The sequence below is a fragment of the Lactuca serriola genome, chromosome 6, assembly GCF_051521515.1.
Source record: "Lactuca serriola cultivar US96UC23 chromosome 6, Lser_US96UC23_V15, whole genome shotgun sequence".
NCBI classification, from domain to species: Eukaryota; Viridiplantae; Streptophyta; class Magnoliopsida; order Asterales; family Asteraceae; genus Lactuca; species Lactuca serriola.
In genome coordinates, this window is record NC_136413.1 from 71520114 (window position 1) to 71664292 (window position 144179).

General features: G+C 35.7%; 4 protein-coding genes, 3 long non-coding RNA genes and 1 pseudogene across 7 annotated transcripts; 6 read left to right on the forward strand and 2 right to left on the reverse strand.

Annotated features, from left to right (window-relative positions):
- Positions 1–4188: 4188 nt before the first annotated feature.
- Positions 4189–4866, reverse strand: LOC145059876 (uncharacterized). Its single transcript, XM_079007644.1, has one exon. The coding sequence runs from the start codon at positions 4864–4866 to the stop codon at positions 4189–4191; it is 678 nt and encodes a 225-aa protein (XP_078863770.1).
- A 3118-nt stretch (positions 4867–7984) lies between these two features.
- LOC145058605 (uncharacterized) lies at positions 7985–8660 on the forward strand. Its single transcript, XR_013686438.1, has 2 exons — positions 7985–8305; positions 8488–8660. It is a non-coding gene; the product is annotated as an uncharacterized LOC145058605 (long non-coding RNA).
- Positions 8661–16648: 7988 nt separating this feature from the next.
- On the forward strand, positions 16649–17093 carry LOC145057227 (uncharacterized). The gene is made up of 3 exons (XR_013686023.1): positions 16649–16763; positions 16846–16917; positions 17009–17093. It is a non-coding gene; the product is annotated as an uncharacterized LOC145057227 (long non-coding RNA).
- A 31267-nt stretch (positions 17094–48360) lies between these two features.
- Positions 48361–59703, forward strand: LOC145059018 (uncharacterized). Its single transcript, XM_079006887.1, has 8 exons — positions 48361–48628; positions 50047–50090; positions 50217–50420; positions 52530–53174; positions 53252–53614; positions 53686–53864; positions 53943–56858; positions 56949–59703. Exons 3-8 carry the CDS (start codon positions 50219–50221, stop codon positions 59511–59513), a joined length of 6870 nt encoding a protein of 2289 aa, XP_078863013.1. The 5' UTR covers positions 48361–48628; positions 50047–50090; positions 50217–50218; the 3' UTR covers positions 59514–59703.
- Positions 59704–60697: 994 nt separating this feature from the next.
- Positions 60698–64405, forward strand: LOC145059877 (receptor-like protein EIX2). The gene is made up of 3 exons (XM_079007645.1): positions 60698–63189; positions 63309–63363; positions 64232–64405. Exons 1-3 carry the CDS (start codon positions 60698–60700, stop codon positions 64403–64405), a joined length of 2721 nt encoding a protein of 906 aa, XP_078863771.1.
- A 14006-nt stretch (positions 64406–78411) lies between these two features.
- On the forward strand, positions 78412–80922 carry LOC145059878 (receptor-like protein EIX2). Its single transcript, XM_079007646.1, has one exon. The coding sequence runs from the start codon at positions 78412–78414 to the stop codon at positions 80920–80922; it is 2511 nt and encodes an 836-aa protein (XP_078863772.1).
- Positions 80923–108495: 27573 nt separating this feature from the next.
- On the reverse strand, positions 108496–109806 carry LOC145058869 (uncharacterized). Its single transcript, XR_013686547.1, has 4 exons — positions 109517–109806; positions 109243–109316; positions 108673–108766; positions 108496–108604 (listed from the first exon to the last, which is right to left on the reverse strand). It is a non-coding gene; the product is annotated as an uncharacterized LOC145058869 (long non-coding RNA).
- Positions 109807–110190: 384 nt separating this feature from the next.
- On the forward strand, positions 110191–113584 carry LOC145059879 (uncharacterized; annotated as a pseudogene).
- The last annotated feature ends 30595 nt before the right edge of the window (positions 113585–144179 follow it).

The following is a 144179-nucleotide window of genomic DNA, read 5'->3' on the forward strand; positions in this document are numbered from 1 at the left end:
AACAAATATTTATAGGTATTAGTTATGACAGTTGGAAACTGTCAAAACCGAAAATAACTGTCAAAACCTGTCATTCAGTAATTACGAATTTAATAAAAAATAAAGAATAAAAATTAATTTCGTAATTAAAAATTATTTAATTAATCAGGAAGACCCCAAGAGCCCCAAGGCCCATCTTTTGACCATTAAATATTCTCTTGATATTAGCCTATTTTGAGTCCAATTAGGCTAATCCAACACCACAACCCAAGCCCAATATGCTTAACCCATTACTTGACCCATTTAATTAAATGAGTGAGACTAGACATATAAGGTGGGAGAGGGTTTTCTCTTCCACCAATGTGGGATAAGTCCCACATTGTAATTTTGTAGTCAAAGTTCCAACAATACCCCACATTTTCTATTCAAACTCCAAGAATACCCCACATTTGAATAGAAAATAAGTGAACTTTGATATTCAAATAAGGGAAGTAAGATATGACATGCATCTGAATAGGTGTTGTAAAACTTGAACCTTTCATAGTGAGTACTACTTGGATTTACTTTGTGGGTAGTGAACTAGAGTCTTGAACTAACCACTTTTTATAGTAGAATAAAAAAACAAGAAGTATCACACATATCATATCTAAGCATAGATCATTTCTTTCCGTTGTGTTCATTTCGATCATGAACGATCCTTTCTTCATGAGACTTTTAGAGAGCTTAGCCATATCAGCTCCCAAAGATGCGACCTCACGTCTATCTCACATAGGTAATGCTAATCTGGAACAATCTGTACTTATTCCACTATAAAAGCTATCAGCATTATTAATAATAAAGAATTCATCCCTATATCATCAACGAAAAAACACAAAATAAATATCATAGGAGTGAGCATACCTTTGTGTTAGTGCTTCTTTGAGTCTTCCCCAACTATTTGTCCTATTGAACCTAGACCATGGGATCTCCAATGTTGCTAGGTTAGGTTTCCGCCAGGTGGTGACTCATTGTGTTGGCTTTAAGCCCATTCCCCTCGATGTGAAGAGAACTTGCTCTCTACTAAGGCCTTTTGTCAAGGGATCAGCTATATTTTCCCTTGACTTTATGTAACTAATGGAAATGATTCCATTCTTCAGCAAGTCTCTTATTGTAATATGTCTGCACCTAATGTGTCTCGACTTGCCATTGTATATCTGACTTTGCGCTCTAGTGAGAGCAGCCATACTATCACAATGTATGCCAATGGCAGTAACAGGTTGAGGCCACAATGGAATACCTTCTAGGAAGCTTTTAAGCCATTCAACTTCTTCAGCAGCTTTGTCTAAAGCAACAAACTCTGCTTCCATTGTAGAACGAGTATTCACAGTTTGCTTAGATGATTTCCAAGAGATAGCAGCTCCACCAAGAGTGAACACATATCCACTTGTGGATTTTGCCTCTGAGGTATTGGAAATCCAATTTGCATCACAATACCCTTCAAGAACAGGAGCATATCTCGTGTAATGCAATCCATAATTCATTGTATGCTTTAAATATCTAAGCACTCTCACTAATTCATACCAATGATCTTTACCAGGATTGTGGGAGTAGCGGCTCAATCTACTTAAACTATAAGCCAAGTCCGATCGAGTACAATTCATAATATACATTAAGCTACCAAGAACTTGAGTATATTCTAACTGAGCTACACTATCAACATTATTCTTCTTAAGATGACTTGAAGGATCAAAAGGGGTGACTACCGGCTTGTCATCATAGTGTCCAAACTTCTTAAGTACACTTTCAATATAATGGGACTGAGTAAGAGTATAACCATCTGATCTTCTTTGAACTCTTACACCAAGGATCACATCTACTACTCCCAAGTCCTTCATGGAAAAAGTGGAGTGTAGCATTTTCTTGGTTTGATTAATCACATCCAAATTAGTACCCATTATAAGCATATCATCCACATACAAGCATATGATGACACAAGCATTCTTGTATTGTTTGACATAAACACATTTATCACATTCATTAATTCTAAATCCATTAGAGAGTAATGTGTTGTCAAACTTCTCATGTCATTGCTTTGGAGCCTGTATTAGTCCATAAAGTGATCTAACTAACTTACAGACTTTGTTTTCTTGACCTTTAACCACAAACCCTTCAGGTTGATTCATATATATCTCTTCATCTAGTTCACCATATAAGAAGACAGTTTTCACATCCATTTGGTGTATTTCCAAATTGTGAATGGATGCAATTGCTACTAATGTGCGAATTGATGTAATTCTTGTAACAGGTGAATAGGTGTCAAAGAAGTCTTGACCCTCTTTTTGACGATACCCTTTAGCTACTAAACGAGCTTTGTACTTCTCAATGGTACCATCAAGTCTAAACTTCTTCTTGAATATCCATTTGTGCCCAATTGGTTTTTGCCCAGGTGGCAAATCTACCAATTTCCAAGTGTTATTTTGCACAATGGAGTCAATCTCACTTTTGATTGCCTCTTTCCAATAAGGAGCTTCAGAGGAGTCCATAGCTTCCTTATAAGTTTGTGGTTCTTTATTCACAACATAGGTCATGTAATCAGGTCCAAAATCTTTGGCTATTTTGCCCCGTTTGCTTCTTCTAGGTTCTAAGTTCTCTTCTTGAACCTTTGAAGAATTCTCTTCATTTGATTGTAAACTTTTGTCTGGAATGGTATCATTCAGTCCATCGTCTAGAGGTCTTTTCCTAGAGCAGGTAACCTCTTTCCCTTTATCCTTAAACGTAAAAATATTTTCAAAGAATTCAGTCTCTGCTAATTCCATGATGGTTTGGTTATGGATCTCATCAACATGTGATTTATACACAAGAAACCTATAGGCTGCACTATTCATGGCAGGGCCAAGATAGATGCAATCTATGGTTTTTGGTCCAAGTTTAGTCCTCTTTGGAAGAGGTACTTGTACCTTAGCCAGGCAACCCCACACTTTCATCCTTTTGTAAGAGGGTAATCTCCCTTTTCCACATATGATAGGGTGATTTGTCACTCTTTTTATGAGGAATTCTATTAAGTATTGAGTTTGCTGCAAGACATGCTTCTCCCCACAAATTATGGGGTGCTCCAGAAGTTATTAACATTGAATTTATCATGTTTTTCAATGTTCTATTCTTTCTTTCTGCCACTCCATTTTGTTGAGGAGTATATGGAGCAGTTGTTTGATGTATAATACCATTTAAAGAACAAAATTCAGCAAAGTCTTTGGATTCATATTCTCCACCTCGATCAGACCTTAGAATTTTGATCTTTTTGTCAAGTTGATTTTCAACTTCAGCCTTGTAATTCTTAAAATAATTCAAGGCTTCATCTTTGGTATTTAACAAATAAATATAACAATACTTGCTGCAATCATCAATAAAAGATATATAATAATTCTTTCCTCCTCTTGTAGGTGTTGCTCTAAAATCACATAAATTAGAGTGGATTAAGCCAATTATTTCATTAGATTTTCCAACTGATTTATAAGGATGTTGCGAAAATTTTGATTCTACACAAACCTCACATTTTATGTTTTTATCTAATGAGCATTTTGGTAACATGCCAAGTTTTGCCATTCTTTGAATAGAGCGAAAATTGACATGTCCCAAACGAGAATGCCACAAAATTGAAGGATCATGAATATACATAGAAGAGGGGCTAGTAGTGCCCATTATTGCATTAGCATTAATATTGGTTACATCATTGTTTGGTGTTTCAACACCATAGTACAAAGGTAAGACACTGACTTTGAAGAGACCCTTACTAAGGTATCCCTTTCCAACATACACCCCACCCTTGGTGAGAACAAACTTATCAGACTCAAATACAAGTTTGAATCCCTTGTTACTAAGAATAGGACCAGAAATCAAATTCCTAGTAATTTCAGGAACATGCAAGACATCACATAAAACAAGTTCTTTTTCAGAAGTCAGTTGTAGTTTCACTTTTCCCTTTCCTTTAACTTTTGCAGTAGAGTCATTCCCAATAAACATTGGTTCAGAATCCGAGACTTTCTAGTATGTAGAAAACATGGTTCGGGAGTTGCAAATGTGCCTTGTGGCTCCAGTATCAATCCACCAATCCACACAATTGCTAACCATGTTGGTTTGAATCACAGCAACAAATTGATTTGGTGATTCAACCATGTTGGCTTGACCAGAATTTCCTCCACCAGAATTGCCACCATTGTTTCCATTGTTCCCTCAATTGTTTCCTCCATTATTTCCTCCTTGACCCCTCCTGAATCTGCAATCTTTGGCCTTGTGTCCAATTTTGCCACAAATATAGCATGGACCAGAATTCTTCTTGAAATTCTTTTTGTTTGGGCCATGGTTTTTGCCATCTTTGGAAGAGTTTTTGGAGCCTTGCTTCCCTTTCTTGTTGTTGTGCTTTGTCCTTGAACTACTTGCTTCTCCAACAAAGTTTGCACTTGGTTCCAAGGAATTTGCATCTGCCTTCTCATTCAATCTGTTATCTTCTTCCACACGAATTCTCAACACAAGTTGCTCAAAACTCATGTCATCAGTTAAGTGTTTAAGATATAGTTTGAAATTCTTCGAAGAAGGAGGAAGTTTTTCAATGATTGAACCAACAAGAAAGTTAGAGTTTATACCCATACCTTCAACTTCAAGATCATGTGCAATGACTTGAATTTCCTCCACTTGTTTGAGGACAGATTTGGTATCCACCATCTTGAAATTCATGAATTTTCCAATCACGAATTTCTTGGAACATGCCACTTCTATTTTGTATTTCTTTTCCAGTGATTCCCATATCTCTCTTGCAGTAGTGATGGTAGAGTAGATATCATAGAGGGAATCATCCAGGGCATTTAGAATATAATTTCTGCAATTATATTCATTTGTGTTCCAAGTTTCCATAGCCCTTTGATGTTCTGCCAATTGGTTGCAGTGGGTGGTGTTGTTCCTTCTGCAGTGGTTACACCAGTAGGAGGAGAGGGAGAATCATCAGTGAGAATATTGGAAACATGAAGAGTTGTTAGATAAAACAACATCTTCTGTTGCCTTCTCCGGAAATCTGAGCCTTTGAATTTCTCAGGCTTTTCCACATGTGTTTTGATGATGGAATTTTGATCCATTCTTCACTCTTTGTTTTCTGTCTTAGATTGTTATGACAGAAGTATACAATCAACAATTCTAATTAAAATAAAACAAACCAAATTCAAATATATCTAAAATATAAGAATCAATATACAGAAAACATACTTGTATTAAGATTACACTAGAGATATCATCAGGAAATTGCACAGATTGAGGCCTGCTTTGCAGTGTCCTAAGACGGAAATTTCCCTGGTAGAGATCTATCAAGAGGATACAACAATCAATCCAAGAAGTGATCTTGAATCTGACGAAATTTTCAATGTTCCCTTCATCTTTTGGAAGAACGAATTTGAAAGATAATTTTTTGGTGTGAAAATGATTTCTGTAACCCCTCACAGATGAATGAAACAGGTATTTATAGGTATTAGTTATGACAGTTAGAAACTGTCAAAACCGAAAATAATTAGTTCTGACGAAATTTCTATGTTCGCTTCATCTTTTGGAAGAACGAATTTGAAAGAGAATTTTGTGGTGTGAAAATGATTTCTGTAACCCGTCACAGATGAATGAAACAAATATTTATAGGTATTAGTTATGACAGTTGGAAACTGTCAAAACCGAAAATAACTGTCAAAACCTGTCATTCAGTAATTACGAATTTAATAAAAAATAAAGAATAAAAATTAATTTCGTAATTAAAAATTATTTAATTAATCAGGAAGACCCCAAGAGCCCCAAGGCCCATCTTTTGACCATTAAATATTCTCTTGATATTAGCCTATTTTGAGTCCAATTAGGCTAATCCAACACCACAACCCAAGCCTAATATGCTTAACCCATTACTTGACTCATTTAATTAAATGAGTGAGACTAGACATATAAGGTGGGAGAAGGTTTTCTCTTCCACCAATGTGGGATAAGTCTCACATTGTAATTTTGTGGTCAAAGTTCCAACAAATACCTTACATTATAAATTAAATCCTTGAATAGGTCGATCTTCAAATATTTTTCAAAGAACGAGTTCTAGGATGTCGGGATCCCAACACTCCCCAAGTCGAAAACCTTTGAAAGTCAACAACAAAAAGGACAATAACTTGGTACTACAAAAGAGTTCAATCCACAATAAATTTCCGTTGACTGCGGATGATTCCCAACATCTATCTCCTCCAAAATAATCAAATGCATCATTATAAGCAACTTGAGCCATAAGAAACGAACCGCTCGTAATCCGTTCGGAAGGAAGTTCGTTTATATGATAAAAGAACTAACATGAACAAGATTGTTTGTTCTTTTACTTAAACGAACGAAGATGAACATTGATCGTTTATCTTCATTTATGTATGATTTGCGATAATACATGTATTCATGTATCATTCTTTGTTTAATGGTCGTTTATCTTTATTTATCTTAATTTATGTTCATTTAGGGTTTTTTTAATGTTCGTTCTTTTATGTTCAATTATATTCATTTACATCCATTTATTTACGTTTGATATGTTCGTTCATTATGTTTATTTAATATCTTAATTAACGAGCATAGCCAGACATGAACAAAGTAATTGTAAACGAACAAACACGAACAAGAAAATTCATTTTTTTTATGCATTTGTGTTCATTTGTACATTTGTTCATTATGTTTGTTCATTTGTTCGGTTAAACTTAAACGAACGAATATAAACAAGGTTAATTTATGTTCGTTCGGTTTCTTTACAACCCTAGTTGTTAATAAGGCCAAGGGAAAATCAATATGCATATAAGGTATATGGCTTTAGGAAAATTATGAAGACGGGAAAATCAATTTATAAGCGTTGTAATAGATTGATTTATGACGGGAAAATCAATTTATAAGCATTGTAATAGATTGATTTATGAGGGTTAAAAAAACGTTGATAAAAAATCGATTAAATGAGTTGGTAAAAAAAAAAACTTACCAAAAAGGATTATAGAGCTGATAAACAACCGTAAGAAAATTGATTTAACGTGGATTGAAAAAAACAAAATCAAGATGTAACGGTGAAGACTGATTAAAGTGGATGATAAGAAAATCAATTTATACTGAAATATCGATGTATATACATATTAATTTTATGTTCCTTTGGGAACAGTTCTTGTATTTGATTGGTTAGATTTTTTTTCATTAAATATTTTGAGTTAGCCACGTGTTATGTACAGGTTTTATATGTCTGATACTACCGACTCCTTCCTATGACACCGATTGTTTAAGCCAATTAGGATTGGATTGCTGTCTGCCGCTTCCTCTTCTCTCTTCCGACTAACACCGCCTCCCATTCTATCATCCACCATCTACATTCTTCTCACTTCCCGATCCTTCCACCGCCTATTTCATCTTCCATCTATTTTCATTTGGATCAACAATAGCCTTATAAATCCGTTTCTGCTTTACCAACAAATCGAAGACGAAAGCAACCTCAATAGCCAAGGTTAGTTTAATCCTTCTACCGCCTCAGATCCCTCACCGCCCAACGTTAATTCAGAAGATCTCGAACCTTTTCCCATGTCCGCCCGATCTGAGTCACCGCCATGACGAGAATTCAAGGCCATTTTTGTTGATTTCTTTCAAGTCGGCCTCCACGAACTCTATCATCGAACAATCCTCAGGTTTTCCAGGCAAGGTTGCTGTATACAGTAATTGATTATCTTCATGTGATTTGTACGACTAAAATGAAGATGTTCATCGTTTTACTGTTGTTGTCCAATTACGGGAGCTAAGGCAAAGGTTTAGGATTCGAATGGGGTTATGAATGGTAGGCACGGAAACACTCAGGAAAATGAAACCATGATTTTTTCTATGTTGCACACCAAGTGTTTGATTTAAATCGTCAAGGAAATCAACCCTTCTTAGATCAACAAAACGGCTGATAACCTTATTTATATTTGGTTTTGTTTTTGTAACATAAGGTTTGCAGTTTGCTCTTCATCTTCTACAAGGTAAAATCAATCAAATTGTATATTTATCATGCTTAGATTGCTCAGTTTCATTTTTTTTTGGGTTTCTCAGGTACGCATTGTTTCGTAAAGGTTGAGTTAAAGAGAATTAAAAATAATTTTAGGTGAAGTCCCCTATTTTCATAAATAAGTTGAGGTTTATTGAAGGCTTTGTTGATTTGGACACAGATGCTACCTTCCTTTATCAATCTAACTCTTTAGGTTCATGCTTCTCTGATATGGATTGAATAAGGTGGACACAATCTATGTTAATCTCTAGAAACCACAAAGCCACCAAATCTGTTTAAGTGATGGTAAGTACATAGCTTTATTTTTTTTCATAATTTCCAACCAAATGCTCATGTATTATGATGGGAAAATATCATAAAATGTAATCATTGGACGGAGCTTTAACATTTAGTATTGAAAAGCTTTTTAAAACAAAAAAAATCAGCTCACATACTTATATATTTGATTTGATTTGTCAATGTTGCAGGATGAGAAGATACTAAGAACCTTTATAAGTGATGGTCCTGTATGTGAAAGGAAATTTGCGCAATGTTTTTGTAGAAGAGGTGCTCCAAGGTCTGTGGTACTTTCTTTTTTAAAGTAAAGAAAAAGTTACATTTTTTGTCCTTAAGTTTAACTGATTTTCTCGGTTTTCCTCCCTATGATCTTTCAAAAGTTATGTCTTCAGTCTAGATGTTACATTTTTTGCATGGTTGGTCCGTAAAGCGTAGTTCCATTACACCTTAGCTCCAAAGTAAAATGACTATTTTGACCCCATTTTATTCTTCTTCAATTCAAACTCTAAAAAAGGTGTAAACTACTTTCATCTTATTTTTTAAAAATGTATGAAGGACATATTCTTGCAAATGAGTTGATTAGTGGGGGACTACAAACAACAGTAATCACCACATAACACAGATAAGAAGGTAAGAACATCTGTCTAAGTTTGTAAATTTGTAGTTATTTGACGACGTACACCAAGTGTTCGATAAATTGCTCAAACGAAACATACATCACAAAAAATGAACCGATGGTTTCTTTCCTTCACCTTTCTCAAGTATATGTATTTATGTTAATTTTTTTTACCACTTCATCATAGGAAATGGAGACCTTACGTTCAGAAAGTAGTCATCGGTAGAACCACATGTACAAACGACTGGTAAATATAAAAGTATTGGTGATCATCCAACTAATTTGGAAGAATATATCCATCCGGTGCTTATAATATTGCTACATAACGTCTATGTATGTGTTCCTAAGAAAAGGAATTTGTACATTTTTCGGGATCTAAAAGGAGCATGGAAACACATAAAAACTCTTGAATGGAAATGGAAAAGAGATGGAACCATTTGTTTTGACAAAATTTTATACGTATTTACAACAATGAAACAACAAACACGGCCACCCTAAACAACAATATGTGAACTAGGGCAGCACCAAAGGCATTTTGGTCAAAGTGTGTTCTTATTTACTAATGCAAAACATAGAATGTCATTCGTTTAGAATCAACCAAATGGTTCCAACCCCAGCAAAGCAGGGGAACCTTCACTAGTTAATGTTATAGTTAAAAAAACCGATTTATAATATGTTCAAGAAAATTGATTTTCTAAGCTAAAAAAACCGATTTTAAAAAAACAATATTGGTTGTTATTATGGGCTCAAGTATGGTTGGGATAATCAACTAATTTTGTGGTCTAAGAAGATCGATCTTGATGTTGATTGAATGGATTAACAGGTGATTGTGTAAAATGTAATCAATTCTTCTAGAAGAACCCCAAGAACACATGAGTATTTGGCAAACCAGTTCACAAATAGACCAACAGGTTCAAAATTGTAAGGATTTATGCAATTACAAAATCTAAATTACACATGGATTCAATCAATTAGGTAATTTTTAAAAGATAAAACCATTTAAATTTTACATAAGGGAAATTCTCATCAAAAAACAACAGAAAGTCAAAACACTATATGTAAATTTCATCTAAACTTAACTCTGAAATTACATCAATGCTGCAACAATGGTCATCATCCTTGAGTTATCAAAAATCCAAATAACTTCAACCTCAAATCGGAAATTAAAGATGGTTACTATAATTTCAATCAAAATTAGAAATCACGAGATAACTACTAATCATAATCATAAATTGGAAACTCAAGAAATTGAAAAGGTTAACATCATCAATTTCAGAAAAATTTCAGCACAGCTTCGAAGTCCTATAGGCTATAGTTCTACTCTTGTAGCCCTTACTACTTACCGGACTAAATTATTGGGCTAAATTATCTGGGTTAAACTTATATATTCATTATACATTATTTAAGTTCTGAAATTTCCAGTCTAGATCATAAGTTTCAGATATTGCTCCTCCTTACTAAAAATATATGCACAACACAATGGAGGATTACGATATCCTTTTGACTAAGACACAACCTTAAAGGTAAAAAAAGAACCTTTTATCTTGTTTTAGTGCATTCTCCTATGTTATAATGTAAATGTAATTGTCTTCTCACACTTTGTTAAAAAATGTTGCTTAGATAGTTTTTGTGATGATATTGTTTGCACTTTGCATCTCTGAAGAGTAGTGCATAACATAATAATTTTGTGGTCTACCCCATTGATTGCAACAAATACCTTATATAGGAACAAACTCACGTATTGAACTTCTTTATTCCATGTGCCTGAATTTTTTATTTTCGAAATTTTGGTTCTTATTTGGGGTTTTGCAAAAGCTTTTTTTGGAATAGAGTTTTTCTAACACTTTTGGTCCCTACTTGAAGTAAAATGATTATATTATGTATCCCTCATCACCCCATGGCATGTCCCTTTGCTTTTTTGTTTAGTTTATAATATAACTAGGTTATAACCCGTGGAAACCACGGTTGGTATATTAATTTTTTTTAAATAAATAAAAAAATAATAAATGTTAAAAAAAACCAAAGATATTGTCGATTGTAAGTAATTATTAGACCTGGCAATTTCAGACACGAAAACACGAATCTGTGAGAGACACGACACGACACGAATACACGACACAAATACATCTTAAAAATTGAGATAAAGCTTATTTCTCATTGTGTAATCGTATCGTGTCAAATTCGTGGCTGACACGTTTTCATAACACGAATACACGAATTGCCAGGTCTAGTAATTATGAATTGATTTGTTAAGCAAAATAAACATAATAATGTTATTAGGATATGATTTTGTATTTTCAAAATTTGAATTGAATTTGATTTGTTACAAAAAAAAAATAATAATAATAATAAAAATCATAGAAAAATGTCATGTGTCAAAGAAACATTCTAATAAACTGACACGTGTCATTTTTAGGTTTCATTTATTAGAAGATCATAATTTTAATTTAAAATAAATAACAAATATTCAAACATTTCTTTTAAAGATTTCTCACTACCCAATTTCTTGAAGCAATCATGGATTTGGCTGGATCAATCGTGGATGATGGTGAACAAATTACTCACCTAATTTGGTCATAAAAATGTATGAAGAATTATACTTTGTCATTTGTCATTGGACGTTCATTTCGGATTCTTACAATATTGTACCTTCTATTCCTTCTATCAAGACATTATACATAGAATTTTAGGGTCATATCATTTATGTTGGATCCACATCGGATTTTAAACGGTTACCATTGTACTTGGGTTTTAAGTGATTCATTTTCATAAACATGTTCCTACCACATCCAATGATGTTTCGCTTATCTTTGTTATGTTGAATGTAGTTGTTACATACATAAGAGGTTTGCATATTTTGTAAAGTGCACTGCAATGATCTGTATGGGTCGTGCATTTGTAGAATCTCCAAAAGAAACCTTTGTGGGTCGTACGTAGCATAACATTTAAAGTTACCGTGTGTGTATATATATATATATATATATATATATATATATATATATATATATATATATATATATATATATATATATATATATATATATATATATGGCTAGGTTATTGTATTTTAACTATATCTATTATGTGGATGAATGATTAATTGTGGACAAATCATTTTAGTTATTTTAAGAAAGTGATTAATAAATATTATTGAACTACAAATAATTGATATATATAATCTAATTTCACTATAAAAGTATTTTTGTCAATTGAGATAAATTTAAAAAAGGAAAATTCCCGATTTTTGAGATAATTATATCTCTTAATTTAAAATTTTTGATTTTTTTAATTAGTTCAATTTTAATTGTAATGTAATTTTTAATTGTACCCGATTTTATTCTGTCAGAATGATATTCTATAAGAATGTCAGGATACCTATTTATGATAGAATAAATATTTTGATTAAATGAACTTCTTGAAGAAAGACAAGATTCTTGAACCATTAGTTGAAAAATAACAAGATCATTGTATATTCATGGACATTTGAACGTCGATTCATACATATTATTCCAAAATAATAGTCTCATATATTTTAATACAGTTATACATATTCTAACAGAATCTCATAAAATTAAAACAAATTCTTAAAAAACATAACATTCTTAAATATGCAAATTTTAAATAAATGCACTTGATCTTCTTCAATGGTTCAAAGTCGACTTGATTCCAACCATTCTAACGAGGAAGACATTCTGTGAGAATATCTGCCATGAAATTGAATTTTGTAAGAATAACATTCTGTGAGAATGATTTTATATTACAAACAATATTACAACTTTATTAATTCTGACAAAATATAGTTTACATGTCTTGAGAAAATGAAAAACATCAACCAACTATATGAGCTCATAATCTAAGGAAAATCTAACCTCAAGCAAAGAGGCTTTTATGGAAGATTTTATATACTTAGCTTCCGTAGAGTCATAATTCACTAACATCGTGGACATAAGTCAATTGTATCAATCACTGGATATACAATTCTAAAATAACCCTAACATAATCATTCTTGAGAATACAAAAGTCGATTGTATCTCTTATATGAGAATCACAAAGTAATAATACCATTTAGGTATAGATACCAATAACATTAAAAATTAAGGGACACAATGACCTAGAAGAAATATATATATATATATATATATATATATATATATATATATATATATATATATATATATATATATATATATATATATATATATATATATATATATATATATATATATATATTCAATTTCAAGTAAGGAAAATTCTTCACTTAACCTATCAGGTGTTTATAAGAGCATGCAAAAATGGTTTTTTTTTAGCAAAAGTAATAGCCTTAGCTCCTAATTAAAACATGTTAGTTTTTAACAATTTAAATTGCATTGGTCGCCTTTTATAGATAACTAATTATACTCACTTTTTTATGATTGGAAAGCTAATTGATAGCACACGAACACTAACAACTTAAAAAAATAATTACAGTTTGAAGAGGAAATAATGCAATTACCAGTTACATAACTTGAATAAAAATTATATCCTAACCACATTTTCATATGAACTCTATATTAGAATTTTTTTTGAATAGGTCCAATTTCTAAAACCAAAATTCAGTTAGAATAAAATCTTCAAGTTAATTATCTCTAACATAAAAGAAAAGAAGAACGTTGGTTCCTGTGGAATTTGTCCCACACAAATAAACCAAAGAAAAAGGAGAAGTTTGAAAAGCATATTTTTTTTTTGGAAGGTGTTGTTCATCATTAGTTTAACAGAAAAAAATCCAGTTTAAGACAAAAAAATCGGAGAGAAGCAGACCTAATTACTCAGGTAAGGGCTAGTCCAGTAATGAGAAATTTTTCTAACGATTATAGCACGTAGTAAGGATGAAGACTCATACAATAGGTTTTTGAGATGTGTACTTGATTTTTGGGAAACCTGAATTCCATCCATTGTGGGGCTGACCTTCATGAAATTCCGTCCACGATGTGGTTGTGGAAGGAGACAAGGGCTTTCACGTAATAAGGATGAGGAGGTGTAGGGGGAAGAGATTTTTGTGGGCAACAATATCGTCGCCGAAATTGGCCCTCCTCTTTTTTTCGATCGCCGGAGGGTTAGGGATTTTGAATGGGATAAAGTACGATGCCGTTGACTGTTTTAAAGAGACGGGAGGAAGGCCCTATGGTTATCGGAGATTAATTATGGAATTTATTTTCTTGAAATTTACAAAAATAGCCATTTACACTAATGACATTACAAAAATAGCTAAAAAAAATCGAAATTACAAAAATAGCCAATGATTTTGCAGACGGAGATGCCCCATCTGCGAAATGAGCTTCTCATCTGCGAAATGGAGCCTCATCTGCGAAATACCCTTGTTTTTTACTATATAAACGTTTTTTTTCCCTCCATTTTTCACCCTTCTCTACACAAAAACTCTCTCCATCTTTGGGCTTCTCTCGGAATTTTGGCTAGTTTTTGAAGAAAATGGAGGATTATGTCAACAATCCAGCAAATATGGTTAGATTTTAACTCTTTTAATGTTTAAATTTATTTTTCATTTTATCATTTGTTGTATTATTTAGTGTTAAAAAAAGGTAATTTTGTTGTGTTTGATAGTTTTAATATTTCTTTAGTATACTTGAAGTTTAAATGTTATTTTGTTAGTGTTTGTTTGAATGTACAAGTAGAGACTGCGTAGATAATGTTTACAATTTGTTATTTTTGTTGTTTGTTTAGTTGTTGTATAACCTGAAAACTTGTATATTCTTATCGTATAATTGTTTATATAAAGTGAAAAATAGTTAAATTATAGTATGTGCAAAATAGTCGTTTGTATATATATTTGTCGTATAAGTATAACATTTGTATAAGTTGAAAATTTGTCGTATATATATTGTTAGAAATTGTTTGTGTTTGTCGTATAAGTTGAAAATTTGTATAAAGTTGTCGTATAACTTGCGAAATTGTTAATTTGGTTGTCGTTTTATTTGAAAAATTGTTTGTTTATATGGTTATAAAATGTTAGTTTTAATTAGAAAGATAAAAATTATTTATATATTTGTCGTTTAAGTTGAAAATTTATTTAATAAAATGTTTTTATAATTATGTATGATATTGTTTTTTATCGTAAATATATTTGTTGTATAACTTGGAAAATTGTTTATATATGTGTATGTTATTGTTTTTTATCGGAAATATATATATATATATATATATATATATATATATATATATATATTAGTAATTAAGAAATTGTATTTGCATTACTAATTGTTTATGTACTTATCGTAGTTCGTAATCATATATTTTAAAAACAAAATATTTTTTAGTTCTCTAATTTGTTTTTGTGTTTTTTTTTGCAGCATGATTTAAGTTTTATCAATACGAAAGCCTTTGCGAACTTAAAAGGCTCGGGCGGTAACATATGGGAAGTATTTGAAGTTTTAGATGATGTCAGACGTGCTATTTTCAGAGATACTGTCTTTGGTTATTTTATTGATGTCCCTCGTTTACAAGGGGACGCATTATTGTTTCATAAAATGTTCCTTCATCAGATCCGGCTGGACCCTGTTTTATCTCCAGATGGAATAAAACGATTATATTTTCGAGTAGGCAATACGAAAATCGTTGATGGTCCGGAAGAGTTTTGTTTGATTACCGGCTTCAATTTTGGGGAGTATCCAAAAAACATTTGGAGAAAAGGGTCGGAAAAATTATTAAGCAGTAAAAAAAGATGTTTATTGCGTGAACGGCTATTTCCGGACCATACTAATAGTTCGGTGAAAATCGGCGACCTGAAACGTTTAATTTTAAATCGAACATTCCTAGCACTTGACGACGTTGATGCAGTTAGAGTATGTTTGATATACATTTTGTGTGAAGGTTTTTTGGGTAAAGAAGTTAATGATCGGGTGCCACAAGATTGGTTTTTTTTGGCTGAAAATTTGGATCTCTGGAACAGGTATATTTTGTTTACGTTAAAAGTTCTATTTTATTAAAGTTATAATTTATATGATAATCATTTTTGTTTTTTGTTTTGTTAGCTTCGCTTAGGGTAGCTATCTCTGGGATTTTACTTATGTTGACCGTGAGGATACATGGAACAAAATACATAATTATTTATCACTTTCTGAGCGTGGTCAAACTTTAAAGTACCCCGTCTCAGGATTTACGGCTCCAATAAGGGTATAAAAATTTTCTTATATTTAAATTGTTTTATTGTTATGTTTTTTATTTTAATTTTAAATTTTATTACTGTAATTGTAAAAAATTGTAGATATGGATATATGAGATGATTCCGGCTGTTCGTGCATGTGGATTTGCATCGAGAAAAAATAAAGACTTGCCTCGGATGAAACGATGGAGTGGAACAAAAAAATAGAAATGGGTTGACGTGAACAAGATTTGGTCAAAGATGCAGGTTTAAAAATATTTCGTTTATTATTAATAAACTTGATTATTATACTTTTATATGCATTTTTAATATGTTTAATTTTTTAGGAGGGGCAACCACCAAGACAAAACATGTTACCAGGTGATGGTGAGATGACATCTTGTTATTATATGTCATTTCAAGAGTATGTATATGGTGAAGGGAAAGCAGTTCCATCCCCAGTACGGGACCATTTTAAGAGACAAGACGAATCTTCGTCTAGTATGTCGTCCAGTGGTCGCTCTCATGGTAGAGGTCGGGGCAGTGGGAAACACAACCTAGACGAGGTGTTGAAATGGCTACATGCACTGGAGCAGCATATGTTTATGAACCGACAACCTACAGAGGTTTTTGTTGAAGAAGTGAATACTGAACAATTTTGGAACGACATTAGTTTTGATGATCCGATAGTGTCACAAAGAAATTATGATGAACAGGTTAGTTACACGCTACATTATTTTTGAAATTTTATTAACATATATGAATACCTGTGTTCATATTTTATATTTGAAAATATAGGTTGTGCAAGATGAAGTGATGAATAAAAACAATACAACTGAAAATGTTTTTGGTGATATTCAAGACGACAAGGTTGTTATAGATATTACCTTTACGATTTTAATAATTACTTTTTAATAAAGTGTCTTTCGTTATTAAGTAAAAAGTTGTATTTTTAATGTAGGTGTTGGAGGAGAGGAATGAGTATGCGGGGAACAAATTTGATGATGATGTGTTTGATGTAAATGATTATAGTGAAGTTAAAGAGGTTCTTATAGTTACATTAATATAAATATTTTGTTTAATTAGATATTATTGCTTATTAAATTATGTGTATTTCGTTATTAAGTATAAAGTTTTATTTTTAATGTAGGAGTGGGAGGAGAGAAATGACAATGCGGGGAACAAATTTGATGATGATGTGTCGGACGAAGACGAACTAATAATAACGGAAATTGTAGATTATTTTGATGATGATGATGGCAAAGAAGCTACTCCCGATAAACCGAGGAATCGAAAACCATCACAATATTTGTGCCCTCCTTACACCGATGTATTCGTTTTATTTATAAACTGATGATTTTATGTTTATGTGAATTATCTGAAAGATATAGATTTAAACAATTGAATATTGTTTTAGTTGCACACGACACCGAAGCAAAAAAGAAGAACAAAAAAGAAGGTTGATATCAAATCAACAAGCCCCGTTCCTCCTCCAGTTTTTGGTGTTGCTCATGACTTCTCCATGTTGCGCCTGCAACCTTACGTAGCAGGCGGTGAGGTTGTCATCCAAAATTATATATTTCATTCATATGATGTCCAGCATCGTTTGTTTAATTTCGTGTTAGATAGAGATTTTTGGAGCTCATTGTTTGGGCATACACACGACGGATGGTTGGAGTCAGCGGTAAATTAATTGTTAATTAATTATTTTAAAAGTTAATTGTTTTTTAGTCAATAACAAAACTATCATGTGTGCAGCATATAACCATTTGGTACCGATTATTGATGGAGAGACGGTTTGAGAGCGACCGACATACAATAATGCCTCCAATTTTTTTTGTTTCTCATGCTTTGGAAGAAGCACAGGACTGGAGGGCGTTTATGGCTGATATTGCTACGTACCCCAACTTCATGGTTGCTTGGTGGGATGTTGATACGGTAAACTTAATTGTTTATATTGAAAATAATATCGTTTTTTTGTTATGTTTTTGTATTGTGATGTAAATAAACATAATTTTATTTTCTGATCCTTATACAAGTCTTATTGCCGATTCATTCATCCCCTAATCATTGGCTATTTGGGGAACTACGATTAGCGTCAATGGAAGTGCATATTTATGACAGTCTTGGTAGAGGGGCTTATGAAAAATTCAAATCCGAAGGAATCTTTTCCAAATTTGAACGTCGGGTGGCAAATTATTTGGACAAGATTAAGTATTGGGCCCGGAGGAACATCCCAAGGATTCCATTGAATATGCAATTCATTTATGAAGAAAATGTTCCCCAACAAAGTAGTCATTTGGGAGATTGTGGTGTTTTCGTTTGTATGTTTATGGAGCAATTGGTTTCAGGTCAACCAATACGTGTTCTTATTGACCCAAAGAACGCATCTTTAGAGTTCCGTCTACGGATGGCAAAAATTATTTGGGGGTCTAGTCTTGGTCCTATGTAGTTGGATTATATAATTGTATATATAAATTAATGTTGGATTTGATTATTAGTTTATTTTTACAGTTTACTCAACGGATGGCAAAAAATATAACGTTACGACAATTACAACAAATTAATGACCTACTAATTACTTATCAATACATACAACATAAGAACGACTACAACATTTGTTTTAACGTTACAAATACAACAACTTATTGACCTAACAACTTCAAAACCATAAAAACAATATTGAAAAGCTTACAACTTGTAAACAAGAACTGCCAAGAACAACACCCAACTACAAACCAACGCTATCTTTAACTTCTTATTTTTCTGATTGAAAGAGCTTATTAGAGTTAGCTACTTTAGCTATTACCATAGATGATTGGTCCTTCTCTTCATCAACCCAACTGATAAACCCGCATTTTGGTCCCTGTTAAATTTAGTATTGACAGTAAGAAAATAAACTTTTGTAATGTAAACACGAGGGTTTAAATTTGAATGTCGTTAACAACATGATACCAAATATGGGCAAGCGTAAAACAATCTTCCTGGGTTTTTAGCTGTACTCGAAATCCTAACGATACGTTCTCCTCCGCAATTGCAGTATGCCATTAGCCTTCTTTTTCTTTTAAATCGGAGTTACTTTCTCAGTTAAATTTTTCATATTGAGTGACACCCATTTATAGAAGAAATCATATTACAGACAATTCTTTTTGACTATGAAATGAACTGGTTTGACTATGAATTCAAAAAGTTGAACTACGAAATGCAGATAAGTACATTCTGTAGTATTGTCATGTCGGTCAGTGAAATTTGACTATGAAATGAACTGGTTTGACTATGAATTCAAAAGGTTGAACTACGAAATACAGACAAGTACATTCTATAGTATTGTCATATTGGTCAGTGAAATTTGACTATGAAATGAACTGGTTTGACTATGAATTCAAAAAGTTGAACTACGAAATGCAGACAAGTACATTATGTAGTATTGTTATGTCGGTCAGTGAAATTTGACTATGAAATGAACTGGTTTGACTATGAATTTAAAAGGTTAAACTATGAATTTTGATCAGTAGAGATACAATATTTTCTATTTATAATTGCATTTGTTTCATATTGCATTTGTGTGATGATTGTAGAGCACTATCATCGGTATTGAAAATGAGTAGTTATAGCGAAAGAACCTTTTCTCAACTACCAATTTTCTTGCATAACCTTCAAAGAACAAATCCTAATACCTTCACAGCCATTAAGAAAACCGATACCAACCGCTTTCAATTCTGTTTTGTGGCTTTAGGTTGCGTGGTATAACATTCTTCTTTTATTGAGTTATATAATATTTCATGGTAATGTATCTCGATTAGTTTTTACGTATCACTAATATGTGTTCGTTTTTATGTAGATTCGTACCTTCCTTAGGTGCATGATACCGCTGATATATGTGGGTTATTTACCCCTTCTTGGGAGCTTTCTGACAACAATGTACTTCGCAGTGGCGTTAGATGGAAATCATGAACCACTACTCTTAGCAATTGGTTTGGGAACCTTACAGTGTGAAGAATCATGGAGATGGTTCATGATGAGGTTAAAAGATTGTTTAGGTGAGGACATAGAGGTTGGTTTCATAAGCAACCTGTGTGATAACATAGACTTTGGTGTTCAGAGTGCCTACCCGGATTCCTATCATGGATATTGTCCTAAAGATATAGTTCGAAAGATACGTGAGTCTGTCGGACATAACAATACGGAAGTCGAATCGTTGTTTTGGAAGTCATGCAATGCATATAGCGTTGATGATTTTTACTTGTGTTTGGAAAGGTTGCAAAGTACATGTAGGAAACCACCTTTCTGCACCTTGCTTATGAGTCCAATTTACTGGCTTGACGATATACCGATTTCAAAATGGACAAGAGCATTTTTCCCAAAAATACGTTACAATGTTAAATCGATTGACGTCCCTGAAATTTTGAAAATTATATCCTCACGTGAGTTTCCTATAACAACGATAATTGAGTTAACCACCACGTCGATACAATCAAAGTATGCTGAACGGGGGAGATTGTTATATTTAGTTTTTTTTATTGTGCTACTATTTTTATTAAAATATCAAATTTTACAGGGAGGTTGTCTGGTGGGTTGACCCCTTACGTTGAGAGTAAGGTTCAAAAATGTCTCAACAAGTCTTATAATTGTAATGCAAGACGTTTGTATGGGGATACATTTGAAGTCGATGATAGTTTTGCCACCAACAACGTACAACTTGAACGAAGGGTATGTAGTTGTGGTAAATGGCAAAAAAGCGGTATACCATGTGGCCACGCTATAACATGTCTAAGAACCCGTACATCTGAGTCCATTCACAAAATGGTTGATTACAAGTTCACTAATTATGTGTATCGACTTGCATATGGATCTGAGTTGGTGAATACTATACCATCACATGTGCATTGGGAAATACCAAATGAAACGGTGGTCCTGTTACCTCCCTCAATGCAGTAGTTATTCATGTAGCACCTTTATGTTTTATGTAGTATTATGTATTAGTTTTTTATGTACCCCGTTTTTATTTTAGTGTTGTGTTATGTATTAGTTATCCATGTACCCAGTTTATATTTTATGTCGTAATATGTATTAGTTAATTATGTACCCCATTTATATTTTATGGCGTTCTATGTATTGGCTATTGAGGAAACAACATACATTAAAAGAAATGGACGTTTATTTAATAGTAACGACTACACACATACAACAGCAAGCAACTTAAATAACGAAAAACAATTAACTTAACCAACATGCATATTAAAAATAAGGGACATTCTTTAAAAGATTCCATGCATCTAAGTGGGTAAACTCGCTACCATCATATTCAAAACGGTATAGTTCGAAAGCCACCTGCCGTAGAATGTCTTCATCCGTATTTGCATGTTCGTTATCTAACTCGTTATAAATACGTTGAAATTGTTTCACCTTTATTTTCATATCCATAAACTTCGCTTTGACATCTCTTCTTCTTCGATATTGAGTACGGCTCATTAAATGGTGAAACAAATGACAGACACGAGACCAAAATGATCCAACACGAACTTGTGGGGGACCCGGTGGAAAATCCTCCTCTACAGTTATAATCCAAGCTTGAACCAAAGCGACCTCCTCTGCGTTCCTCCATATATATGGTGAGTTCATAATTGCAAGGAGGGAAGTAATACAATACAATTACAACGGATATTGAAATCTATTTATAACGACTCCTTACTTTCCTGGTGCAATGGCTTGTCAATTTAAGCAGCAATGTATTGTTTTGTCATTCGACCGGGGATGAATTGTCAACTCGAACAGTGATCTGTTGTGTTATAAGTATAGTACACTGCATTCGTTAGTTAATTTTGACTATGAATTGCAGACATATTAGAAGATTGGACTACGATTTTGTGTAGAAACTACTATAAATTGACCTTAAGTTACATGCAATACTCTATTAAATAAACCAATATAGCTGTTCAAATATTGTTTTTTAGATTCTACTCTCTTTGTTTCAATCAAAATAAGTTCTATATCATGGAGCAATGAAGAGTTCTTGGTTCTTACACATGCTTATATTCATGTGTACGAGACAAGCAAGTTGAACGATCCAATGTTTTGGAGCCGTTTAACCAATATTTTCAATGCTGAAAACCGAATGGCTACAAGAAACGATCGTGACGAACTAGACATCTTAGCAAGATGGTATGAAATGAAAACCGAAGTTCTATTATTCAACGATCTTTATACCAAAATTGACGACACCCGTTTAAATGCTACTGAGGAGGTCATCTTGGAAGCTGCTAAGGAGGAATACAAGTCATTAAGTAACGGGTTGGAATTCCAGTTTGAAGCCCCTTGGAATATTTTGAAATATATCCCGTTTGTTTAAAATCTATTTTAGTTTATTATGTGAGTACTAGGTTATTTTCATGTACTAGGTTATTTTCATGTATTTCTTATGTATTTCGTATGTATTTCATTTGTTTAAAATATATTTTAGTTTATTATGTGAGAAACTCGAATGATTAACTTGAGTTAATAAATGACCATTGCATTAGTTTTCACAATAAATTAGAATACATTAGTAACAAGGATTCCATGAACCATTAAAAACATTACAACAATTACATGAAAAACAACGACATAATGCGAACCAAGCATTAACATAAAACACAAGTCCATGGGTTATTCTTAACAGAAATTAGAGCGGTCTACATGAAATACTGTTTATCTTTAACAACCTTCCAAACTTCCTCATATTCGAAGTCTCTGCCGTCATGCTCACAGATGTAAAACTCTGTAACAACTTCCAAGAACTCTTCTTCGTCACGATAACGAACATTGTTACGTTTCGCATAATTAAATGCTCGATTGAACCATGTCACTTCTTCCTTTACATCCATCCACTTAGTAACAACATCTGATTTTTCTCTTTTTTGTCCTTCTCCCATCTCATGGTTAAACAAAGATGTTATGCGACTCCATTCATCACCAATTAGGCAATGCGGGGGAGCAAGTAACGATACACCATCCTTAACACTTAGCCAACATCGTGTTAGAACTAACACCTCGTTTGTCGTCCATGGCCTTTCAGAATTGGAACCAGGTACTTCATTCGAAGAACTTGCTGCATTCGACAACATTTCTAATAATGGGAGTTCGTTTCGTTTAGGTGATTTGGGTGTTTGGTTTTTAGATCTTAAACATCTATTTATATAAATAAATAGACTATGAATTAATACTTTGACTACGAAATGGTTATCTTTGGACTACGTTTTTCAGCTTTATGCAATGTTTTGTCATGTCAAACTGTCATTTATCTCTTGTCACTTAAGGGTCCCACTGCGATGTGCAAGTTACTACAGTGACTTGTCATTACTGTCTAGTCATTTCAAAGTTGGACTTCTCATTACTGTCTAGTATGTATAAATACCACTTATAGCTCCAGTTTAATACAATATCGACTTTATTATGAGTTCCTCACACCAATTCGAAATTTGCTCATGCAACGAAGTTGATTGTTACTACTGTGATTCGGTAGACCCTTTTTTTACACCCTCTTCAGCCGGGCCATATATGTCACATGAAAATTTTGAAGAATTAAAGAAGGCTGAAGCACAACAAGAAGAGGACAAAGAGTCATCCCGACTTCTCACTCAACTTACTAATGATATTGAATCGGAATGCAAACAAGCTCAAGAATGGATTGACCTCAATAAAAACAAAATCAAAGAGCATAAAGATTGGATAAAAAAGAGTAAGAAGGCAATCAAAACGATTGAAAAACGGCTTGCTGAGAAGGATGAGCAGTTGATACACATTATGGTAAAAAAGGATCGTTTCGAAGACAAAATGAGAATTAGGGATGACTATATAACAATGGAGAAAGAGAAGTACCCGTTGTAGTTCCCTGAGTTTAAAAATTAGTTACAAAGTTGTTGTAATATTATCATGAAACAGATTAGGTTGCAAAAGGATCGTTTGTTGTTTTTTTTAAATAACATGTTGTAACTGTTAAAAAAAATCTGCAAACTATATTTTATAATATAAAGGCTTCATTCATTGTTATAATCAAGAAACTTAACTAAAATATGAAAGCATAGCAATGTCTTGTAAGAGTTAATAAAAATATTACAATACATAATAAGTTAACAACTCATCATTACTCTTAATTTCAAGGTTGTTTTATATCAAAATCAGTGTTATAGGTTTGTGAGCAACCCGCTGAACCACCAATATTATATGCCATTTCTGCAGTAGAAATTATGTGACCTGCTCTGCTACCGGACGCCCTTCCAGTACAATTATTTCTCGTGTGTCCTAGTTGACCACATGTAGAACACTCTTTTATAATTGGACCCTCGCCTTGGGATGGAATGCGGTCTGTGTTTCTTGGCCTGCCTGGCTGACGTTTATCCATTATAGGTGGCTTAACAATCATCAAATCATCGGGGATCTCCCATTCGGATGGCTTCGGCAGAGGGTTTATTGATTCCTCATATGTTTTCCTCAGTGTTTTGGTAAGGTAAGCATTTAATGCAAACCTCGAGCAGTCTTGGTAATTGTTCACTGTTAAACATCTTATGACATGACCACAAGGTATCCCATCAAGTTGCCAATGCCTACATATACATGTCATATGTTGAAAATCAACAATCACATTTTGTGCCCCCTTTTTGACCTCGCATTTCGTATTTGAGATCATGCGAACATCCCATTTGGTAAAAGTTTTCTTGTTTTCTTTTACAACTTCATCCACCCAAGGGGTAAGTGTTGTTGTTGCTTCCGCTAAAAAAACAGCCAAAATGAAGAAGTTAAGATCAATAACATCAAAACTAATAAAACATTAATATTACAAATTTACTTAATACCTGCAAAGTTACGTCTTTGAAACCACCATTGTTGCATTGTAGCACGAAAAAAATCGATCAACATAAGTATTGGCACCTTACGTGCGTGTCTAGATAATGCATTTATAGACTCCGCACTGTTGGACGACATAAGATTGTATCGGTTCCCTTTAAAATGTGCCCTTGACCAGGTTTCTGGATTTATACTTTTTAAGTACTCCCATACTGGTTCTTTTGTCTTTTTCCTAACATCCATGGCAGCATCAAAAGCATCAACTGTGTACGCCCTACACGCCTCCCAAAAAATTCCTTTAACCGTCTTACTCTTGCCGAATCTAGATACTATGTTGAAATACAAATGGACACCACATATTCCATGATGAGCGTGAGGAAAAATGTTGGCAACGGATGTTGCTATAGATGGAGACCTATCAGATATAATTGTAAGCTCCTGCATATTTCCTATGCAATCATGTAGTTTTTGAAAAAACCATGTCCAAGAATCGGTACACTTATTTTTGCATATACCATATGCAACCGGTAATATTTGGTTTTGTCCGTCCTTAGTAACTGCAAGTAACATGGTACCTTTGAACTCGCCCTTTAGGTGAGCTCCATCTACTACTAAGGTCGGCTTACAAAAATTGACAAAAGCGCGTATCTACAATACATTGTATATCTATTCAAATACACCAAAATAAATATTAAAAAATTAAATTAGGATATGAAAATACTAACCGAGCAACCGAGTGCGACGTACAAAAACTCAAAGCGATCATCAGCATCTGTTTTAATATGTGTGACAGTACCCGGATTATGTTTGGCCAAGTTGTGACAATACGCCGGAAGTTTGGTAAAAGAATCCTCTTTCGTACCCCTTAACGACAACAATGCATATTGCTTCGCACGCCATGCCTGATGGTATGAGATATTGATATTCATTTGAGCATTCATATCATTAACAATTTCTTTTCCCCGATAAACTCTACTATAGTCTTCAGCCAAAACATCAGCAACATATTCACCCAAAACATATTTGTTTGCTTGTCAATGATTAGGTTGCAACAATGTTGAAGAACATGTGTGTACATCAACAAATTTATTCACTTGGAAAAGTCCATCAGAATTTTTAATTGCCTTTGCTCTTAGTAACCAAGAACAATTTTTCGAAACACACACAACTTCATACCTTGATTTGGTGGATCTACTTGTCCTCGTCTGGAAACCTTCTCAAAGACATTTTTTTACCAATACACCGCTTTAAAAGTTCTTTGTTCTTAAATATACTCTCACATTGAATCTTTTGAAGATTCATGTCTACCATCTGTGTTGGGATATCTTCATTAATATCAACTGGCCATGCTGGTACAGGGGGCATACCGTGAAAAAAGGTTATCGGGAAACTTAGCTTTAACTTCATCACCCAACTCATCTATATCAGAATTGCTTTGTAGCTCGGTTATATCTAAACATACATCACCAACATCAACATAATGCCCGTAAACATGATTTTTTTCATTTTTTTGACTTGAATTTTTTTTCTTTTTAGTTTTATCTACCACACGCCTATTCATAAGTTTAACTTCTTGTTCAGCAACATCATCACAACGACCACCCACATGATTAAGATATGTACCAACATCATCATCACCAACAGACTTGTAATTCTCAGGATCCACATAGTGAATAGGTGAATAACTAACATTAACATTTTCAGCAACACTGTGAAACTGAGGTACACTAGGAGTATTGAAAGTACCTATCGGATCGTTGCTCCCTTTATAACTGCATAAATTACCAACAAGCTGGTTTCCAATTTCACCACCCCCATTAACCTCCTCAACTTCATCAACCACCACAAACACTTTCACAGCCCTTCCTCCACTACATTTGATTACGTTTATCAACATTCTAACATCCATGTCTTCAACTATAGCTATATAATAATTTAATTTAGGATGGTGGAAACGAAGACTAATTCTATATTTGTCTAACAAACCAATTTTGCTTCTTACCAAAGATACAAAATCACTATAACTAATATACTCAGAAAATATCAAAGCAAGTTCAGAAATACCTCCCTGTAGACATATGTATTCCATATTAGTTCCATTAACTTGCCATCTCCCACCGGTTACAAGACAAACCAAATATTCAATCATTTTTTTTAGCAAATTATAGAGAGAGTTCCTAAACAAATAACAACCAAAATGATATTTTTTCTACAAAACTTTTTATATAGCAACATGATTTCGTAGTCAAACCAATTCATTTCATAGTCAAACTAAAAAAAATAAAAAAAAAATAAAATAAAAATAAAACAATAAAAAAACCACAATTTCGCAGATAGAATGAGAGTAATTCGCAGATGGACCTACTCCATCTGCGAAATTACCCCTATATATACAGAAAAAAATTAAAAAAAAAAATTAAAAGCACCTGCGAAGGTACAAGCACCTAAAGCACAACTGTGCTTTAAGTGCTTGTACATTCGCAGATGAGATGCTCATTTTGCAGATGGGGCATCTCCATCTGCGAAATCGTAGGCTAATTTTGTAATTTCGATTTTTTTTGGCTATTTTTGTAATACAATTAGTGTAAATGGCCATTTTTTTCATTTTCTCTTTATTTTACCTTTAATTCAAATGACTAAATTATCTTATCCATGGTTTTAAATTGATTGTTCCACAATTATTTCTACATCCACATAATAGATAGTTAGAATACATGAACCTACCTATATATATATATATATAAATATATATATATAAAATCTCAAACATAAAATTTTGGGTTGTCGTGGATGGAGCTTGAGCACTTTAGAAAAAGAATAATTCCACAAAAGACTCTCCAGATAAATTTAAGACACACTAGAAGTTAATAGAAGATTATAGACTATCATGGAAGTCCATATACGATAATGCAACATCTTGGAATACCATACAACACCCTAGACTCATTTAAATAGAGTGTCTTAGATACGTATACAATATTCATGTGTTGGAAGATTATATATAGATTTAGAGCGTCTTAGATACCTTTACAATATTCATGTATTTACCAAAATGATAGGTAGCTGTATAAAATTTCTATAAGGATGTGGAAGAATCCTATAAACGGGGAGGAACTTATTTGCTACAACCCATCAAAGACTTTCTCAAATTGATCTTATAAAGTCCTAATAGTAATATACATTATCTCATTATTTGATGTAATCTCATTTGTTTAAAATCCTTACTATTCTTGAAGTAGGTAGTATCCTCACTCAGTTAGAAGTGAGCCATGTGGCATATTGCTCTTACTAGTTGAAGAATTCATCTCGTGTCAACTTCCGGAACACCATATCACTCCAATCAACTTAGGGAATTAATATATAAAGTTTGGGAACTTTTATATAAGATAGAGGTTATTATATGTAATATGATTTTACTCTACAAGGATAAAAATAAATAACGCACAAAATGTGACGACCATATATGTATCGGTCACGTTTGAAGGTTGTGGTAAGACAATATACGAACTGTCATTTGGATAATAATGAGTGTTAAACTCATGAATGAATTCATGACAAAGTAAAACTAAACAATACAATATATAAATAATTCTGTTTAAGCTTGGATTGATCAGGAAAGTAGTTTGGCTACAATAAGTGGATCCAATAATGCTTTGTTATGAGCATATGAAAGAACTGTTGGATTAAGTGTCTAAGCCCATAACTATAATTTGTATATACTTGAATTGATATTAGCCCAGTCCTTTTGGGTTGCCCTCATAACTAGCAACTAGACAAGATGACTTTTGGAGAGTGGTTGAATTTATTATTTGAGTAATAAATTGAAAAAAAATGATTTATTAATGTATTATGAAAATAATATATTAATTAGAAATAATATTATTTAATTAATATTTAATCATAAATTAATTGGAATTAATTTTGGGATTAATTGTATCAATTAAAAGTGTAGGGACTGTTTGACAATTTATTGATAGTTGAGGAATTGGGCTCTAGAACCTTCCTAGACGGGTTGGACGAACACTTCTAGGAAGGCCCTAGAATTTTCGTCCAAGGCCTCTTGGATGGGAGTTCTTAGACTGCCTAGTCCTTACGCTAAGGAAATCAGGGTTTCCTCCTAAAACCCTAGTTTTGGCTCTAAGCTACCTCACTATATAAAGACCCTTTATCCCTCTTAGTTTCGGCCACTTGAAACCCTCAGAAGAGAAGCCGGAATTCTCAAGCTCCCTCCTCCTCTCTCCTCTCTCATCCTCTTGCTTGGTTTAGGTGTGATTCATTAGAGGTGTGACACTTGCTCTCAAGCTTCAACAAGTGAAGGTTTTGGATTGTTATTGCAACATAACAATCAAAGGTATATGTTTACTATCGTATATGTGATTTTCAAAATAACATAGGGTTCCTAGGGTTTCCCAATAGTTGGTCAAATATTGTATGTTCAATTAGAGAAAACATAGATCGGGAAAGTTAGGGTTGCATGCACACATATGATTTGTATGTTACGCTCGAATCTCATCAGTGATATCACTATATCAGAGACTAGGCTTTGTTTTCTAATTGAATTGATTTCAAATTGGTAATTTGATTAAGAATTTTTTTTCGAAAATCAGCTGCTCACGATGTAAACCGTGTGGCTCACGACGTGAGCTCGGTACTATTCCGAAAATCTAGATTTTATCTGCCTAATTTTGTTACAAGTGATAATTACTTGCCATGTTTATCTTCCAAATCTGATTTTGATAAATATTTGGTGACAAATTGAATGCCTAGAAATTAGGAGATAAATATTTGACTAAATTAATTATTTTTTGATTAATATAATTATTTTTTAAATGTTTAAAATTATTAATCTGAATATTAATTGTACTTAATAATTAATGTCAAATATTTTTTACGGTTTAAATTTTAAGTTAAATTAAATTGTTTAATTTGAAATTTTATAAAATTAAAGAACCCTAGTATTTTGAAAAGTTTAAAATACACCTTATACTATATGTAAAATTAAATGTTTAATATTTACTATACATATAAGACAAATCAGTCGAACCGCTAGTACGCCTCATTCACGAAGCCAATCTATAGGGGGTATACTATATGTAAAATTAAATGTTTAATATTTACTATACATATAAAACAAATCAGTTGAACCGCTAGTACGCCTCATTCATGAAGCCAATCTATAGGGGGTATAAGGAAATTGCCTATAAAATGGTAGTTGAATATGTGTCCACTCTCACTCACCGCTTCCTTGATTAGTGGAGGGTCGTTAGCCGAACTGGTTTGATAGGACAAATAATTCTCATTAATAGGTATAATGAATCATAAATTAAATAAATGTTTTTTTTTTCATTAAATTCCCAATCTTAGTTACTTAGGAAAAATGTGATTTTGATGCTAACTCATGAAATTGCACATTACATTATTAGTCATTAGTGAAGGGTGTGTGGTTAACCGGCACACTAATATGGACTAATAAAGGGTGACAATGGGTATCTCGTAAATTATCGTTGATTAATTAAGTGTGTGTGGCTAACCAACACATTAAGAGAAGATGATAAATGACAATGAGAGTATCAAGCTAATTTGCATGGTTATTCACACCTTGTTTGTGATCCTCGATATCCCAGTCACAAATGGAAGGGCATAATCGAGATTAAACTTGTCATTGAATAGTTCAATGAATTTCAAAATATCAAGGAATTTCATTATAAAAACCTAATTCGTTAAAATTTCATTTTTCGTTGTGAAATTGGTAAATCGCTATATATTTCACAATTAGATTACGACACCCCTTTTCTAAGTTGTGAACTATCTAGTTGGATCCCAACCTTAATATTTCATTTGGGTTTTATATAAAGGATTACTCTTATCTGACCAAAACTTGTCCTTCTTTTGTAGATGTCTAATCCTATTGATGCTTCTAGTTCCTCCTCTAATAACAACAACTCCTCCTCCAAAAACAACTTCTCACTTTTGAACATTTTCTCAAGGGTTACTTTTGATGGCACCGATTAAAATGATTAGATGCGAAGCACTAAAATGGCTCTTCATTTCGAGGACAAAGAGTATGTGCTTGAAAAGGAACTTTTCAAGATTGATGAAACAACAGCTACTCCTGAAGAACTAGTTAAGTATAGGCAACACTACAATGACGCGACATAGGTTGCTTGCATCATGGTGGCGACTATGACTCCTGAGCAACAAAGGTTCTACGAGGATTACTGGCCGTATGAGATGAACAAGGACTTGGTGGAAAAGTACCACCAACGAGCTCGTCAAGAGAAATACGAGGTAGTAAAGTCCCTCATCACTAGCAAAATAAAAGACGGGGAGTCCGTCAGCAGCCACGTGCAACGAATGAAACAATATGTGGAACGCTTGCTCAAGCTCAATATGAACTTTGATGAGTAATTGGCTATTGATATAGTCTTGCACTCATTGCCCAATTGTGATGATCAGTTTATCATGACTTATCATATGAAAAACAAAAAGACCACATTAGCTCAAACTCAGAACCTGCTGCGAATGACTGAAATTAGGCTAAAGGGAAAAAGTATTACCCTCACTCTTACTATTGCTTCTCCTGTCTTGGGCATTGGGCAAGGAAAGGGAAGAAGAGGAAAGGTCTTCCCAAACAGAATTGGAAGGGAAAGTCCCAAGCCGATTCATCTAGTAATGGACCCAAAGGAAAAGCTAGTTCTGACGCTCCTCCTGCCTCTGATCCTAAAGAGGCTACTTGCTTTTACTACCATGAGAAAGGGCATTGGAAACGAAGTTGCCCTAAGTAATTGCAAGCCATAAAGGGTGGCAAGGTGAAGCCAAACTCGACAGGTATTTACACTATCTTATCTAAAAACTCATCATATTCTCATTCTTGGGTCCTTGATACAAGATGTGGTTTTCACATTTGTTTTGATTTGTAGGGACAAAGAAGAAGTGAGGATGTGGAGCATGGGAGAATGAGCTTAATCACTGGCAATATGAGATAGTCACATGTTACCAAGATTGGAGTTTACAACTCAGTGCTTAGTAGTGGGTTGTGTTTAGATTTGAATATTTGTTGGTACTTGTCAGAGATGAAAAGAAACATCATTTCATTTCATGGTTTATATAGACAAGGTTTTAGATATTCTTCTAATAATGAGAATGGATGTATTTCTACTTTCAAAAATGGTGTATTTTATTTTGAAGCTTTACCTTGTGATGACATGTATGAAACTGTGATGGCTGTAGACAATTTAGGTAATAGTGTTTTACAGATTGATTCGTCTAATGGTTTAGACAATGCATGCTTGTGGCATTGTCGTCTTAGACATGTCAACAAGAAATGCGTCGCCCAACTCCAAAAGGATGGAGTGTTGGAATCGTTTGACTTAATGTCAGATGATACATGAAAGTCTTGTTTACTTGGAAAGATGACTAAATCACCTTTCACTAGTTCTTGTGAAAGAGGTTAAGGATTGTTGGATCTAATACACACAGATGTGTGTGGGACCTTCATATCCACCACAAGGGATGCAAATATGGCTACATCTACTTAATCAAGCATAAGTCATAAACCTTTAATAAATTCAAAGAGTTCAAACAAGAAGTCAAGAATCAATTGGGCACGAAGATCAAGATGCTCAGACCCGATAGAGGTGGTGAGTATCTTAGTATCGAATTCCACGACTACCTCAAGGAATGTGGAATAGTTTCACAACTGACACCTCCTAGGACACCACAACTAAATGGTGTGGCTGAGAGGTATAATCGAACCTTGTTATAAATGGTTCATTCCATGATGAGTCGAGCTTCACTTCTAATCTCATTCTAGGGGTATGCCTTAGAGACTGCTACCTACATTCTTAATTTTGTCCCAACAAAGAATGTTGCCAAAACACCTTACGAGATGTGGATAAGGAAGGTTCCTTCATTATCACATATCAAGGTTTAGGGTTGTGAAGCTTTCTTTAGACGAGAGACTTACGACAATCTTGAACCTTGAAGTAAGAGATGTATTTTCATCGGCTATCCACAAAGGTCCTTTGAATAATTGTTCTACGGACCTAGTGACAACGTGGTCTTTGTAGCGCGAAGAGGAGTCTTTCGTGAGAAAGAGCTTATATACAAAGAGGATAGTGGGAATACAATTGATATTGATGAAATTCAAGAGTCAAACGATGAAGGAACCTCTAAAAATGTTATGGCTCAACCTGAGGAAGAAAATCCTGTTGAACCAATTGACGAATCATTACCTCTTTTAGATGTTCTAGTAGAGTTAGAATGCCACATGATTTTTATGGTTTCCATATTACTACAGATGGCGATACATGTTGGATTTTGGTGTCTAAGCTCATAACTATAATTGGGATGTACTTGACCTGATTGTAGCATGGTCCTTTTTGGGTTGCTTTCACCAATGTAACTTGATAGGATGAATTTTGAGAATAAGGTTGTATATGGTTTATTAATATATTACAAGTATAATATATTAATATAAAACCATATTATTATTTAATTAGTATTGATCAATAATTAGTTTGGAATTAATTTTGTGATCAAAAGAGACTAATTAAATATAAGGGGATTGATTATGTAAATCAATCATTCTTGTAGTGTGGGCCAATGATCCATGATCATGTAGGTGGGATAAACTAATCCATGGATAGTCCATGGAGGTTAAACCCTTAGAGCATGAGAATGTGGAACGTCATGAGTTATTAGGGTTTGCAAAGTGTAACCTTAGCATGAGAAACACTATAAATAGAGACCCTATAGAGCCAAAATCGGCTACACCATATCTTGGAGATAACTAACTTATTCTCTTAAGCCTTCTTTTACATTTTGGTGCTTGTGAACCAATAGAGGCATCACACTTGAAGTGCTAAAGCTCTCAAAGGTCAAGAACTCTACCCTACTCAAGAGGTAAGCATCCAAACCAAAGGTCAAGAACTCTACCCTACTCAAGAGGTAAGTGATAGGGAGAATGATTTCGAAAAACAAAATGCATGTATAATTAGAGAAAACATAGATCCAAAGCATTTAGGGTTGCATGTGCACCATAGGAGTGTTATAGTGCTCAAAACCCAACAGTAGTATCAGAGCCTAGGATTGATTTCTATTATATTTTATGATTACTAGTTGTTCAAAGATGGAAAAAGTCGAAAATTTTCCTCTGACTGGTTAACTTGCCGAGTACATGAAACAAACTCAACGAGTCCACTTAGTAAACAGGGCAACTCAGCGAGTCAGTTCATGCACTCGACGAGTTGAAGGCCTTGTTTGCAGAATTTCAAATTTCTTGGCCTGGTTCGGATTAGGAACACTACCACAAACTGATGATGATCAACTCAATCCAAGAAAAATAAAGACTTCCTTCTCATGGGGAGAAAATGATGCTGAAGTTGGAAGTTCCTCAGCTTTTGTTAGTTCTTCACTCCTTCCTCTTTCCATGAAAAGCAAACTAACGATTGATTTTGGACGAATTGGTTGAGAACTGGCAAATGACCATTGAGGAGGTCAAAGAAAACATGTTGGAGCATAACGATTCGGTTCAAAAAAAGAAGAGATGAACATCCATCCATCAAAATTTTTTAGATCCTTTCCTCAGCCGATGAAAGGATTAATGTCCAAAAGACAAATATTCAACATTTCAATATAAATGTTGCCAAACAAAATAGGGTCTCTGAGCTGAATGATAGAATTAAAAGGAATAAATTTGGAGATGTTTTAGCTAGAAGATATAAACTTGATCCCATCATCAAGGTCATGTGCTCCAAACCCAATGATGAATTGATCAAAATTCATCTAGTTAGGAAAAAGGCAGAGAATGAATATATTGAAGTAGTTTTTACCCGTGATTTAGTTAAATACGGCTACAACGAGTGGATCCAAATTCTAGAGATAATTTCAAAACATAAAGGTGTTCATGATCAGGAGGTAAAATTGGCAATTCAACATTTGGTTAACAAAGTCAGCAAGCTGAACTTAGTGCCATCAACCGGTCCATCTCAACCATCCACTGCATATAGAACAAGCAAGCCCAAAATGTCAAAGTATACTAGTTCCTACTTCCATATGTCACTGTCTACATAAACAACATGTTGCTAGTGGGTGTTGATCCAGTTCAACACATGTTCATTTGGGAACCAAAACGTGATATCTTCTATCTTGACAGTCAAAATCAAATATGCTTTCAATGTACTGACGATCTTCCTGCTGCTCCCACTAAGCATTTGTTCAATATTTGTTTGGAGGGCATACATCATAAAGAACTAGAACGAGGCTATCATGAGCTGATTTCTCTTAAACAAAGTAAACGCTTGAATGATCTTCATCTTTCTGACTTTAAGTGGTTGAAACCTGAGATTTTGACAGAATCTGAAAAGTTCTCCAATGATGATTTTTATGACTCTTTTGAAGATTAGTATTGAGATAGGTGGATATTTTAGGGTCACACCTTATGATTTGATGATTCAAACGCATAACATGTTGTCCACCAGAACCAGCGCCATCAACAACCTCATCAGCGACAACGTGATCCTCATGATCTTAGTAATCGTTTGTATATTAGGTAGATATACTCTATAATTATAGAATATATATTTGATCCGTAATCTTAGTGATTAAGATAAGACCCTACATATATTAGAATATATCCCCAAAATAGTGGGATCTTCGTTTCTGTAATCGTATATATAGTATACTATTAGGGTTAAACCCTAATAGAGCTTTGTGCCTCGTTTTGTGTGATTGTTATCTTTATGATAACATTTTCTTAGTGAAAACATATTTATGATCATCCTTGTTCTTATGTTTTTATTTACTCTTTGTTTTGTTTGTTTGTTCTTCATTATTCATGCTTGAGTGTATCCGATCAATACAAACATTCACAACACATAAGTATCAACAACACATATGATGGAGCACTATGAGCCATAATGGAGCATCATGATGCACATGTGGAACATCATGAACACTAGTGGCCCAACATCTATCATGGTGTATTCCTTGAGAATCACATACTTCTGAGCATTGTAGAGGACTTCATAGCACATGTGGGTCATCAGGGAACCAAAATGGCGTACCCTGCACCAAGAGGGTGCATCTTGCATGATTATGGCCCATCTCATGCAAGGATTGCACAACTCCCTCCTAAGTGGCGCAACATGCTTCCAATATGGCACAACTTCTTCTATGTCGGTGCAACATCTATCATGAGTGGCACAACTTCTTCATGAATGGCACAACACCTTCCATTTGGAGCAACATCTTTATGAATGGCACAACATATTACTCAATCCATTCCACTCAAAATGCTCCAAGTTGCTCTAAATGCTCCAAGTTGCTCCAAATGTTCAAGTAACATTTAATAGTTTCTATTTATATATTTTTCAGCTACATAATCTTTATGAGTGTGAGAGAAAACTATTGGAGTTAGAATTGTATATAGATATGTGTAAGGTTTCCATTTGTAAAAGTAGTCCGAAGATTCTTTTGAAATAAATAAAGTTTCTTCTTCTTATTTGCATCTTTTGATATATCAAAATGAAGATTATGTTGTGTTTGAATATAGTATTATAGTAAGAATGTGTTAAGGTTTTAGAATGTTTTAACAATAAAGATTAGGTGATTGTGTTTGAATATTCAACAATCTACATTTTATTGTTTTATATGTTACTTGAATGGTATTTTATTTTAAGGTTTTAGAATGTCAGTGTCTAATTTGGAAATTTGGATTTATTTGAATTTGTAAAAAAATCTGCAAAATAAATAAATTTGTACTTGTTATGTGGATGGTACAAGTCGCCCGTCTTCTTCAATTTTTGTGATGAATTATACCGGGGACAAGCCTTCGGGGTTGCCAAAATTGGCGACTAGAAGATAAGTTCTTTCGACATGTATTTATTAACTTTTTTTTTGAATAAGAAAATAATGACGCATATGACTTTATGATGACAAGATGTCACTCGGATAAGAGCCATGTAGTGGTGACAACTAATCACCTAGAAAAAAAAATATGTATGTTAAGGATCTAGTGCATGCAAAATTTATCCAGACGACATACCCTCCAAAGACTATCCGAACATCAAACAAGCGCAATCAAGCTTTTCTAGATGTCATATATATCGCGTACCCAAATTTCGTTTCTTGTAATAGCGTAAGGGTTCAATAAGAGATGGTGAAAGTCAATTGGAGATGACGAGAGTGATGGAGTGAGTCGTACTTTGGAGCATATGGTTCTAATGCCATGAGAATAGTTGAGAGTAAAGTATTGTTTATTCAATTTACCAAAAGCATAAAGAAAAAGGGACATACACATAGAATAAATAACCTAGACAAATATACAAGAGTGACATAGTGAGTCCTTCAACTCTCTCTCTCTCTCTCTCTCTCTCTATATATATATATATATATATATATATATATATATATATATATTACTTTGCTTACTGTTTTTCATAGGACTATATGCTTAACTAATGTTGAGAAAACGCTTGACTTATAGTGTAAGTTTATAGTGTGAGTTTATGCGACCCGGTTATGTGTTATTTTAGGTGTTCATAAAGAGGTCTTGTTGGATAAAGGGGTACTGATACCAGACAGTTCGGACACAAGGAATGGCGAATCTAGAACAAAAAATCATGTGGTTCCTAAATTAAGTGAAGCCAATAAAAAAGTCAACAACACTTTTGAGGGTTAGGTCGGGTCGTGCCATGTACCTTTAAAGAACTGAACCAGTTCAATTGGTTAAAAACGATCAAGCGCCACCGATTAAAATTTTTAAAAATTGATTGAAATATAACTGAAAACTCGTAGGATTTAACGAAAAACCAGTTGATTATTAGTCCATTAATAAAGCGGCGAACAGAGAGTGAAAATCTTTTACATGTGAGCTTCTTTTTATTAGAGCAACTTATTTATTTTTTAATATATTGAGAGTCTCGATTAAGAATGGTTAACTTGTTGTTATCAATCAAATAATTTAAAATAACAAACTGTCCCTAATAATTTATATTTTTCTCTTTTTAAAATGGTTTTTTAAGAAATTTTTTTACAAAACAAACTCAAGATATGTCATTTATTTTTTCTAAAGTAGTTCCTAGTTTTTTTACTATATACATTGTAAATGAATTTAGACAATTTTTAGTTCATTGTGATTTTTTTTTTTTTTTTTTTTTTTTTTTTTTTTTTTTTTTTTTTTTTTTGAAAGAGATTGTAATTTTTGTGTTTAATGTAAGTCACACGAAATTGTGAATATCAGTTAACCATGTTCTATTTTAACAAATGTATTTCACTATTTTTCAAGTTTGTTTCGATTTTCTTTGTTAAATTTGGTTGAACTATGAAACACAGTCCAAATACATGACTAGTTTGCAATCTTAGAGATCCTTCTTCACTATTACAATTTTCTCCAAAGACTATATGGCCATACACTTGTGCTAATTGCGTTTTGTGCCTGTTTGCAAATGAAAAGCCATGAAACCATTAGAAGATGGTAGAGATACGTAAATACTAACGTTGATACGATTTGTCCCTCTATGTTTATCTCTCGTTTTCCCTAAATCAGGAAACAACACAAAAGAACCACATGACGTTTTGAATAATCTTGAATTTTACTCTGACACAAAATAAAAGGACATGTGAAACAATCGTTTAGATCCAAATCATTTCATCCCAAAACCATAAAAACAAACCGAAAAACCTAAACAACACAATTAAATACCTTATTTGATTCCTCCAGTTACCTAAATTTCCATAATATTTACAAATTAAACCCTCCAAATTTGTAATAAATTCCTTTTGGGAAACAAATCGAAGAGTCTTTAATACCCAAACCAACAGTTGAATCCAAAAAGACTGAAAAGATCAACATCAAGAAATCAAACCCTAATGGGTGTACTTACATGTGTGTCTTTCTTGATGTCTCACTATGTGTGCGTCTCTTGTGGCAACCATTAAATTTTGATGGGCCTGCACCATTACGCTCCCCAGATCTTCTGCATCTTTTTTTGAACTATAAGTATTTATTGAAGCTCATCAAGAATCAAATGAAGTATTTAATTCACCAAACACCTTTCAAACCTACATAGTACGTCCATTGCAGCGTAAGGTACAAGGGTTATGCATGCATGCATGGATATTCTTTTGTGTCTACGTCTTCATGAGTTATATTTGCCACGTGCCTCTTCATCTTCTTCCTCTATAAATTTGCTGTTTCTCAGTGTGTCATTGCTGATTCCAACTAACCAATATGCTTTGCTCAGATGATGCTTCTTGTCTCTGAATGATCAAGGTAAGTTCACGGTTGCTTTTTCTATTTTATTATGATCAAAATAACTCTTTTGAATGCATGAAACCATATTAGTTTTAGTGTTTTGGATGTAATATTCTTCATAATTCCTACGGCGACGTATATATAATTCATAAAGATTCAAATACAAATTAAAGCTTAGATACTAGCTAATTAATTAAGTGAACGTTTTAAATAATTTAGCGATTCATTAAAAATTAATAAATTTCTAGAATATCTTAAAAAATATTAACAGGTAGAATAAGTTCAATTATGATAATAGTTATAATTAATCAAGGTAAATTTTATATTTTTTAGTCTAATATGTATAAAATGAAAGTATACATAAATTTTATATTCTTTTGTGCTACCCCCCCCCCCCCCCCTCTTTAATAAAGCTCCGCCCATGTAATTAATTATACTTCTATTTTGATTTAAGATATTTAAACTTAAGACATTTTCACTACTAGAAAATTGGGTAATTACCTACGGCACTATTCGTAGGAAATTAATAGGAGCGAGATGTTACCTTCAGAATTTGCGTGAGTAATTTTTTCCTACAAATTACCTACAAACTTTCCTACGGAATATTCTTTTAGAAATTTACCTACGGAATACCTACGAAATAATTTTACTTGCGGAGGACCTACAAGTTTATTTGCCCACGGAACACCTGCAAAGTATCTACATATTATTTTCCTACAGAATAACTGTTTTTCCAACATAATACTTACAGACTTTATTGGATTTTATTTCCTTTAGAATACCTACAAAATATTTATTTCCTACAAATTTTCTATGATTTTTTTTTCTAGTTTTATTGAATACAATTTTGTCAAAAATATATTGCTATATCAAATTTATAATTATAACAATATTTAAATTTTCTATGCAAAAAAACCACAAAAATAATTATAATAATAGTCAAATATCATTATATTCATTAACGTTAAAATAGTCAATAACATAACATGCATACATTCAAATACTAAAAATACTATTACGATACTATGAAAAAACTAAGAATTAGTTAATAACATAACATTCATTAAGTGTTTTAAAACAAAAATTAAGAACTACTTGATGGATTACCGGTAGGATTGATTTGTCTCATAAAGGCCGCCAATTGTTGTTGCACATGTAATTCTATTTCATTTCATATTTGTTGCATTTGCAAATCTATTTGACTTTGCCCTAGATCCATGGTTTGTTACATGTTTGACACTTGTTGTCGCGACTCATTTACTTAAAAATGGCAAGACAAACATGTTGAAGGTCATCACTAGCCCCAATAGAATCATGTTATTGTCTAGAAGAAGTTAGCATGTTCTAGAATGATCTGGAAGATTCTAGAACATTATGGAATACTATGGAGAAGTCTAGAAGATGCCAGAAGATTCTAGAATACTCTAGAACGAGATGGAAGACCCTGGAAGGCTATGGAACATTCTAGAACACTATGGAAGGCACAAGAATGTCTATACTTATCTAGGACATTATAGAACATTCTAGAAACATATAAAAGCTTGTAATTGATATAGAATATGGTAGATAGTTCTAGAATAGTCATGAATTTATGTAGATCTAGAAACTTCCTATAAGGAGGTGGAAACACCTATAAATAGGTGTGGAGCTCATTTGCTCCAAATCAATCCCAACATCCAAACCATCCAAGAAAGCCTCAAAGAAAGCAAAGTGTATTGTAGTCTCACAAAGTGTAAGATCTTCTTAAGCGTCTTAATAAAAGTCTTGTTGCTTCCCATATAAAAGAGTCGTGTTCAACAATCTGGTATCAGAGCAAGGTTTCTTGATAGTGAGAACGAGTGATTCTCGTTGTATCGTGAGTAGTTTGTGACTCTGCAAGTTTAGTATCGAAACTAGCTTGTTTGGTATTACCGAGGTACTGCCAACACGATGGGTGATCTCCAAGTCGTCGGAGGAATCAAGAAACTCAACAACAACAACTACAAAACGTGGGAAACATGTATGAAGTCCTATTTACAAGGACAAGATCTATGGGAGGTCGTTGGTGGAAGCGAAACTACGCCACCAGAGGAAGACGTTAATGGTGCTTTACGTAAATGGAAAATCAAAGCAGGCAAAGCAATGTTTGCCTTGAAGACCACAATCGAAGAAGAGATGTTGGAGCATATTCGGGATGAGAACACCCCGAAAGAAGCTTGGGATACGTTTGTGACGCTTTTCTCAAAGAAGAATGATACGAGACTACAACTTTTGGAGAACGAGCTATTATCAATCTCACAACGTGACATGACGATTGCTCAATATTTCCACAAGGTCAAGTCGATATGTCGGGAGATCACTGAACTAGATCCGCAATCTGTCATTGCAGAAGCTCGAATGAAGAGGATCATTATCCATGGACTGAGGCCGGAATATAGAAGCTTTGTTACTGCTGTACAAGGATGGCCCGCTCAACCATCACTTGTAGAGTTTGAGAATTTGCTGGCTAGCCAAGAAGCTATGGCTAAGCAAATGGGAGGCATCACGCTGAAGAGTGAAGAAGAAGCACTCTACACAAGTAAAAGTCGGAGGAATTTTAAGCCACCTCCTAAAGAAGGATACAAAAATGCTGACAAAGGGAAGAGTCAACCAGGAACCTCACAACCATGGAGATCTCAAAAGACCGACAATAAGAGTTCTCGGGGGAGGAGGTTCGAAGGCAACTGCAACAACTGTGGAAAGTGGGGCCACATGTCCAAGGATTGTTGGTCAAAGAAAAAGTCTGTGGAAAGCAATGTAGTAACTTCCAAAAAGGAAGTAGAGGATGAATGGGATGCTGAGGCACTATGTGCTATAGAAGAGAATAAGAATAAAAGAGGAAGGCTGATGTTCGTGGATGCTAGGGTAAATGGAGGATACACCAAGGCTTTGGTAGATACAGGTGCATCCCATAATTTCCTTGCTAAAGATGAAGCTAAGAAGTTGGGCATCAAATACACAAAAAATCCAGACCGGTTGAAAGTCGTCAACTCTTTATCCAAGCCTATCATTGGTGTTGCATATGGAGTACCTCTTAAGATAGCAGAATGGGAAGGCACCATAGACTTGACAGTGGTGCATATGGATGACTATCGTATGGTATTAGGAATGGATTTCCTAGACAACGTACGACCCTGGTCATTTGAGAGAGATGATACCATGCGTATCACTAAGGGTTCAATAATTCACATTGTACCCTTGAAGAGAAATATGATTGGATCCCGAATGCTATCAACTATGAAACTCAACAAAGGTCTCAAGAAGAGCGAGACAAAGTTTATGACAACCTTGGAGGAGGAAGACGTTCATTGGAAGATGGATGTTCCGAAGGAGAATAATAACATGACATCACTAGAGTTGCATAAAAAGTCTCATCTTAGACGAAAAATGGAACATGTGATGGAGAAACTGGATAAGGCGAAAAAGAAGAAAAACACATTAATTCGTAAGAGCAAAGTAGAATTTCTCAACAGAGCAACATCTAAACGAGATGAGCGGATCAATAAGGGATCACGCCATAACATGTTAATATTGTGGGAATTTTCCAAGGCTTGTAAAAGGGACAACTCACATGCTTACAAGTTTCTCAAAGGGAGGCATAAGAAACTACACAAGATAGTTCAACAAAGTCAGGAACAATATTATGCTGCAAGAAAATGCAACCACGAATGTCATTGTCAACTACGAAAACAATATATGAAGCAACAACTAGAACAACTAAGAAAAAACCAAGCATGTGGAAGAGAAAAAGTTCTCAAGGAAGAAGTCAAAATGCGACAGATCAAGAATGATAAACAAATAGCGGAATTATTCACCAAAGGGCTGAGTAAAGGAAAAAATGAAGGTTTTAGATGTCAGCTCAACATGATACGGAGAATGGGGGCTAGTGCTGAGGGGGAGTGTTGAAGGTCATCACTAGCCCCAATAGAATCATGTTATTGTCTAGAAGAAGTTAGCATGTTCTAGAATGATCTGGAAGATTCTAGAACATTATGGAATACTATGGAGAAGTCTAGAAGATGCCAGAAGATTCTAGAATACTCTAGAACGAGATGGAAGACCCTGGAAGGCTATGGAACATTCTAGAACACTATGGAAGGCACAAGAATGTCTATACTTATCTAGGACATTATAGAACATTCTAGAAACATATAAAAGCTTGTAATTGATATAGAATATGGTAGATAGTTCTAGAATAGTCATGAATTTATGTAGATCTAGAAACTTCCTATAAGGAGGTGGAAACACCTATAAATAGGTGTGGAGCTCATTTGCTCCAAATCAATCCCAACATCCAAACCATCCAAGAAAGCCTCAAAGAAAGCAAAGTGTATTGTAGTCTCACAAAGTGTAAGATCTTCTTAAGCGTCTTAATAAAAGTCTTGTTGCTTCCCATATAAAAGAGTCGTGTTCAACAAAACACATGTAGTTAGTAAATGTAATTCAACTTTAAACCATGATAGCAATGTACTTTACTTTTAATTCATTATAAGAGCACACTACACATAATAACAATGTACTTTGTTTTAATATCCATAATAGCAACATACTTTAATTTTCATCCATAATAGCAACATATTATATTAACAATGTAGCTTACTTTTAATATTCATAATAATAACATAATATAATTTTATCCATTATAGCATTATACTTTAAAATTCTTTAGGTATTTTCTATAGCAACTTACCCAGTTTTCTAGTAATGTTTGGTTAGTTAATTACCATATAAATTTTGTGGTACTTACGACATAAAAAGTATAGTTGAATTGCACCTATAATTAGTACTAATTTTTGCAAGGTGTATGTTTTTAAAATTGTAATAAACAGTCGTATAAGTGTTGGTACAAACTATTATAGATATGCGATAATATAAACTAACAGAACAAATATCGATATCCATGTCCTAAGAATAAAATATATATAATAAAAACAAAAATAGAAATAAAAGGAACATATGTAACGAAAAGCAAAACTGTAAAAAAGGACAGCTGCAAAGCATAAAAGTGGGAAGTGATTGATTTAGAACATATAACAAGTGACACATATAATAGCCCGAGATGAACTAGAAATGAACATGTTTGGGTAAAAAATTTGAACTTGATAAAACAAATATGTTCACATGAAAATTAAAGATATTTAGGGTGAAGTTTTTTCAACCCATTTAATGTTTCAATTGATACGACACGTTTATTACAAGGTTTAAACCCTAAATTAAATTATTAATCTGACACGGACTCGATACAAATAAAAAGGTTCGGGTAACCAATTTCAACCATTTAAATAAATGGATTTACATAACAAAGTTGGAGCATATACAATTAAGCAAAGAAGCTTTTATTATAAAGTCCTTTTTTTGATAAACTAAGCTTGGTAACGGTAAAAAAAGTCTATCGTGAGTTTTATTGTATTTTAAAAGTTTTTTTCAACTTATTTGTAAATTTACAAGGTTATGAATAGAGCTTTTTCATAATTTTATATTATTGTATTGCTTATTTTTATCAACTATAAATAAAAGGCTATTGATATGGTCCATAAATAAGTTTTGACTTTTGATGCTAAATGGATTGCCGTAGAAAGGAATACGAAAGACGGACCAATCTTCGTCGATCTTGGCATCGTTAGGGTGGAGGGTATATCTTTATTTTAACTTTCATTTTTCTTTCAATGTCATCTTATTTTCTTTTTAATCTCCCTCATTTTTTATAACTCTGGAAAATATCGCACTTCACTTCCTTTATTTATTTATTTTTTTCTCTAAAGTTAAATTAAAATATATAACTTATTAAATAAATGAACTTAGCAAAGAAAGTCTTAATAAGCACAAGTTAAAATTTATGTTATATGTATTTATGGTTACGATGTTATGGTAGATTTTGAATATAAAAAGAAAGATAAGGAGCTAATGTTAAAATTGGTTTAAAATCTGAATATATATAAAAACTAGTTATGATAGCCATATATTATACGAGTTGATTAAAACAAAATATTAAATACAAATAATTAAACGGTAAGTTTATTTGAATTTGAAATTTAAAATAAGTCAAAATTATGAAAAATAAACATGAAAAAATTAAATTAAAATTATATGTTTAATTGTCTGACCCATGTATTAAATATGCTAATTATAATAAAATGTTAAATATGAAGTTTTCAACTGTAAATTTATCTTAAATTGAAATTGAAATTTGAAATTTAAAATTTGAAACTAATATAGTTATTATGTTATGTTTAATTTATAGAAACTAAATCCTCTCTAATAAATGAATGTTTTTTGTCACTTGCTACATTCTCATTCAATTTGTCAAATGTCATTTTGTAGTTATTTTGAATTAATTTTTTTTCTACATGTCATTTTATGAGTTTTTCTATTTTATTAAATTCCACATAATATTTTAATATAATTATTGCAATAAATATAGTAATAAATGAATATAAATTTCATTTATGAACCTAACTTTTAATTTCAAAATTCCCAAAACTAAAGCTCATTAATATATTTTATTTATTTAAATTATTTGTTTAAATTTAAAAAGAAAAAAAATATTTCCATTATAATAATTAATTATTTTTCTTATTTTCTTATAAATTCAAAGTTCTCAAAATCAAAAATAGATTCTTGAACAATGAATAGGAATTTAAATTTAAAAAGGTAATGACTTTTCTGAGCATTGGAAGATAATACTTTGAGTTTTTTGTTTTTTTTTTAATATAAATAATTGGATATATAGTCATTTTATTTGGAACAATAACCAAAATCATTAGGAAACTACGTATTAATGACCAAAATTGCAAGATTAAATTGTTTGGAACAAAAATTGCAAAGATAAGATAAAGTTAATATATATATATATAACCTAATAGATGGGTCTTACAACTAGTTAATGATATATTCAAAAATGAAAAATGAAGTAAATGACAAGTGGAAAATAAATATCTCAAAATTATGACAAAATAACATGTGACACATGTGACAAAATTATTTTCATTTATTAGGTATGATATGAAAGGTTAATATTGTAAATTGGTTTCGCAAATTGAATGAATAGGCTTTATTTTATGTCACTCCACACTCATCGCCACGATGCCACCCACAGAGTGGTGTATCCGTTTTCTTTCACCATCATGCCACTCTACCGTATGATGCGGTGGAAATGAATCTACCAGCCTTATGTAGGGGCGGTTCCACTATGGCTGCACTATGATACCGACAACCCTTGTTTTTTGAGACGCAATGTAAATTTTTTTTGAATTTTTTATTTTTTCTACTATTGTGCAACTACGTAAAAAAAATATGTCATCAGCAACACCTACTATGAAATCTTGTGTCCGCCATTGACTAGAAAAACTATCACGACCACCATCTACAACCCCTTATTTTGATTGAGGCTCGCCATCACCTGATATCATACATTCTCTTCATCCCAACCACCGCCCCATCATTCATATCCAACCACAATCAGTCCTTGATACGACATAAAGCCAGAGATAGCCTCACCGTCTTCTCCTAAGAACAACCCATCAACATCACAATTATCTCACGCTCCACACCATTCCCACGCAGCCTCCACCATCCTAGTTCAACACAACTTTCATCACAATTCACATACATCAACAATCATCACAGTTCCACTTTAGGCCATTATCATCATCCTCCCCACTCATGTTCCCTCTTCATTGACATCACCCTACACTAACACCATCAAACCAACAACCAAATCATTATTTACGACCCTCCTGTTCTGATTATGTTTATTTCATTGAAATTAATATGAACAAAATCACATCTTATATATAACAATTAATATAGCGATTATATAATCTGGTTGTATACATGCATTTAAGCCGCTGGTGATAATAGCAAGGCCAACAGTAGAATTGCCGGTGATTTCACCGGTGTTATTCCAAATTTGAAAGCATTCAATTTTATTGATTTAAAAGGCTACAAGATATTGTAGTCAAGATTTGGGTATGACTATTTCATATTCAGTCCATTCACGCCAAGCAAAGTAGAGATCAACACAGATACCTACATACATAGCTTGAGCCTCGATTGGGTGGGTCTCAGTTTTTATTAAGGTCTATCTTGGGATAGATTAAGAAATAGGATTGGTTCAGAAGGACGACCGTAGGGTAGGTTTTATTATGGTGCCCATAGTGGCACCAGCAATGCCTGATATTTCCGTACGTAGTGCAAAAAGTTTCTATTTTTTTCTACTATCATGCCACTACTTAAAATTTCCGTGGCACCTCTACTATGAAATCCTACTTCTACCCCTGGACGACCGACGAACAACAAAGAAGCAGCAGCGTCCACAAACGATGAAGGAGCAACGTTGATTCTTGAGTGGCGATTAGAAATTTCGTTTGGGGAGAAGAAATAGCGTCATGGAAGAAACAAAGGATTGGGCTCTCTCTCACACACACACATGTTTTGTGTATATTAAAAAGAAGGGCAAAAATGTCAAAAATTCTAATTTCAAGTGGATGAATAAAATAATTTAGTGGAGATATTAGCTCCCATATAGAATATTTTGAGTTAATGGTATAATATATTCAAACTATATATTGAGTTTTTTTTTTCCAGATTAAATTTTAATTTTTTCTTAAGGAAAACATGTTTATTATTATTTTTTTGGATCCTTTTTCGATTTTAGACCATATTTTTCTAAAAGACCCTGGAAAAAATTAAAAAATCATTATATTTGATTTTTTTATATTGAGCCAATTTCTTCGTCATATCTTATAATTCTCATGTTTTTTTTTGTTGTTGTTTATGATGCTCTCATAGTTTTTAACATTAAAATCTTAAGAATACATTTGATGTTTTTAAAAACAAAAAAAAAAATATGCCATGTCGAATTGTTGTTAACAAAATGCATATCAAAATTTATTTGCAGAATGATCATAGATTGTAATAGGTAAAAACAATTGTCTAATCTTACTTGACAATGTTTCTAAACGGCTAAATCGGAAAAAAAACGCAATATAATTATGAGAAAAAGATAATAAGTTGAGTTTTAATTAGAAAAAAAAGAAAAAACCAATATACAAGGTTTCATAAGCAAAAGTCTATTATGCATAATTTATATATTATATACATATATTAAAAAGCCTCGTGTTTATAAACAGTAAAAATTGACCAAGTTCATACTTTCACACAAGAATTCGTACATATTGAAATTTCACACAATACTTCCTACACATTCCAAATTTCGTCCTCTTATCCTCCCTCCCTAATCCAAAATTCCCACCATTATCGGCTTCATATGTTTCACATTCTTCGGACTCCTCCCTTTCTTCCTCTCCAACTATGTGAGTTTGACGTCTTCTTCGTCTTCTCGGTCAAGATTTAGGATTTCGATTCTGGGTTTGACATTTCAGATACAATCTTGATCAAAACTAAGGATTTCCACTTCGCCTCCATCAAACGTCTGTGCTTCGTGGCCGCCTCCAACCGTCTCAATTGCAATTTGAAATTTGGGTATGTTCTTTGTCGTTTGTATATGCTATTGATTTCCTATCTTCAGTTTCGAATTTCTTCCTTTCCGACGTTGAGGGTTTGACGTTTGAATTCTAGATATGAAGTTTCTTACACCATGTCAATCAAGAACTTTAATTCTGGGTATGCCGATCAAGAACTTCGAATTATCTACCAAAAACTTAGGATATCGACTTCCGTATTGCTTTTCTGTTCCACTTTGAATTTTGGTATCGGTATATCGATCAAGAACTTCGAAGTCTCGACCAAAAACTTACGATATTGACTTCCTTATTGCTTTTCTTTTCCACTTTGAATTTCGATTTTCAGTTCCACTTTCAAACATTTTTGTTGGACTCCATCATGCACAATAATCACGCCAAAAATTAAATTGATTACCCCATTATAGTCTTGATCCTCTTGCAAGTAATTGTAGTCGTTCGTGGCTGGTCTGTTGCGGTTTGTGGAAACCGGAAAAAGAAATCACTTATTCGTTTTGCCTTTACTCTAATTTCTGGAATGTGATATTCTGCAATTCGGATGGAGATTGAAGAACAAAATATAAGTTTTAAGTTTGCATGCATGTCACAAATTTCCTGGATTACTGCCTTTATAAGAACATCAAAGCCATCTTTGATTATGACCAAATTTATTAGTAATATATATGTTGTAATAACATAATATATAGCATTTCGATTCGAGAATCGCGACCAATTCAATTATGCATGGGTATTTTCTCTCTTGTGATAAAGTCCATATGTTTAATGTCGACTAATCAAAATGCTAAACTTTTGAAATAAATTACGAGTTTTGACTGTTAAAGTCTTAATTTATGTAACGATTAATTAAAAAACTAGAGCAAAACTGGAAAACACTATATGGTACCAAGTAGATGCTTTGTCATCACAAAAGCTCCATAGTAACCCAGGGCAAAAATCGTCCAAAAAATACCCCAAGGAATTGTCACATAATTTCAACTTTCAACAAGGTATCCGTCAAACGATGCTAAAAATCTCTCAAACTAGCCATTTTTGAAACATGGGTAAAATCGTCAATATTTTGCATAAGAGCAAAACCGACCAAATTGATCATGTGTTCCTAACTTTAATTATCATGATTTAAGTACATGATCACATAATTAAGTCAAAATTGTTAGAGATTAGGGTTAGGAAAATACCCGTTAGGGTTTAACTAACTTGTTATTGAAATTAAAGAATTAAACAACATCTTGACTTGGAGACTCGGATAACCAATATTAGTGTATATATAAAACAACATTGGGAGATGAAATTAGCTTTATTATATGATAAATTGATAATAAATAAAACCAATCCATGCATTTGCACAAGGTCTTTACCCCTGCTGGTTAGATTCATAAACTAGATGGATTAATAGAAGCTTAATTACTACTGGTTTTGCAGATAAATTCGATGTTATTTTCTACATTTTCGCTTGCTTCTTGAAGGTATGGTTTAGCTTGCTTCTTATTTTATTTCGTTTCACCTATTTCACTTTATGATCCAAATAATGGGACCCACTGAGACACAAGAGCCCAGTACCCACAAGTAGCCCAATAATTATTTGTATGTAGATATGGATACTGGAGCAACAATAGAAGATCAATTCTCGAAGCTACATCCTTGTTTTCAAACGAACATAAGGATTGGGATTATTGGGGCGGGTGCTAGTGGGTTATCAGCTGCGTATGCACTATGCAAACTTGGTTACTCTAATGTGACTGTTATAGAGAAACATGAGTTTGTAGGTGGTATGTGTGAATCCGTGGATATTGAAGGTAGGCATTTTATTATGACTTAAATACATCAATTCAAAAGTGCTTAACTTGGAATGAAATCGACTTAAAAACTATGAAAATAATATAAAACTACTAAGAACTTTATGGTGGTTGGAATTGATTTGGCCTTGTGTATATTCGTTAAAGTGTTTTCATCTACAACGGGCATTATTTGCGAGCTTCTTCAAGAATTTTAGTTTCAAGTTAGTAGCACTAGTTTGATTTTACCCCTTTGGTTTCAATAAAACCTTTCTAATAACATGTTTTCTAATTTTCTAGAATGGAAAATGAAAACGCAATAAGTTTTAACTAGACAAGTTTTCTAAAATTTTTACTGAAAACTGAAAATTAAAAAGTTTTCCAATAAAACCAAAACATTTTTTCACCACCAAACTGGCTGTTAGCTTTTTGATCATTCTCTACTTCAGTAAATGTGTGTTTGACAGCCAGCTTTAGAGAGTATTTATCTTTTACAAAAAAACTCGAATTAAAGAGAAAACTTCGTTCGGCAGTACGAGCTTTTAACTTTTATTTTAAACAAAATATTCCCGATACAAAAGCTATTTCAAGTAATTTTTGGAGCTTTTCCTTAGAGTTTTTTACTATTGTTTTTATGCAATTTTACATCATTAAAAACCAATTACTTTTGCCGAAAATTGCTACAAAATAGGTAGTTTCTAGCTTTTGGTTTTTTGAAACTAACTAGTTTTACCAAACACTCCTAACATCTTGTTCTTGAGTTTTTTTTAGAGTAAATTACTGAAATCGTCCCTGTGGTTTGGTCAAAATTGCATGTTTGGTCCCTAACTTTTTTTTTGCACTCAGATCATCCATGTGGTTTCATTTTGTTGCGTTTTTCGTCCATGTGGTTTGATTTTGTTGCATTTTTCGTCCCTTACATACATAAAGTTAGGACCAAACATGCAACTTTTACCAAACCATAGGGACGAAAAACGCAACAAAATCAAACCATAGGGACGGTTCGAGTGCAAAAAAAAGTTAGGGAGCAAACGTGCAATTTTGACCAAAACAAAGGGATGATTTCAGTAATTTACTCTTTTTTTTAATGAAAAAAAAAAGAGTGGAAATGATAGGAAATGAGAGGGTTGATAGAAAAAAGGGAGGAAATGATTGCCAAGACGAAAAAAAGACAGTCTTTTTCCTCATAATTGGACGGAGTGGGAATGGAAAAAAAAGCACTCTTACACTTGCTTCATTCTCTATTACACCTTAAAACTATACCTTAACCATGTGCAAAAATGACATTTAATAGTAAAACTTCTTCCTTTCCAGTTTCCACTACAAATGGAGCTTTTACTCCTTCAATATACTTCCCTTTCTTTCCCTATCCCTCCCCCTCCTTAATTTTTACACTTGTTAGAACAAAGTGTAAGTATGGTTATATAGACCTAACATCATGTTTCAAAGTTTTAGCAAAAAAAAAAAAAAAAAAAAGAAGAAGAAGAAAATAAGAAAACAGGAAAAAAAAATAAAAGAAAAGAAGAAAAGGAAAACAAAATTGCATTTTGGTGTTCCAATTTGGGATGGAAGCAAAGTAAACATTTTGTTTTTCTCTTTCGAAATCCTTCCGAATGAATGAAATGTTATCCTTTCCAATTTTTTCCATTTATTTTCATTAAAAACTCATAAACATCACTTTTATTTATTTATTTATTAGGTGTAAGACTCATGTATTACATGGGTTTAATTAAAAAAAATATAAAATTTTAATAATTTGAAAAGTTTGAATTTATAAGAAAAATGAGAAAAATTTGAATTATTAAAATTAGCGAGACTTTAATGTATTGAATACATTACATATATAAACTTTTTCTAATAAATACTTTACATATATATTACCTTAGACATTAAATGTGGAATTTTAATTTAATAAAATAAAAAATACAATAAAATGACAAGTAGAAAATAAAAATTTTAAAAATTCTAGAAAATGCCATGTATCCAAATGAATGAGAAGAAAACATATGGCAAAAAACCATTCATTTATTATAATAGTAGATTTATTTTTATAAGTTTCTTCTAATATTCATCGATTCCCAATCATTTTTTTTGGGCCGGCTTAACATTTTTCTTAAACCATTTGGACAGGGAGGATATACGATTTGGGAGGTCAAGTTCTAGCTGCGAATAGTGCTCCAACCATCTTCCACCTCGCCAAAGAAATTGAAGCTGAAACAGAGGAATTAGACACTCATAAGTTCGCCATCATCGATGCCACCGGAAAATACGTCGACACAAAAGTCGTAGACGATTACATCTCCATCATATCCCTAACCTTAAAACTCCAGGATGAAGCCAACGCCAATGGCCGAATCGGAGTGCATGCAGTCAGCGATATTGCTTCCGAACCAACTCCTTCGTTTCTCAAATCTAACGGACTCGAATCAGTTCCTGAATCTGTTGCCTATGGATTCACGGCTTCAGGTTACGGATTTGTGCAGGATATGCCCTATGCTTATGTTCATGAGTTCACAAGGACTTCAATGGCGGGAAAGATTAGGCGATTTAAAGGCGGGTATATGAGCGTTTGGGATAAGATAAGTAAACAACTTCCAGTAAAAATTCATTGCAATACGCAAGTATTATCAGTCAATCGTAATGGAAACACCATTAAAATCAAAGCCAAAATTGTCAATGGTGAAGCGCAACATATGGAATTCGATAAACTCATTATCTCTGGTTCGTTTCATTTACACAGTGGAAAGACCTACAGATCACCTTCAAAAACAAAAGGTTTGTTAAGTTGCCAGTGTGTACCGGTTCTAACTAACTAGAGTTTCTTTGATTAATCGTTTTGGTCTTTTTTGCAGACGAAACTGTGAACGAGGTTATGGATCTAAGTGATTTTGAGATGGAATTATTTGATAAAGTGGAGACTATCGATTACTACACTACTGTGTTGAAGATACATGGATTGGAGCATATTCCAGTTGGGTTTTATTACTTTGGGGAATTCATAGGTGATCCTAACACAATAGGCAATCCTGTTGCGATGCAAAGATTCTACCCAGACAAGAACATATTCCTGATTTGGTCATATGGTAATTCAACCGATATTGTAGGCCATAAAGTTACTCGGCTTGCAGTTGATGCAGCCACAAGTATTGGAGGCAAGGTTGAGAAGGTAATCTTACAAAGGAGATTCAAGTACTTCCCTCATGTCAACAGTCAAGGTATGCTAAAAAAACAGATTCCATTGTACATTTCCAAGAAAATCTTACTAAACATGTTGAATATAATCTAGAAATGAAGGATGGGTTTTATGAGAAACTGGAAAACCAACTCCAAGGTCAGAAGAACACTTTCTATGTTGGAGGGCTAATGGCATTTGAGCTAACAGAAAGGAATTCATCCTACGCCTTTTCTCTTGTTATGAAGCATTTCGCAAGTGACAATCCGATACCCAGATTCCCATACATCAAGGTACAAAACTCAAGACATTGATCACAAACTAAACTCCTTAAATCAAAACTTTTAGCTAATGAATCTAACTTCTTGCAGAGATTATTCACTATGAAATCAGACTATCATTCTTGGATTGCCAAACAACTAGATGAAGAACCAGGTGTAAAGTTTCCAGATATCTCATCTATCGGTGGCTATTTAAGACACTGGGGAAACCATGAACACATTGCAAATAAAACACTCTACATTTGGATCAACGATAAAGGCGAAACAATATCCCGAAGAACATACAAAGAGGTAAATGCTAATGCTTCCCATATTGCCCACAAGCTTTTAACAAACACTAAGCCAAATATCAACCCTGGAGATAGAGTTCTTCTAGTCTACATACCTGGCTTAGAATTCCTTGATGCCTTTTTCGGTTGCCTGAGAGCAAGAGTCATACCAGTACCTGCTATTCCCCCTGATCCATCACAAACAGGAGGTCAATCACTTCTTCATATTGAAAACATTGCTAAAAGAACAAAAGCAGTTGCAATACTTTCAACTTTCAACTACAATGTGTTGGTCAAAGCAAATTCTGCAAAAAACAAGATTATGTTAACAAGGAAAACAAAAAACTTACCTTCCTGGCCTAACCTCCCATGGATACATACAGATTCTTGGATCAAGAACTTCAAAGGTGGTGATGACATCAGCTATGATGATATATTAGTGCAAGAAAGTAAGATTCTTCCAAAAGATTTATGCTTTTTGCAATTCACATCTGGGTCAACTGGTGATGCCAAAGGGGTCATGATTACACATGGAGGTCTTGTTCATAATGTGAAGTTGATGCGTAAGGTATACAAGAGTACTTCAAAGATTATTGGTGTAAGTTGGTTACCTCAATATCATGACATGGGTCTTATTGGTGGGATTCTAACATGTACACTGAGTGGTGGATCATGTATACTCTTTTCTCCTATAACTTTTATAAAAAACCCGTTGTTGTGGCTGCAAACCATGAGCAAGTTTCGGGCTACTCACAGTGCTGGCCCTAATTTTGCTTTTGAGCTTTTGGTAAGAAGATTGGTGTCCAAGAAGGAAAAGATCATGAAACTCGATCTTTCTTCCATGGTTTTTCTCATGGTGGCTGCTGAACCTATAAGATCCAAAACCCTAAAACGGTTTATTGAGTTGACTCAGGGGTTTGGGCTCTCTCAAGAAGTGATGGCTCCGGGTTATGGCATGGCTGAGAACTCGGTTTACATTAGTTGTGCATTTGGAGATGGAGAACCGATCTTTCAAGATTGGCAAGGAAGGATTTGTTGTGGATATGTGAAAATGAATGATGCTGACATGGACATTAGAATAGTTGATCCTGAGACAGGTGAAGAACACAAAGAAAATGGGAAAGAAGGGGAGATTTGGGTGAGTAGTTTAAGTGCAGGTGTTGGGTATTGGGCAATGGAGGAGCTGAGCCACAAGACTTTCAGCAACCAACTTCAAGGGCATTTTGGGAAAATGTACATTCGGAGTGGCGATTTAGGAAGGATTATTGATGGGAAGTTGTTCATCACAGGGAGGATAAAGGATCTGATTATTGTTTCTGGAAGGAATATATACTCTTCAGATATTGAAAAGACGGTTGAGTCCTCGTCTGAGTTTATACGCCCTGGTTGTTGCGCAGTTGTAGGTGTTCCTGAAGAGATATTATTAGCTAAAGGGGTAATGACACCTGAAAATTCAGACATGGGTTTAGTTGTGATTTCAGAGGTTAAAGGGAATATAGTTCCAAATGAAGAGGTAATGGAACACATTCATTCATGTGTGGTAGAAGAACATGGGATTACAATTTCTTCGATTGTTTTTATAAAAGAAAAAAGCATTTGTAAGACAACATCAGGAAAGATCAAGAGGTTTGAATGTCTAAAACAGTTTACTGAGGGGAAGTTGCAAGTAATCAAAGTATACACACAGAAACAATCTTTGATTCAGTCTATTACCCCGAAAGTGATTAAAGAAGATGTCTCTGTTATATCTAAGAAAGAAATCATTAACTTTTTGAAGAAACTTCTTTCAGATCAAACAGGAATTCAAACCGGAAACATCTCTGTAACAGAAAGTCTTGTAAGCTATGGGATTGATTCGATTGGAGTTGTTAGGGCAGCTCAAAAGCTTTCGTCTTTTCTCGGGATTCCAGTAGGGGCGATTGATATCTTCACAGCCACCTGCATTGATGATCTAGCAGATTTTGCAGAAAGTCTTGTTAGAAAATCTTGTGCTGAGTCATCAAGTCCTTCATCCAATCTTGACAAGAAGACATATTCTGTCAAAACATCAATCGAACCGACTTTTATTTGTAAGTTTGTTATTTGGGTATTGCATCTTTTTGGCCTTGTATACCTTTTGTTATTGTTAACTATTCCTATCTACCTTTCGGTTTCTTCTTTCACCTTTTTAATCTACAAAACCCCTTTTTCCAGTTACTTACTATCCTTAACTTTTGCCCCTCTTGCTTGGATGTTCTACATTCTTTCCTCTTGTTTGACTATCGCGTTATTCGGGAACTCATTTCTTCAACCTAACTATGGTCAAACCCCTGATACATCCATTTGGTCAATCAACTTTGTGAAATGGTGGACATTGTACAAAGCCCAAGATATTGTGTCTAGAAATCTGGCTGTGTATTTGAAAGGTACGGTGTTTTGCAACCTCTGGTTTAAGATTCTTGGAGCAAAGATTGGATCATCTGTGTTGCTCGACACCATTGATATCACGGACTCGTATTTAGTCACCATTGAAGATGGAGCAGTGATTGCAGAAGGAACTTTGATACAAAGCCATGAAGTCAAAAATGGTGTGTTGAGTTTACAGCCAATTAGAATTGGGGAAAACTCATGTGTTGGTCCTTATGCTGTAATTCAAAAAGGCAGCATTATAGAAGATGGGATTGAGATTCCTACTTTGGAAACAGTTAAAGGTAGTCAACGTGAATTTAAGGTTTCCAAGATTCCTAAACTTGAAAAGGTATGTTTTAGTAATGTACTAATCTTGTTTCTTGATTTGTTTAAAAAAAAAAGATTAGTAATAACTTTTATTTCTGAACCTCAATTGCAGGGTATTAATTTACAAGAGGTTAAAGTTAAACATGAGCCTTTTTACCACATTCTTGGGATTTATACGATTGGTTTTGTAAGCTCTCTATCTGCAGCCATTTGTTACATAATCTACCTTTGGGTATCTCAAAAGCCTCAATCATTACAACACTTCAGCTTTCTTTGCTTATGTGCATCTGTTCACTGGCTTCCTTTCAATGTTCTTGCATATGCCATCATTTTCAAAGACATTCCCACAAACCCATTATCTTTTTCTTTCACCATTGCAATAGCATACCTCTCTCATGGCATCATCCATACTTCCCTTACTTCCATTTTTCTTCATATCCTTTCGAAAGCAAAACATAAAAATCATTTCATCATATGGTTTTGCAATCGTTTATCCACTTCCTGCCATTTAAAATTCGCAAGATTCCTTTCTGGGACAGAAGCATACTGTGTTTACCTTCGTCTTTTAGGAGCAAATATTGGACACCATTGCTCTATAAGAGCAATCAACCCGATTCCAGTTCCGGAGTTCGTGTCAATCGGTGATGGCGTCCATTTAGGCGATTTTAGTCGAATTGTCGCGGGGGTTTACACCTCAAAAGGGTATGTATATGGAACTGTGAAGATACAAGAGAACTCAATAATCGGATCCCAAAGTGTTGTCCTACCTGGCGCTGTTATCGAGCCCAATGTCATTCTTGGCGCCCTTTCAATTGCTCCCATGAATTCCGTCCTCAAAACAGGTGGTGTTTTTGTCGGATCTCAAACTCCAATCATGGTTAAAAACATGACTCATGTTTTAGATGACAGAATTGAAGAAATGGACAAAAAGTACAAAAAAGTCATTGGAAATCTTGCTGCAAACTTAGCTGCTGCCACCCTTAAAGTGAAAGCAAGATACTTTCATCGAATTGGTGCAGCTGGGAAAGGAACTCTAAAGCTCTATGAAAACATTCCTGGATTCCCAGACCACAAAATTTTCTCCCCTGGAATCCGCTATTCCGTTGTTCTTCGGCATAGCAATTGCTTAAGTTCAGATGACGATGCCAGGCTTGATCCACGTGGTGCAGCAATAAGAATACTTTCAAATACCGAAAACTCTCCACTTCTTGATTTGACATTAAAGACAGGTAAAGCGTTTCATGCACGTACAATTGGTGACTTTGCTACATGGCTGGTGTGTGGGATCCGGGCACGTGAAGAACATGTGAAACATGCTCCTCATATACGTGATGCAATGTGGGATTCCCTTCGGAAAGCTGATTCCTATGTCGGCCTCCATTACTATTCAAACATTTGCAGGTTGTTTAGGTTCAAAGATGGAAAGGAGATGTACGTGAAGTTTAAGTTAAGACCTTTTGATAAAACAATAAATGAAGATTCCGGAAAAGTGGACCCCACAGGCATACTTCCTCCTGAAACTGGTGCAATCCCGAGGGACGAAAATGACAAACGCCCCCTTCTTTTTCTAGAATATGATTTCATTCATCGAGTGAATTCTGAAAAAGTCCGGTATGTTCTTCAGTTTCAATTCCGTGAAGTGCCAAATGACGAAAATGGACGTGAGGTTGCGCTTGATTGTACAAAGCCATGGGATGAAAAAGAATATCCTCACATGGAAATCGGAGAGATAGTTATCGATGAAATGCTCACTAAAGAAGAATCTGAAAAATTGGAGTTTAACCCGTTTCTAAGATGTCATGAAGTTGATGTCATCCGTGCCACGTCATGCTCCCAGAGTGCTTCCATGGATCATGGAAGATCGGTTGTTTACTCAATCTGCCAACATTTACGCAACAACAAACCGCTTCCGGAAGCTTGGAGAAGCTTCTTGGATCAATCCGATGTAAAAGTTGATCTCACTGGTTGTCCAATGGGAAACATGATACATAAAAAAGGCGTTAGAAAAGTGACACTAAGAAGACCATGGCACAAGAACTTATGGATGTTGACTGGTCAACCCATACTTCAAGTTTTCATCCCCTACTTTCTAATGGGGTTGATCATTTTCACTCCGCTTAATATAACTTTTTTCTTGAAAGGGAAAAACGGTCAACAATTACATTGGATGCTACCGTTTTTGTGGGTGATTTCCGGGGTTTTATCTGGATTAATGTGTGTTGTAATGAAGTGGTTTCTTGTGGGGAAGAAGAAAGAAGGGGAAAGTGTAATGATTTGGAGTAAAGGAGTGTATATGGACACAGTATGGCAGGCGATAAGGACATTGGTTGGGGAGTATTTCATGGAAATGACTGGTGGTTCGTTTATGTTTGGGATATGGATGAAGTTGATGGGGTCTGACGTGGCTTGGGATGAAGGGGTTTATGTGGATGGGATGGGTGCTGTGTTGAACCCTGAGATGGTGAGTATCCAAAGGTATGGATCTGTGGGAAGAGAAAGTTTGTTGTTTGGACATATATATGAAGGTGAAGGGGGTAAAGTGAAATTTGGGAAGATTAAGGTTAAAGAAGGTGGTTTTGTGGGGAGTCGAAGTGTGGTTATGCCTGGGGTGATTGTGGAAAAAGAAGGAAATCTTGCTGCTCTTTCGGTTGCTATGAAAGGAGAGATTGTCAAGTAAAAGTGGTATGGTATGTTTGTTGTTTGTAATCTATTCTATGTATATTGTGCTGTAAGGTGAGTTCATTGTTGTTGTGTTGTGTTGTGTTTTATTTGTTACATATTACTATTATCTTTTAAGAGGTGGAAGTATGTTATTATCATGGGTTACATGTTATATAAAAAAAAAATATGTACGTGTTGCTGATTAACTACTATACTCCATGACTTTCAGTATAAAAGAAGATGTAATTTAGTCGTTTGTTGATTTGTTTATAGTTTTGTTTTGTGATGATTACTACTTTACTTGATAACAGCAGTGCAAATTATACGAGTAATTCAACTATTAGACCGGCTTATATGTTTTCTACTATTAGAACTTATTTGTAGTTGTCGCCCTTCTATATCATTGCTAATATATTGGGGTTAGGGCTTAATGTTAAATAACTTGATTTTCTTGATGCTTATTCACTGTAGATATAGTGAGAAGAGACAGTACTTAATTTAGCACTTAACGAAAAAAAAACCCGTAATGATAAGATCATAGATTAAAAGAATTCTACCCTTTTTAAAAAAAGTACTAATTAGTTCGTTTTTTTTCTTTTATTTATTTATTTATTTATTTATTTAGCGCACTACTTGAAACATAGGAATATCAGACACGGAGCGTTCTGTAGAAACCGTCGATGATTGCAAAATATTAATGCGGAATGGACCAACTGGGCTTCATTCAAACAAATTCACAGTTTAATTAATCTAATTGAGAATTAAGATAAAACATTTCACAGTGATTAGATTCTTAAAACCAAATAATATCAGAACACTATTTTCATGGGCGTATCTAATTCAATTAGTTTGTTTTTTGGGATTTACATGACACAATGGGAAAACGTATATATAATAGATACAAAGTACCAAGACTTGTGAGTCTTTGAACGTCTGGTTTGGGCCATTTGATTTCTATTCTCCATCATTAGTTTGTCTTACAGCTTGACAATTTATTTCAACTTTTCATCATGAGTTTGTCTTATAATAGCTTGCTTCAAAATTTGAAATTCCATGGAAGGGAAATATCCTATGCTCTACACAAATGGGCCACCAAGTTATGCCATCTACCTTCACAGTCGAGGCTATATATACAGTCGTAGGGGCAGTTCATATATGCATCAATACAAACCAAAATTCACCTAGATTTTCATTTACATTATGGGTCCTTGTGTTTTTATAATTTTCTCATTTCTCTTGCTATTTCTAGAGACTACAACTACCAACCAATCGGAAGCACCGGGAGGAGGAGGTGGTGGTAAGGTTGTTATCAGAAAGTGTTACAATAAGGAGAGACAAGCTCTCCTTCATTTCAAATCTCACCTTCAAGACTCCTATGACTCTGATCATCTCACTACATGGAGAGCTGATGAACATGACTGTTGTAAATGGAGAGGTGTCAAATGCAACAACCAAACAGGTCGTGTGATAAAGCTTGAAATCAGAAACTACAATCTTGAAGGTGAGATCATTAGCCGTTCATTGCCTAACTTATGCTTCTTGAATCATCTTGATCTTTCTGTTAACTTTCTTTATGGAAACATTCCCACGTTCATTGGTTCCATGACTCGGTTAAGGTACCTTGATCTTAGCCTGAATGTTTTTAATGGAACCGTTCCCAGGTCCATTGGTTTGTTGACCGAATTAAGGTACCTTGACCTTTCCATTAACTCTCTTTATGGAACCATTCCTCTAGAGTTTGGAAACCTCACCAACTTGCAAGTGCTTTACCTTTCAAATGTTGGAAGTTGCAGAGTTGAAAACCTCGAGTGGTTGTCTCGTCTCTCTCAGTTGGAGGCACTTGCTTTGGATGGGATTTCCCTAGCCAAACAAAATCACTGGGTAGATGTAATTATGAGTCTCTGGAAACTATCACTTGTAGGTTTATCTGGATGTGAGCTCTCACAGGTCATATATCCATATTCTTCTTCATTTCTCAACTCTTCTTCTTCATCTATTGTTTACCTTTATCTCCAAAACAACAATCTCACCTCATCCATGAATCATTGGTTGTTCCTGTTAACCAACAATAACCTTTCCACTCTTGATCTCTCTGGCAACATGTTAGATGGGATTCCCAAATATATAGGTAGCCTCTGTAATTTGACCTATTTATATCTGAATAACATCTCTGCAATAATCGAATTTCCCGTTTTTCTGAACAACTTGTCTAGATGCACATCGCTTCCACTACAATGGTTGGATGCTTCTCATAGCCAATTTGCAGGGCCACCATCCTACAAGATCCAAACACTGACAAATCTTACACATCTTGAAATGAGCTCTTGCAATCTAGGCCCTAGCTTCCCCAAATGGATTCAAACACTGAAAAATCTTGTGTATCTTGATATTTCCAATAATGGCATTTCATACACCATTCCTATGGAAATTTGGGACATGTGGCCTTCTCAATTAATATGCATGAATCTTTCTTCCAACAACATCTCCGGGAAAGCACCAGATTTATCATTGAATTTTTACAACAATTCAGTGATAGATTTGAGTTCCAACGGATTTTATGGTCAAATATCGAATGTTTCTTCCGCTGTGGCATCATTAAATCTTTCCAGAAACAAATTCTATGGAGGAATCTCATTTTTATGCCAAATTGTCCATGGGCTTTTAGAGTTTCTTGACCTCTCCTACAACTTTCTAAGTGGACAAATTCCAGACTGTTTGTGGCATTTCAAAGAACTAAAAGTTCTTAATCTTGGACACAACAATCTATCTGGAAGGCTTCCTCCCTCCATTGGATCTTTGATACAACTCGAGGTGTTGGATTTACACAAGAACGGCTTATTCGGAGAATTGCCTTTGTCCATAAAGAATTGTACGAATTTGACCACATTAATTTTGGGGGCCAACAAGTTTTCTAGTAATGTGCCTGTCTGGATTGGGGAAAAGTTGTCATGGTTGTATGTTCTTATCCTAAGATCAAACATCTTCTTTGGAACCATCCCTTTGCAATTATGTCAATTACAAAAGCTCCAAATTCTAGACTTGTCGATGAACCATCTCCATGGAACCATCCCCTCGTGTTTGGATAATCTTATGAGCATGGTTCAAAAAGGATTGTTACCAACACAAAATGTGCATTCCTATTCAATTGAGTGGTATTATTCAGGAGGTGGTCTTTATGATTTTCAAGATGATGAGTATGTTGACCATGCAATGATCGAGTGGCAAGGAGATGAACATGAATTCTTCAGAAATATGGGACTGTTGAAGAGCATTGACCTGTCAAGCAACAATTTAACGGGTCAAATCCCATATGAGATTACCAATCTTTATCAACTGATTTCACTAAACTTATCAAATAACGCTCTACTTGGAGAGATTCCACTGACAATTGGCCAGATGAAACAACTTGAAACTTTGGATTTATCTAGAAACAACTTGTCAGGAGAGATGCCATTAAGCATGTCTGGTATGAGTTTTTTAAATCATCTAGATGTTTCGTATAATAACTTGTCAGGGAGAATCCCATCTAGCACTCAACTCCAATCCTTTCCACCTTCAACATACGATGGAAACACAAGACTATGTGGACCTCCCCTTACCAAAAAATGTACAGGAGATGAAGAATCGGAACCAACATCAGTCAATGGTAAAAGTGGGGGTGATGGGGAAGACATAGATGAAGTTTGGGGATGGTTTTATATTGGTGGGGGAACTGGTTTTGCTACTGGATTTTGGATAGCAATTGGGGCTTTACTTCTCAATCGTCGAGGGAGACATGCTTTTTTTTTTTTTTTTTTTACTTTTATGATAGCTTCAAAGATTGGGTTTATGTGACGATTATGGTGTTCATTGCAAATTTGCAAAGGGTTAGACATACATAGTTTTTCATCTAATTTTTCTTTGTAACTTATTTTCTAGCATGTAGCTTAATTATCTTGAACAGACCTATTAATGGGTCTTATTTTGGGCTAGATGTTTGGTAATGTAATCTGAAAGGGGGGGGGGGGGGGGGGGGGGGGTTTAAGTCCCCTTGATATCAATAAAATTGCCACCAACACCATGGGTGGCCATTTCTCGCGTTGTGTGAAATAACACATTCTAAAAGTTCATACTTTGTAGCATGTAAAAATAAGATGAAAATGTAGCTATTGTTGTAAATTTGATGGACTATTTTTATAGGACAATTCTCAATGTAGATTATTTGTAGAGTAGTACTTAAGAGATGATACATCCATATATACTCTATACCACCAATTCCTTGGGTTTTACGTGAGGGAAAGAAAAGTGAGGGAAATGAGGGTATGGCCCACAAAAAGTGAGGGAAGCTTCCCTCCCACTCCTTCCTGTCTTAGGAATAGTGAACTCAAGCTATTTTTGACAAGAATGGTCCTTTGTTTATACTCGTATGTGATGTTTTGGGTTGGTATAATTCTGGGGTCATATTTTGATATTTTCTATATTCTGTGTACACATGTTGTTCTTTTATCTCCTCCACCGCCTCCCTAACTCGGTAAGCCAATGACATTATGATTGGTGGCATCCCTTCTTCCAAGAATCACTGCTTACAACCTATTTTTTCATCTGATTTTTCTTCTTGCCTCCACCTCCAGTGACTCGCTTTAATCCAATTCACCGCCTAAAGATCTCAGTAGTTTGTAGGGTTTTTGTTCCTTTTCTGCCTTCGGTTGTCTTTTGGGGATATTGCATCTTCCTTTCCATTATTCTCATAAACAGAAGGCGGTGACGGAAGGAGTTCACTCCAATATTCCGATGACGGAAGGAGTCTCCACAGGTGGAGAAGCAGCCCGAGAAAACACTGACAGAGGCCAACGCCACCGCCATCGTATTTTTTTACCTCGATCGCCACCACCATCAGCCGCCTCATCTGGACCTACGATTAGGGCTTGATGAAGACGACCGCTCCCGACGGACTTACTATAAGTAAGCAAACAATTTCGAACTTGAGACCCTTGCTTTTATAAACAACCATTTTTACCACCAGGTCAAGCTCCAATTTGTCTTTGTAATCCAAGAAATATGTATATATACATATATAATTAACATAATAAGCTTTAAAATTGGAGGCCCTTTAGAATTGGGGGCCCTAAGCCCTTGCTAAGTTTTGCAAAGGGTAGAGCCGACCCTGTTCTCACCTTGTGTGAAGTAACACATTCTGAAAAGTTCATACTTTTGTAGCATGTAAACATAAGATGAAAATGTAGTTATTGTTGTAAATTTGATGGACTACAATTCTAGGACAATTCTCAATGTAGATGATTTGTAAAAAATAGTACTTAAGAGTTGATACGTCCATATATTCTCTTTACTATATATAATGCTTATATTTGAAATTTCAACTCACCTGGAACTAAGTTAAATGATTCAACGTCCTTTCAAATAACAATAGAAGATCCATTGTGTTCAACGTCCTTGCATTAGTTATCAAAGTGGAACTCATCGACATTTTGTGTTTTTGAAGTCTTGTACAATTTCCTCTAAACTAATCTTTTCGGAAAATCTATTTCGAAGCACAAAACTAATGAGTCGTTCAAAAACTCGGTAATAGGAACACTAGACGTAGAGATGTAAGCGAGTGAAAGTACTCAATGTCGAGTTGTTAATATGATGACTTGCGATCAAACACTTGGGGACATAAAATGACTTGTGTAGTAAAAAGAAAAAGATTCGGTCATATGATGACTTGCAATCAAACACTCAGAAAATTTATTTTGAATTCTGGATTTTCTTTCCATAAGAAAAAGACTACAGACTCTTAACATATATTGAAATGAAATGTATCTAGCCAATATAGTCTATTAGTTGATCAATCTTATATAAGTCTATAATAATCTAGTTCATGCAATTTAGTATCATATTCAAGTACTTTGATTTTTTTAATATTCGATTTTTATCATTCATCTCATATCCCAACAGATGTAGCCCATGTCGGGTAAACAAAACAAGGCAAGTCTTTTCATTCAAGTATTTTACTTGATTATATACATTTAAGTATGATTCTTGATGACACATTAATCCAAGAAAGAACAAGAGAAAAGGTAAAGAATTGTGACCATATTACAAACAATTCAAAACTTACTTTGGTACCTTGGTTTTTATTTTATGATATTCCAAGAGCATACACTTGTAGTTGAATGTTGTCCCTACCCTCTGCAAATACACCAGATCCCAAATCATCCGCCACCAAACATGACACTGTATCTCCTGATTCCACAAGCATATAAAAATTATTTATAGCTTTATAAATATTGGAGTTATTAGGCAAAAAGTAAAATAAGAAACATATGTTCCTATGCAATGGTTAAGATAACCAAACTTAGCACCTCAAGACAATTCCCATATGTACAGAGAGCCATCACATGTAGAAATTACCCCATACCATGCTAATGCACCAGCTATACGGTGGTACTGCACAACACACACCTATATCACACCATTTCATTTCATTGTTGTTAAACAAAACAACTTCTTAGATACATAGGCTTATGTAAAATGTACCTTGGATCTAAATCATTTAGCAGAATCAGCTTGTTTATGGCCAACAATGCTAAACTCTAGCATCTAGAATATTTTAATATTTTTTCACCATTAAGATCATGATTTAAGACAGGCGAAACAAGAAAAACAAGGGACATATATTCATAAATCAAATAACCTAATAACAGATGAGAATGTGAGACCTTAAGTTGGTAGTTGTTCCAAAGAACCTCGTGTTAGATGAAAAAAGACCTTACTTGGTATCAATTGTCCATAACCATGTATTAACAAGCTATGCGATTACCAAAGGGCCTAATCATCAACTAACATCATAGGTTGCAAAAGTCAAAACATTAATATATTAGACCGAAATGCCCATAAGGGTTGAAATTCAAATCATTAATATATTGGACCAAATTGCCCTTTAACACCTCATATATATGTGGAAGTGGAAGGTAAGAAAGGATGCACAACTAAAGGTTCATTTCAAGAGTTCATGAAATGTCAAACAGTTCATCAAGGTAGGTAAGTAAATCATTAAAGTTGCCTCCACTAAACAAAGAGAATACTAAACATTTCTCCCTTAGTTTTTCTTTCTTTAGAACACAATTTGATTCCTATCTCATGCATCTTCTAATGATTGGGCCCCAATAGAGCTGTAGTAGTCCTAGTGTGTGTGTGTGTGAGAGAGAGAAACACGACACTTTAAATCATACATTGTCTGTTATCCATAGCTTAGTTTGATCTGCTTGGACCAAGTTATAGTAATTAAGAACTATATTAATCCGTAGAATCAAAACTCCTTCTACACTTGAAAAACCTATTGAACAACGAAAAAAAAACCTTCACTTTGTGGTTATATTTTACTGCTAATTGCTTGATTCAAAAAATTGATATCATTATTTTAATAATAAATTTGTAATAATATGTAGTATGTTTATTATTTATGAAATTAAAGAAATGGTGGTGGTCAACCCAACTGTTGGAAGTGCAATCACATTGTTGAGTGAAACTGATTAACAACATAAGAGCCACAATGTCAACACATCTTTTTGAGATGACAAAATTGCCCCTTCACTAGATAATTTAGCCCTAAAGGACCATCATTGTTGAGGTCAGTTAACAGAGCAGGTCGAATGAAACACCTGCAAATCACATATAGGATATAATTAATTCACATTAAATACTTAAAAGAGCAAAGATTAATTGTTGTGTGTTGATGTATGGGGCTTATATAAATCTTAATAGTACTAGGGTATAAAGAAGGAGAAAGCAGTGTAATTCGATATGACAATAGTTTAACAATCCAAATTCCAAAACATCTTGTGTTCAAAGTAATAGCAAGCATATTGATGTAAAGTGGAAAGACTATTATTCTGATCCATTTATCACATTCATCATTTTAAAAATGGTAATTTTGTTTTATCAAAAGTGGAAATCTCATCAAAATTCAAACACAATAAAATAAAATAAAAATCTCAGATCGCATGAGAGCTACCTATATTATGTTCATTAGACACTTTTCACCCACTAAAGATTCAATATGTCCAGACTCCATCCCACCTAAAGTTACTAAAATACTGTGCCAAAACTCAAAATCAGTTATAAACTAACCTTATGGAACTTCAAGGCCCATGATCTTCAAGTATTTAGTCTAATCAGCAAAAAGACTTTAGAGTAGCTAAATTACCAACCAGTAAAATGGTATGGGGAGGATTCCAAGGAGTTACATGAGCATCCTGACGAAAGAGTATACCAATACGCTGTTCTTGAAGTCCTTTGACAATATTATCCCCACAAAACCACTTGTTATGATGACATGGATGCCAGCCTGTGGAGCATAAACAATAGCTTTGATAAATGTAAGTATGTATCATGAATACAACTGAATTGGTTAATGTAGTGGTGCCTTGATTTGAGCTATGGACATGTTATGTAGACCATGTTTTTTACTATATGTCTGTCTGACTAAGAGTGATTTACTGATTATATATGTTCATCTAATTGTTGGCTTGATTATTAAATACATCATAGAATGCATTCAATTACTGGATTATTCTCATAGAAAAGGGGAAATCTTTTTATTTAGTTAGTTGTGGTTTGATAGGATGATTGAAAATGTCAAGTGATATTTAATTAATATCTAATTTATTTGGTAAATAGTTGTAAAAGTTTCCTTCTTGTTGATTTACATCTACAATTAATCAAGACATTACAGATAAAATTTTGGAATACATCATCAATGTATATTAGGGGCATGCACAAATACGTGTTTGTAATTTTTTTTGCTGGACGCTAATTTTAGGGCATGCACAAATATGTGTCCTCTATCCTTCAAATGTTGGAAAGCTGACATTGTTTTTAGAACACACAAAAAAATATGTATCGTAAATCAGTATGTCATTGTTCATGTGTCATTAAAGGGATGTTTTCTAGCAATGTCATATATATATATATATATATATATATATATATATATATATATATATATATATAGAGAGAGAGAGAGAGAGAGAGAGAGAGAGAGGTGGGTTCAACATAGAACCACTTTTATTCATAGAACCATGAATTTGACCATTAGATCAAATTAGGAAGAATAGAGATGATATGGTAACATATAATATATTAATTAATTAACATGGGGATTCATTAAATCAAATTAACTAGTATCCAAAAATATAAAAAATCTTAGCCAGTTAATACAAACATAATCAGAGAACAATAAGAGATTCGTAAAATACATATATGCTTATTCTGAACATAGATATGTCATGTTCATACCTGTTTCATGTATAAAAAATCATCAGTTTCATACATGTTCATACTTGAACATTTATACGAAACCCAATAAATATGCCATGTTCATACATGAACATGTATGAATGTTAAGATCAGAGATGAATATCAAATATATACATCTTCTCATGTTCACTTATGAAATTCGTGAAAATAAAGAATTTAGGTATATAAATGTTACAAAATATAAGTATATGCAGAAATGAACATATATGTATGTTTAGTTCTACAGTTTAACAAAACAAAAAAAATCAATATATGCATCTTCTTGTATTCACTTGTGAACATATATAATGTTACGAACATATAAGTATATGCAGAAATGAATATACATTTATGTTCAATTCTAAAGCCTAATCATGTTCACTTGTGAACCTATATAATGTTACGAACATATAAGTATATGCAGAAATGAATATACATTTATGTTCAATTCTAAAGCCTAACAAACACAATAAATATGAGAAGTTGATATTAATAACCAAAATCATGTTTTCACATAAAAATTGCATTAACACTACAAAATATGAAACTAAATTCAACAAGTGAATGAACCTAACAAGGTTTCTATTCCATGGTGCATTAACTTATTCACAAATTCCCTTTCGAAAAAAAAAACTTATTCACAAATGAATGAGCCTATAAAATGCCAATTGCTAAAACTCCTGGATTGCAATTAACCACCCAGTCCACCAAAAGAAATGGAAATCTGCAACAACCAAGCGAAACCCGAATCAGAAATTAAACAATGCATCAAAATATCTACAAAAATTTAAAGCATGATTCAGTTTTGCACAAGAAAACATACGAAACCCATATAAGAAATCAAACAATTGAATGAAATAAGTCATGTAAAATTATAAACCGGTGTTTAATGACACGGAAATTTTTTAAAAGAGGGGAAATGAGGAGGGTACAAACCAGTTGGGGTTTTAGGTGTTGGCTGATAAAATCAGTGAAATAGAAGGATATATCTATGAAATTCAGTAAGATTCTGGTGATGTTGATTGTTCAGGTGGTGGTGACGATGGTGGAGAGAAAGGGTGAGGCGATAAAAGTCCTTTTCTAGGGTTTATAAAAAGTCGATACACTGAATGGAGTGATTAACGATGGTAAAATCGATGGAGATGATGGTCTGTAATAGCTATCGACGATGTGGGGGTGGAGTTGTGATGATGAAGGCGGTAGCTAGTGTTCTGGTAGCTTTAAAACAAGCAATAGATAGTGGTCATTATCTGGTTTCGGTTTGATTATTTGATGTGTTTGTGACATCCCCAAATTCACGGTTATTTTAGAAAAAAATTATTTATGCTTATTTGAAAATCAGAATATTCATTTTAAAGAGTAATATTGCATAATTTGTTCCCTGAAAACATGATAAATATATTATCAAAGCATTTTCGAATAAATGTATTTTGTTTTTGTATTAAAACTTTAGGATGTCATCATCAATACAAAAACATAAGCATAAACAGACCTTACATTCTTTTACACTAGTGATTTACATCTCCTTTAATCTCTCAGTGTAATAATGTAGCTTTGTATCGACACCTGTGATACAAATAAACTGAGTGGGTCAGGTTGGGAAACCTAGTAAGTACATAGGGTTTTCAAACCACAATAATAAAGTTATTATGATTCATCATCAAACAATTAACCCAATTATCAATCCCCATTATCTTATTTATTTCTTAATGATCTACCCTAAGAATCATCTATTATTCACTCATTCATTCCTAATGATTGTCCTAAGGAATAGGCACGAAGTCCATCACTGCCAGGGTTTATAAAACAGATACTAAGTCCATAGCCATCGATGTTATTTGTTAGGCACTAAGTCCATAGCTGCCGAGGGTATTTGTTAGGCACTAAGTCCATAATTGTCAGGGTTTATAAAACATGCACTAAGTCCATAGCTACCGAGGTTATTTGTTAGGCACTAAGTCCATAACTGCCGAGGTTATTTGTTAGGAACTAAGTCCATAGCTGCCATGGTTTCTCTCTTTTATTGACAATATTATTTTAGGGATTCCACCCACAATACATGTCAATGGGTTTTTAGAGTACATTCGATGAACATATTGTTCACAACACCTACATGTTGCGAGCCTGCTAGTGTTCCACTAGACTATCTAGAATAGTTTGTGGTTGTCATCTATACTCTGCTAGATGATTGGGCCATCGCTTGGGTCAAGAATTCTCATCATTAAGGTCAAGGCTTCTCATTATCTTTCACCTCACATCATCTATATCATCTTTCACCTCTCATCATTTATATCATATTTCATTTACCCATCTTTACCCATCATAATTATAGGTATAAAATACATATACAGTTTAAATCAATTAAAACATGTATATTTTGGACATCCAATACAAATATCAAGAACACAGATGATATGCACACATAGCATGTAATTTATATTAAATACGTCATATCTATGTGTAAGTTGAAAGTAGCTATGCACTCAAATGTTAAAGTGATGATTCCAAACTCGGGCAGCGCTTCGCTTCTAACAATTCTATTTTCCTTCGGCCAAACCTAGTATCATTACCACTAGATTTTAGTCTAATACTTATAGAGACTATTTACGAGCGACATTGTTTTTAAGTGTTAAACAATACTTTTCAACCACTATGTGTAACATCTAGAAAATCGAGACCAAAATTTTTTGTTTTAATTTATACTACTTGTAAAATTGTTTAAGGAAAAACAGTATTAATATCACATCAAACCATAAAACCATAGTTGCATGTCTCAAAAACCATAATGTCAAATATTATAATGTCAGAGTACAATCCCAGGGTTCTCAAATGCAGAATCATATGTGTGCGATGCGCTGCTACCCTGCCGACTCCTTCCCCTTAGATGGAGAGGTACCTGAAACCAAAACTGAAAACCGTAAGCACAAATCTTAGTGAGTTCCACCAACATACCACATACCATATGATCATACATACTGCCAGGTAATTCTGGGTTGCCCGACCTACCCATGTCAAGCCATTCTGGGGTGCTGACCTACCCGTGTCAGACCGTTCTGGGGTGCCTGCCTACTCTCCGGTCTATCTCACTCGGTCATGGGGACTATTTCACCCCTACCACTATCACATAATAACATATCATAATCATGCTGTCAGACATATCTGGGGTGTCCGACCTACCCTTTGGTCCTAACGACCGAATCATGGGACTATTCCCCTCTTACTACCACTAAAATTAATAGCATATCATACTGGAATATAGAACACATCAGGTAGTAGCAAACCAGATAATTATCACAAAGACAATCACCTCAACTATAATCAACTACTAGTGGGTCGGCCTTGGTGCCTTAGACCTACTTCTACTGGAAGGTAACTCACATGGATGTCGTGTAGTGTCTGCATCGTTCTCGGTATGGAAACCAACTCTCCTCGACTCCTCAATCCCTACACGATAACTTTTATAAGTTATCAATTCATACTCATAACCCTTACAAGGGTCACTCAAGTCCAAGTCAAAGTCAGTGTCAAAACCCTGGTCAAAGTCAACTTCTGGTCGACTCGACCCGCCGAGTTGGTCCACCAACTCGTCGAGTCCCCACTTCCACGAAATGCTTCAACCTCGTCCCTACTCGTCATGTCTAGCAAGAGCTCGACGAGTTCTCCTTCAACAAAACATCGGGACCCTATTCAACTGACTCGCTAAGTTCTTCCTTGAACTCGTCGAGTGCATCTTCATCCGTATGAAGGTGTTCAGTCTATGACTCGCCGAGTTCATCCTTGAACTCGTCGAGTTCGTCTTCATGTGGTTGGGACATTGCCTTGAACTCGTCGAGTCCTTCGATCTTCAAGTCCATAACAAACCCCTAAGAGGCTGAGTGTTCCTTCCATTCAACCAAAGTCCATTTCCAGAAGACATTTGGGGAAAATGCAACCCGACTCGCCGAGTCACCCAAGAGACTCGCCGAGTCTCTCTTTGTCCAAAACTATTCAGTAGATTATAATGGGTCTTAATGCATCAAAACCATAGACCTGACCTCCTAAGGTCCATTTTATACGTAAATTTCCAATCTTGACATCCATGCATGGGGCTTTTGGCTCAAAAAGCCATAAAAAGAGGTGTATAAGAAGCATGGGTCTCCCATGGCCATAAAGTTGGCACCTTTATGCCATGGGAACCCTCAATGGTTCCAGATCTGAAGTGTAACTCCAAACACACTCACAAAATCCGATTATAACTTCACAAACTCATAAAAAGGGTCGAAAATAGCCCCAAAACAAGATCTAAGAGATAGACGGTCAAGGTTCAAGCTTTTTACCTTGAATGAACTGAGAATGAAGCAAAACCTCTGGATCTACTACCTCTCTGATATAGATGTTGGCCAAATTTTCGACCGAAATGCTCTCCTGAATCGGAATAAAATAGGCGCTCTTGGTCAACCGATCCACGATGAACCAAATCGAATCCACTCCCCACACGGTCTTGGGAAGCTTCGTGATGAAATCCATAATGATATCTTCCCATTTCAACAGTGGAATATCCAACGACTAGGTCTTGTCGTGAGGCCTCTGGTGCTCGGCCTTGACCTTCCTGCAGGTCAAGCATCTTTCAACAAACCAAGCCTCATCCCTCTTCATGCAAGGCCACTAATAATCAAGACAAAGATCCCTGTACATCTTTGTCGCCCACAGATGGATAGAAAACCTGGATTTGTGAGCCTCCTTCATCAATACCTGGCGCACACCTCCATAATATGGGACCCACACCCTACGGTGTAGAGTCAACAATCCGCGACTGTCATAATCGAAGGAGGAAACCTGACCCACAATACGCTCACTCTTACGATGTTCCTCCTTCATGGCCTCCTACTGGGCCTCTCGAATCCACTCCAACAGCGGAGTCACTACGGTCATCCTTATGCAAATATCCCTGATCGGCACTGCTTTGCGGCTAAACCCATCGGCCATGACATTGGCCTTCCCCGGGTGGTAGAGGATCTCATAATCGTAATCCTTTACCACATCAACCCATCAATGCTATCTCATGTTCAGATTTGGCTGATCCATAAGGTAACTCAAACTCTTATGGTCCGTGTAAATGGTACAACGGACTCCATAAAGGTAATGACGCCAAATCTTAAGGGCGAAAACAATTGCCCCTAAATCCAAATCACGCGTCAGATAGTTCACCTCATGAGGCTTCAGCTGCCTCGACGCATAGGCGATAACATGCCCCTGTGCATCAATACTGCGCCCAATCTTGATATGGACGCATCGCAATACACTAGAAAATCCTCCACGCCCTTTGGCAGGGCTAAGATTGGTGTCTCACACAATCTCTGTCTCAATGCCTCAAATGCGGCCTGATGCTCAGGCCCCCAACAAAAGACCACGACTTTCCTTGTATGAATCTCTGATAATAACTTGCCTATCCCAGGAAGCTCTGAATCTCAGATGGAGACCTCGAAACCTCCCACCTCATCACAGCCTCCATTTTGGTCGGGTCGAATGAAATACCGTTTTGGTTGACAAGGTGCCTAAGAAACTGCACCTCGCGCAACCAGAACTCACACTTGGAGAACTTGGCGTACAAGCTCTCCCTCCTAAGAGTATCCAATACCTCCGGCAAGTGCTCCTTATGCTGCTCCCCTGTCTTGGAATAGACCAAGATGTCATCAATGATCCAACATCGGTCTACACATGCGGTTAATGAGATCCATGAACGTGGCAGGAGCATTGGTGAGCCCAAAAGGCATCACCATGAACTCATAGTGACCATATCACGTCCGAAAAGTAGTCTTCTGCTAATTTTGATTTATTTTTAAAGTTATATTTTAACACTTTGACAGTTAAAATCCGTTAAAAATTCATAACTTTTTCATCCGACGTCCATTTTTTACTGTCTTTATATCGTTGAGCTCCTATTAACGAGAACTTCAATTCTCCTTTAGATTGTGCCAGCTAAAAGTTGATCGATCTAAAATTCAAATTTTGGGTTGTGTTATGCTAAATCTTAGAAAAATCATAACTCCTTCAAACGAAATCAAATTTTGACGTTCTTTTTATACGCGTTCTCGGTTTAACGTATACTATGACTTTTGTTTTGATCGCTAAGGCTAAAAAGTATTTTATCGCAAACTCACTTTTTACGATTCTTGGTGTCGTGCCGATTTTGCCGTAAAACTTCGACGGGTCTTAACTTATTCGTTATAACTTGGATTTCAGCGTTCTTTATATGTACAGAACCCTTATGAGATATACTATATCTTAGTTAAGATTATCTATTCTAAATAATCTTCCATCGAAAAATCATTTTTGACGTTTATTGTGTCTTAATTGACTAGCCCGAATCTGCAGGTGTTACAGTGTTGATTGTGGGTGTTGTTGAATTTCCGGTGAGGGATAAGGAGGGAGATGAGAAATGACATTGGAGGAGATAGAGGGGATCGATGGTATAATGGCTGGGATTTTTTTGTAGTTGTAAATTCTTGGTTTTAGGAGTAATTTTAGGAAAAAAAAAATAAGAGGTAAAAATAGAAACCAGTTATGTTACTATTTTTAAATTAAATGTATTTAATAATGGACATATATATTTATATTATACATCTTTTGTGTATTTAGTTATTAGTATGGATCAAGGTTTTAAATACGTAAGGCGTGACTTGGCGTTAATGTCAAGCTTCAATTTTTTCCGAGCCTTGGCGAGTCACGGCGTTTGTAAGGCGTGACTTAAGGCGGCAATTTTTTATATAATTAATATTTTCATATGTATTTTCAACTATTATTCATTTTTATACACATATATAAGTTAAGGCGGCGTTTTGACAAAACTTGGCGGCAGGTGCAAAGCCTTGGAGTCGTGGCACGCCATGGCGGAGCCACGACGAGCTTTTTAGAACCTTGATATATATATATATATATATATATATATATATATATATATATATATATATATATATATTATCGTCATCTCAGTTAACAGGTAGTGAGGTTAGTCCAGTGCCGGTCCAGATGGTGGGCAATCCGGGCGGTCGCCCCAGGGCCCATGTATCCGGGGGCCCAAAAGTTTTGGGATATATAGTGTGTATATATAAAACAATTATTACCTGAATGATTTTTTGGCCTAAAGTTGGTTCAAACTGAAACGACCTCAAAAGATAAGCAATTTGATTTGCTTGTTATTGCTAATTGAACGTGTTTATAGTAAAAAATAAATGATATTTTTTTTGAATTTTTATTATATTTGTTTTTATGGGGCCATTTTTTTTCTTTACGCCCCGGGCCCCATATAAGTTTGGACCGACCGTGGGTTAGTCACGATAATACATATCTGGACCAATTAGTATTTTAACCGCCTCCTTAAATGCTTTCTGTAGTAGTATCAGCAAAACTAAGTAAAACTAACTGAAAGTTGTAACTTTTATTTGTATATGAGTGTACGACATGGAAGCTTTTAAAACATGTAAAATTATATAAAATGATATCTTTGTAAAATATAAAATAAAGACATAAGAGCATTGCAGTAATTTTGTGATAATAAGTAGAAGCTTTTTGTTAAATGTTAGCAGAAATAGTTTTTGAATTTAGAGTTTAAGCTCCCGTTGCCGAACTATATATATATATATATATATATATATATATATATATATATATATATATATATATATATAGGGTTGCAAATCTCGGCCTACTCGGCCGAGTACTCGGAATCGGCCCTCCATCGAGGCGAGTATGTCAACTCGGCCAAAAAACTCGGATTTAGTTAAAATCGGCCAAAAATCGGTCAAACTCAGTCAAAAATCGAACAAACTCGGTCAAACTCGGGCCTACTCGGTCAAACTCGGCCAACTCGGTCAAACTCGGTCAAAGGGTCAAAATTGTCATAAAAAAAGAAAAAAATCAAGAATTTCAAGATTAATATGTATACTTAATGATTTATTATTTAACACAAACATGTGATTATTACTACATATATATTTTAAATTTTCAGTAATTATCCACATAGTGAGACAATTATGTGTATTTCAGTTTTTATGTAGTCACATGTATCTAATTTTGGTTATATATTTCAATCAAATTATGATTTTAATTTATGATTTTGACATATATAATTTTCCAAAATACATTTCTACATGAATTACCGAATTCGAGTACTCCTGAGTACTTGCTACTCCCCAGTCAGCCGAGCTGGTACCGAGTAGCGAGTTCTACAACCTTGCATATATATATATATATATATATATATATATATATATATATATATATATATATATATATAGGTTTTTTTAAAACTAAAAACTACATGACGAACACACCTTAAAATTTAACAAAATAGTCCTATTGACCTGGTCAAAATTTGATCTTCTTCTTGTTCCATTCATGCCAAATGCCATCTTAAAAAGTTTTGTTCCGTTCTGTTTTGGCCACTCCCAGGTACAAAACATTGGCTTACGGTCAGATTTTTTTTTATGTGAAAATGGTGTGATAAAGGTTTTGCGAAGATGATATTTCATCAGAGTTTCTTGTCTTTTGGAGCCGAGTGAAGTTTTTCTAAAGATAATACTTGAAGTTAAAACAACTATACGAATGTTCTTCTATAACTTCTTTGACAAATTATGCCCATTATTTCACAACTCTTTCAAAGACAACATATATTTATGGTAGTTTTTGTAACCAATATCTAGTCGCATAATAGTGGATTGTAGTTAATTTTATAGTAGTTATCAAATAAACAAGCATATTTTATTTGACATAACGTTTAGATAGAAGGGTAAAATGGTTGTTTATTTTCATCCATACATCATTAATTCGGTTAAATAAGAAACAATTTTAGTCCAAATCCCTGTTGGTTTTATTTGTTGCACGTTTAGTCCTTTTGAGTAACATCGTCCCTGCAAAAACAAATCGATGGGAACTTTGTAGAGGGCAGTTAAAGGAAACTCCTGGTAAAATTTCTGATTTAACTATCGCTTTCTATAATTAAGATAGTTTTGGTGAATTGGTGCTCATTCAGCAGTTAAAGGAAAAAAATAAAAAGAAACAAATCTTTGCTATTATAGATCATAGATTAAACGAATTCTGCCCTTTCCAAAAAAGTTGAATTTACTTTGTACATTTCTTATCCCTTTTATTTATCTAGTCGTAACTAGTGTAGCGTTTTTAATTAAAATATTTATTTGTGACAACTATGTAATTAAATAGTGACCATGGACTAAACCGTAATGGACCCAAATAATATCATATCACTATTTTCATGGACGGACAGTGTATTTGATTCCATTAGTTTGCTTTTTGGGATTTAATTATGTCACATAACTTCAGAACCAAAAAATATCACACAATGGGAACACACACACACACACATATATATTTGGGGCAATTTATTTCAATTATTCATCATTAATCTGACTTACAGCTTGGTAGGGGCAATTTATTTCAATCCGTCATCATGAGATTGTCTTATAACATGGTTCAAATTTCATGGAAGCGAAGCATCCTATGCTCTACGGGAATGGCCCACCAATTTGAGGTAATTCACTTGAATCCTTCATCTTCACAGTGAAGGCTATATAAACCGTCATGGGGGCAACTCATACATGCATCCATACAATTTAAAAATCACCAATATTTGCACTTACATTATGAATCCTTGCGTTTTCATTATTTTCTCACTTCTCTATCTACATCTGGAGCTTTCATTTGCCAACCAATTGGTTATCAACAAGTGCTCCAACGAGAGAGATGCTCTCCTTCATTTCAAATCTCACCTTCAAGACTCCAATGACTCCGATCATCTCCCTACTTGGAGAGCTGACAAACATGACTGTTGTACATGGGAAGGAGTCACGTGCAACAACCAAACAGGCCGTGTCACAAAGCTTAATCTTAGCGGCTATAATCTTGAAGGTGAGATTAGCCATTCATTGGCTAACTTAAGCTACTTGAATAATCTTTATCTTTCAGGCAATTCTTTTAATGGAACCATTCCCACTTTCATTGGTTCCATGACTCAGTTAAGGTACCTTGATCTTAGCGATAATGATTTTGAAGGAATAATTCCGAGATCAGTTAGTTCCTTGACCAAATTAAGAGCTCTTCGCCTCAACCTCAATAATCTTAATGGAACCATTCCCAGGTCCATTGGTTTGTTGACCGAATTAAGGTACCTTGACCTTTCCTACAACTCTCTTTATGGAACCATTCCTCCAGAGTTTGGAAACCTCACCAACTTGGAAATACTTGTAGTTTCATATGCTGGAAGGTGTAGAGTTGAAAACTTAGATTGGTTGTCTCATCTCTTTCATATGGAGATACTTTATATGGATGGGATTTCCTTAGCCAGTCAAAATCATTGGGTAAATGTAGTTCTGAGTATCCCAAAACTATTTACCTTGAGTTTAAAGGAATGCGAGCTGTCAAAGGTCATGTATCCATATTCTTCATTTCTCAATTCTTCTTCATCTTTGATAAGCCTCGTTCTTGGAAACAATAATCTCACCTCATCCATGTATCATTGGATGTTTCCATTAACCAGCAATAAGCTCCAGTATCTTTGTCTCTCTGACAATATGTTAGATGGGATACCCAAATATCTTGGTAACCTCTCTAGTTTGGAAAATTTGATATTAGATAACAACTCTGCAATGATCGAATTTCCTGTTTTTCTGAACAACTTGTCTGATGAGATCAGAACACTGAAAAATCTTTTCTATCTTGATATTTCCAACAATGGAATTTTAGACACCGTTCATCAGGATTTTTGGGACATGTGGCCTTCTCAATTAAGATATCTAAATCTCTCTTCTAACAGCATCAGTGGGAAAGCACCAGATTTATCATCAGCTTTTGACAACAATTCAGTAATAGATTTGAGTTCCAATAACTTTTATGGTCCAATATCAAATGTTTCTTCCACTGTAGCATCGTTAAATCTTTCCAGAAACAAATTCTATGGAGGAATTTCATTTTTATGCCAAATTGTACATGGGAACTTATCATTTCTTGACCTTTCCCATAACTTTCTAAGCGGACAACTTCCAGACTGCTTCTGGCATTTCAAAGAACTAAAAGTTCTTAATCTAGGGCACAACAATCTTTCTGGAAGGCTTCCTCCCTCTATTGGATCTTTGATACAACTCGAAGCATTGTACTTATACGAGAACAACTTCTCTGGAGAATTACCTTTTTCCATAAAGAATTGCACGAGTTTGACCTCATTAATTTTGTGGGACAACAAGTTTTCTGGCAATGTGCCTGTTTGGATTGGTGAAAACTTGTCGGGGTTGTATGTTCTTATCCTAAGATCAAACAACTTCTTCGGAACCATCCCTTTGCAATTATGTCGATTAGCAGATCTTCAAATTCTAGACTTGTCCATAAACAATCTCCATGGATCCATCCCCTCATGTTTGAATAATCTTACAAGTATGGTACAAGAAAGATTCTTACCGACACAAAATGTACATCCCTATATATTTATGTGGTTTTATTCAGATGGTATACGTATTTCATTTAAAGATAAGTATGTTGACAATGCAATAATTGAGTGGCAAGGAGATGAACGTGAATTCTCTAGTAATCTAAGGTTGTTGAAGATGATTGACCTGTCAAGCAACAATTTAACAGGTCAAATCCCATACGAGATTACCAATCTTTATGAACTGGTTTCACTAAACTTATCAAATAACGCTCTACTTGGAGAGATTCCATGGAATATTGATCAGATGAAAAAGCTTTTAACTTTGGATTTATCTAGAAATAATTTTTCAGGAGGAATACCATCAAGCATGTCTGGTATGACCTTTTTAAATCATCTAGATGTTTCATATAATAGCTTGTCAGGGAGAATCCCATCTAGCACTCAACTTCAATCGTTTCCTCCTTCAAGATACGATGGGAACGCAGAACTATGTGGACCTCCCCTTACCAAAAAATGTCTTGGAGATGAAGAATCACAAGCAACATCAGTCAATGATAAAAGCGAGGGTGATGGGGAAGACATAGATGAATTTTGGGGATGGTTCTATATTGGTGGGGTAACCGGATTTGTTACTGGATTTTGGATAGCATGTAGCGCTTTACTTCTCAATCGTCGAGGGAGACATTTTTTTTTTTTCACTTTTATGATAGCTTCAAAGATTGGGTTTATGTGAAGATTATGGTGTTCATTGCAAATTTGCAAAGGGTTAGACATACATAGTTTCTCATCTAATTTTTCTTTGTAACTTATTTTCTAGCATGTATCTTAATTATCTTCAACAGACCTATTAATGGTCTTATTTTGGGCTAGATGTTTGGTAATGTAATCTGAAAGGGGTTTTAAGTCCTCGATATCAATAAAATTGTCACCAACACCATGGGTGGCCATTTCTCGCATTGTGTGAAATAAAACATTCTGAAAAGTTCATACTTTGTAGCATGTAAAAAAAAGATGAAAATGTAGCTATTGTTGTAAATTTGATGGACTATTTTTATAGGATAATTCTCAATGTAGATTATTTTTAGAGTAGTACTTAATTAAGAGATGATACATCCATATATACTCTGTACTACAATGATAATATTTGTAACTTCAACTCACTTGGAACGAACCTAGATTATCCAACGTCCTTTCAAGTGCCCATTAAAGATCCATTGTGTTATCTACATAAGATTGGCCTTTTTTCGATCAACTTAATTCAGTAATTGATTAATACCAGCTTCCGAATTATAGCATATAGTGAGCATACATATCACCACAACAATATAATTAATTTAATCATCTATATCTCATCAATTTGGAGACTTTCCCAAGTTTGACCAATTTAGGTCAAAATGCGTGATTTTGGTTCCAGACTCGATACATACAGTAAGACTTAACAAATAAACTCCGTTCATGGATTTAACTCAAACGATCTTTTTTGAGGCCTGGGGCTGTCATACGAACGTTGATTGTGCAGCCGTTGAGTAACCACCACATATAACTCATAGACAATTTAGCAGCTCCTTTTGCGAGTTCATGATTTTCATCCATGATTTGATACAACAATATTCAAGCAAAGATATCACATAATGACTAGCCTTCTAGACTAAAAAAAATTACAAGAGTTCCACTCTTGTAATTATTTATTTATTTATTTTGTAACAATATTGAATCGGAAGTTTCTTAAAATCCACAACTGAGTGAAGCATTTACATACTATTATGAATCTCATAAAAGATAGTCAAGCTGGCGGCACAACTTGTTGTCCGTTTGCCTTCAATCAATATGTATTTGAACTATTTTGGTCGAATTCAATATAAAATATATAAAATGCGAGCATCCATTTGGAACATTGCCAAAGAAAGATGTAGTATTTCAGAAAAGAACATACTTAGCTAGCATAAAATAAAAGTATCCAAATAAGGTATTGGTTCATCAATTTGTGAGTCATCTCCTTCTGGTCTTAGGGTTTGTTGTTGTCGGAAAAACCTTCCATCACATCTCAGATAGGTGTGTGTGCATAGAAAAGATCTACCTCTTCTTCTTATTTATACTTCCAAACGCCTCCAATCACAACTAAATTCGAAAATCGAACGGATCCAGGTGATTGCATATCAAGTAGCTATGGATTCACCACAAGAAGAACAACATGTATAGACGACACCTATCTAGACGGCATATGTCATCGGAAAAAGCTACGCTATACCGACGACATGTCGTCAGTATAACATTTTCCAACTTTGACCATGTCTTTGACCAGAAAAGCTATCCCGACGACAAGTCGTCTGCATAGACTCGACGGGAAGGGGCAAAACATTGGTGGTATGTAGAAAACCTATGCCGACGACATCTCATCGGTATAGGATATTAAAATAATACTTTCGCTTTATTTATATTCCTTGTCGCAAAAAATCAAGACGTCGTCGTTTTCGTCAATCTATGTAGACGACATGTCGTCTGTATAGGGTATTAAAAAATAATTTAGGTTTATTTTTAATCAGTGTCACAGAAAATCAATACGATGTTGTTTCGTAATCCTATACCGACGACATGTCATCTGGACAAAGTGGGGTCGATACATGTGAAAACCATTTTTTATTAATTTTTTTAATGACGTAAAGCGCAACGACATAGTTTTGATTTACCTATACCGACGATTTGTCGTCGGTATAGGGTTTCCCTGTAACTAATAACAAAGAAGAAAATATTAAATTAATTATAAAATTAAATTAAGTTAATTTAAAATCATATTAAATTAATTATAAAATCAAATCAAATTAATTATTAAATCAAATCAAATTAATTATAAAATCAAATCAAATTAATCTTAATATTAAAAAAAATAAAACTAATTATAAAATCAAATTAAATTAATTTAAAAAATTAAACTAATAACAAAAAAGAAAATATTAAATTAATTATAAAATCAAATTAAGTTAATTTTAAAATCAAATTAAATTAATTATAAAATCAAATTAAACGGTATATTTTTAAAACTAAAATATTATGTAATATAATATTAAAAGTATGATGCTATAACAAAAAATAAATAAAAGTATGATGATATAATTAACAAAATTAAGATACTTTTGTTAACTATAACATTATACATTTGTTTATTTTCTATCATAACATCGTACTTTTAAAATTATTGTTTAAATAACGTACCGTATAATATGATTTTCTTATTAAAACACGTTGAATCATTGATTTTTAGTTTAAGTTTCTTCTTCATAACCATTGTGAATACTCTATCAATTCCGTTTGATTTTTACTTCTCGAGTATATATATTTTTTATATAGCCCAAATACAATCTAACTTTCTATAACTATATATATATATATATATATATATATATATATATATATATATATATATATATATATATATATATATATATATATATAATTTTTAATAATGAAACAGCAATGACAATCGATAAGAGTTGGATTGGAGAGAACCGAATGTCTTCAAAATACTTGGAAGGTCTTAAAAACTTTATGAAGATTGTTGAGAAACATGTCAACTCTAAAGGCAAAGTGTGTTGTCTGTGCAAAATGTGTGTGAATTCGTATCGACATGTTTTGCCTACGATTTATGCCCACTTACATGACATTGGGTTTCTAGAAACATATACTATGTGGATTCATCACAGTGAGAAACATGTTGGTTCTTCAAATTTAAGCTACAATTCGACTCCAAGAATAAACACTCCAGTAAACACGCCCACGAGTAATGAGATGTTTGATGTAATTGATGATGTTATGGTGGAACAAAATACAAATGAAGAAAATATAGACGAGGAGGGACGAGCTATAGACCCAGAATTTGATGATTTGTTTAAGGAGCTCAATACCAAGTTATACCCTGAATGTAGCGATATGTTTGCCTTCAACTTTTTGGCAAAGCTGTTGCATATTAAAGTGATCAATAGATGGACAAATAGTTCATTTCACCAACTTGTAGAGTTACTAAGAGCTGCTTTCCCGAAGAGCAAGATTCCAGCCTCACACTATGAAGCTAAAAAGAAGTTGAGAAACATAAGGTTAGGATATCAATCGATCTACGCTTGCAAAAATGATTGTGCTTTGTTTTGGAAGGAGAATGGTTTCATGCAGAATTGCCTAATTTGTGAGGAGAGTAGATGGGTGGACCCAACTACAAAGGGGAAGAAAGTACAACAAAAAGTGTTGCGGTACTTTCCTTTGACTCCAAGACTTCGACGAATGTATAACTCCAAATTCACTGCTAGAGATATGGTTGGCATAATAGTGGACGCTCAATAGATGGTATGATGTATCATCCTGTTGATGGGAAGTCATGGCAAGATGTTGATCAAAGATATCTAGAGTTTGCTAAAGAACCTAGAAATGTTCGTCTAGGTATGGCTGTTGATGGCTTCAATCCATTCGGCAACTTTAATAGTACTTATAGTACTTGGCCGGTTATATTGACTACCTACAATACACCACTATGGATATGTATGAAAGAGTCTTCTTTCATGCTAACTTTGTTGATTCCTGGCCCTAAATCACCCTTAAAGAACATTGATGTTTTCTTGAGGCCTTTGGTGGATGAGTTGAAAATGTTGTGGGCCGAAGGAGTCCAAATGAGAGATGCATCAACCAACACTGTATTCACCATGCGTGGAATGTTGTTATGGACTATCAATGATTTTACAACACATGGAAGTTTGTCTGGATGAAGTGGTCAAGGTTACTTAGCATGCCCTACTTGTAACGCAGACACATCTTCCATTCATGTCACCAACAAGATGTCTTATGTTGATCATAGATGATTCTTACATATGAACCATAAGTGGAGGCAAAGTTTATTGTTTAATGGTCAACCTAAGAGAAGACCACATCCACGACGATTCAGTAATACTGCTATATTAAAGCAATTGGTTTGTCTCCCTGATCGTATTCTAGGGAAACATCTTGAGCACAGGGGTGCAACAAGAAAGCGCAATGATGAAACAAGAAAAAGAGAGTTGAACTGGACGAAACATAGTATCTTTTTTGAGCTTGAGTATTGGTCTTCCCTCGAGCTAAAACACAATATAGGTTTTATGTATGTGGAGAAAAATGTAGATGAGAGTGTTTTAAATACTGCACTAATGAATGAAAAAACCAAAAACAAATGATTTTCCCTTGGTTGTCGATTTAGGTGATGATGATGAGGATACATACTATTTTGATGGTGATGACATGCACTTTTTAGATAATGATGACGATGGTGAATTAAGTGTGGCTCCTACTATAAACGATGACAGTTTCTTTAATGATGACAATGATGGTGGTGATACGTACTCTTCTAGATAATGATGGCAATTTCATAAACGATGACAAATTCATTAATGATGATGTTGTACATGTATATTGTTCTTTTGATGATTTTGATTGATGGTATGTTATGGTTGTTATACATTTTGATTGCTTAAAATTGTTTATTAGTTTTTTTTAAAGTTTGTTTAGTATATTTTCTAATATTTGTTAAATAGATGGCTACACATGTCGCGAGGGGGCATGGAGGAGACGGCAGGAAACGACCTTGTGACAACCCGAAAGATTTGGATCAAGCAAAGTCTAAATTGTAACCCTATTACAATGAAAACCTTGAAAACTAAAAGGGCATAAGTGATCGTTCATGGAAGTATACACGTTAGGAATCACATATAAGGTAAATTCTTGAAAGTAAACAAGTTAAGCAAGGCAAAGTGTGACAAATAAATGGGAGTTCAAGTTGCAATAAGTCTTAAGTAAACAATGCAATCAAACAAGGATCAAATGATGTTAACACAAGGACTTGTAATTGTGTCACAATCTTGAACACTCAAACTATAAGGCCAACATATTTGAGTTTTCTATTAACTTAGACCATAAACACCTTCCTAGGAACCATCCAAGACCATGAACCCCTTTAATTGGACCATAGATGGTCGTAAACACCCTAAAGAGGCCTTAGCTTGGCCGTGAACACCCTTTAGTGGACTTTACTTGGCCGTGAACACCTTTAATGGGTTATGTTTGGGCGTAAACTACTTTAGGAATCAACCTTTAGGCGTAAACACCTTAGGGAATCCATGCTAGGGCGTAAACACTTTAGGGAATCAATCTTTGGGCGTAAACACCTTAGGAAATCCATGCTTTGGGCGTAAACTACCTTAGGGAAACAATGTTTGGGCGAAAAATCCTTAGTGGACCACACCTTGGGCGAAAACACATTCAAAGGAATATATAAGAACCGTGAACCCTTCCATGGACCACCCTTTGGTCGAAAACTCCACCCTAGGGGGCATTTAGGGCGTAAACACCACCATTCTATGGTGTTTACGATCTATGATGTGAATAAGACAAAATCAATTGACTTTAAGATGTGATGTCTTTTGCCATTTTCCCATGCATTCACAGATCTTTACGTTTTACCCAACAAACTCCCATGGATTAACTAACAGTCCTCTAAGTAAATTTCACATCAGCCTCACTTCTCTTATTTAAATGAGAACCTCCTTGTTAAATCTCACCATTCCATCATTTTCCTCTCTGATTATTTCATACTCCCCCACTTCACTTAGCAAACAGTTCATACTTCCTCAAGAACAAGCTTAGGATCTTTCAAGCTCAACATTTTCCAAGTATCGTCCCTAGATCCTTGTAAGTATTTCGAGTTTAGCTAGTGGTTTCACATATTACTTTGTTTATTTCGTCCTATTTACACAGAATACTATGTGTTAATATTCTTAGGATATACTAAGTTTCAAAGAGCTTATCAAACTCTTCAAGTGATTTGGCTTGAAAACTTCTCAACATCTCTTCAAAACATCCACCAAACCAAACCAAGGTGAGCTTCATACCCCCATATTTTCAAGCTTTTTCTATGTTTTAGGGGGGGGGGGGGAATACACGTCAAACTTTGTTTATTCCACAAATAACTACAAGTTTTTCATTTTTATGTTAAGGATAAATTATTATTTGTACAAGTTATGGTATACTCTAGTTATATATATATATATATATATATATATCATCAAAACTAACATGATCAATGTTGTAAAATCATAAGAAAAGTTAAGATCTGTAAACTACATGGCTTTTGGGAACCTTTATTAAAAGATAGTTTTACTAGTAAACATTAGCCTTCCCCGGGTGGTAGAGGATCTCACAATCGTAATCCTTCACCACATTAAGCCATCGATGCTGTCTCATGTTCAGATTCGGCTGATCCATAAGGTAACTCAACCTTTTATGGTCCGTGTAAATGGTACAACGGACTCCATAAAGGTAATGACGCCAAATCTTGAGGGCGAAAACAACTGCCCCTAACTCCAAATCATGCGTCAGATAATTCGCCTCATGAGGCTTCAGCTGCCTCGACGCATAGATGATAACATGCCCCCTGTGCATCAATATTGCGCCCAATCTTGAGATGAACGCATCGCAATACACTACAAAATCCTCCATGCCCTCTGGCAGGGGTAAGATTGGCACCTCACACAATCTCTGTCTCAATGCCTCAAATGCGGCCTGCTGCTCAGGCCCCCAACAAAAGACCACAACTTTCCTTGTCAACCGGGTCAAGGGCACGACTATCTTGGAGAAGTCCTAAATGAATCGCCGATAATAACCTGCATATCCCAGGAAGCTCTGAATCTCAGATGGAGACCTCGGAACCTCTCACCTCATCACAGCCTCCACTTTGGTCGGGTCGACTGAAATACCGTTTTGGTTGACAAGGTGCCCAAGAAACTGCATCTCGCACAACCAGAACTCACACTTGGAGAACTTGGCATACAAGCTCTCCCTCCAAAGAGTATCCAATACCTCCAGCAAGTGCTCCTTATGCTGCTCCCGTGTCTTGGAATAGACCAAGATGTCATCAATGATCCAACATCGGTCTACACACGCGGTTCATGAGATCCAGGAACATGGCAGGATCATTGGTGAGGCCAAAAGGCATCACCACGAACTCATAGTGACCATATCGTGTCCGAAAAGTATTCTTCTGCTAATTTTGATTTATTTTTAAAGTTATATTTTAACATTTTGACAGTTAAAATCCGTTAAAAATTCATAACTTTTTCATCTGACGTCCATTTTTTACTGTCTTTATATCATTGAGCTCCTATTAACCAGAACTTCAATTTTCCTTTAGATTGTGCCAGCTAAAAGTTGATCGATCTAAAATTCAAATTTTGGGTTGTGTTATGCTAAATCTTAGAAAAATCATAACTTCTTCATACGAAATCAAAATTTGACGTTCTTTTTATGCGCATTCTCGGTTTAATGTATACTATGACTTTTGTTTTGATCGCTAAGGCTAAAAAGTATTTTATCGCAAACTCACTTTTTACGATTCCTGGTGTCGTGCCGGTTTTGCCGTAAAACTTCGACGGGTCTTAACTTATTCGTTATAACTTGGATTTCAACGTTCTTTATATGTACGGAACCCTTATGACATCTATTATATCTTAGTTAAGATTATAATCTAAAATAGATGCTTAAAAGAGTTAGTTAATGGATTTTACCTATCTTAGAGCCATACGTTTCGACTCTCCCATCTCTTAGATCTCTTAGGTAAATGGGGCAGCTTTGTCTCCAATGCCCCTTCTCTTGGAAATGAAAGCAAATCGACTCTTTTGGAACAGGACATGGAACTAGTTCAGACATCACCTTTCTCTTATGATCAATCTTTTCAATCATAGCATGCATTTCGTTGCCATTGTCTATATCCATAGAGGTCTCAAAGGCAGATTCACCAATCAACTTTGCTTTTCTATTGTGCCAAATCATTGCTGATTCAGCCGCAATAAGCATATAGGTGAGATCTATAAGGGTCACGTCGTAGTTCATCATATAGTACTCTGTTACGAACTCACTATATGAGTTGGGAAGTGACTGAAGAACCCAATCAACAGCCATTTCCTCACAGACAATGGATCCCAACATTCTTAACCTATCAATGTGTGACTTCATCCCTAGGACGTGTGCTCACACAGACTTTCCTTCTTTATGTTTACTTGCCAAAAGGGCTTGAGTGAGCTTGAACTTTTCAAGCCTTCGAACTTGTGGGTTAGGGAGAATAATAGGAGGAGGAGGAGGAAGTGAAGCATGATTTCTTGTTCCTCGATCGAATCGTGGAATATCATCTTCATGTGGAATGCTTGTTCCACGGGATTTGGGAAGACCATAGTTGTCGAACTTTGACATCTACAAAACGGGAGAAAACGAATTCAAGTTAGTTGATAGATTGAGTCCTTAGTAAATCACCCAAATGAAATACTAAGGCTAGGACCCAACATAATATTCTACAACTCGGGAGAGTGTGACATCCCCTAAAATCTCGGCCAGAAAAGACCGATTTTCATTTATGCTTTTAAATATTTTCAGAGTAAATCCTTTTGATTTGAAAGAGTTGCGGAATTTGTTCCCAAAAACAAAACATGATAAAACATTGTTTACCGAAGCATTTCATAAAAGAAATGTATTTTCATTATAATCAAAACTCGGGGTGTCATGTTCCGATACAGACCAATAAGCATAAACGAATACATTACAAGTCATATAACAAATATAAACATATGCAGACTTGTAAACAAAACAACTTGATGGTTCATCCATCTCATGCCCTTCCGCCACTTCCTGTAATACAATTTAAAACTGAGTGGGTCAGGCTTGGGAGCCTGGTGAGCATATAGGGTTTTCAACCCACAATAAATATCATATTTAATTTTCACCAACCAACAATAACCCAATTACCCATTCCCGTTATTCTCACTTTAATGTCCCTAAAACAACTAACATAAGGGACCTAGTCTAAGAATATTTCATCGGGGCGACAACACATGCTTCGGGGGTACCTCAGCAATATAAGTCAAATAAGGCAACCATGAGGGGGATGGAGTACAGCGAATGAACACCCAAGTTCATTAACACCTACAGGTGGCGAACCTGCTAATGTTTCCACAAGACTGTCTAGAATAGCCAGTGGTCGTCATCTAAACTCCGCTAGATGACTCAATCAAACAACAACGAGGCCTCTCATCTGTTTATTACACACCAACTGTCTACCCATGTTCTACCCAACATATTAGTAGATAAAAATATACATTTGTATACATAGTTTAAAGAAATCCTGCATAGCATACTTTAATCAACACATATATCACATAACAGATTAGGTACACACACACATAACACATATCTCATAAAGAAATAAGCAGATCTATAAGATAGAAGAGAGTGAATACACATTCACACATAACACAACCAAATATATACACATAGCACGTATTTTTATATAAAATACTTCGTATTATTGTATCAGAAGAAAATAACTACACACTCACATGATCAGAAGATGATCCGACAGCACTACGGCTTATAGAAGTAGTAATCCATAGCAGATCTGGAAGATCTCCTCGAAAATCGAACTTCTCGTGGGCAGAGCTTCGACTCGGGAACCGCACTTCTCGGGATCTTCGGGATCTCGGGACTTGCCTCGGGGCTAGAGTATGATACCGGGACTTCGGGATAGCTTCGGCACGAAAAACGATGCAAAAGACTAGAGAGAAGAGAAGAAATTGAACAACAAAGAAGGTTGTCTTCGGATCCTTTATATAGAGGCTGGAACCTCGGAGTACGCGGGGCGTACAGGCGTACGCAGCGCGTACGCGTCCGAAATCGTCATTGCATGCGTCATCCGAAGTGTCGACACTATCGGAGTTACGCGATAGCGTAACCTCGTACGCGGGGCGTACTCCGGATTACACCGGTGACACGGCTTCGGATAATGCCTTCGATTTTGAATTAAATAAAAATATAAAATGATTAATAAACTTCGGAAATTCATAACTTCTTCATACGAACTCCGTTTTCGACGTTCTTTATATCCACGCGAAGGTGAGACTACGCTCTACGACTTTCGTTTAGACTCCGTCGGCTAATTTTGACTTTATTTTTATTAATTATTTTTAATAGGCCGGGACAGAAACTTTCGTTATAAATTCATAACTTCTTCGTTTGACGTCCGTTCTCGCTTAACTTTTTATCGCTTCGATACCAACAATGAGATCTTCGATTCTCATTTAGACTGCTTCGGCTAAAAACCCCTCGATCTCAAATCGAGTAAAACAGGCTGCACACCGCTAAGCCGAAACTTCGATAAATCATAACTCCCTCATACGAAGTCAGATTTGGGCGTTCTATATATATTCGGAAACCTCGTTTCAACTACTACAACATTATTCAAAGATAGTAAGTTTATTTTACACTTAAATTTTGACGCTTATTTTTATTCTTAATTATTCAAACCACATAATTAAGCAATTAAGCACAAAACACACAATACTCAAATAATACAATCTTATTACTTCAAAATGGGTTACAAAGTTTAACCTAGACTATTACATTGCTAAAAATGGCAAGCCCAGAAACACAGGCGTTACAATTCTCTCCACCTTAGAATGATTCCGTCCCCGGAATCACACATCAACAAACAAATGCGGATAGCGACTCAACATGTCACTCTCCGTCTCCCAGGTGAGATTCGGCCCATTCGTGTGTTTCCATCGGACAAGCACTAATCCAACCATTTTGCGTCGCAACTTCTTAGTCTTTCGGTCAACAATTGCCTCTGGTTCTTCAATCAACCTTTTGTTCTCATCAATTCTCAATTCAGAAATTGGAATTATATCGGGAACTTCTCCCGTGAACTTCCTCAAATAACACACATGAAAGGTGTTGTGAATTCCATTCAGTTCTTCGGGTAATTCGAGCTTGTAAGCTTGGTTCCCAATCCTCTGAAGGACTTTAAACGGTCCAATAAACCTTGGACTCAACTTTCCCCTTTTACCAAATCTTATAAGTCCCTTCTATGGCGAGACTTTAAGCAAAACCGAATCTCCAACCTCAAAAGTCATCGGTCTTCGCTTCTTGTCAGCATAGCTCTTTTGACGATCTTGAGCTGCTAACATTCTTTCCCTAATTATTTTCAACTTTTCAGCAGTTTGATGAACCATCTCCGGTCCCATAAACTGCTTTTCCCCAGCCTCAAGCCAACAAGACGGCGTACGACACTTCTGTCCATACAAAGCTTGAAAAGGTGCCATCTTAATGCTCGAGTGAAAACTATTATTATAGGAAAATTCTACCAACGGTAAATGTTCATCCCAATTACCTAGGAATTCCAAGGTACATGCTCTCAGCATATCTTCAAGTGTTTGTATTGTTCTTTCACTCTGACCATCAGTCTGCGGATGGTAAGCTGTGCTTAAACATAACTTGGTACCCATTTCCTCTTGTAGACATTTCCAAAACCTTGAGGTGAAACGGCTATCACGATCCGATACAATCGTTAACGGAACACCGTGAAGCCTCACAATTTCCTTCACGTAAGAATTCGCAAGCTTTTCCATAGACCATTTCTCCCTGGCCGCTATGAAATGCGCACTCTTAGTGAATCGATCAACGACCACCCAAATCATGTCGTGACCATTCTTTGTTCTGGGCAGTTTAGTGACAAAATCCATAGCAATGTCTTCCCACTTACCCATAGGCACAGGAAATGGTTCTAAACTCCCGTAAGGTTTCTGATGTTGTGTCTTGACTCTCGCACAAGTCACACACTCGGCCACATACTTTGCAACATCAAGCTTCATCGTCGGCCACCAGTAGTAGGGTTTCAGGTCCCTATACATTTTAGTGCTACCTGGATGAATTGAGTACATGGTTTTATGAGCTTCTTCCATCAGAAGATCCCTAATTCCACCTGACTTAGGTACCCAAATACGATCTTGGAATACCTTCAGTCCATGACCGTTAGTACCAAACACCAACGTTTTACCCAAACGTTCCTCCTTTCGGTCATTTTTCTCAGAAGCTTCCTCTTGAGCTTTCTTTATACTTTCCACAATAGTCGAGACAACTTCAATTCTCAACGCTCTTGGCCTCTTCCTTTCAAGATTGACCTTCCGACTGAGAGCATCAGCAACAACATTAGCTTTACCGGGGTGGTAAAGTGTCTCGCAGTCGTAGTCTTTAAGTAATTCTAGCCAGTGTCGTTGCCTCATATTCAATTCCTTCTGATTAAAGAGGTATTGGAGACTCTTATGATCAGTGAAAAGTTTGCACTTCGTGCCATAGAGGTAATGCCTCCATATTTTCAGAGCGAAAACTACCGCTGCCAACTCCAAATCATGAGTCGGGTAATTCTTTTCGTGCTCTTTCAGCTGTCGAGACGCATATGCTATCACCTTTTCTCTTTGGGTCAAAACACAACCCAATCCAACACCAGACGCATCGCTATAAACAGCGAAGTCTTCAACTCCATCGGGTAGAGAAAGTATCGGTGCCTCGCATAGCTTCTTCTTTAACTTCTCGAATGCTTCTTTATGCTTCTCACTCCAAGCATAAGTAGCTCCTTTGTGGGTCAAAGCTGTCAATGGAGTAGCAATCGAAGAAAAGCCTTGGATAAACCTACGGTAATATCCGGCTAATCCCAAAAAGCTTCGAATCTCCGTGGGACTTTTCGGTTGTTCCCACTTCGTCACAGCTTCGATCTTCGCTGGATCAACCATTATCCCTTCTTGGTTGACCACGTGACCCAAGAATTGGACCTCACGAATCCAAAAATCACATTTGGAGAGCTTTGCATAAAGCTTCTCCTCCTTCAAAACTTCTAACACTTCTCGCAAGTGTCTCCCATGCTCCTCCTGGCTTTTCGAGTAGATCAGAATGTCGTCTATGAACACTATCACGGATTTATCAAGGAAAGGATTACAAACCCTATTCATCAAATCCATGAACGCTGCCGGAGAATTGGTTAGTCCAAACGACATAACCAAGAACTCGTAGTGTCCATATCTAGTTCTGAATGCAGTCTTCTCGATATCTTGCTCTCTTACTTTCAGCTGATGATATCCTGACCTAAGATCGATCTTCGAGAAATAGCTCGAACCTTGCAATTGATCAAACAGGTCATCAATCCTCGGCAACGGATATCTATTCTTTATTGTTGCCTTGTTCAGCTCTCTGTAATCGATGCACATTCTCATACTTCCATATTTCTTCTTTACAAATAACACCGGAGCTCCCCAGGGCGATGAACTAGGTCTAATGAAACCTTTGTCCAATCACTCCTGAAGTTGCATCATCAGCTCCTTCATCTCCGTCGGTGCTAATCGATAAGGTGCTTTTGCTATTGGCGTGGTTCCTGGTAATAAGTCTATTCTGAACTCCACTTGTCTATCAGGTGGTAATCCAGGAAGATCCTCGGGGAACACTTCCGGAAAATCACACACCACTGGAATGCTCAGCATCACCTTCTTTTCCTTCTTAGCATCAATCACAAATGCTAAATATGATGTACATCCCTTGTTCAAACACTTTCTGGCTTTCATTAGAGAAATGATCCCAGAATTCACTCTGCGTTTGTCCCCATACACCATAAACGAATCTTTTCCAGGCGGGTTTACTTTAACTATCTTTTTCTTGCACAAAATTTCGGCATCATTGGCGCTAAGCCAATCCATTCCCAACACGATGTCGAAACCATTTAGTTCGATAGGCAATAATTCCTCGTGAAACTTATTCCCATTCAGATCAATTAAGATGCTTTTCATACGATGACTAACAGGTACAAACTTGCCACTAGCTACTTCGACTAATAAAGCATCATCTAGTCTATTAATAGGCAAAGCTAGCTTTCTACCAAACTCATGCGAAATAAAGGAGTAGTTGGCTCCAGAATCAAACAATATATGAGTAGGTAATTCGTTTACGAGAAAGGTACCAGAAGCGACATCAGCTTCATCTTTCGCAGCCTCAAGTGTCATCTGGAAGGCTCTCGCCTTCGGCTTTGGTGGAATGTTGGGCCTAGCTGCCTCCTTCTTCTTCGGACAGTCTTTCAAAATATGCCCCTCTTCATTGCAACCAAAACACATCCTTTTGTTGTTCGGACATTCATTGGCAAAATGTCCAACCTTTCCACACTTGTAGCAGGTCACATCCTCGCTACATTTCCCAAAGTGCTTTTTCCTACACTTATCACACCACTTTGCTTCGCCTCCTTTTCCTCCAAACTTTTTCAAATCAGATTTCGAAAATTTGCTCTTCTTACTGGAACCAGATGTTCCTTCAAACTTCCTTTTCTCACCAACCTCAACCTTGACGGTGGTTCTCCCCTTGATCATGTTCTCCACAGACTTGGCAGCCCAGATAGCTGCCTCTAGAGTAAGTGCCTGACGTACTGGCACCTCGTACTCCCATGGAAGTCCCTTCGCATACCGGTCCACCTTTGTCAACTCGTCTGGAACGATACGCAAGGCAAACTCCATCTTATCGGTGAAGTTATTGGTGTACTCATCCACTGACATGCTACCCTTCGTCAATGTCAAAAACTTATTCTCCAACTCCAACAGATTTTGAGCCGAGCAGAACTTGCGCTTGAACTGCACCAAGAACTCTGCCCATGACAATTGCAGTGGCTCGTTAGGGCTCAAAGTCTTCCCTAGAGTGTTCCACCAACGAACAGCTCCACCTCGGAATTGTCGCACGGCATAGATAGTTTGCAACTTACCTCTGCAGCCACACGTCATGAAGGCTAGCTCCATTTCGGAGATCCAATCCATAACCCCAATCGGATCCTCCTTTCCATTGAAGGTCGATGGTTTGCAAGTCAAAAAGTCCTTGTACTTGCATCCCGTTCCATCATTCCTTCCATCATGGTTATCTTGCCTAACTATCGGTGGGTTGGCTTGACCAATAGACCCACTGAAGTTTCCACCTTCCGAATGCCCTTCATTCAGTTCAGGCTCTTCCACACGAATCAACAGTTCTTCACGATTTTGTTGAAGCAACCGTCTAGTTTCATCCATTTGACGATCCAACATCGTCTGAATCATCAATTGCACACCAGCCATGGTTATTGGCTCAGGTGCTGCTGCTACGACAGGTATTGGCTCAATCATTGGTGGTTGATTCCTGTTTTCGTCAGCATTTCCAACTCCACTTCTTGTTCTCACCATTTTGATCTACACACCGAATAAGGTGAAATTAGATCCTCAATCATGATAGATATTCGAATCATCCTTATCACTCCGAAACGTTTACATGCTAGTTCTAATATCGTAGACGTACGCTTAGAATCCTACACACATAAGGTTTCTAGATCCGGTCGGCAACAGACCATAGATCCGAACAAATAATATCATATATGGCGACATATAACATTTAGCACATAAAAGCATTTTAGGCAACTTTCCTAAAATAAACTAGTGCTCGTGTCTAAATCACAACAGACACACATCTCAAAACTTCACTTAGCATTCTAAGTTTAAGTCTAGAAATCCTACAAATTCCTAGTTCGCTTAAACTAATGCTCTGATACCAACTGTGACATCCCCTAAAATCTCGGCCAGAAAAGACCGATTTTCATTTATGCTTTTAAATATTTTCAGAGTAAATCCTTTTGATTTGAAAGAGTTGCGGAATTTGTTCCCAAAAACAAAACATGATAAAACATTGTTTACCGAAGCATTTCATAAAAGAAATGTATTTTCATTATAATCAAAACTCAGGGTGTCATGTTCCGATACAGACCAATAAGCATAAACGAATACATTACAAGTCATATAACAAATATAAACATATGCAGACTTGTAAACAAAACAACTTGATGGTTCATCCATCTCATGCCCTTCCGCCACTTCCTGTAATACAATTTAAAACTGAGTGGGTCAGGCTTGGGAGCCTGGTGAGCATATAGGGTTTTCAACCCACAATAAATATCATATTTAATTTTCACCAACCAACAATAACCCAATTACCCATTCCCGTTATTCTCACTTTAATGTCCCTAAAACAACTAACATAAGGGACCTAGTCTAAGAATATTTCATCGGGGCGACAACACATGCTTCGGGGGTACCTCAGCAATATAAGTCAAATAAGGCAACCATGAGGGGGATGGAGTACAACGAATGAACACCCAAGTTCATTAACACCTACAGGTGGCGAACCTGCTAATGTTTCCACAAGACTGTCTAGAATAGCCAGTGGTCGTCATCTAAACTCCGCTAGATGACTCAATCAAACAACAACGAGGCCTCTCATCTGTTTATTACACACCAACTGTCTACCCATGTTCTACCCAACATATTAGTAGATAAAAATATACATTTGTATACATAGTTTAAAGAAAACCTGCATAGCATACTTTAATCAACACATATATCACATAACAGATGAGGCACACACACACATAACACATATCTCATAAAGAAATAAGCAGATCTATAAGATAGAAGAGAGTGAATACACATTCACACATAACACAACCAAATATATACACATAGCACGTATTTTTATATAAAATACTTCGTATTATTGTATCAGAAGAAAATAACTACACACTCACATGATCAGAAGATGATCCGACAGCACTACGGCTTATAGAAGTAGTAATCCACAGCAGATCTGGAAGATCTCCTCGAAAATCGAACTTCTCGTGGGCAGAGCTTCGACTTGGGAACCGCACTTCTCGGGATCTTCGGGATCTCGGGACTTGCCTCGGGGCTAGAGTATGATACCGGGACTTCGGGATAGCTTCGGCACGAAAAACGATGCAAAAGACTAGAGAGAAGAGAAGAAATTGAACAACAAAGAAGGTTGTCTTCGGATCCTTTATATAGAGGCTGGAACCTCGGAGTACGCGGGGCGTACAGGCGTACGCAGCGCGTACGCGTCCGAAATCGTCATTGCATGCGTCATCCGAAGTGTCGACACTATCGGAGTTACGCGATAGCGTAACCTCGTACGCGGGGCGTACTCCGGATTACACCGGTGACACGGCTTCGGATAATGCCTTCGATTTTGAATTAAATAAAAATATAAAATGATTAATAAACTTCGGAAATTCATAACTTCTTCATACGAACTCCGTTTTCGACGTTCTTTATATCCACGCGAAGGTGAGACTACGCTCTACGACTTTCGTTTAGACTCCGTCGGCTAATTTTGACTTTATTTTTATTAATTATTTTTAATAGGCCGGGACAGAAACTTTCGTTATAAATTCATAACTTCTTCGTTTGACGTTCGTTCTCGCTTAACTTTTTATCGCTTCGATACCAACAATGAGATCTTCGATTCTCATTTAGACTGCTTCGGCTAAAAACCCCTCGATCTCAAATCGAGTAAAACAGGCTGCACACCGCTAAGCCGAAACTTCGATAAATCATAACTCCCTCATACGAAGTCAGATTTGGGCGTTCTATATATATTCGGAAACCTCGTTTCAACTACTACAACATTATTCAAAGATAGTAAGTTTATTTTACACTTAAATTTTGACGCTTATTTTTATTCTTAATTATTCAAACCACATAATTAAGCAATTAAGCACAAAACACACAATACTCAAATAATACAATCTTATTACTTCAAAATGGGTTACAAAGTTTAACCTAGACTATTACATTGCTAAAAATGGCAAGCCCAGAAACACAGGCGTTACAGAGAGGGATGCCGTAACCCTAATTGTAGAACATTTGAAGGTAAGTGAATGACGATTCACTAATTTCCACAACGAAAAACGAAAAAGAAATTTAAGTTTTAAATCTATGAAAACTCCTAGGTCCTTTGAGATTCATTGAACTTTCAATGGCATGTTTAAATCTCGATATGCCCCTCTCGTTTGTGACTGGGATGCGGAGGATCACAAAGCGGGTGTGAATAACCATGCAAACTTACATGGTGCCCTCACATGTTACAGTCACCTATTCGATGTGCCGGTAAACCACACATGCTCCACCGAACTATGAAAAACATTGAGTCACCCTTTGCTACCTTTGCTTAGAACCGATTAGTGTGCCGGTAAACCACACACGCTCCACTAACGTCTTCGCAAGGGCACAAAGTGTAATTTCATGGAATTGCATCAATTCACTTTTGTCTAAGTAACTAAGATTGGGAATTTTATGAAAACGTTTAGTTACTTTTATTATACTTATAATAGAAGGTTTCGTCCTATCCTACCCGTTCGGCTAATGACCCTCCACTAGTTAGGAGTGCGGTGGGTAAGAGTGGATACCCATTCAATCGCCATTTTATAGGCAATTTCCTTAAACACCCCTTTTAGACTAGCTTCGTGAATGAGGCCTACTAACGGTAAGACTGACTTTTACTCATACATATATATAATGTTAGACTTTTAATGTTATATATAGTATAGGGTGTATTTTATACTTTTAAAATACTAGGTGGTCTAATTTAACAATTATACTTTTAATTCAATTAAATTGTAAACCTAAACTTTTTATGGATTTATTAAACTTCTTTTAATTATACACTTTAATTAATTAATAAAACCATAAGGGTGTGATTTGAACTTTTTCAAAACAATACTAGAGTTTTAAAATTTAACATTCCTAATTAAACTTTTAATCAACTTTTAAATTCCAAAACTTGAGGGCAAGTTTTGAAACATTTCAAAAACATTAGGGTTTAGAATTTAAATATACATCAAATTAAACTATTAATCCAAAATATTAAATTCCAAAACTTGAGGGCAAGTTTTGAAACCTTTTTCAAAACATTAGGGTTTCAACTATTTAAATTTCAAAACAACAAAACTTTTGGGTTCAAATTTAAACTATAAAACCTACAAGGGAAAATATGAAACTTTTCATAACAACAAGGATCAAATAACAAATAATTTAAACTAACATTTAATCAGATAATTATCCATATTTGATTTATCTAATGATTTATTGCAAAATAATTTACCAATTTAATCAAAATAATTAATCAATTATCACATAAGGAAATAAATATTTTATTAATTGATAAATATCTTTAATTAGATCAAGAATATAGTCAAATATATCATATAATCGGATTTATATTGATCTAATATGATAAGGTAACTATCCTTAAGCAAAAACAGCAAGAAATCCCGGATATAGCTCCATCTGACGCTCGAACTCGCCGAGTACCACACTGTACTCGCCGAGTTGAGGCCTACTCGCCGAGTACACAGTGGTACTCGCCGAGTTCAGGAGGCAGAACAAAAAAAAACGAATTTTTCAAGCATACAAGGCATCAATACAATAGAAACCAATCATGGCTCTGATACCACTGATGGGTTTTGGTCATAAAACATCCTATGTGCTCATACAAACCCTAATGCTTGGATCTAGGTTTCTCTATTGTACATGCAAGTTATCCAAGACTGTAAACCCTAATTCTAGCATTCAAATAATCATATTAACATGAGAATAGGTTTATAATGTTACCTTGATTGTTATGTAGCAATAACAATCCCAAATCTCCTTGTATTGACTTTGGAAGGCTTAGAGTCACAAGTGTCACTCCTCTAATGGTTCACAAACACCATAAGCAAGAGGATGAAGAGGAGAGAGGATGGAGGCTACCAAAACTCGTGTGAAACCCTAGCAAGAAGCTTAGCCACGTTTTTGAGCCTTAAGAGTTCTATATATAGTGAGGCTATTAGGGTTATCTAACAAGGAAACCCTAATTTGGTTGCTTAAGCCCTAAGCAACCCATAAACTCCTTTAATCAAGCCCTTGGACGATTTCCTTATGGGCTTCCCATAAGAATTCGTCCACCTCTTGATTTAAGACAATCCATGGCCCAAATTGCAATTATCTTATAATTACAATTCCAGTCCCTTAAGTTTAATTTAATATCTTTTAGTCACAAAACTAATTACCAATTAATTATTGACTAATATTAATTAAACAATATGATTTCTCCTTTAATATATTATTCCCATAATATATTAATAAATCATATTTAATCCTTTCTCTCCATAATTCATCCTATCAAGTTGCTTTGGTGAAGGCAACCCAAAAGGACCATGCACCATCGGGTCAAGTACATACCAAAATAGTTATGGACTTAGACACTAATCCAACATGCACAAATTTAGGGGGAGAAATAAAAACAAAAGAAAAATTAGAAAATTTTCAAAAATCCAAAAACATTTGCTCGATGTGCGGATTCTGTCCTTAATTCTGGTTGAATGGGGCGACTGGTAAATTCCAATAAATTAGGTTTGTAGAAAATCGTTTTCTTTCTTTCTATATGTTAGTCATATGTTGTCTCCTTTGCGTGACTTCAAATCCGACCTGGTACACAACTTATGCAACTCTATTTCTCTGCAAGTTATATATATGAAATTCTTCTTATCTGTTAGCCATATGCTGTCTCCTTTGCGTGACCTCTAATCTGACCTGGTACACAGCATATGCAACCTTCTACTTCTCAACCCCTCTGAAGTGATAAGTAATAGAATTCTGAATCTATCTTCTCTCTGAATGGTTGTCTGCTCACCCGATGTAAGGAGTACTCTGGAAGTTCTTGATGGCTGGAGCATATCAGGAAGCGGGAAACACGTTCTAGTACACTTAAAATTGAACACATACAGATTGTCTGTAGATCTCGCTGCTATGTAGGTGGACAACAATATCCCTGGTTGTAGTCAGTTAAATGGTCATAAGAAAAATATATTTAAGAATTAGGGCCAATCATGAGAATAAAGTTATAATTAGATATATGTATGTATCACGTCATTTGTAAATTGTCCAAAATATTGTAACAAATTTTTCGTGTTTAAGTGGACCACAATACTGGCGATCGATCAGACGAAGATGTGAAGATAAGGGTACCGACAAGTGGAATAAGGCTGTCCAACAACTTTGATCCCAAATAACTCTTAAAGTTAGCTATTATTTTTGTTTTTGTTAAATTTGTTCATAGTTTCTTCTAATTTAAATATTAGGGGAGAATTAAAAATTAAAAAAAAAAACAAACAAAAATAAAAAAAATTAAAAATCCAAAATAGTGTTATTTCTGTTTTATTTCTTTTTCAGAAAATATGAAAAATCCAAAAATATTGTGTGCTAAATTTTTCTTTTAGTTTTGTTTTGTCTTGAAAAGTGATTTCATGTATAGATAAGACTCATGGAGTTTGTGTTGAAGATTTCTGAGCCAAAGCCTCGTCCGTGAGCATCAAAGAATTCGCATTCGTAGGAGCAAAAAATGAAGATTATTCTTTCGACATTCAATCTTTCAACCCCAAAAGCAAGGTGAAGCTGAAATTGAAAATTATGTGTCGGATTGCATTGAAGCCTCCTCAATCAGTCTGCTGCTATCTTAAATCTGCTGAAGTGATCTAGAATATTATTTCTCTCTAATGTTCTCTCTGAAGATTCTCAAACTGAAAGCACCAATTTTCAAGAATCAGTACGTCAAGCCTCCTCACCCAATGTGCGTTCAATGTCAAATTCTGAAGAAAAGCCCAACTGCTCAAGATGAAGTCATTTATTGAAGATTCATCAAGTTCATCTTGAAGCTGTGAAGTCATCGAAGATTAAAGCTGAAGCCAAAGCTCTCAATGAAGATTAACAATAAAAGCCAGCTACTTTTTAAGGGGAGCTTGTTGGGTCAATTAAGAAAAGAAAGTTATAAACCAAGGGGGAGATTGTTGGGTCAAAAATATGGTTTATACTTTACTTTTCTAGAAAAATGTATTTTTGTGTCTTGGACCGTAAACAACTTGGTGTTTACGGCCGTAAGGTGTTTACAGCTGTGTTTACGGCCGTAAACCCATTTACGGCCCATGTTATTCGGCCCATATTTTCCAAGTATAAATATAGGTGTTAGGGTGAGGAGTAGAGATTGATGAACCCTAAGGAGTTTACGGCCAGAGAGAAGAGAGTTTACGGCCAGAGAGCATTTTGTGTGAATCTTTTGTATCTGGATATTAATTCATATCAATTCATATGAAGATTCATATTATTCTTCTTCTCCTTCTCTTCTATTTGATCTAACATCATCCGTTTGATTGGGATTCCGCACCATCAAACGGATCTGATTGATACACAGGCAAATTAGGGACTTTACAGATGCCTTTCGGACTCACCAGTGTGCCTGCGGTATTTATGGATTTGATGAATCAGGTATGCAAGTCGATGCTCGATCGCTCAGTTATTGTGTTTATTGATGATATATTGGTATATTCCAAGACCCGAGAGCAGCATGAGGAGCATCTTCACGAGCTTCTGGGGGTTTTGAGGCGAGAACGGCTTTATGCTAAGTTCTCGAAATGCGAATTTTGTTGCGAGAGGTTCAGTTCCTTGGACACCTCGTTAACCAGGATAGGATTTTAGTCGATCCGGCCAAAATCGAGGCAGTGATGCAGTAGGAGGTTCCGAAATCTCCTTTGGATATTAGGAGTTTCTTGAGTTGGCAGGGTACTACTGGAGATTTATTCATGATTTCTCCAATATTGTGGTACCCCTCACTCGTCTGACGAGGAAGGGGATGGATTTGCGGTGGGACCCTAAGCAGCAATCAGCATTTGAGACCCTTCGACAGAGACTTTGCGAGGCTCCAGTTTTGACCCTCCCTGAGGGAATAGATGATTTTTTTTGTTTTCTATGATGTGTCTATCACTAGGTTGGGGGCAGTTCTCATGCAGAGAGGACGAGTGATAGCTTATGCCTTACGGTAGCTAAAGCCGCATGAGGTGATATATCCCTCACATGATGTTAAGTTGGGGGCAGTGGTATTCGCTCTCAAGATTTGGAGACATTACCTTTATGGGGTCCATTGTACTATCTATACGGGTCATAAGAGTTTGAGGCATATTATGGATCAGCCGAACCTGAACATGAGGTAGCACAGGTGGCTGGACGTAGTAAAGGATTATGACTGCGAGATCCTTTATCATACAAGTAAAGCGAATGTGGTGGCAGAGGCCTTGAGTCGCAAGTCGGTTGGATCTTCTATTCAGGTGTCATGTATGAGGATATCTGTCAATTCTCCACTTGTGGGGTTGATTAGGGAGGCTTAGGCCGAGGGGGTGCGAGAAGAAAATTGGAAGATTGATAGGATCAGGGGTGAGATCGCCAAGTTTGTTACAGACAGTCATGGTTTGTTGACCCATTGTGGTTGGGTATGGGTTCCTATGTCTGGTAGGGTCAGACAGATTGTGTTGGAGGAGGCTCATAAGTCTCGTTTTTGTATCCATCCGGGGGCCACCAAGATGTATCGGGATCTCAGGTTGAGTTATTGATGGTCGTGCATGAAGAGGGAGATCGCCTGGTATGTCGAGAGGTGCTTAATTTGTAGGATTGTCAAGGCCGAGCATCAAAGGCCGCATGTAAAGCTGCAACCTCTAGAGGTTCCCATATAGAAATATGAGCAGATTTCGATGGACTTCGTCACAAAGTTGCCAAAAACAACAAAGGATTTGATGCTATTTGGGTCATCGTTGATCAGTTGACTAAGAGTGCCCACTTTTTCGCAATTCAGGGGAGCATGTCGCCCGAGAAGTTGGCCGATGTGTATATTCGCGAGATCGTTGCTCCTTATGGGGTTCCAGTCTCTATTATTTTAGACTGTGGTGTTCGGTTCACCTCCAGATTTTGGCAGAACTTCCATGAGGAACTAGGCACGAGGCTACCCTTCAACATAACTTATCATCTGCAGACCGACGGCCTGATTGAGCAGACCATTCAGACTCTCAAGGAAATGTTGCGAGTTCTCGACGTACCAGGCAGAGTTCTCCTACAACAACAGATTCCACTCTGCATGCGTTATTAATTGTGGTAGGAGATGGGAATCCTACCTACCTCATGTAGAGTTCTCCTACAACAACAAATTCCACTCCAGCATTGGTGCTTCGCCTTTTGAACTTTTCTATGGGCATAGATGTCGTACCCCAGTCTGTTGGGGCGAGGTGGGTCACAGGGTCATGGGTCAGACCGAGGTGGTTCTACAAACTACATAGATGATTCAGCAGATCAGGAGGAGATTGCAGACTGCTCAGAGTCGGCAGGAAAGCTATGCCGACAAACGTTGATCTGAGTTGGAGTTTTAGGTCGGTGACATGGTGTTGTTGAAGGTATTACCTTGCAAATGTGAGATTCACTTCATGAAGAGGGGGAATTTGGCCCCAGATATATCGTACCATTCCAGATTGTTTCCAGAGTTGGCAAGGTTGCTTATACATTGGATCTCCCGGAGGAGCTCAGTCAACATCGTAACACTTTCCACATTTTTCAGCTACGAAAGTTCATATTGGACGAGGATGCAGTGGTATCTTTGGATCATATTCAGGTTGATGAGTGCCTAAACTATGTTGAGAGGTCGATAGATATTCTAGAAAGGAAGGTAAAGGTATTGCGTAGCAAGGAGGCACCTGTGGTAAAGGTACAGTGGCAGCATCGAAGGGGATCTGAGTGCACCTGGGAGCCTGTGGCTGAGATGCGGGAGCATTATCCAGATTTTTTCACCATAGCAGGCTTCGAGGATGAAGCCTGGTCCAAGTGGGGGACAGTTGTAACATCCCAATTTCTATGTATGAGATTTATTCTTTTACAGACAAGTTTCCCTTGGAACTCGTCGAGTTAATGGCCTCAACTCGACATTTTGAAGGATTTTGGGCCCCATATCTTTTTGGACCAACTCGACAAGTTGGTGAGGAAAACATGACGCGTTGACGGCTAGATGAGAAATCTTAAATTTTAGGCTTTTGCACCCTATTTAATCTCCTTAAGTTCCAAGGGTTTATCCTTTATTATCCTCCAAACACTTTTTACAACCCTAATGAACCCTAATCACCCTCCCTTCTTATTTTGTGTTTTAGTGTGGTTCTTTTGGGGCAAAAGGAGAAGAAGTTGGAAGAAGGAAGCAAGGACCTAGCAAGCTAAGCTGTCATCTTCAATTTAACACTCTTTTGGACCGTTGTAAGTATTCAAGATCCCATTTTTATCTGTCTATGTGGCTAGATCTTGAGTTTTGCCCTTTTTTTCTCTTTATTCGTGGATGTTGCAATGGAAGGACTTCATAAAGTTTGCAACTTTATGAATCTCCAGGTCAAGGTGACCTTATAGTGGGTTAGATCTGGTCTTTAACCAAGCTTTGATGCCATGCACGGAGTTTAGGTTATATTTTCCCTTTTTGACCCATTTTGGGGTCAAGACATGCATTGGACATGCATGTCTATAAAGCACCAACCTTTGGGATGTTTTTGAGGCTAGAATCTCTCCAGGAAAAGTTGGGTACCAAATCGCAAGCATTTTGTGCTTAATGATTAAGCCTTTGAGCTTTCAAGCCTTACGAAAAGGTTTTTGAGCATTTAGAGTAGCCCCAAAGGATAAAGTTGGAAACTTTATCCTTTTAGACACATTTGGAGTTCAGATCTGAGCCTTAGAGTCCCTGGAATCGAAGAATCATCTGAATGTGTTAAGCTGGGGAAAATTCGGCGAGTCTTCCAGCCAACTTGACGAGTTGGCTAGGGTTTTCCCCAACTTTCTGAGTACCGAAGAAACTCGACGAGTTTGTGGGTGCACCCGACGACTTGGGTCAACATGGACTGTTAACATTGACCTTTGACTTTGACTTTGACTGGGTTAGAATATTTCAAAGTGCTATCAATGGACCCTCTACAGTTAGACATATAATCCACTATTCTTTCATTCATGCCATTTCAGGCCCCTCTATATCTAAGTAATTTACAAATCTACCACCGAACATAAAAGCAAAAAAGTTTAAAAAAAAAAACAACCACGAATCCAACATCAGTACTAATGGGCTAGAAACCATTTAGTGAATATACTATTCCACAGGTTGTTTCCTAAATCAAACATTAACTGACTAATTTTTTTATAAAATACACAATTCAAATATGTTATGTGTTATTTATAGCACTTAATTAAATGATATCAGATTTGTATGTAAAAAGCCAAAACTATGATTATAAATAAATCAAATTTGACGGTAAATTGTCAAGAGCAAGAATTCAAAAGCATTAAAATCAAAATACAATGGTTACTTTCATTACTTGTTACCACCTAAAATTTATGTTTTATAGATTTAAAACTCTAACGGTTAGTTAATTATTGCCGAATATGTAAAACATTATTACTTTTACCAAATATGCAAAATAGTCTAATTCTTTAAAATTTATGTTTTATACATTTAAAACTCCAACGGTTAGTTAATTATTTCCAAATATGTAAAACATTATTAATTTTACTAAATATGCAAAATACTATAATTCTTAGCAAATATGCAAAATGTTTACATCAGGGACCATTATTGTAAATAGTTAAATAGTTTAAGTACTAAACGTGTAATGTATTGAGGCGGTGGGTATAATATATATATATATATATATATATATATATATATATATATATATATATATATATATATATATATATATATATATATATATACACTAGGTTACAACCCGTGGAAACCACGGGTAAGAAAAATATTGATAATTAAAGAGAGTAATGAAAAACCAAATATTTATAAAATTTTATTAAATTAATAAGATATAATTTTTGTTTAGACTTTTATATATTTTTTAGACCGAAGCTGTTACAAAGTAAAATTTCTTCGATCTCAAACAAAGTCAGGTTCTTAAAATGATCTTCGTTGAGTGATAAAAGTACATTACTTTTCACATTACAATATCCTCATAAAAGAATTTTGAAAATAAATACTATAATTGGATAAATTTTCTAAGTACAATGCTTATAAAGACATCAAATTTAATAATACATTTGGAAACATTTAATTATTTAGAATAATAATACATTTGCAAACATTTGTTTATTTAAAAACTTAGATGTTTTGTCCGTAACCATATAATTGTTTATTTAAACTAATTTGTCAATGTGTTTTAAAATATGAGCAACTTTCTTTATGTCTAGATTTACGATAAAATTATTATGTTGTATAATTAGATATATAATTATAAAAATTGAAAAACAAAAAAAGAACATAGAGACAAATAGTTATATTAAGATTATAGAAATTTTGCATTATTAACAGGTAGTTGAATTAAAATTATAAAGATATCCATTAAAAAATAAATTTTCTTATTGTCTTACCTTTCCAAGCACATAAAAATTGACAAGTGAGACCAAGACAAAAGCTTATTGCTATGGAAAACATTTATGTATTTCCTTCTCAATCATATTTTCCATGAACTTGCCAAAAGTGACATCATTTGAATCATGAAATTCAAACCTGTACCTTCAAGTTCAATCATAGGAAAGTAATAGAATCAAAATCAAAACTTTAATAGTTAAAGCAGTTAAAGCATGTTTAAGATAAAACTCTAGTATGATTCCCCACCTTGTTTAAAATTTAAAATTAAGGACATCATAATATACTTAAAATAAAAAAAAATTCAAAGCATGTTCAAAATGTAAAATTCAATACTGGATTTCACCTTGTGCAATTCTTATTTTAATGGCTTGTACTACTTCTCCAATTTCACAAGCCCTATATCACTAACCAGTTTTTCTCCACACTTTAACAATGAATTGCTGCAAAAGAATCCAAATTAGAATCATTGACACCAAACCTTTTAACTAATAGATTAATCGATTATTACCTATTGATTAATTTTGGTTAATGTGGGTTGCAAAATAAGCTATTGTTGGCACCTTTTTCATAAATCGTTCAAGGAGTGACATAAAGGTGAATTGCTGCAAAAGAATCCAAATTAGAATCATCAACATCAAACCTTTTATCTAATAGATTAGCCACTATTACCTATTGATAACTTTGGTTACTGTGGGTTGCAAAATAAGCTCGTGTTGGCACCTTTTTCATAAAGGGTTCAAGGAGTTTGATTATTCAAGAAATCAAGCACAAAGATAAAAATAGCTTACAAATCCATTATAAAACTGAAAGATTGAAAAGGAACTTATCAAAAGGAAATTCCACAAAAGAAGCATCTAAAAGCGGAAGCCATTTCAGACATATCAGCAATTAATGTTCATCTTCAGTAATCAGTAAACACAAATTAAACAAAAGATTTCATACATATAATACAGAGTAATAACAAATTTTCAAAACCTAATCTTTGAAAACAACGAAATAAAGGAATGAGCTCTACTCATCCATCCCCAAACAAACGTATTAAATGTGAAATCAAATAAATCTAGGCCAGAAACGTTACCTATTGTTAGAGCTTAAAAATCAAGATTGGATATTGTAGTCTCTGTCTCGTCCCTTTGAAGCTGCTTGTAGGGGCTATAAAAGTGAAGCATACAAACTCTTATTTAGAAAGATAGAGTGAAATTAAGTAAAAGTTGTATTGGGTTAAGAAAAAAGAGAAAAGAATAACATCAACCGGTGACTGCAAAAATCATCAAAAAAAACCATGGCCATCGGAGAACAATCACTATCAACATAAAATAGATGAAAAGAAAGAGAATTTGACCAAAACTTACTGATGGGTCTGAGAATAAGGACGATAACCGCTAATAAGAAACCTCCAACAACTAGTCCGTCATGCGCTTCTTCCCAAACACTCTTCATCTTCAATTACTGCTTCAAATCTATATCATAACCCTAGATATATAGAAAAGGGCGAGATTTAGGGGATATAATTAGGTATTCCAAAACTAAATCTGGTTAATAAATTTTAAATTTGAATCTCTCATTTCACGGGAGGGAGGGAATGATTTATGGAAAAATCAAAAATCAAAGCGAGATTGGGGCGATTTGCGGGCGATCAATTACCGGGTTCATAGGATTGATTGACTGTTATTCAAACCCATATGTGGTTTAAAGCTAAAAGGGCATATTCTGTAATTCAGTTTGAAATTTTTTGCATTAAGAAGATGCCACGTGGAGAAAATTACTCTCTTTTATTAGGAGAGGATGCCGACCCAACGGAGGTTCAATCAGTGCCTAAGAACAGGGCCCAAAAAATCATAGGGCCCAAAAGTTATTTAATAATTCTTAGTATACTAGGTTCATTTGGCCCAAAAAAAATTAGGTTAATTTTTATTACTCAATACTCACGAGAAGAAGGAACGCCAAATAGAAGTTGGAGCGGGAATGAATTTTCGGGAAACAGAAAACTCTTCGATTTCTTCTAATCTTCTTCATTGACGCAGACATGGGTTATTGCAAACATCATTGCAGGAGCACGAGGAATGGTAATATCTATTCAATCGTTTCTATTCCAATATTAAAGAAACGATTTCAGTTGTTAATTTTGTTTCTTCTTCATCTTTAGCGATAACAGCCAACCAATTCGGTCTATTCTTACTTCTATTTCTTCTAATCCTCTTCTTCTTCACTGAGTCTCAAAAGTTCAGAACTATCAAGCTTCAATTTCGAATTAAGAATCATCAAGTTTCAAAATCTAAAGCTTCAACATCGTACCTATTTAACTGTTTGTGCCTTGAGGTTTCAAAATCAAAGGTAACTTTCAACTTTAGTTTTGTTTTTCATGGTTTGTTATTTTCTAATTAAATAATTTTTGATCAATTTTTGTTTTTCTGATCAAATTTCGAAATACAGGACCATCAATATTAGTTTCTGTAATTAGAAGGAACAAGGGTCAAGGAATAACGAATTCAGGTAAATTCTCCTTTCAAGTTTTTGATTTTTTCTTCTTTTTTGTTTCTGAAAAATCACAAATTTTGATTTTCTGTTTTTATTTACTTCTTATTTGTAAGGACTAAGAACTATATTTTGATCTCAGATCGTAGGTTTTCTGATTTTTTTGGAGCATAACATTGTTTTCTGATTTGAAGTGTCAAAATATGAGGTAATTTTCGGATTATGATATGATATGATTTCTTTAATTTTTCTTTTCTAATATGCTATTTGATTTCTTATTTGGATTCTGATTTTTATTTACAGTTTTGGTATCTTCTCTTGGTGATTTGAAGTGTGGAAAATCTAGAACCAAGAAGAAATCTACAAATCTCAATTCGCAAATAAGGTCGTTTCTTTCTTTTTTGTAATTTACAATGCCTCCTAGATTAAAAAATATGCATCTGGATATGAAAAACGTAAAAAGAAACAAAAAATTGAAGAAGATAATAAAGCTCAAGCAGGTTCTATGGATAAGTTTATAACAAAAAAAAAACACAAAATTTTTCGGAAAATGAAACACAAACTGCTAATGAAAATAATATTGATGATAATGATTATGTTGATGTTGATGTTAATGATAATGCTAATGACAATGTTGATTTTAATGATAATCCTAATGTTGATGTTGATGATAATGTTGATTTTCACACTTTTGATATATTTGATCCAAGAAATTAGGATGTTCTTGATTCTAATATGATAAATATATTAGCATTGAAAGGTCCTAAAAGAGATTTATCCATTACAAAAGGTCCTAAAGATAAATATTTAAGAAGATTTTCTGCAACATATTACACTAAAACTTTACCAAATGGGGAAAAATGTGATAAATATTGGCTTGTTTATTCTAAAGAAATTGATAAAAAAATTTGTTTTTGTTGTAAAAATTTTCGAAAAGGGTGTGGAAATGGTCAATTAGCAAATGAGGGTTTTAGAGATTGGATACATCTTAACACTTGATTAAAGAGCATGAAACTAGTATGGAACATGTTAAAAATATAATTACTTGGTATGATTTGCGTTTAAGATTACAAAAAAATAAAACTATTGATAATGTAGCTCAAAAGCAATTAGAAAAAGAAAAAGTTCATTGGAGACAAGTTTTGTTGAGAATTATCTCTATTGTGAAATTTTTTGCTAAACATAATCTTGCTTTTCGTATGAGCATATACAACGTATCTCTATTGTGAAATTTTTTTACTAATGAGAAAGTGTATGAAGATAACAATGGAAATTTTTTAGGCTTATTTGAAATGTTGGTTGAATTTGACATGGTTTCGTATGAGCATATACAACGTATTACAAATGAAATTGGTATCCATAAACAATATCTTGGGCATAGGATAAAAAATGAATTAATAATTTTGCTTTCTTCGGAAATAGAATCTATGATTATTAGAAAGATAAAAAATGCAAAATATTTTTCTATAATACTTGATTGTACTCCCGATATAAGTCACCAAGATCAAATGACTATTATTTTAAGATATGTGGATGTTTCGTCAAATGTTGTTTGCATTGAAGAATCTTTTTTAGGGTTTTTAGATGTAAATCATACAATCGGCTAAGGACTTTTTGATGTTTTACATAATGAATTGAATTTGCTTGATCTTAACGTTAATAATGTGCGTGGACAAGGTTATGATAATGGATCAAATATGAAAGGAAAACATCAAGGAGTGCAAAAAAAAGCTTTTAGATATAAATTCTAGAGCTATTTATACTCCTTGTGGTTATCATAGTTTGAGCTTAACTTTGTGTGATATGGCTAATACTTGTGGTAAAGCTAAAGGTTTTTTTTGGAACAATACAACATATCTATACTATTTTTTCAAATTCCACTAAGAGATGACAAATTTTAAAAGATAATGTGAAAGGGTTAACTCCTAAATCTTTGTCATCCACTCGGTGGGATAGTCGTGTTGATAGTGTTAAAGCTATAAAATTTCAAATTTTTGACATACAAAAGGCTTTACTTCAAGTAGCCAAAAATGATAATGATCCAAAAATAACAAGTGAAGCTAAATCTTTAGCAAAAAATGAACTTGGTAACTTTGAGTTTATATTGGCTTTAGTAATTTGGTATGAAATGTTAAATACTATTAATTTAGTTAACAAACAATTGCAATCAAAAGATATGCTTATTGATGTTACTATGGAAAAAATAAAGGGGCTGATTTCGTTTTTTAAAGAATAAAGAGAAAATGGTTTTTAAATGCTTTAGAAACTGCAAAAGATATTACCTTAAAAATGGGTATCGATCCAATATTTTCTAAAATATGTGAACCTAAAATAAAAAAACATTTTGATGAGATTTCATCCCATACTACTTGTAGTGTTTCACAATCCGCACAAGAGAAATTTTGGGTTAAATATTTTATTTATATTGTTGATCAAGCAATTATTTCTTTAACTACAAGGTTTGAACAATATCAACAATACGAAAAAATATTGGGTTTTTTGTTTAATTCAGAAAAACTGCATTCATTAGATGATATAGCCTTAAAATCTTGTTGTAAGTCTCTTGAAATTTCGCTCAAGCAAGATGAGCAATCGGATATTGATGAAAATGACTTGTATGTTGAGTTAAATTACTTCTACATCTGTTGCCCAAAGAAAAAATGACAGCAATTGATATTTTAAACTTTTTAAAACGTGTTGATTGTTTTCCTATTACATCTATTGCATATAGAATTATGTTGACTATTCCTGTTACTGTTGCATCTGCAGAACGAAGTTTTTCAAAATTGAAGATTTTGAAGTCCTATTTACGATCTACTCAAGAACGACTTAATCGATTGGTTTTGATGACGATTGAGCGTAACATGTTGGACAAAGTTACATATGAAGATGTTATTGAGAAATTTATTTCAACAAATATTAGGAGGATGGCAGTTTTCAAGTAGAAACCAATTTCATTTTTGTGTATTATTTTAAATGAAATTTTATTTTTATGTATTTGCAATAAAAAATTAAGATGTATATTTTTTTTTGCTTAAATTTTGAGATATTTCAAATTTTAGGACCTATTTTTCGTTAAATCGCATAGGGTCTCTAAAATTTCGGGATCGGCCCTATATATATATATATATATATATATATATATATATATATATATATATATAAGTTTTCCAATAGAAATAATTCACAAAATAAATCAAATTTAACAGTAGGCGAATGTCCGCGCGTTGCGCAGTAACACTTATTTATTTGAAGTCTGTCCAAATATATGTTTTTTTTTTATTTAAATATAACAATAACGTTGTTGTTAAATTTGATACAATAATTCATAAAATAAATTGATTTAATATATTGATTATTTTGAATTATATGATAATATATATATCTATTATAACTGTATAATCTCAATCATTTGAATGACTTCTACCAACGAGTTACACATGAATAAAATTAAATATAATGTATGGTTTAATGTTATTTATATTTGTTATTGTTAATTAATTTTTTAAAATTTATTTGCTTAATGTTTTAATTCTTGTCATTATAGTTATTTAAAATATCAAACATTTTTTTATTTTTATTTTAAAGGTAACAATATAATCATTTATATAGAGTTATTTTTAACAATTATTATTGTAAGTTATTTTAAGCTACTTCTTTGAAAATATTTAAAGATTATAAAAATACTTTAGAAAATATATTAGCTAAATTGAGATTACAATTTAGTTTTTGCATTTATCATTACAGTTTATCGCTTTTAACTATTTATAAAATATTCTTTGGTTTATTAAGTAGAACTGAAATTTATATTTAAGTTGACACTATAATATTATATTTAAATTAACTATTTAAGTATTTTGTCCAAACTGTTCAAAAGTTGTAGTTTTAAGCTAATAATAGTTTACATACAACAATATTTTAAATCTAATAAATTAAGTATAATATATTAAAAGTAAAAAACATAACTTAATAAGTAGATGTAAAGATATTATTTTAAAGTTGAAAGTTAGTTTATTTATGATTACACTTTAGGTTTGATATTTATTTAACCTTATTAACCAACTTATAATCATTATTAGAAAAACACTACAATTTATCACTTTTAACTATTTACAAAATATTTTTTTGGTTGTCTAAGTTAAACTAAAATTTATATTTAAGTTGACCATGTAATTTTATAATCAAATTAATAATTTAAGTATTTTATACAAATTGTTTCAAATTTGTATCTTTAAAATGATAATGGTTTACATCCAACAATATATTAAAACAAATAAATTAAGTATAATATGTTAAAAGTTAACGAACATAACTTTATAACTAGAAGTAAATATATTATTTTAAAATTAAAATTTAGTTTATATATGATTACATTTTATGTTGGATATTTATCTAACATTATTAAACAACTTATAATTATTATTAAAAAGAAATTGAAAAGTCATGAGAGTTTCAAATGAATGTAGAGAAAGAAAAAATCTTTCCTTTATAAGTATATATATATATATATATATATATATATATATATATATATATATATATATATATGTTTTAGTAATAAATAAATTTTACTTTTTTAACTAATGTCTAAGAGTAGACGGTATGGGCCTTGTGGCGTGCTCGTTGTGCTGAGGTGGCACCCTCAACGACGTCGTGATGGGTGAGAACACCGTCTCCCTTCTTGTTGCATCTTGTTGTGGTGCTTCTTGTTGTCTCCATGACAAGTAGGACTGTTCACTATTCAGATAAAACCGAATTATCCAATTGGACAATTTGGATTGGACTATTTGGTTCGGATATTCGGATTTTTGGATTGGTTTTCAACAAAATCGAATTATTATTTTGGATTTCGGATTGGTTTTGGTTTATAAAATAAGAACCAAATAGTCCAAAAAAACCGAATAAACATTTATTATATATCTATTTAAAATATATATCTATAATTATTTATTAATTTTGTAATTTATTTTTTCAAATATGTTCAAAATGTTTCACCCGATAAAAATAACATTAATATGCATTTCTCTAAAAAGTTTTGTATCTATAAAATATTTAACTATAATATATCTTCTTATTAGTTGTTTATAAATTTCAAATCACAAATAAATTATTTGTTTTTACTTCTTATGTAAAGTTGGATAATATTATAATTATATGTCGTTTTAAAATGTTTTGGTTTTTGAAAACCGAATTATAAAAACCGTTGTAATTGGATCGGATCGGATCGGATTTGAATTTAGTTTGGACAATTCGGATCCATATTTTGAAAACCGAAATCAATTTGGATTTACTTGATTGGATCGGATCAAACCGATTCATCCAAACGAACACCCCTAATGACAAGAAGAAACGAGATATTCTATTGACTGCCAAATTATCTCTCTCTATCTCTCTCCTTTTAACATGGTATTATAACACCACCCCCTTTTCTTGTTGCTTCTTGTTATAACACCACCACAACGGACCTATACCTAATGGTCTTATGGTTCAATTCTTATTACCTAACCATCAACGTGTTTTGTGTTGATATGTCCCATTTTTTCTTCTTACCTCATCTTCAAAATGTTTACTATTAATAAACATTTTATTCATGGTTCGTGTTATTACGCACACTCCCCCTATAAACCTATATCACACGCTTTTTGTTTTTCTAATTCCTCAGTTCCTGATTTTTTTTTTCTTTTTTTCTTTTACATATTTTACACTTATAGTTCCTTTACTTTTAGAAAATTTCAATTTATTTATAATTATTAACAATATTTTCATTATTCTTTTATAATACGTTTAAGTATATAGAACAATAACAATAACTTAAATTTTATGTAGTCTTATTAATTTATTGTTTTTAGTTGAAAGTTTTTATAAATTGATTTTTATACATTTATTTTTCTATAATAATTTATTACTTTTTACAAATTGAAAATTTTAAAGCTATAATTACAATGTTGGTTAAGTATTTATATTTATTTTTTATTTATAATAATATTTATTAAAAATATACTTATATAATTATATATCTAAAAATGTTATATATATATATATATATATATATATATATATATATATATATATATATATATATATCAAATGTCAAATCATACGGAGGGGATAAAAAAAGAGAAGAGGGGGGACTATTTACGTGTTCCCTTTATTCATTCCCATTTTTCTTTATTAGTTATTTTCTACATAATTGTTTTTTTAATTAACCAACTTTTTTTTCTATTTAATTATTCGTCGCTCAGCTTAATTGATCATTTATTTACTTATTTATTTATTTTTCCTAGTTCACTACCATCCATTTTAATTGATATATATATATATATATATATATATATATATATATATATATATATATATATATATGGCCCATTTTACTTTTCATATTTTCCTAGTTGATTCTCATCCTTATTAATTTATTAGAACACCATAGTAGTATTAATAAATTTTGTTCACATACATATAAAAAATTATATGAAGGGCCCGTTTTGATTTTTCGCACAAGGCCTTCGAAATCAACGGATCGACTCTGTTGGTCATGGTGGTTGCAGGCATTTGAGTTGGGAGCTATGTTTTGGAGTTAGATCTTATCAGTTCAGCTACTTCTTATGTGATTTTTCCTCACTGTACTTTGGGGTCCAAGGTACCAAGGCCGGCCCATTGGTTTGATAACCTGACATTGCTGATATGTTGAGTGTGATATAGATATGCATGTTCTTCTTGATATGCTAGTCTGGTAGGTCTGTAGGACTACCTGTGAATTGTCTGTTTATTTGTATATGATATTATCTTTTATATGTCAACATCTTGTGTGGGTGGGTTGAGGTAATACTACTTTGTGTTGTAGCCAACAAACCCTTGAGTATGCCAGATATGAGCTGAGGGCCAGGTAGGGCATGCCAGACTCATACTGAGGACACATGAGCATTCTAGATACGAGCTAAGGGCCGGGCAGGGCATGTGAGACTCATACGAGGGTTTAGCGGTATTTAGTCTATTGACTGATCAGGCTGAGGAGCAAGCCATAAATAAGTTGTGGGCCCGTGGGGCAAGCCAAAGTTATGTGGTGGGCTCAGAGGTAATCCAGTTTGTTAAGTTGTGGATGCATTACATGTTGTTATTATTTTTGTGCTATTTGTTATGTATCGGTATTTTGGGGGAACTCACTAAGCTATAGGCTTACAATTTTGGATTATGTTTTAGGTACTTTAGAGGATCTTGAGAAGGAGAAGGCGTGATCATGCACCTCCTTATATTTAGTTTTACGATTTTGGGATTTCTTTGATGTGAAACTTCTTTTGAAAACAATTCGTAAATAATAATGGTATGGGGTTTATTTTAAAAGTTTAAAATTTTTTCAAGAATTTATAGGTGTTAAACAATGATTGCTAAAAATACAGTCCCCTTACTATGAAGCTAAGGTGAAGGCATGTTCATACACAATTTGTAAACAATGATGGTTTAGGCTTACAGTCTCCTTACTATGAAGCTAAAATTAAGTTAGAAGAAAAGAAGGGTGTAATATAATCTTTAGACTCAAGAATCACAAATTTGTTGATTGATATGGATTTTATTCGTATGGACAACATTATGCTTGTTAAATAGCTCAGCATTTATTGTAATTGTGTTAGGAGATTGTATCCTAAAATGACTAAACTTCATCATTAAGCTAAGATTTGTAGTGATCAACATCGTGAACTACTTCCTTTACTTGCTTTCAATAGAGAACAAATAGAGGAAACTACTTATGACTGTGAAAGTAAGATAGCATATTATGTTAAAGTTCTAAATGATTCATATCTGTATGAGATTGTAAATATTAATAAACATTTAAATGATGATGATCTTGTGCATATTATGAATTAGACCATAAATAAAAACGAACAAGTCATGATTTTAAACACGACTAAGAAATCGACACTTAGATCTCAACAAAATTTTGATCATACGGAAGATGATTCTAACAATATCAGTGAAATTGAAGCTGAGGAGTGTATCGATTGCTCAGAATTATCTATCATTAATGTCAATTCTATGGCTAAAGGCAAAGAAAAATGTAATGATTCAGTGTCGAAAGTAAACATTGATCAACCTTCGACATCCAAAACCTGTGATTCTTATAACATTGTTATGGTTGAGGACTATATAAGTGATGAGGATTGTGTTTTGTCACACCCCCTAACCGAATTGGCGGAAACATTCAGGGGTGGAGGACGTAATAGTAAAATACATGTGTGTTATTTTGTAAGGTTTAAATGACACCAAAAATGTACAATCAAAATAAAAACGATTCTTGGATCCACTCCATCCTTAAAAAGCTGCATGGGTGTACCTGACTTACTGGTTCCCTGAGGATACAAGTTATTTTGAAAGAGAGTATCAGCATAAAATGCTGGTGTGTTCATAAGTGTTTAGTGTCATTTAGTAGTTAAAAACTTTGAAATGTTTGTATTAAAACCTTGAAAAGTTTGTAAAGTTTTCCCAGAAAATCCTATATTTCCTGCTTATAGTTAAAGTAGCCTTCCATCCGAGGCCCGACTGTTTTACATGTTTGTTTTGTACAAAAATGTAATGTTTGCATATTTACTTGGAATAGTATGGAAAAATATAGTAGTACTTTATTACTGTGTAAAAGTATAATTTCTCCCATTTATCACTATCATCTATTAGGAAAATAGAATGTTTCATCTCAGTAGTGACATTACTGACTATGATATGATAAAAATGAAGACTCAAGGTCGTATTAAATGTACTATACTCCTTGGAGAGTATTATTGCCCTTACCGATTTGGTTAATTAAAGGATTAGATGTGAATTAGTTGTAACCATACTGATTGACAGCTGAATACCTGACGACCTTCTGGCATCATAAAATAGTGAGATAACATTTTGTCACCCCTTGGCCTTACCAGCTGGGACTGTAGCTAGCAGTCGGGGTGTGGGAGTGTATGTACCATATAGATCTATACACACGATGCCTGCTCTCCCTCCAGGAGACTCTAGTTACAAAGATGATACGACAATGTACTGTTGTATCATGAAGTAGTGTTTCACATTCTAGTTATCGTATTCTTACTGTACTTGTATGTATATGTATATGTTCATTCCTGTTCTTGTATATGTATATGTTCTCTTCAGTTCTTTGTATATGTAAATGTATATGTATATGTTCACTTTCTGTTCTTTGTATATGTAAATGTATATGTATATGTTCGCTTCTGTTCTTTGTATTTGTAATTGTATATGTATATGTTCGCTAAAGTATACCTATTATAGTTTACCAGATGTTTGTTTGATCTCGACTTGTAGACAAGGCTCAATTGCTCAGTTTGAACGATTGAGTTAAGTAAACCCTTTAAAGATAAAATTTTATATTCTATTACATATTTAACATGTATAACTATGATTTAATCGACAATTGAACTAGTGTATCCTACCCTAAGCCCATAACCAAACAAGGAACATGAGTCAAGGTTATCCACAATAGTCCTAATTCCATTAAAGCATATTTATACACTAATACATATGTGAATATGGCTTTGAAAGTAAAAGAGTTTGTCAAAAGTTTAAAGATAGTTTAGAAAAGGGTTTTATAAAGAAGTCTAACAGTGTTTTAAAAGCAGTATGAAAATGGTTTGAAACAAGATGTTTACCAAGTATATAGATGTTTATACTAACACAATATCAATTGTGCTTACTTGTATTCACCCCCCCACCTTAAAAGCAATAAGATAGTTTAAAAGGTTGATTGCCGGGATATGAACTCACCTGTAGTGAGTGGTTCGGATGAACGAATGGTATAAGATGTTAAGTGTCAAGTGAAGACTTGAGCACACATGGATCCTATTTAGTATATAATGACACGTATATGTTTATAATTAGTGTTTATACAACTAATCAAGTAAGGGAAACACCTTAGAGACTAGAATACACTTCAATGGAAAGGTATAAATCACAAATGATAGTGTATAAGGTGATTTTACGGCCACACTTGGTGTTTACGGCCAAGTGTTCACGACCTTAGGAGTTCACGGCCTCATGAGTTTACGACCATAGGGTTTACGACTTCATGAGTTTACAGCCGTAAACTCATAATGATTTGTGCCAAATTGCGTTTTAAGATCTTACAAACAACCAGGAAAGGTTCTAGACTCAAGTCCAAGCCTTAGGAAGATTTTAAGGCTCATATGCACCTCAAACTAGGGTTTACGGATAAGGGAGATGCTCTTGGCCGTAAACACCTCTTGTTCTTGGGAAATGAACGATTTCAAGGTTTTTAACATTTGTTCCAACTAGATATCGGGTATAGGGAAGTAATACTTACGATATAGAAGCTAAAAAGGTTGATTTTGGACTAAAACACTAGTGTGTGTGTTCTTGGTGTTTCTTAAAGATCTAACCCAAAAGATGATGTTAATGGATGGAATCAATGGTTGATGCTAGTTAAAAAGATGTAGTAACTAATCAAGGGATGATACACTTACATTTTTGAAGAATAAAATGAAGATCCTTGATGATAGTTGAGAGAAAAACCAAGTTCTTGAGTTTAGGAGTGGTAAAAGTGTTGAAAAATGGCCAAGTATCATATATATAGCCAAGAGTTTAAGGCCACCACGAGTTTACGACTGTAAAATCATGTGCCCTAGCCGTAAACTCCTCATGAAGGGGTTTATGGCTTGTTTGTTGGCGTTGAACTTCAGGTGATACTCCCTAACACTTATTCCTTTGATGTACTAGGCTTAGAACACTCAAACAGACTCTAAATAGTGCTAAAAGTTAGCAGAAACAAGTCTGACTTTGATTGAGTTGAATGGTTTGTTTGATGTTGAACTTCAACTGATACTCCCTAATACTTATTCCTTTGATGTACTAGGCTTAGAACACTCAAACAGACTCTAAACAGTGATAGAAGTTAGCAGAAACAAGTCTGACTTTGATTGAGTTGAATGGTTGTACAAGATATAATTTTCGGGTTGTCACATCATCCCCCCATTAGAGAGAATTTTGTCTGGAAATTAGAGTTTAAGAAATTAAATAGATACATATAACTAAGAAAAAAGATGAGGATATTTCAGTTTCATTTGATCCTCGCGCTCCCAAGTGAATTCAGGTCCTCGCTTGGCATTCCAACAAACCTTCACTATCGGGATAAGACTTTGCTTCGTTCGCTTGACCTCACGGTCCATGATCTCTATCGGTTCTTCCACGAAGTTGAGGCTCTCGTTGATATCGATCTCGTCGAGCAGGATTACAAGAGTCTCATCGGATAGACACTGTTTCAAGTTCGAGATGTGGAAAGTAGAATGTACGTTACTAAGTTCGCGAGGTAGATTGAGTTTGTAACCTACATGGCATATTCTAGCAAGAATCTTGAAGGGTCCTACGTATCTTGGATTTAGCTTTCCACGCTTACCGAAGAGGATCAAGCCCTTCCAGGTGAGACTTTCAAAAGGATGCGGTCTCCCACCTGGAATTCCAAAGGTTTCCTTCTCTTGTCAGTGTAGCTTTTCTGTCGGTCTCTAGAGGCTTTCAATCATTCACGAATCTGAATGATCTTCTCTGTCATTTCCCGTATGATTTCCGGACCTATGAGAGTGCTATCCGGAATGCGTATTTTAGCTAATTATGTGTCACCCACCTCAGCCCAGCACAGAGGGGGTCTGCACTTCCGGCCATAGAAGGCTTCGAATGGAGCGGCCTTTATGCTCATCTGATAACTATTGTTGTAGGAAAATTCGACAAGGGGTAAATGAGTATCCCATGCCTTCCCAAAGTCGATCACATAGGCTTGCAACATATTTTCCAAAGTTTGGATAGTTCTCTCACTTTGTTCGTCGGTCTGTGGATGGTAGGTTGTACTCATGTCCAGTCTCGTTCCTAGGGAACTTTGTAGCGACTGCCAGAATCTTGAAGTGAATCTACTATCTCTATTGGAGATGATGGATATAGGAACACCATGCAGTCGTACAATCTCCCTAATGTATGTGCGGGTTAGTTTATCCATCTTGTCAGTTTCTTTGATGGGCAGGAAGTGTGCAGACTTTTTTAACTGGTAAACGATCACCCAAATGGTATCGAGACCACCCTTTGTCTTGGGCAACTTGGTTATGAAGTCCATGGTGATCCGCTCCCACTTCCATTCCGGTATCTCTGGTTGCTGTAGTAAACCTGAGGGTTTCTGGTATTCGACCTTGACCTTGGCGCAAGTAAGACATTTAATCACGAACGTAGCAATCTCTGCTTTCATGTTAGGCCACCAGTATAAATTTTTAAGATCCAGATACATCTTATCTGAGCCTGGGTGGACGGAATATCGAGTGTTTTGTGCTTCAGTCATGACCAAGTCTCTGAAACCACCGTGTTTCGGTGTCCAGATCCGGTCCATGAGATATAAGACTCCGTGACCCTTGACTTCCAAGTTCTTATCCATCCATCTCAGGGCTTCACCCGCCACATTTTCAGGTTTCCAAGCTTCGAGCTTGGCCTCCTTAATTTGTGTGGAAAAGTGTGAATGGATAGTCATAGTCAATGATTTGACTCTACGACCCGAGTATTCCTTCCGACTTAGGGCATCAGCTACTACGTTGACTTTACCAGGATGATAACAAATTTTGCATTCGTAGTCATTGAGTAGCTCGACCCACCGTCGTTGTCTCATATTGAGCTCCTTCTGGTCTAATATATGTGGAAGGCTTTTGTGGTTTGTAAAGATAGTGCTTTTCGTACCATACAGGTAGTGTCTCTAGATCTTCAGAGCAAACACAACTACTCATAACACAAGGTCATGGGTGGTGTAGTTGACCTCGTGTGTCTTCAGCTGTCTTGAGGCATAGGCGATGACCTTACCCCGTTGAATCAGGACACAGCCGAGCCCCTGGTTGGATGCATCGCCATAAACCACGAAGTCTTTTATCCCTTCTAGGAGGGATAGTATTGGTGCGGTGCATAAGGCTCGTTTCAGCGTTTGGAACACTTTCTCCTGCTTCTTTTCCCAGTCAAAGGCCACACCCTTCTGTGTCAATGTTGTAAGAGGTTTCACAATTCGCTAGAAGTTCTGAATGAATCGGCGATAGTAGCCAGCAAGGCCTAGAAATTGACGAATTTCTGTAGGCGTCTTCGGTGCTGATCAGTTCTCAATGGCTTTGATTTTGGAAGGTTCCACGTGGATTCCCTCTTCACAAACCACGTGTCCTAAGAATTCGACTCTTCGGATCCAAAATTCGCACTTTGAAAACTTCGCGTAAAGTTTCTCTAACCGTAGTGTTTCTAAGATTAGTCGCAGATGCTTACTATGCTCTTTCTTACTACAAGAGTAGATAAGTATGTCATCAATGAACACAATTACGAATTGATCCAAGTAAGGACGACACACCCTATTCATTAAATCTATGAACATTGCGGGCGTATTAGTTAACTCAAATGGCATCACTACAAACTCGTAGTACCCATAATGAGTTTGGAAGGTTGTCTTCGGAACATCCTCCTCTAATACTCGTAATCGATGATACCCGAACCTCAAATTAATCTTCGAAAAGTAGCTCGCCCCTTACAGTTGGTCGAACAAATCGTCTATACGGGGCATGGGGGTAACGATTTTTAACGGTCAGCTTGTTTAGTTCTCTGTAGTCGATACACATTCTGATTGAGCCGTCTTTCTTCTTCACGAACAAGATCGGCGCTCCCCAAGGCGAGAAGCTTGGTCTTATAAAGCCCTTGCTAAGCAGTTCGTTAAATTGACTGGATAGTTCCTGCATCTCAGCTAGTGCTAGACGATAGGGCGATTTGGCTATGGGGTTAGCTTCTGGAATTAAGTTGATCCTGAATTTGACTTGACGTTGCGGTGGTAACCCTAGTAGTTCTTCCGGAAAGACATCAGGAAAGTTGCACACTACTGGGAGGTCCTTTAGGTCTTTTGTTTCTTGGTTCACATCGACTATACGAGCAAGAAATGCATGACATTCCTTTCGTAGGTACTTCTAGGCTTGCATGCTCGAGATGATATGAAGATTCGTATTGGTTTTGTCGCCGTAGACGAACAAGGTTTCGTTAGTCGGTAGATTTAGATAGACTGCTTTCTCGAAACACATAATATTGGCACGATGGAGACTCAACCAGTCCATGCCCATAATGACGTTGAAACTCTTGATTAACTTAGGTATGAGGTCGATTGGAAATGAATAGTTATCTAGTGTGAGGGTACAACCTATGTAGATCTCGTTAGAACTCTCTATCTTTCCGTTACCCATTTCTATGACGAGGGTTTCTTTTAGTGCTTGTGGTTCTTGATTAAGTAAGTATTTACATTTTTGGTTCACAAAGCTCGTCTTTGCCCCACTAGCAAATAGGATGCATGCATAACAGTTATTGAGGAGGAACGTACCTGTGACCACCGTGGGGTCTGCCACGGCTTTATTGTGACCAATAGCAAGTAGTCTCCCTGCTCCACCTGCATTCCCAGCTTTAGGGCAGTTTCTTTTGAAGTGCCCTGTCTCGCTACACCCGTAGCAGGCCCGACTTACTCTTGTACCAGGGACCTAGGTGATGGGTCTTGGTGGTGCTTTGCAAAACCGGATGGTATGGCCCTTCCGGTTGCAGTTGGTGCAATGCATTTCCCGGCAGGGGCCGTTGTCATGGAAATTGCACTTGGTGCACTTGGGTAGACTCCCTGCATATGGCTTTGCTGGTACAGGGGCAACATGAGTTATGGCAGCACGGACAGCCACAACCTGTTGGTTCTTGGAAGAAGGTTGAGCTGATTTGCCCTTCTTTCGATCCCAATGCTTTCTCTTGCGGTCGACCTCTTTGGCTGGCGCTGAGACAGTAGTTGTAGTTGTAGTTGGAGGAGGAACCCCGTGATCGATAAGCCTTTGGGCCAATTGCTTGGCACTATCAAAGGTCGTAGGGTTCGATGCCATAACATTTCCTTGATACGGGGGTACTAAACCTCAGATGTATCTATCAATTTTTCGGCTTTCGGTGGGGACCATGTTTGGACATAGGGTTACCAGATCGCTGAATCTGGCTATATAGGCCACTATGTCGGAACCCTTCATCTTAAGGCTCCACAATTCCTCTTCGAGTTTCTGCACCTCGCCCCTTAGCAATACTCCTTTGTTATTAGGTCTTTTAGTGTCTTCTAGCCCATAGTGTTAGCAACTACCAGTGTGAGTGACTTGACATGGCCATTCCACCATGTCAGGGCCCTTTCAGAGAAGGTGCAGGCAGGAAATTTTACTTTGCTTCCTTCGGGGTAGGAGAAAATCTCAAAGATCGACTCTGTTCTTTCAAACCACTAGGATAGTGCAATGATTCCTCCGGTTCTGTTGAAGAACATCGGTTTGCAGCTGATGAAGTCTTTATAGGTACACTCCCGTGTACGAGTTTGGCTTTTACCATGGTTAGAGTTGGTGTCGGTTCCAGCTCCACTGGTACCACCAGAGTTTACTTGAGTCATGGATGCGGTCACAACCGCGATCACAGCAGCCTAGAGTATCATCGCATCGAACTGTGGAGGGTGTGGTGGCGGTGGAGTTTGATTTACAGATGTGCCTCTGTTTGGACGCTTGCGAGGAGGCATCTTTTATCTATAAAAGATAAAATGGAAATAAAACTTCAGTTAGGGTTATCAAGAGAAATACAGTGTTAGAATAGAATTTAAAAGAGATGATTATATAGTGGAAACCACTTCTGTCATTATAGCTGGCATGGAGTTACATAGATTTCGGAAAATTCGACCTTGGAGTAGGTCTTAAATCCTACCAACAAAGGGAAAATTTGACAACATAGAAGTTTTAGTTACATTACTTGAAAGATAGGAATATTTTACAGGAAGGTGCTACATAGATCATGAATACGAAGGTTATTCCTTAAACCAAAAGAAAGAATGAGTAGAGCATCTGCTACCGGCAACGGGTACCCCTCAGGTGAACCCTCAAGCTTGCCAGTTGACACTCCATGTCAAGAAGGTGTCGTTCACAAACTCTCTGGCATACCCGAAGTTCTATGACTTCAGCCCGAGTCGCAACAAGCTATTGTTGCAGGGCCTCGTGGTCTCTTACAGACAACGAGGGCCACCGCCCGGTATACTCCTCTAAACCACCTGAAACTGTTGCTAAAAGTATGCCTCCCTCAATAAGGCACCTCATTGTTCTCTTCCATCTTAGTCCTACAAATGACTCTCTCATGGTATAAGAAATACCTCGCCGCAAACATACTGCCCAAATACTCTGCTCAAAAGATTGCAAGCCTATGCTACCCCAGGGGGTTTATCTCCAACTTCTGAAACCAGAAGCTCATTATCTCTTTTGTTTCTCCCTGGAAACGGGGAGAACACAATTTTTGTCACAGAAGGTGACGTCTCATCTATCAGTAGATTGCTCAATTCAGATCGCGATCCTCGGATAAGCATCATCTCTACTCATCCATGAGTCTTGCGACTCCAGTTGGCATCTCACCAATAAACTGTTTCAGAAACTAACTCGATTTCCTTCTCACGGTATGCTTCATTGAAACTCGTTCGACATGGCCCTCTAGCCCCACACTCTATCATATCTGCTCTCAGTTTAATCAATCATAATGGGATAACTGGTAAGACTAGAAGCACTAACCGCCACGAATCATGGTACTCGAACCCAGGGCCGGCCCAATACATTGGCAGCTTGGGCTTAGGCCCAGGGCATCAAAGTTTTTGGGGCATCAAATAGTTCTGATGAGAACAAATCTCAGATCGATTAGATCTTTCACAGGTAAAAATATGAAGATCAAACAAGAAAAACACAATAATAATATGAACACAGAATAGAATCAACATTGTGCTTATGATTCAAATATAGTCATGCCTCAGCAGAGCTCAATGAAGAACTTCCACTGTAAAGGCGAGCTATGGTTTACAAAACTCAATGAGAAAAATAATGAAAGCGTTAACTACAAAGACTGCATGCATGCAACTTAAATACTAAACCCTAGAACAAAACATGCACAGTTGGACAGGCCCAAAACGCTAACCAAAACTGGGCTAAGGACCGAGCCCATGAATCAACAAAATAATCCCAACAATCTCCCCCTTTGCGTCAATTGAGGCGAGAGATTATTTCTTCTGTGTTGGCTTCACAGTCTTTATCACCTTGAACAGCCGAGGGATTATCGCAAGAAGTGTCTGCCGAAACTGGATATACCACCTCAGCATATCAGTGAACAACTTCTTGTCAGCTGCAGTGTTCTGATCACACCTCTGAATAATCTCTAAAATATGCTTCAAGCAAGCAGTTGAGAAGAGGTGTTTGTCAACAAGAGCGAACAGGCATTTCTGTCCTTCGCCCTTGATGAACATCACAGTTTGGTACTTCGAATCAATCTTTCCCTTGACCATTGTATTAACATTGCCTGCTCTGCCCATAGTATTGATCGTGGTTCGTTTGGGAATGGCAAAAGCAATATCTTGGTCCATCTTCGCTACCTCGTGAATGTAGCACACAAGCATTCGCTTGACATGGTCAATGATTGGCTGATACTCTTGTGGATTTGACAATAAAATATTGTTGAGAAGTATCCTATCACACCCCGAAAACTGAAGGCGGAAATATTTCCGGGGTTGACTCCACGTTGAGTATCAAATCCAATGCACATAGTAAGTAAAGTAAAACAACCATTACATTACATATTGATAAAGGTTTTACAATTGTTTCAAAAGTAAAACTTGTACAGTTGATATATATATATATATATATATATATATATATATATATATATATATATATGAACAAAGTGAAACGGGTCTTATGAGTACTCCAGCTTCGAGCAAAAAGGATCTTCGGTACCTGTTCTAACATCGACCTGAGAACACAAGCGATTTTGAAAATCAGCATAACGCTGGTGAGTTCATAAGTGGGTTTTTTTCGTGAAAATGTCCATGTTTCCTTTCTATTTCTGTAAATGTTATACACGCCAAGAAAATCCCATATTTTCTTATGTTAGTTGATTATTGATTCACAATATGTAAAGTATAGTTATACACCAAAAACATGTTTACCTTTGTGAATATGTACATTTATGTTATCTGTTTTCTTATACTGTTCTGGTTATGTACCAATGGATTCCCAGGAAAGTCCCATACTTTCCTGATTGTATATTACTAATAGTAAAAGATATAAAGTTATCTTGTTTGTTACACTTTTCTGGTTATATGAATGTTTCCCCAGGAAGGCCCCATGCTTTCCTGAATGTTAGTTATCATTTGTAAAAGATGTATTCTAGTTAAATCTGATTCTGTACGAGGTTTCCCAGGAAAGTCCTATACTTTCCTGAATGTGGGTTATCAATGTAAAAGATATAATGTTATTCATTATTACTATAAGTAAATCTCTGTTATCCTAATTGCGAGTTCCATAACCATACTGAAAACTGAACCTGTGGCAATAAGTAGTCCACAACCTTATAACTTTCGTCACCCTTGAACCATTTCGGTTCGGCTGTAGCTAGCAGCTAGGTGTGGGGTAGTCAGCCCCGTATAGATCTATACACTCAAGTCACGCTCTCTAAATCCCAGAGATTCTGGTTACGTGTGTAGTCCTCTACTCGCGTATCTCTGTGGAGTGTTCGCCGAGGACGTGTCTCCAATCATAGAGGAATAACAAATTTACTAGTAATAATATGATAATCCTCCATTCACGTATCTATGTGGAATGTTACCGAGGACAAGACAGTGTACAAATTATATTGTTCATGTGTTCTAATGTCATGCTTTTAACTGATAAAATGTGGAAAACCATTTGTGAAATATATAAAACATAACAGTTTATAAAATCCATTTCACAAATAAATGATTACGTAATCTGCATATTCTACTGGTTATCAGTTGTGTATATCAGTATTAAAAGCATATGAAATGTGAACACACACACATGAAAATAAGTTTTGAGTACAAGAAAGCCCTTGTACTTTGCTTGTGTTCCCCCCTGAAAACAGTGAAAACAGTGAAAAAGGGTAGGGATATGAACTCACCGGACTCGGAAATGCGACGGTTTTGGATACTAGATGTTGGTTCGGGGCTTGTTTACTCGCAATGTCCCTATGTAAAATGTAATAATGTCCATATATAACTAATTAGACTTACAATCACTAATCATATGGAATATTACACTCCAACGAGGTTAAACACTTCAAAACGAGCGTTTGGAGTGACCTGGGTGACATCTACGGACGTTTAATGACACTAGGGACTTAGGACTTGAGTTTACTCCCCAAGAGTAAACATATTAGGGAGTTTACGGCCAAATAACACCCACATACATGAGTTCACGGCCGTGAACTCATGTGGGTATGATTTTGAGGGTTTATTGACTTGTTTGGACTTGGGGATTGTTGGAATGACTTACTAAAATGCCTTGGAACAATTTAAATGAATTAATACCACATAAAAGGGAGTTCACGGCTGTAAACTTAGAGTTTACGGCCGTAAACTCTCCTAGGATGAAGAAAAATTGATTTGAGGTACAAGGAGTAATCACATGTGATTCTAGTTAATTTTCCAAGCCTTGTTGTGAATTTAGAGCACCATTTAACATATTTTTAGGAGTTTACGGCCTAGAAGCATGTTCTATGGCCGTAAACTCTCCTATGCTCATGAGAAATTAGTTTTTGATACTTAAAACAATCACATGTGATTCTAGAAATTTATTCAAGCCTTTGGAGTGAATTAGATGCATCTTTTGACATAGTTTCATGAGTTTACGGCCAAAGGGTATGCAACTAGGCCGTAAACTCCTATATGTGGTATTTTTGATGTGTTTAAGGTCTCTAAACTATTTTTAGATGGTTCTAGGATTTACCACAAGGCTATTGGTTAAGTTTCAAGGCATTCTAACATGTAAAAATGAGTTTATCCTCCAAGTTTGAGGAGTTTACGGCCCAAGCACATGTCTTGGCCGTAAACTCTTGTTTGTCCCTCAAAATTTATATTTTAAATGTTTCAAGTCTCAATTTGTAAGCCTTAAGGTCGTATCTAAGTCCCAACAATGATTTGGAAGGGTTAATTGGCTTAAAAACCCCATTTTTAGGTGTTTACGGCCCAAGCTTGATCTTTGGCCGTAAACACATGTTCTAGGTCCTAAAAATCAATTTAAACATCAAATTGAAGGCTAAAGAGGTTAGATAACAAGTTAAGGATGTTACCTCTTTGATTTGGAGCCTTAATTCTTTGTTTTTGGACATTTGATTTTGGATGAGGAGAGAGGTTGGAAATGTTAATGGAAGAAATAGCCAAAAGCTTCAAATGAAAGCTTTGAATCACTTATATAGTGTTCGGGAATTGGACACGACGGAATTCTACCCGATACCGGCATTAGGCGGGGCTTTTGGTCACACCCGACCAAGTTGTTGTAACCCGATATGGTTGATTCTAGAATTATTCCGATAACTATAATGGGGTGTTAGAATGATTCCTAATGACATTAAGACACCCATTAAGTCATTTAAATCGATATATGTTAATGACTTAATTTAACGATGAAATCGGAAACAGATTTGGAAACAACGTTTGGTTGATCGAATTGGATTACAATTTGAGTTACAAGAAGTGATATGAAATTTCGGGTTGTTACATTATCCCCCCGTTAGAGGGAATTTCGTCCCGAAATTCAAGACAAGATACAAGACAAAAATACAAATCACGGATCTAGAAAGAGTTGTGGATACTTCTGTTTCATCGAGTCTTCCCGCTCCCAAGTGAACTCCGGTCCCGCTTGGCATTCCAGCGAACCTTCACTAACGAGATGCGACTTTGTTTCGTACGTTTGACTTCTCGATCCATGATTTCGATCGGTTCTTCCACGAAGTTGAGGTTTTCATCGATCTCGATCTCGTCTAAAGGAATCACTGGGGTTTCATCAGATAGGCACTTCTTGAGATTTGAAACATGGAAGACGGGATGGATGTTACTGAGCTTGTGAGGTAAACGAAGCTTATAGGCTACCGGACCAACCCTGGCGAGGATCTCGAAAGGTCCAATGTACCTCGGATTAAGTTTCCCACGCTTACCAAAGCGTACAGTGCCTTTCCAGGGCGAGACCTTCAACAGGACATAGTCTCCAACCTGGAATTCCAGTGGTTTCCGACGGTTATCAGCGTAACTCTTATGGCGATCACGTGAAGCTTTCAGTCGTTCTCGGATTTGGATGATCTTCTCGGTGGTTTCACGGATGATTTCAGGACCAGTGAGAGTACTGTCGGGGACTCGACTCTTGGCTAGCTGTGTATCCCCTATCTCGGCCCAGCACAGAGGAGATCTGCACTTATGACCGTATAGGGCTTCGAACGGAGCAGTCCTAATGTTGGTGTGGTAACTGTTATTATACGAGAATTCGATCAAAGGTAGATGTGTGTCCCATGACTTTCCAAAGTCAATGACACATGCTCTAAGCATGTCCTCTAGGGTTTGGATTGTTCTCTAACTTTGTCCATCGGTCTGAGGATGATACGCCGTGCTCATGTCTAATCTAGTTCCAAGAGCTTTCTGGAGAGACTGCCAAAATCGGGAGGTAAACCTGCTATCTCGATCAGAGATAATGGATGCAGGTACACCGTGCAGTCAGACTACTTCCTGGATATAAATCCGCGCGAGTCTTTCCATCTTGTATGATTCTTTAATTGGAACGAAATGAGCTGACTTTGTCAAACGATCGACAATCACCCAAATGGTATCGTACCCACTCGAGCACTTGGGTAGTTTGGTGATGAAATCCATGGTGATCATCTCCCATTTCCACTCGGGGATCTCGGGCTTTTGAAGCAAACCCGAGGGTTTCTGGTGCTCAACTTTAACCTTGGCGCAAATCAGACACTTGCCCACGAATGTAGCTATTTTAGCCTTCATGTTTGGCCACCAATATTTCTTCTTGAGATCTAAATACATCTTGTCAGAGCCTGGGTGAACAGAGTATTTGGTTCTGTGCGCTTCCTCCATAACTATCTCTTTGAATCCTCCGAACTTGGGAATCCAGATTCGATCCATGAAACAGTGGACTCCGTCACCTCTGATCTCAAGTTTCTTTTCCATTCCTCTCAAAGCTTCGGTCGACACATTCTCGGGTTTGAGGGCTTCTAATTAGGCTTCTCGGATTTGCATGGGTAGGTTGGAATGGATGGTCATCATTTGGTTCCTCACTTTACGGCCTGCACTCTCCTTTCGGCTAAGGGCATATGTTACCACATTGGCCTTGCCGGGATGATAACGGATTTCACACTCATAATCACTGAGCAGTTCTACCCATCGCCTTTGCCTCATGTTCAAGTCTTTCTGATCAAAGATGTGTTGCAGGCTCTTGTGATCAGTGAAGATCGTGCACTTGGTTCCGTAGAGATAATGTCTCCAAATCTTCAACGCAAAGATCACGGCTCCTAGCTCCAAGTCGTGTGTGGTATAGTTGACCTCGTGTGTTTTCAACTGTCTAGAAGCATAGGCAATTACTTTCCCCCTTTGCATAAGCACACAACCTAAGCCTTGATTAGATGCATCGCAGAAGACAACGAAATCTTCTGTCCCTTCGGGTAGGGACAGAACAGGCACGCTGCACAAGGATCTTTTCAACGTCTGGAACGCGGCTTCTTGCTTATCACTCCAACAAAAGGGTACACCTTTCTGTGTTAGAGTGGTTAAGGGTTTGGCGATTCTGGAAAAGTTCTGGATGAATCTTCGATAATAGCCAGCTAGACCCAAAAATTGTCGGATTTCGGTGGGTGTCTTCGGTGCTGACCAATTCTCTATCGCCTTTATCTTGGAAGGATCTACATGAATACCCTCCTCGCTTACCACATGACCGAGGAAAATTACCTTCCGAATCCAGAACTCGCACTTGGAAAATTTCGCGTACAACTTCTCGGATCGCAGGGTCTCCAACACAAGTCTCAAGTGTTGTTTGTGGTCTTCTTCGCTTCGGGAATAGACGAGTATGTCATCAATGAACACAATGACAAACTTATCCAGATAAGGACGACACACCCGGTTCATCAGATCCATGAACACCGTCGGTGCGTTGGTTAGACCAAAGGGCATCACTACAAACTCGTAGTGTCCATATCGAGTCCTGAAAGCTATTTTGGACACATCACTTTCATGAACTTGTAGCTGATGGTACCCTGATCGAAGGTCTATCTTGGAGAAGTAACTGGCTCCCTGGAGTTGATCGAAGAGGTCATCTATTCGCGGAAGAGGGTATCGGTTTTTGACAGTCAAGTTGTTCAGCTCACGATAATCGATACACATTCGAAAGGATCCATCTTTTTTCTTGACAAACAGGATTGGAGTTCCCCAGGGCGAGGAACTAGGTCTAATGAATCCTTTACTGAGCAACTCGTTGAGTTGACTGGATAACTCCTGCATCTCTGCTGGAGCTAAGCGATACGGAGACTTCGCTACGGGAGTAGCTCTAGGAATTAGGTCAATACGGAATTCGACCTGACGCTCGGGAGGAATTCCTGGAAGCTCTTCAGGAAACACATCAGGAAAGTTACAGACTTCGGGGATGCTCGCGAGGTCTTTAACTTCTTGTTTCTCGTTGATTACATGGGCCAAGAATGCAATGCACTCCATTCGCAGGAGCTTCTGAGCTTTGATGTAGGAAATGATACGAAGGTTGGAACTAAGTTTATCGCCATAGATTATGAGAGTTTGACCCGAAGGAAGGTTGAGACGGATGGATTTTTCGAAACAAAGGATATCTGCATGATTGGGACTCAACCAATCCATGCCAATGATGACATCAAAGCTCGTTATGGATACTGGCATAAGATCGATAGGAAACGAATGGTCGTTAAGGGTAAGGGTACAACCTACGAACACCTTGTTAGCGCTTTCCTTCTCACCGTTAGCCATCTCGACGGTAAATGTTTCAGTTGAAGGTTGGGAATTATGTTTTAGGTTATGTTTGAATGCATGACTAATAAAGCATCTCTCAGCACCCGAATCGAAAAGAATATTAGCATATGAGTTGTCGAGAAGGAACGTACCCGAGACAACAGTGGGATCGGCGACCGCTTCCTCCCGTCCCATAGCGAGGACCCTTCCGGTGTTATCAGCAGTAGACTTTTTGGGGCAGTTCCTTTTAAAGTTCCCAGCTTCACCACAGTTGTAACAGGCTTGACCGACGCCTGTTCCAGAAGATTGATTGACCGGTTGAGCTGGAGCCTTGCAAAATCGGACCGTGTGCCCCTTCTTACCACAATTGGTACAGGATAGTTCTCGGCAGGGGCCAAGGTTGTGGTGATACTTGCACTTATCACAGAGGGGAAGATTACCAACATACCCGAGACAACAGTGGGATCGGCGACCGCTTCCTCCCGTCCCATAGCGAGGACCCTTCCGGTGTTATCAGCAGTAGACTTTTTGGGGCAGTTCCTTTTAAAGTTCCCAGCTTCACCACAGTTGTAACAGGCTTGACCGACGCCTGTTCCAGAAGATTGATTGACCGGTTGAGCTGGAGCCTTGCAAAATCGGACCGTGTGCCCCTTCTTACCACAATTGGTACAGGATAGTTCTCGGCAGGGGCCAGGGTTGTGGTGATACTTGCACTTATCACAGAGGGGAAGATTACCAGCATACCGACTGGTAGGAGTTGGAGCTGTGGATCCCGCGACTGAAGCAGCAACAACGGTGGTAGTAGCAGCATGAACTGCTACTGTTTGTTGTCTTTTGGAGGAGCCTTGGGAAGATTAACCCTTCTTCTTCTTCCAAAATTTTCTTTTCTCACCACTGCTTTTAGTCGACTCAGGGGCGGTGGTCGTTTCCTCGACATCATCACTATGATCGATTATGGCTTGGGCTAAAGTCTTAGCACTATCATATGTGTTCGGGCGAGCAGCTAAGACATGACCTTTGGATGGATTGGTTAACCCCCATATAAACCTCTCGATCTTTTTGCTTTCTGGAGTGACCAAACCAGGGCAGAGAAGGGCAAGATCATCGAATCGGGAAGTGTATGCAGAGATGTTGGAACCTTTCATCTTCAGGTTCCAGAGCTCATGCTCTAGCTTTTGCATTTCCCCACGGGGACAGTATTCGGCAAGAAGGAGTTCTTTCATGGCGTCCCAGCCCATGGCATTGGCTACAGGGAGGGTCAAGGATTTGACTCGGCTATTCCACTAAGTCAAGGCTTTATTACTGAGGGTACAGGCTTCAAATTTGACCTTATCGGACTCAGCACAGGCACAGATTTCGAAAATGGATTCGATTTTCTCGAACCATCGAGATAAGGAAATGACAACTCCAGTGCCATCAAAAGATGCTGGTTTTGCATTCATGAAATCCTTATAGGAACCCTCTTTTCGATTTCCCTGGTAGTTTTCTTGATCTTGAGTACCACCTCCCGAACCACCCGAATTACCGGTGTTCAATTGGGACATGGCAGCTGCCACCGCGGCGGTAACAGCTGTTTGGAATAACACGGGATCAATTTCAGGAGGAGGTGGTGGCGGAGGGTTGTTGGTCCTTGAGTTGGATCTCCTTCTGGGAGGCATCTTGATCTAATGAGATCAAGAAAGAGAGGATGGTAAGTCCTCTAAATTGAGTCGAGAGATATGACAGATATATATTCCAAATAAGCGATAAGGCAGGAAAAAGTTATCAAAGCAGGTAAACTATCGCTAACAGAATGATCGAGGATCTATACGTGAATGAAGATTTCTACAAAGGATTGGTTCGAGAAATACTCCCATAGTATTTCATGATTCGCTACTTCACTAGCTCGATGTTTGTGGTATTAGGGTAAGTTTTAGGCATGTCGCATATCACAGTTACTCCCAAACACATGTTGGCCGTGTCTCGAATGAATATAGTTGGCCAGGCTATATTGATCCTAGACACGACTACATAACTGTCTAGGTTTAACCGCAATACACAACACCCATTTACTTATGTTTTGTTCTACTTGTAGTTACGGATTTCGACGGTTCGGTATACTTATATACTTTTGAAAATACTTATAGATTGAAGATACTTTCATTTCAGAGCACTTAGGGCCTTCAATGTTTATAGTTTTATACCATGTAAGGTTTGGTATACTTTATTCACTATAAACAAGGGCTCTGATACCAATCTGTCACACCCCGAAAACCGAAGGCGGAAATATTTCCGGGGTTGACTCCACGTTGAGTATCAAATCCAATGCACATAGTAAGTAAAGTAGAACAACCATTACATTACATATTGATAAAGGTTTTACAATTGTTTCAAAAGTAAAACTTGTACAGTTGTGATACATAATATATATATATATATATATATATATATATATATATGAACAAAGTGAAACGGGTCTTCTAAGTACTCCAGCTTCGAGCAAAAAGGATCTTCGGTACCTGTTCTAACATCGACCTGAGAACACAAGCGATTTTGAAAATCAGCATAACGCTGGTGAGTTCATAAGTGGGTTTTGTTTCGTGAAAATGTCCATGTTTCCTTTCTATTTCTGTAAATGTTATACACGCCAAGAAAATCCTATATTTTCTTATGTTAGTTGATTATTGATTCACAATATGTAAAGTAAAGTTATACACCAAAAACATGTTTACCTTTGTGAAAATGTACATTTATGTTATCTGTTTTCTTATACGGTTCTGGTTATGTACCAATGGATTCCCAGGAAAGTCCCATACTTTCCTGATTGTATATTACCAATAGTAAAAGATATAAAGTTATCCCGTTTGTTACACTTTTCTGGTTATATGAATGTTTCCCCAGGAAGGCCCCATGCTTTCCTGAATGTTAGTTATCATTTGTAAAAGATGTAAAAGATGTATTCTAGTTAAATCTGATTCTGTACGAGGTTTCCCAGGAAAGTCCTATACTTTCCTGAATGTGGGTTATCAATGTAAAAGATGTAATGTTATTCATTATTACTATAAGTAAATCTCTGTTATCCTAATTGCGAGTTCCATAACCATACTGAAAACTGAACCTATGGCAATAAGTAGTCCACAACCTTATAACTTTCGTCACCCTTGAACCATTTCGGTTCGGCTGTAGCTAGCAGCCAGGTGTGGGGTAATCAGCCCCGTATAGATCTATACACTCAAGTCACGCTCTCTAAATCCTAGAGATTCTGGTTACGGGTGTAGTCCTCCACTCGCGTATCTCTGTGGAGTGTTCGCCGAGGACATGTCTCCAATCATACAGGAATAACAAATTTACTAGTAATAATATGATAATCCTCCATTCGCGTATCTATGTGGAATGTTACCGAGGACAAGACAGTGTACAAATTATATTGTTCATGTGTTCTAATGTCATGCTTTTAACTGATAAAATGTGTAAAACCATTTGTGAAATATATAAAACATAACAGTTTATAAAACCCATTTCACAAATAAATGATTACGTAATCTGCATATTCTACTGGTTATCAGTTGTGTATATCAGTATTAAAAGCATATTAAATGTGAACACACACACACGAAAATAATTTTTGAGTACAAGAAAGCCCTTGTACTTTGCTTGTGTTCCCCCCTGAAAACAGTGAAAACAGTGAAAAAGGGTAGGGGTATGAACTCACCGGACACGGAAATGCGACGGTTTTGGATACTAGACGTTGGTTTGGGGCTTGTTTACTCGCGATGTCCCTATGTAAAATGTAATAATGTCCATATATAACTAATTATACTTACAATCACTAATCATATGGAATATTACACTCCAACGAGGTTAAACACTTCAAAACGAGCGTTTGGAGTGACCCGGGTGACATCTACGGACGTGTAATGACAATAGGGACTTAGGACTTGGGTTTACTCCCCAAGAGTAAACATATTAGGGATTTTACGGCCAAATAACACCCACATACATGAGTTCACGGCCGTAAACTCATGTGGGTATGATTTTGAGGGTTTATTGACTTGTTTGGACTTGGGGATTGTTGGAATGACTTAATAAAATGCCTTGGAACAATTTGAATGAATTAATAACACATAAAAGGGAGTTCACGACTGTGAACTTAGAGTTTACGGTTGTAAACTCTCCTAGGATGAAGGAAAATTGATTTGAGGTACAAGGAGTAATCACATGTGATTCTAGTTAATTTTCCAAGCCTTGTTGTGATGCGATCATGGGCTTCAAGGAGATGAAGTAAGATGAAGTGAACATCAGTAGCAGAGCTTCGTATAACCTCTCTCTCGAACTTTAAGTCATTGAGTTCAGTTGTGGCAGTGGGAAGTCTAAGATTTTGCATCTTCAGTTGAGAGGTTCTTTTGTCAAGTTCATCCATAATGTGATTCTCAACGGCCAACTCTGCCTTCATTTGGGTCAATTGATCATTAACATTAGCATGCAGAGTTTCATTGGCAGCTTGGATTGCTTGGCGTGCAGCTTCAAGGTTGGATCGTTCAGATTGAAGAGAACGCTGAAGGTTATCCACCGAAGCATTGACAGTTTGAGCATTCTTCTTAGTAGCCACCTGCAAAGAATCTAAAAATAAGTGAGCCTCAGAAATTAGTTTATCGACTTTTGTGGTCGCTTCCTGGCACTCCTTGGTGGAAGCCTTAACAGCGAGGGAGACTTTCTGACATTGGGAAGTGGAAGCGTCAATAGCCTTAGCTGCAGCAGAAAGCGAGGCGTTGTGTTCTTGAACAACAGAGGAGAACAAAGCCTTTAAAGTAGCTTCAGAATAATCCCCGGAGGAAGAGGAGGAAAGCCGTTGATCGAGTTTGTCGTTGACTGCTTTGAGATGACGCTTGGTAACAGGCTCATCATCATCTTCATCACTCTGTACACGGTAAGGACTAAAATAAGTGGAATCAAATTCCAAGTCCTCACCGCCTAGAACTGGAGTGGTGTCAGTAGATGGAGTAGGAGATAAGGGTTTGGTAGTGGTAGGAGGTTCGGTTGTAACTGGTGGTTCGGTTGTAACGGGTGGAATAGGAGCTGTAGAATGAGCCCCTGTGGTAGTGGTAGTGGTGGTAGTGTCTGTGAATATAGGAGTAGGGATGGGAATAGTGGTGGATGGTTGAGTGGTGGGGATAGGGAATATTGGAGGGATGGAAACTGGGATGGTAACAGGTGGAGGAGAAGGAGGTTGAGAGCGAACCAGAATTTCTGGTGTAGGGGACCGAGGCGGGGTATCACCACGACCCGAAGCCTCATCTTCAGAGCTTTCGCTTTCAGAGTCTAAAGGAGGAGCAAATTTATGTTTGGGAGGAACATACTCTGAGTCTGAATCACTGGAAGATTGGAGTATAAGTTTCCTAGCGGGCTTCTTCTGCTTCTTTGGTTGAGGCTGTGATGGAGCACCCTTGTCAGACTTTCGCTTCTTAGGGGTTTGCCCCTTGGTTGGTTTGGTAACCTATGTCTCTTTCTGGGTGTCAGTTTTCTTTCCCCTTTTTGCTGGCTTGTCAGCCTCTTCAATGGAGCAAACCATGGCTGGCGTAAGCTCCCTTGGACCCGAAGATGGAATCTTCCTGTATTGTTGCAGAACATTACTCGCTGCAGAGACACGAGCGAGCATGGTTTCAGGGACGTATCCAATGAAGGTGTACTTGGTGGGATTTGTGACGATTATGTTGGTTGTGTGAAAAGTGGCGATGGAGGAGAGAAGAGAATCCGCCATTACTGGAACGTGAAGACGATCCATTGCACACTTAGTTATTATAGAAGAATATCACCCACAGGAGATCTCTGAGTGCCAGGATGAAGAAACCAAGCTTTGAACCAGTTGTTGCCAGATAATGGTGCCATAATCCAAATCTATCCCATGATATAAACCATAAAGCACAGTCTTAAAGGACTTGCTTGCCCCATCTGAGCCGGCGCTGCGCTCAGAGAGTCCTTTGAACAACAAAGTGAAAAGGCCATTCCATTGAGGAGGAAGGCAGGACTTCTTGAACTTGGTAATGGTGGTGAGGGTTTCAGTATACCCCATTTGATAAAACATAGAGAATAGTTGACCAGTAGCGATGGATTCAGGGTTTACCAGGGTTTGTTCTTGAGAAGCGGTGCTTGGAGATGGAAGTCTTCTCATTGTGGATTTCAAAGTGAAGTCTTTCATGAACCTTGTCGTAGTAAGCAATGGAGTAGACAAGTGAAAGGCAGGACATAGGAACAACCTCGACTTTGGACAGAGCATCGACCAAAGGTGAGTCTTTGAGACACTCGACTACATACAACATGTAGGGTTCATAGACAAAAGGAGTGAGATCGATGATCAGGTTTTGTTGAGGTTTGATAGTGAGGAGTGTTTGGCAAACAGAAGTATCATGAACTGAGGAAGATTCTGCCATTGTTGAAGCTTGGAGAAGATGATGAATAGTAAGAGAAATCGCCTTTGTTCTTTGAAAGAGTTTTGTAAGTGATAAAGGGGTAAAGATCAGCATGCCAAAACCTTTTATACTTACAAGGAGGAGAGAGAAAAATCCGGCTGATATCTTGGATTATTTCAAAAATAGCGCCTGACTTGACGGATGAACAATTGTCATACCGATGATGACGCAGGAAAGAGAAAGGACATTTCCTTTTTGCACACCATTCCATAAAAATCGTTTTTTCAAATCAGCAAAACGATTGGATAACAACTGAGTCAGCGTTCACTTTATTCCAATCGTCACCCCATAATCCACTTGAATCGTCGTTACCTGTTGTGCTTTACTGAACAGCATTAAAAGAACCAGATTGTGGAAAATTAAAAATTTTCGTGCATAGGGTGTAAAAGATAAAGAAATAAAGCAAACTTTTTTTTTTGATAATTTGTGATGTCTTAAAAAGACATAAAACGACTGATTCTGGGCACGAATCGCTTCCTTCAAAGTCAAGAGAGACATTAAAATGCTTGTTTGGTTTCCCATTAAATAACGATCAATAACTTTTTAAGAAGTATTGAAAGGCTTCTTTTTAAATTTTATAAAGGGTGGTTTTCACTTCAATTCATGATTTCGATACTTGAGATAAGACCGAAACTGAATGAAGGACTTGTGAGATCAATGTGATCTGTTGAACAAGTAGGTAGGATATATTTTATAATGACAAAAGAAATTATAGAAATCTCAAAAACAAAATAAACTGGATCTTTAGGTGGGAAGAAAAGCCTTGGGTTTAGATAAATTCATAAAAGATCACTCAAAAATAAAAGGAGATTTCAGTAGGTAACAAGTAAGATCTTGAATATGATAATTCACCGTCAATTCATTATTGGTGTTGAATTGTGGGTTTCACTTAGTACATAGTGACACGAAACTAAGATCATTAGCACAAATTTTGTATAACCATAAACCTCAGTAGTAAATGCTGAGAGTCTCAAGGGTTATATTGGTGAGATGAAGTATGATGAAGAAAAATGTTGTAGGTGGTATAAGAAGCAAATGTACATCTGCTATAAAAAAAGGACCAAGCAGAAAACTCTAAGCTCATTTTGAGAAGAGTAAGGTAGCTCATGATTAGAGTGAATATGTCAGCCTAGATTGGGAAAACATGATTTGTATATATCATGTTATTAAGGCTTTAGTCAAAATCTATAGAGGCTTTGGTCAACATGCAACGTCATGCTTCTAAGGACACCTAACTAATTAATAAAAAATATATACCTGCTTTAGCTTCACCATCGAGAATAACACTTATACAAAGAAAAACATTAGATAAAAAAATAAAAAAAATATATTTTTGTATTTTGTGGGAGATTTTCAATTGAATGAAAGATAAAAATATTTTTAGATTTTATAAATATAAAAAGAAGTATTTAAAAGAGTGTACAATAGAATACAATCAAAGTGTCTTGTTAAGAAAAAGAAGCGAACGAGTTCAGAAGGACCGAACCCGAAATAGACCGAACGTTCGGTTCGTTTCGGTTGGTGGTCGATCTTCACCCGAAATAGGCCAAACCCGAAATTGACCGAACGTTCGGTTCATTTCGGTTCGCTCTATTTCGCTTCTTACCTTTATTGAAGCGAAGACGATTTTGGTACTGATTCTGCTTCCATCATTCCTAGGCCTTGTAGAATCTTGTTGAAGCTCGCTTCAGGTAAAGCCTTAGTAAATATATATACCAGTTGATCAGTTGTCCTGACGAAATGAATTTCCACGTTGCCATCTTCGACGTGATCTTTGATTACGTGATACCTCAGTGCTATATGTTTAGTCTTTGAGTGTTGCACTGGATTGTGACAAATCCTAATTGCGCTTTCAGAGTCGCAATATAGTGGGATTTTCTACATGTTTAGCCCGTAATCCCTAAGCTGACTTTGTATCCATACAACTTGAGATGTGCATGATGCTGCAGCGATGTATTCAGCTTCTGCAGTGGAGAGAGAGAGATATAAGTTTGTTTCTTCGATTGCCAGCTAACCAATTTACCGTCTACAAATTGGCATCCTCCAGTGGTGCTTTTACGATCTAATCCATAGCCACCTAAGTCAGCGTCTGAGAATGCTTGAACAAAGAATCATGAGTTGGCTGGATACCACAGACCAAGAGAAGAGGTTCGCTTCAGATAACGAAAGACGTTTTTCACGGCTTGCAGATGAGGTTCGTGGGGGTTAGCTTGGAATTTGGCACAGTAACAGACTTGAAACATGATGTCAGGTCTACTGGTTGTGAGATACATCAGAGACCCAAAAATTTGACGATAGAGCATCATATCAGCAACTGGCTTTTCCAATGAGGGTGTAAGCTTTGTCCCAAAGGCCATTGGCACTTTAACTTTGGAGTCTCCCGTCATACCAAACTTAGTCAATAGTGTCTTGGTGTATGCCTCCTGATTAATAAAAATGCCTTCGGGTCCCTGTCTAATGTTTAAGCCAAGTAAAAAGTTAATTGGACCCATTGAGCTCATCTCAAATTTAGTTTCCATCAACTTCCTAATTCAGCTGTTAAGCTGGGATTCATGGAGCCAAAGATGATGTCATCAACATAAATTTGGGCTATCATAAGGTGGTTACCTTCTCTCTTACGAAAGAAGGTTGGGTCAACCAAACCTTGTTTGAATTTAGACATTTTTAAGATACGAGTTAGAGTTTCATACCATGCTCTGGGAGCCTGTTTTAGGCCATATACCGCTTTGTCAAGTATGTAGCAATGATCTGGATACTTCTTGTTCACGAAACCTGGCGGTTGCTCAACATATATAGTCTCTTCAAGTTCTCCATTGAGAAAGGCACATTTGACGTCCATCTGATAGACTTCAAAGTTCTTGTGTGCAGCATAGGCAAGAAAGATACAAACAAATTCTAATCTTGCAACCGGAGTGAAGGTCTCTTCATAATCAATGCCTTCTTCCTGACAGTAGCCTTTGACAAACAACTGAGCTTTGTTACGAATGACATTCCCCTCCTTATCCATCTTGTTTCTGAATACCCATTTGAGACCGACAACCGAAGCATCCTTTGGAGTTGGAATAAGTCGCCATACTTTGTTTCTTTCAAACTCATTTAACTCATCTTGCGTGGCTTGAACCTAGTCTCAATGATCAAGTGCAGAATTAACGGTCTTCGGTTCAACTTTGGAAACAAAGGAGTTAAACATGCAAAACTCTACTTGTGAAAAGAGTGCAGTTTGTTTCGCTTTGATTTGAGATCGAGTTA

What these genes read in the sequence shown, in the direction of transcription:
- LOC145059876 (XM_079007644.1), bottom strand. Translation starts at nt 4,866, where the DNA reads ATGGAAACTTGGAACACAAATGAATATAATTGCAGAAATTATATTCTA.
- LOC145059018 (XM_079006887.1), top strand. Translation starts at nt 50,219, where the DNA reads ATGGATACTGGAGCAACAATAGAAGATCAATTCTCGAAGCTACATCCT. An exon ending in ATCACCTTCAAAAACAAAAG is followed by an intron (nt 53,175 to 53,251) that starts GTTTGTTAAGTT and finishes TCTTTTTTGCAG; the next exon opens with ACGAAACTGTGAACGAGGTT. An exon ending in CCAGATTCCCATACATCAAG is followed by an intron (nt 53,865 to 53,942) that starts GTACAAAACTCA and finishes AACTTCTTGCAG; the next exon opens with AGATTATTCACTATGAAATC.
- LOC145059877 (XM_079007645.1), top strand. Translation starts at nt 60,698, where the DNA reads ATGGGTCCTTGTGTTTTTATAATTTTCTCATTTCTCTTGCTATTTCTA. An exon ending in ATAGATGAAGTTTGGGGATG is followed by an intron (nt 63,190 to 63,308) that starts GTTTTATATTGG and finishes CTTTTATGATAG; the next exon opens with CTTCAAAGATTGGGTTTATG. An exon ending in TCATTGCAAATTTGCAAAGG is followed by an intron (nt 63,364 to 64,231) that starts GTTAGACATACA and finishes TCTCATAAACAG; the next exon opens with AAGGCGGTGACGGAAGGAGT.
- LOC145059878 (XM_079007646.1), top strand. Translation starts at nt 78,412, where the DNA reads ATGAATCCTTGCGTTTTCATTATTTTCTCACTTCTCTATCTACATCTG.